General features: G+C 41.2%; 6 protein-coding genes across 6 annotated transcripts; 1 reads left to right on the forward strand and 5 right to left on the reverse strand.

The window, feature by feature from the left end:
- Nucleotides 1-4,648: 4,648 nt before the first annotated feature.
- MCOLN2 (mucolipin TRP cation channel 2) lies at nucleotides 4,649-23,138 on the reverse strand. The gene is made up of 13 exons (XM_054384107.1): nucleotides 22,977-23,138; nucleotides 19,816-19,989; nucleotides 16,197-16,341; nucleotides 14,990-15,077; nucleotides 14,751-14,847; nucleotides 14,220-14,319; nucleotides 13,511-13,626; nucleotides 11,999-12,148; nucleotides 10,532-10,633; nucleotides 10,296-10,418; nucleotides 7,462-7,668; nucleotides 5,981-6,096; nucleotides 4,649-4,685 (listed from the first exon to the last, which is right to left on the reverse strand). The coding sequence occupies exons 1-13, from the start codon at nucleotides 23,127-23,129 to the stop codon at nucleotides 4,649-4,651; spliced, it is 1,608 nt and encodes a 535-aa protein (XP_054240082.1). The 5' UTR covers nucleotides 23,130-23,138.
- A 3,167-nt stretch (nucleotides 23,139-26,305) lies between these two features.
- LOC128969402 (mucolipin-3-like) lies at nucleotides 26,306-42,222 on the reverse strand. Its single transcript, XM_054384239.1, has 15 exons — nucleotides 41,980-42,222; nucleotides 40,040-40,207; nucleotides 39,366-39,519; nucleotides 38,790-38,874; nucleotides 38,611-38,707; nucleotides 37,934-38,033; nucleotides 35,916-36,028; nucleotides 35,686-35,835; nucleotides 33,802-33,903; nucleotides 33,568-33,690; nucleotides 32,824-33,030; nucleotides 32,334-32,463; nucleotides 30,523-30,645; nucleotides 29,209-29,326; nucleotides 26,306-26,606 (listed from the first exon to the last, which is right to left on the reverse strand). Exons 1-15 carry the CDS (start codon nucleotides 42,205-42,207, stop codon nucleotides 26,306-26,308), a joined length of 2,199 nt encoding a protein of 732 aa, XP_054240214.1. The 5' UTR covers nucleotides 42,208-42,222.
- Nucleotides 42,223-53,987: 11,765 nt separating this feature from the next.
- On the forward strand, nucleotides 53,988-74,877 carry DNAI3 (dynein axonemal intermediate chain 3). The gene is made up of 23 exons (XM_054384240.1): nucleotides 53,988-54,090; nucleotides 55,427-55,465; nucleotides 58,153-58,334; nucleotides 58,886-58,990; nucleotides 59,845-59,994; nucleotides 61,469-61,668; nucleotides 61,931-62,044; nucleotides 62,653-62,834; nucleotides 63,678-63,802; nucleotides 63,905-63,994; nucleotides 64,465-64,554; nucleotides 65,244-65,372; nucleotides 66,977-67,050; nucleotides 67,620-67,767; nucleotides 68,525-68,612; nucleotides 70,039-70,118; nucleotides 70,867-70,930; nucleotides 71,317-71,447; nucleotides 72,108-72,312; nucleotides 72,805-72,896; nucleotides 74,058-74,191; nucleotides 74,463-74,581; nucleotides 74,732-74,877. Exons 1-23 carry the CDS (start codon nucleotides 53,988-53,990, stop codon nucleotides 74,875-74,877), a joined length of 2,790 nt encoding a protein of 929 aa, XP_054240215.1.
- Nucleotides 74,878-83,481: 8,604 nt separating this feature from the next.
- SYDE2 (synapse defective Rho GTPase homolog 2) lies at nucleotides 83,482-108,814 on the reverse strand. The gene is made up of 7 exons (XM_054384490.1): nucleotides 108,706-108,814; nucleotides 104,366-105,094; nucleotides 94,030-95,129; nucleotides 91,169-91,295; nucleotides 87,465-87,646; nucleotides 86,329-86,560; nucleotides 83,482-83,984 (listed from the first exon to the last, which is right to left on the reverse strand). Exons 1-7 carry the CDS (start codon nucleotides 108,812-108,814, stop codon nucleotides 83,482-83,484), a joined length of 2,982 nt encoding a protein of 993 aa, XP_054240465.1.
- Nucleotides 108,815-123,695: 14,881 nt separating this feature from the next.
- On the reverse strand, nucleotides 123,696-128,288 carry C10H1orf52 (chromosome 10 C1orf52 homolog). Its single transcript, XM_054384416.1, has 4 exons — nucleotides 128,028-128,288; nucleotides 127,695-127,902; nucleotides 126,425-126,498; nucleotides 123,696-123,720 (listed from the first exon to the last, which is right to left on the reverse strand). The coding sequence occupies exons 1-4, from the start codon at nucleotides 128,286-128,288 to the stop codon at nucleotides 123,712-123,714; spliced, it is 552 nt and encodes a 183-aa protein (XP_054240391.1). The 3' UTR covers nucleotides 123,696-123,711.
- A 3,166-nt stretch (nucleotides 128,289-131,454) lies between these two features.
- On the reverse strand, nucleotides 131,455-136,601 carry BCL10 (BCL10 immune signaling adaptor). The gene is made up of 3 exons (XM_054384455.1): nucleotides 136,524-136,601; nucleotides 132,823-133,111; nucleotides 131,455-131,822 (listed from the first exon to the last, which is right to left on the reverse strand). Exons 1-3 carry the CDS (start codon nucleotides 136,599-136,601, stop codon nucleotides 131,455-131,457), a joined length of 735 nt encoding a protein of 244 aa, XP_054240430.1.
- Between the last annotated feature and the right edge of the window lie 2,900 nt (nucleotides 136,602-139,501).

Raw genomic sequence — 139,501 nt, forward strand, 5'->3', positions numbered from 1 at the left:
TGGCTCAGGAAGCTTTCTTCTCCTCCTTTCTGCCTGCTACTTTCTAATGCAACCTTCTCACTGTCTTTCCATCCACTTCTCTCCTCCTTTTGCTAAGTCCTATAAGCAATTAGCAAAAGCTTCTTATTCCCAGGGAACGAGACAACCAAAAGTAACAGCCTACTTCCAGAACATTTCGCAAAAGCTTATGCTCCAGTTCTGCTTCCATTACTGTGCATCACCTCCTTAGCAGTTGGAGTCAGCAACTACACTAAAATCTATATTAATACACACAGCTAAGAGTCAACATATGCCAGATCTCCTGTTAAATTTAATCTCTGTAGAATAGAGAGCTAATGAGAAGCTCCAGCACCTGGCTCTTTTTTTTTTCCTAGAGAAAAAACACCAAACAGATGGTGAAGACACAAATTAGTTTCTACAATACATTAGTGACCTGCTCTAATATGGTAGGGCTGAAGCAGTAGTCTAGCTAGCACACAGCTCATATGATTTAAGAAAATCAATACTGGACAAGAAAGCTTTATGATTCCATTATAGAAATTAAGTTTCAAAATCAGTTAGAATTATAAGGATTTTCTATGTTCCTTTGGTTGATAATTACCTTTGTTCCCTAAGGATTCTCTCACAAACAAGTACTTATCTGATCCGTGGCTTCAGCAGATCACACTCAGTGTCCTGCTAGACTGGAAAAAAAGTAGTGAGTCAAAGCTTAGGGGCTCCTGAACCATGACTCTCAGTGCCAAGGGTACAGGATGTACCTCACCTGCCTTAGGGAAGAGAAGCACCAGACCTCAAGGTGATGAACCTGTCACACCATTCATGAAACCGGAAGTACTTCCATGAAGTGCTATCCCATCTCTCACTACCAAACACCCCCCCAAAAAAAAAAACAACAAAAAACAAACCTAAACCCACCACCAAAAATCAAGGCCAAGGCTTTGCCCTGCTTCAGTCAGGTGTTGGCAGTTCATAGCCATCAGCAATAACATCTCACAGCCACAGGAAATGCAGAACTCACACAGTTGCCCATCACAGCAACACACACTGGAACACATTATATGACTAATGAGCCACTAATGTAGCATTAATTGTCTGCTTTTTCTAGCTTCAAGTCTCTAATTTAAGCCTGCTCTAAGTATTGGCAGAAAAAAATATAAGGGAAGTGAAGTCACTAAGGAAGATACAATTCATTTTCATGCATGCTGAATTTTTGTCTTCTTGACTGTGCTGGTTTGGGGCCAGACAGATCGTCTCTTGCCCCGAAAGGGACAAAAGAATGAGACTCACACAAACGGATTGGAGAGTGATGGAAAGTTTAAATGGAAAAGCAATTGGTGAAGCTACAGAGAACTACAAGCTACAAAGCATAGTGACAAAGAGTATCCCAAAGCGTACAGAACCCCTCACAGAATTCCCAAAGGCTTCCCAATCCTTCCCTTCTTCCCACCTGAGGGTAAACCCAAACCCCCCAGGGCTCTTTCTTCCCCCTCCCGCTGCTAGGCAAGTCTCAGGCTGGCCAGGTCTGAGACTGCCCCCCCCTCCATTCTCCTCCTGGCATTAGGCCTAGACAGGCCTAAGAGGCCTTGAGGATACTCCCCCGGCATTACCCGATAAGAGAGGACATCTCCCGTGGGAGCAGAGAGGGAAGAAAGAGGAAGAGAATGACTTTGCAGATGGCCTTATAGGGTGCAGGATTTATGGGTAGAAATACGTCGTTTCCTGTGTCCACCCCTGTGGGTGGGCACCCAGGACACCAGAGGTGTATCTCATGCGGCAGTGGCAGGGGGCACCCAGCCTAAACTGCCACATTGACTAAGGAACTGTTTAATTGAGAAAGCCATTGGAAAAAGCTACCAGTAAAATAGTAGAAAATATGGAAAACACCAGCATCTAGCACAAAGAGAAGACTGCACATGGCAACAAAGCTCTCTGCTAGCTATCAGTTAATGCTGGTCACTTCTGCAGTTTACAGAAGAGCACTTGTATTATCCAAAGCCCCAAAGCAGATGTTAAAGACTAACACTGACCCCAGCAAGTTCTACCCAAGTCTTCTCCTAGTCTCGATCATGCAGTTGGCATCTGTTTGGTGAAAAGACAGTAACAGAAGATCTTTGCTAACAGCAAGAGGTTTTGGTTATTGGCAGCAATTTAATATCCACAAGCTGTAGTGACAGTTGAGGCCATTGCTCAGACTGTGATGGGAAGAAGATTCTCTGTCCCAGACATTTCAGCAAGAGGGGTACTAAAATTTGCAGAGGCTGGTTGCATGGAAAGACTAATGCAAAACCCATCTCTTCTAGACATCTACCCACAGCCTAAGCAAGACAAAACAGCATTCACTTCCAACCAAAAAAACCAAAACCACCAAAACTAACCACCAAATAAAACAGAACAGCTATTCAGTGTCAGGAAGGCAAATACTAGGGGAGAAAAAAAAATTGAATGACAGCACATCTTTTCCAGACTGCAGTCACTTCTACTCTTACCTGATGGTGAGAAATGTTGGTAGAGAAGCTACAGTTATTAACCACTCTTTAAACATCCCAGAGGAGAGGCAAAAGTGAAGACAGACCTATTAACAAGAGGGGTTTCGACCTACCAAAAAAGAAAAAGATGTGAATTCAGCACTGCTTTTACCCATATATTCACTCTCCAGTTTGCAGGGGCAGCGTGGAGGGAGAAAATCATCTAATTTAAGAATCATTTTCTCTCTTGCCCTCCGTATCATGTCCAGTCCACAATACAACCAGCCATTTGGTTTTCACAGCTTGGAGGTGATTACTGCTGAAAATGCTACAGATGTATTGGATTCTTCCGACGCAGGTTTCATGGGAACACTACTGAAGGTCTCAGCAAGTACTGTGAACTTGTACTCTCCCTGCTCAAGGACAGCAAATCAAGCTTTTGTATCTAGGGCTGCAGGTGAACGTGTAGTTCTATTAACAAGAATACACACTTTCGACAATCCTGCTAGCAAGCCCTTCCTTTGAGTTTTTGTTCTCCTGACTGCCAGGAAGCATCAGAGCATGAATTTTTCCAGGTTCTACTTAACCTCTGATAGTTAGAAATGGTCAGAAATTATCTACCCTCTGATACTGTTCTTCATGCCAGATTTCAAAGGGATATATTGCAGTATTTTGAGTAGTCATCTCAAAGAACAGCTTATTGTAAGTCTGAATCTTGTTCAAGTTCTACCAGCACAATTTTCATCTTACCCCAAACTAAGCTGCCACCCACCTTATTCAAATTGCAAAGGCAATTTGAAATGCTAGCACAGAACTTGCACAGTCCATCATTAATAGTTAAGGATACATATTAAGACCAAGTCCTAGCCAACACATCACCTGCTACAAAAAATTTACTTTTAAGGAGCACATAGCCCCATTCAGACAAAGTATAACATCTAATATAATAGCCTACCCACTCCCAGGATCAGTTAGTACCACCAAAAGTCTTCAGAATCACCTGGTGACCTGAGAGTGCTTTGAAAGTTACTGTGTGCTGTTTCACTGGAGAAAAAAAATAAAGAAATAAATAAACCACAAAGGTACTGTAGGGGTTTCCTTTTGACTTTAGGATGGTCACATGTAAAGACTCCTAGTCAATCAACTGAAAACCACAATTGCCAGGATCAGTTAAATATTTTCTCCCACATAATATGTGCTTGAAACAGAAGTAAATACACAAGTCCACTTCCTTGTGTAGTTTTTGCCTGAATTTGTCCTCCAGATTATGGCAACAACACTGCCATACTAAAAAAAAAAAAAAAAAAAAAAAAAGGGGGCAAACAGCTAATGAACAAAACCCAACCCCAACAGGCTACCAAAAACTCAAACAAAACACACACACGAACACACACCTTCCCCCCCACCCCCAACTATGCAAAAGTAGTATTTACGTATAGCTAAAGCAGTAAGTTTAATTTAGACACAGTACACATCTAATATTGTGGACAGAGCAGAAAAGACCCAAAGCCCAAAAGCAACAAACTGCATTTGATTTTAGTAAATCTGATAAAGAAAACATTGTTAGAAGTGGTTTGTGTTAAAATTATATTCAAGAAAGAGAATAGCAATTAATTTGCACTTCGATGCAGCTCTGTAGTTTTACATAAATTTATTTCATGGAAATGAATTGCGCCAAATAGAAATTAGTGTTAATGCCAAATGCATCATTTCAAATGAAGAACTCCTCTCTTCTCCTTGCCTACATTATTTTACCATGGAATTGTTTTTTAAAAAAATTTCATGTGTTGTTTTTGTTGGTTTGTTTGTTTTGTTTTCCACCCCCCCCCCCCACCCCCCTTAAGAACAACACTTGGTTCCAGGTCAGTTTCCTTCCTCCTAAAGATGAGTAGCAACCAGAGCTCCCATGGACACTGCTCAAGGACTGCCTTTAATGTGACAAAACTTGGGGCAAGAAAACAGAGTTCTTCACAGCTCTTCTCCAGATGCAGCTTCTGGGCTCTCCTCCTGGTCAGCCAGCTCATGTCACATCAGCTGGTTTTCTTCTCCCAACACCTAAAATTAGTCTGCTCACAGTGAGGCAGATCCTGATGGTAGGCTTCACTGCAGTTTGGAGAAGTATTATTCTCCATGCAGCCAGGCTTTCTTTGCAGGCATTAGTGGTGAATTTTGATGTGTAATCATCAGTTAATAAGTATCAAGTTGTCATCACTCTGTTGTCTGCAAAAGTAAAAAAAATGCAGAGTTAATAAGTATCAAGTTGTCATCACTCTGTTGAATGCAAAAGAAAAAAATGCAGAGTTTTTCATTCAGCAGGCAATTAAATGGGAAGCATTTACTCATATAATACTGAGTTGAGTTTTGACCCTTCTGCTCTGTGCTACCCCATTTCAGCAAACAGCTTCAACACCTGCACTAGGACAAAAGCAGCAACTGCTAGAGGAACAGGAGCTCTAGATTTGCATTCCAGTTACCAGGCTTGTGCCATCAATAGTCTGCAGTATATTACAGTAAAGCATATTTATTCTGCCCAAGTAGACAAAGAAAAATCTCCCATCTTGCACAATGACTTGGAGGTGAAACCTGAAGCTCTACCTGGCTGGAGTTCTTACTAGTTGGCTTTCAAGTGTCTACAGCAGCTCTGGGATACCTGCCCATCATCATCTCACGTGCTCTTTTATGGCTATGAGGTTTCCTTCTGCCAGACTATATCGAAAACAAAGTGGCATTTCACAAAAGACTCAGTATGTAAGTAAGCAAGTATCCTACTGCTAAAATAGGATTTGTTACACCAGTTGGGATTGAACAAGCATTCAGATTCCACTCTATTCCTTCTCCCATAGCTCCTTGCACAGTGCCCCTGACTGTTCTGTGCACAAGAAGGAACTCTCTCGGACTGCCTAGAAACGGTGACAAGATCCCTCCGTTCTCAGAGGTGTGTTAGTTTCCTAGAAAGAATGTATTTCCAGACCAGCAAGCACCAAGTAAGATGTTAATCTCTCACCAACACCAGCTTAAAAATGACCATTGCTAAGACTGCCAAATGCTTGGGTTTGGTGGCAACCAGATATTTACAATTGTTTCCAACATTCTGACAGATGGTATTGAACTAGTTTGCCTCAAAGCATAGCTATGGGATTAAGTATGGGTCTCTGGCTGAATTGCATTCTCTTGCTTTCTGCTACCATTCACAGCTTAGCTTTTTAGAAACAGAAGACTTGTAAAACCTTAAGAAGCAGAGACTTAGTTTGGTCTCGACTTCTTGGCAGACTCCTCTGCAGTCCTCCCACTGACTTCCACCAGTTTCTGCATGGTAGTTTTCATACAAGCAAAACATTTAAAACATCCATTTAACCTCAGATCTAACACCAAGTAAAGCACAAGAAGAACAAAAGAGACCAAATATTCCATGGGCTGAATTCTGGATGCTTCAGCATTTGTGAAATAGCACTCTGCAGTGAGAAGCTAACTGGTGTACTACGAAGAAAAGCACTCATTAGAAGCAGCCTACTGACCTCCTGCAGCAGCAGATGAATGACATGGAAGTCCGTTCTTTTTTGTAATCAACACTGCCATGGTCTTTTAGAAACTCATGTAGATCTGTTACTGGAAATCCACTTTGCTGGTATTTCTGGAAGAGAATGCATTTTATTTAAAACACATGAGAAGCGACTGGACATGAAGTGTTCTAAAATCTTCTCTAGAGTCTGATAGTCAAAACCAGACTATTTGCTTTAGGAAATAAAAACAACAAAAGCAACCAAAACCAAATAATAATAATAAAAAAAAAAAACAGTCCTATCTCAGAAACACCACACCTCTAGTTATGGAACTAAGTAATCCACACAACACAGAATTCATATTGTTCATAAATTCTCTTACATTTTGTTTGCTGTCCGTAAGACCAAGCAAGTGATCTAAAGTTATACTGGCACTGATTCTCCCTTGCTCACATCAGTTGCTATCCTCACTGTGAGTGCTCTGGGCTCTTTTTTCATAAGAACCCCACTGCTGGATTTGAAGGGCCCTAAAAAGGGTATTCAACATTGCCATAGCACAGAAACAGTCTGCAAAACACCTGTTCAGCACACTGGATCCACATGAATTGCTCAGAGGAAAGAATAACAGTAAAATGCTGTTCTGCAGACCAAAAACTCAGTTGCAGAAGACAGTTAAGTTGCATTTTGAGATGCTTAGGAACTGGAGCTCTTGCTTGGTCTGAAGTTGTAGCTCACATCACAGGAGCCTTATTCTGCTGGCCTCTATCTGACACTAAGACAAGAAAAAGATGAAAGCTAAAGAGCATGATCCTCATTGTCTTCCTACTAGTTACTGCAGCTACTGGGAGCATGAAGAGACAGCACTGAAAGACAAGGACAAGAGTTAATTACTGAAAACTTTGTTACACTTTCAGCCAGTTTCTACTGGGAATGAATGGCACAATTTTAACTTGAAGGATAAGTAGTGGATCTTTTGGAAGACATTTTCTTTTAGCCACACGTTTCCAAGCAGCAGATTGTCAGCTGGGACACCTTAAATCAGCTTTGAGTTACAAACTTGGCTGTTGTCACATTCCTGCCAAAGGAATATTCTGAGATGCCAGCAAACTCTTCCTGACATCACCTTCTGGTGCTACAAGAAGCAACATTCACTCCAAACTAGACTTGTCCAGCTCTGTAACTATACTCAAAAACTAACTCTTTCCACTCATCCTTCCACTGGTTTTCATCAGCTGCTACCTTTTAAAAGCCAAGTGAAGCAGCAGAAAACACAAAACAGGGACAGACATTAAGGATAATTTTCCAAACCAATTATTGCTTAGTCATTTGGATGACTACCCAGCCATCCTCCCAGTCTTGCCACAGACTAAGCTAGAAGATTTTAATAGACTTACTCGTCATGATAACTAATGCTAGATTGTATGGTGTTGAATGATTAACAAGAGTTAATATAAAACTAATTAGAAGTGCAAAGGGGGGGGGGGGGGAAGTTTTACCTTTATGGTGTCATAGGCATCGGTAATGAGTGCAATAAAGAGGCTGAGGATCATGTATATAAACAGACTAATGAAGGAGTACAGGTAGAGCCGACTGAACAGCCACACCAGCGTGCTCTTCTGCTGGATCTGAGCAAACGTTGCAAACATATCATCACCATTGACCAAAGAAAACAAACACTCAGCCACTGTGTTCAGATCTTCAAACTAGAAAACAACAAGGACAAATTGTTAATAAAATATGAAGATGATTCATCCGCAGGGAAGGTGAACAGTGTTATAAAAACAAAAAGTAATTCCTAAAGAGTTTTCCTCATAGCAAAAGAAAAAAAAGCCAACCCAGTCAACCAAATGCTACCACACTTCCCTGTACAGTCAGAACAAAACATGTGTCAGTAATAAAACAATCAGAAATATAATCTTGGCTAAGCATTATGCATTTACATTAGAAATAAGAAGATTTATCATCAAGAAATCAATTTGTGATGCTCGACAGGTAGAACAGTCAGCAACTAGTGGCCAGCCACCATAGAAATTACTAAGCTTCAAATTTAGACCTGCAGGAAAATAAAATTAAAAAAAAAAAAAAAAATCAAAGCCCATAGATAAACCAATTTCACAAAAAAATTCTATGAAAATACATACAGTAAATCAGTGGCAGTATGCTGAGAACAGAAGCCATATCCTCTGAATATCTAGCTCTCTGGTATTATGGGAGTAGGAGTACTTAATCAATATTATATTAGAGATATGAGATAAGCCTTCAGAGCTTGAATGGTCCAAACAAGATCTGTCTTATGATGACATCATCTATCTGTCATTCATAAAATCCTGAGCTTTAAGTAAAAGCTGTAGCTGTACTATGAAGCCACTAAACACACCCTGGGCAAAATCATGGTTGCACTTCAAGGACCACCTCTTAAATTCCTAACTCCATTTTCCCAAGCTGGAAGATGCTCTGAGGCTAAATTCTATTCAGCCACCAGGTAAGCACACTTCTCACTATCAAGTGACTATCCAAATAACTGGATTTGTTAATTATACTTTTTTGGACAGTACAAATTAATGCACAGTGTTTTTATGTAGGTATTATCAGTGAAGTACCATGACTACACTCACTTGATTTGCAGTTCTGTATTGAAAATGAGATGTGAAGAGGCACATGCTTGTAAGGAGAGCATACGGTTTCATAGGAACAGCAGGTCTGCTCTTACCTATGGCTTGTGGGGGGGTTCTTTAAATAATTTAAAGCCATTATAAGATCCAGCAGCACATTTTCCAAGATCAAGGGGTGCATGGCATAGGTAATTCTTGAGTAACCTGCAAATTTTGATGCATGAATACAGAGAGAAACCTCTTAAGGATTCCTCACCTTCATGGACATGATACAAAATTCTCACTTGGCATCTCTGGCTGTAGTAGGAGAACACTTGCATGTATTTCTATGGTTTTGAACTAAGGCCTTCAGTAATTTTGAGCACAGGGACCTTTCTCCTGTACAGCAGGGACGGTTCTTCCCATTTCTTAACCAGGGTGAGCTTGTGCAGCCAGACAGCCCTGAGAAGCCAGCCCGGGGCTTGCTGCTCTGCATAGTGCCACACTGCCGTCCAGTGGAGAACTATCACAGACGGGAACCCCCACACAGCCACGACTATTTTCCTTGACACTGAGCTCTGATGGTTAGCAAAAGTAACATTTTCACAGAGAAGCATAGTATTGAGCGCACTTCCTTTTGCCCAGATAATTCATGTTCTTACTGCATGGAAGCTACAACAGTATTTATACTATGCGTGTTATGAACAACTGAGCTTTCAATATGACTGAGGTTCCCACAGCATCCAACGTCCCACAGAGCAATGTTTTGTCATCAACGTAGAACACAGGCAGAAAGAATGCCTACATTTCTCAAAGGACAGAATTACATTATGTTACAGGAACCTGAGCTCTGCCAAGTGCAAGAAGCAGCATCCTTTATTATAAAGTATACTGTGTCTAAGTACTGTGACTTCAAGAATGAGAAGTCATACATTTGTTACTGATCAATGGACAGCTAGAATTTATCACAACAAGAATCTGCCTTTTTTAAGTATCCTTTTTTAAGTATCACATAAAGCCAAGAGACAAACCCAAACAAATAAACAAGCTGCCTTTTGTTTGTTGGTTGGTTGTTTTGTTGTTGTCGTCATTTTGGAATACACTGCTGCACCCAGGTTTCAGACAAGACAGCATGCACTAATATCAACCTTAAAAAAAAAAAAAACAACCCAACCACACAAACAAACAAAGCCGACAAAAAAATCCTAAAAGAAATGAACAAAACCCCCCAACCACACACCATACCCACACACACAAAGCACATAAACAAGACAAGCATTCATTCATCCATCCCTCTGAGTCAAGACTTAAGAGTTGAAGTTGTAAAGGAAAGATTTGGGAAAAAAAAAAAAAAAAAAAGTCAAGAAGACTCCCCGGAATGGTAACAGTGAGCCAGTGCCTCTTCCACACTGGGATTGCCAGAGGAGGGCGAAAGAGACAAACCAATTAACCTCCAGCCCCCAGCCAGACCCTGCATGGACAAACCATCCACTCACCACAAACACAGCCTTGTGTTTGAGATTACATTGAGTTCAAGTGCACAGCGAAAAGAAGGATATGGTTCTTTTGTTAATCAGAGCAGGCAGCAGGAGGTAACGCATACATGAAAGGAGAAATATTCCTGTGTTCTTCATCATACAGCTTTTAAACAAAACCACAAATTAAGACCTATTTCTATTATAACTAGGAGCTATACACACACAGATATTCACAGATCATTAGAGCAGGAAAGTACATACCTTTTCATGATAAGGTCCCAGGACAATCCAACCACAGAAAGTATAGCCAAGATAAATCATCCCAGCACAACAACAAAACCTTAGCACTTTGGGCAATGACGCTTGCATAGTTAAAATTAGCACCTACAAGTCAGGGTGGAAAAAAAGAGAAAGGGAAAAAAGTCACAAGTCAGAGAGACCTGAGTAAAAGTGACAAATATATGCTTTGGTTGTTGAATATTTGATTCCTGTCTTACATTGTAGGTTTGAAAATATCCCAGGTATCTGATGACTCCAACCCAGACAAACAAGGTTGATGTTCCAAGTAAGATGCTGCAGACATCATAACTTGTAAGGTTCTGAGGGATCCAAACAGAGCAGGTGGTCAAGTTACAAAGCAGCAGGTATGTTAGCTTGATGGCTATTCAAGTTCCAGCATTTCAAACAAAGAAAGAAGGGCAGTCCAATACCGAAGGAATGTTGCTACATCACAAATTAGACCGAAAGGGAACCACCATTAAATTTAGTGAGATCACCCAAATGCTGCAAATGAAAGTACATCTGCACTGATATTCTTGTAGTTTTGCATGAAGAATTAAAGTCTTTACACCTTGGTCATAACACAGTTATAATATTTAATAACTACACTTTTTATTTTTAAGGAAGTTAATATATGCTATTGTTAGGCAAACAAGCTCTCATTTGCTATTCAGTAAAAAAAGTGCGCTGTCATTTAAGTGACAAGTGAGCCTCAAGACTACAGCCCTTTTCACACTACACACATTTACATCTCTGAAGAGGCTGTCAACTGTTTGGAGCCTGAATGTCATTTTTACTAACAGTGAAGTTTATAACCAGTTCTACTTGCTTTTAATTTAGAAGGCTAGAAATGGTTGCATGAGATACCCATCTAGTTCAAGATTTTCTTCCCTCAACCCTCCACCTTGCCATACAGCTGGAGGTTCCCAAGTGTCTCCTCTGAAGGCCATTCTGGGCATTTACCCTTTGAGCCTTAGTAGACATGAGGCAGGAGCTGCACACTACCCACCCTGTTTTTCCCAGAATACAAAATTTTGTGAACCCACAAACTGTTGACATAGAGATCTATTGAAGAAAAAAACCCAACCCAAACAAACAAACAAAACCCCCACAACCAACCAATGATAAAAATCCACCCTGAGTTGCTGCCCATTGGACAAAACACACTGATTGCAGCAAGCCCATACTGGGAGATCAAGGACTAGCAGGTGATGTTGTCTGTGCCTGTAGTTAGCAAGGCAGCTGTAACAGCCACGCTTCCAGTTCTACAAGCCATCAAGACCCCATTTTATCCAAGGGGATGACTCTTGGTTTCCCTGTACAATATATATCACTGCTTCTTACAAAGCCAACACAACTCGAGTTGTTTGGGTTTTGGTGGGTTTTTTTGCCCCCTTTCCCCCCACCCCGCCCCAAGAACTGTGTGCCCACAGGTCCTATATAAGGGATCAGCACTGTGAAAATAAGATGTTTAAATAGTTTACATGGTCTTACTGAGAAACTGGTTTCAGTCTCTCTTCCCCAGATATCAGCCAGTCTAGCACTAGGAAATTAAAAAATAAGAACTAGCAAAAGTAAACAAGGTAAGTGACTACGACAGCTCATTTTCGTTTGTCCCCAAGTCCAAACACATTACATGTCATTGTAACAAGATTAATATTTTCTCTGAAGCATTAAACTCTTACCTTGGCTTTTATTTCCATTTTTAGGACCGAACCAATGATTGTCATCACATCACTGATAATCACCAGGATATACCATCCATTTATGAACTCCAGGCGATCAGCGTCACAGACTTGACGCTTGTATTTCTCCCTGAAGAAGTCCACAAATCTCTATGGATAAGCATTCAGATGTTTAATTACAGGTCACCTTGGATGAAAAAAAATAGGCACAGACACCCCAGTAGGACAGCAATGCTCAAGTTTCACATACTCCCTTTTCCTATAGCATTTGCTGGAACACTAGTTTAAAACTCATTCTCAATAGCAACATAAATAAATAGAAGAAAAAAAAAATATTGGTTTAGGCCAGCGAAAACCACCTTTCCACAGAACAGTTGACTTTGTAACAAATCCCCACTAGCATAACCATATCTTGTTATCCCCTTGTTAGTCCCCTTCACAGGTTTCTGCCAACCTTCAACAGACCAAGGCTACCTACTAAATAAGTGGAAAAAAATTTAAAAAAATAAAAGGAATCAATAACTGTAAGGCAAGAGCTCTTATTTCCAGTGGAGCAAACAATACTTCTCACACCCAGTACTCCCTGTGTTCTTTTGCTTGCTCTTTTTGCTCATAAATAAACGCTTATGTCCCTATTTCTCACAGCAGTTTGACATTGCCTTGGCTGAACAGCATCCTCTTCACAAGCTACAAAAAGGATATACTGAATAAAATAAACAAGCATCTGCACTTCCATATCGTACTTGTCCTGACCTCTTTTTCCAATTCCCATAAGACACATGCCTGCAAAGTTTGTATCAATTTATGGTTATAAACTGGCACTGGCACATCTCAGGGCCCAGCCTGTGTTTCTGCATCAGTATTTGGACTAGAAGAGCTGAATCTGCTCACACGAAGCTGTGAAACCAGTTTGAGATTAAGTCAGACAGGGCTAGCCCCAGTCTGTAAAGGAGGGTGATCAGAAAAGAACAGCAGATGGTCCTCAGAGATTGTAGAGGGCGAAGGAAAGAAATAAAAAACAGTGGTTCCAGCCCCACAAAGCCCCAAAACCCCAGCATAGTATGTAGTCTAACTGGAGAAACTGGAACTTTCTCCAGTTAGAGCTGGCCTTGAAGGATGCTCACTAAAGCATTCATTTATGAGAACACCTCTATGAAAATTCTAGCCTGCAGCCAAGGAAGGATGAATTAATGTTATGAAGGTGCAGGATGTAGTAGCAGCTGTTAGCAGCACAAAAACTCAGAAGCTTTTGTGCAAAATCCTAGACTAAATAAAAAATCACCTTCTGTGCCCTCAAGAGATACATGACACTTTGTATTGCAGCACTACATAAACAGAAGTAAAAATTCATTCAGCTAGCAACTGCTCATCAGACATCTATATATCTGCTCTAGAGAGAGTAAGAGAGCAACATCCTGCAACAGAAATATTACACAATATTTCAAACCATACCATCTGACAAGCAGAAAAACAAAGACAGGTAAGAATTGAGATTATGAGCATTGCTCTTACTTTTTGCAGTCTCAGGGCAAGAACAATGGATCTTGTGCAGAGGATGAGAGAAGCAAAGCAACTTAGAATGACAAATCCATCAAAGACTAGAATATACTGAGTGTTTTTCTGGAGAACTGCAGAATCAAAGGAAGTGGAATTAGTATTTTCACATATGAGCACAAATTGTTACAAAATGTCACATATTTTGCAATTGAACAGTCTCACCCCATAAATAGATAGAATGTTTCTTGTAACCTTTCTGCAACTCCAGAGTTTGGGTTACAAGAGTAAAAACACACTGAAGTTCTCCAAAATAAAACAAAAAATGAGTATTATAAAATAAGTGTTCCCTTCTTGCACTAAGTTCATCTGTCCATCTGTACTCCAATGGTGGCGTAACTACACAGGCTAAAAGAAAAGCAGACTTTGGCCCATAGCAACATTATTAAACTAAAACCAAACAAGAAATTCCACCTTTTTTTTTCCTCATTCCATGACCAATTAGAATGTAAATCAGAAACTTTGACTTTCTGTACTGTGTTTTTTTCATCCACAGGTTTATAAGCCATCATGTGACTCCAAATCAGGCATTTTCTTCAGCATACTCATATCAATTGATGAACAGGATGGGGAATGTCTTCCTAGCCAGACTGTTCTAGAGCAAGGAAAACAATGGGAGGAGACGCCTATCACTACTATCATGCAAACACACATGTACTGTACTTACCAGAGCCAAATACATGCCAATCTTTACATTCTTGAATATCAGTGTCACTATCAAAATAGATTTTGATTTTTCCACTGTGGGCTCTATTATTGAAAGTTATCTGCAAACACAAGAGCGTATCAGAAACAAAACAAACAAACAAACTTACTATGTGCTTTGACATAATATGCAATGATATTTGTTGGGCAGGTAAGTCTTAATGAAGCTGTCACCATAAGTGCTGGTATAGATCTAACTTGAGAACATCATGTACAGTGTAAAAAGTAGCATTCCAATCAGCCAACTTTAAGTTTAACCTTTGGAAGAAGAAATGACTTATCTCCTTATAAGGTTATGAAGTTACCAGCTGGCATAACACACAAGATATTGTCCCATGGCAATACCACTTCAGCAACTTTGGGAAGGAGGGGTAAGGGCCAGGACGTGCTCAACTGCCTTTAACTTGCAGTCTGCATGCAAGGATGATGACAATCCCTTATCTTAAGCTTTTGCTATGTATACAGTGTTGGAAGTCCCATACTCCATACTCACAGTATTTTGAAACGCATAGCAGTCAGGCAGTTCACGGGCATGAATCGTCTGCAGAGCAATGCCTTTCAGCTTGAAGGAGATTTCAACCTGCATAAGCCTGGAAGTTTTAGAAAGCGTATAAATACATGTATAAAGACACACAAAAATACACATATGAACAAAGCAAGGAAACTGCACAATTCAGAATCTACCACATTCATAAGGAAGTTAAAAATAAAAGAATCTTATCACTGCTTTACCTGTAAAATTCGAGACTGAAAAAAGAGGAGTTCAGCTTCAGTTCAGCCTTCTTACCAGCTAACTCCTGTGGCTTAAAAAAGATACATTCTGGGAAGAGAAAAGGAAAAGCTGTAATCTTAACTTCACATGGAAAGCAGAGTAAAACTGACATAATCTGGTTAAATGGCAACTCCTAATCAGGCAAAATGTCAATTTTAAGCAGAACTATCCACAAAGAGCTCCAGCTAGTAGGATCAGAAACAGGTTCACAGTGGTTTTGGTCAAGGTGAGAGTTAATTTTCTTCATAGTAGTTGATATGGGGCTACAGTGTGGATTTGTGCTGGAAGCACTGCTGATAATTCGGGGTGTTTTCCGTACTGCTGAGCGGCACCTACACAGAGTCAAAGCCTTTTTCGCTTCTCATCCCACTCCACCAGAGAATAGGCTGGAGATGCACAGGAACTTAGGAGAGGACAGAGCAGGAATAGCTGACCCCAACTGACCAAAGAGATATTCTACACCACATAACATGAAGCTCAGCATGCAAAGTTGAGGGAAAAAGGAGGAAAGGGGGAACATTCAGAGTGAAAATGCTTGTCTTCCCAGGTAACCACTTCATGTGATGGAGCTCTGCAGATGGCTGAACACCTGCCTGCCAATGGGAAGTGCTGAATGAATCCCTTGTTTTGCTTTGCTTGTGTACACAGCTTTTGTTTCAACAGTCAAACCATCTTTATCTCAAACTGTGAGCCTTCTCACTTTTACCCTTTTGATCTCTCCCTCATCCCACTGCGATAGAGTGAGTGAGCAGCTGTGTGGGGCTTAGTTGCCAGCTTGGATTAAACCATGACATTCAAATAGTGAATCTGGAGGGGGCAACAGCAAGGACTCAGCTCAGAGGCAGTAAAAGACAACCTCCAACTGAAAGTAGACTCATCAGCATCCAGAATATTGCATTTGAACTTTCTACAGGGGGAGAAAGCAAACAAAAAAACCCAACCCACCAACATACCTACAACCCACTTACGACAGCAGTTATCAAGAGCTTTCTATTGCCTACAGAGTTACCGTTTCCAGAGAGGTACTAAAAACCAAGACGGAAAGAGGCAAAGAGCATGTTAAATGTTCCTGTGATTGCCATGCAAAAAAGCTGTTGGTTTTAAACTTTAATGATGCTAAGTGATTTAGCATTAGCCCATCATCACTCCCCATTTTCAGTACAACACCTGTTTCAGTAGAAACATCTATGTTCAGGGTGTCGTTGGAAGGCCGCATTGTGCGTTTCTTGTACTGTTGTTTGCAGATTTTTAAACCTGCTCCTTCGTGTTCATAACCAAGGGTCCCCAGGGATATGCTTTTTAATTGTCTGTACTAGTTCAAAAACAGAACAGGAAAAAAAAAAGTTAGAGACAGATTTTTTTTTTTTTTTAAATTGCATTAGATAGTAACTTTCAATCTCAAAGTTGTCTACCAATATACCTTTTTACACACATGCCAAAAAAAAAAAACCCAAACACACAAACAACCCTGTTGTTAGTTCTGTACTTACTGGGCTGACTGCAAACGATTACCCACGTGCCAGACAGCAAGACAGCAAAAACCTTTTAGTTACATGCCTGGCAGTGATTTCAATGCAGTATTGCTACTACCTACATGCACGTCAGGGATATCTTATGTATTTATCTCATGAAGGTGATAGCCTTCTCACCACTTGAAACTTGTTTGCTTTACATACAATCCAAGTCACAGTTCTTATCAAATCCACCCCCACAAGTAAAACTAAAGCTGCACTCTGTGTGATATAGAAAAGGGAAGCCATGCATTCACTGTATAGCCAGCAACCAAGGAACATACACAGAGCCTGGCCAGCCTCCAAAAGTAATTTAACGGCCTGCTTTACTCAAGCACAGAAGCAACAGAAAGCATTTTCTCTTTCACTTCAAACACAGCACAAGTCACCATCTTCATGTGTTAAAATACACTTGAAAACAAAGACTAGAAGTAGAAACAAATAAAGCCATGCCAAGGCAAGCATTGTCCATGCATGAACCAGCCCTGAGTACTACCAAAGAACTCCAATCAAGGCCAGTTCTTTCCTGACTTGTTTTCCACATCATTGATGTCTGCAGGAAGCAAGACCCTCTGACCCTTGGAGTAACACCTACCAGGTCTGCACAAGCAAGAAAAACCCCTGAGACACAGCTTAGATCAATGACTAACCATGAAAGCACCTGCTTGCCTGCCAGCTAGAATTGTCCAAGAGAAGCCATACAGATCCACGGCCCTTTGTGGAAGAAGGTATAAACATCTAGTAATTCATTAGTTTTCATTATTACCTCACCTAGCAAAAGAGCTCAGGGCATCATTCAGTACTAGTCTTTGAAGGAAGTATTTAGTTTCCCAGGGTGCCCAAAGTAAATGTAAAAAGTAAACCTTATCAGGCTTCCCATACTTTAAAAATCCCTGCTCAGGTGGCTTTGGTACAGATTAGACTTTTCTCCTTAAACACAGATTTTGTTACGAATCTTGCTTCCTGTGGGCATTATGGCCACTAGCCCACTTTGTGGGGTATGAAATCCCAGCAAGCATTAACAACCACATGCTCCATGTCTAAAGAAAACTGCAAGAGAACCACCACATTCCTGTCTAAAGCTCTGCCTGTGAGTCCTGCTGCAAGCCCTCATGGCTGAGCTGGCAACAAGTTTAGGCAGCCTGAGAGAAAAGCACAGCCTTTGTACCCTGTCAGAATGTTATCTTAACTCAAGAGTTAACTAAGGAAGCCCAGTCTGAACCAAGGCAGGTCAAGCCAGTGGAAACAGTAGTTAGATACAACTCCACTGACATCCCTCTGGGGACATCTCCGGATCACTGCACCTAACAGCCGCTGCAGTCCACATGTGCTTTCAGGCTCTGCCCTCCCAAAAGTGTTAACACGTGGCTCTGGATTACTCACATGCCACTTTCAATCAACACTATGAAACAGTAAAAGCAAAATTCCCATTTATGCATTTCAGACAGAACAGCCAGCAGATCATCCTGATGCTACAGACACTGTTGAAGAGCAAGATGTAAGCTTAACTCCACATAGCTGCTTTGTAATAGAAACTTCCAAAGTAGACTGAGAAGAGCAAGGAAAACCTGCACACTCTTTGAAATGGAAAAGGATCACAGGATGTCAGGGGTTGGAAGGGATCCAAATAGATCGAGTCCAACCCCCCTGCAAGAGCAGGGCCATACAATCTAGGATGCTTGGGGAACTTTTGGTGGTAGCGGTCTGGGAGGTTTTCAATTTTCCTTTTTTTTTTTTGTTTAAGTATAAAATCATCCTAATGGAACATTACATAAATTCCAGCCTTGGTGATAGTGCACAGCATCTTCTACAATATCATATCCTTCTGCTTGCCCCACTCATGCAACCCTCCCAGCAAACATGCATTTCAAATTAAAACTCAGAACACCAAAACCTAGCTGCCCATCCCAAAATCTGTTCTTCAGCTTAGAGTAAGTTGGCTTGGCTGTTCCTAAAAAGCCTCTTTTAAAAAAACAAATCCCCCCAAAAAGCAACAGCAGTCAATGTTCACCTGGAAGCATACTTTGAAATCTTGCATACCATAAAAAAAACATCCTCAGGAACTCCATACAACACTAGAGAACCCAGCTTACACAAATTTAATCTCCTTAAAGGATATGTCTACATTTATACAACCTAGACATTTAGGAAGAGACCTTTTTCTGATGTCTGTATCACATATTGACTTGTTCTTGAGGATTTAAAGCTATTATTTCTCTAATGTCTTCTATTTGGACTTCACCTCGGCCTTAGTGCCTACGAAAGAAGCAAAGTGAGACAAAGCAAGCAAGGAAGGAAAAAAAACCAACCATGCAGTTTATAGCAGAAATAGTGACAGTATTGAGAGTTGAAAGGAAATCTGAGAAAAATACTCCAGCACTCATTTCACCTACCAGGAGTGAGAGTCCTGGCCTTGTCCAGCACAGCAGAAAGAGCACATCTGTTGATGGCTCTGCTGCATTATAAAGGGGATGGAAGAGAAGCAGCAAGACCCCTCATGAGCACATGTTTAAGAAGGAGGTAAGGTACAGCCTCTGCATCACAGCAACTCTCAGATGCCAGCTGGGCATAACTGATGTGACTCAAACTGCTTTAAACCAGGCATCAGAGCTGATGTCCCAGAGTTGGAGAAAATGAAAGATGGTTTAAAACCACTTTCTGTTCATTCAGTACAAGTAGTTTCTGGGCTTAATGTCATCCCCAAACACAAGAAATGTTTCATTTTCCACACACACACACACTCTTCTATCTCATGACTCTTGAATGTATTAAGTACGAATACATGTAGTGAACATTCATCCTAGATTTATTCAATTTCCTCCCATGGTTTTAAAGGGGCTTTTCTTTAAAACACCATTCCTAACCAGGGCAAGTGCCCCTCCATTCCTGAAGTGCTGTATTCCACTTTTTGAGGCTCCTGGCACTCACTACAAAGCTGCAATTCAGTATAGCTGTGAGAATTTTTTTTTTTAATACTATGCATAGGTATGTGCAGATCCATAGCTCTTCAAAGTAAGATCGAAGCAAGGGTTCCAATTTAAGCAAGCTGATTTTCAAACTTTCTGGATCTCTGTACTATTCACTACCCAAGTAAAATTGTCTTAGATTCATCTCCAAAGCACAAAAATGTAGACATGTACACACAAACTTCAGGACACCCCACCTATGCTGAAATACCAAAACTGAAATCCAAGAATGGACACAGAAAACCAGAACCTTAGCAGAAGTTTACAGTAAGAACTTCAACACTGTTCATTATAAACACACATGCTTACCTGATTAATAACATAAAAAATGCTATCATAAGCATCCTGTTGTGTATATATACTGCAGCTGTAGTCATCTTCATCAACTCCAGAATAGCCTTTCAGGAATAGGTGTTTAAAAGCAACAGTGTTTTCTTCTTTGAATGAGACCACCAGCTGGTTACTCAAACCAAAAAAAATAAGCTGACAAGAAAAGAAAAAACAAGTTTTAATTTTGAACACTGGCAAAGCAGTGATCTTTTGGAAAACACTTTGAATTATAAAAAACACAAAATAGAAAGGTACCTGCTGCTGTGACTCTGCTACAACAGAAGCAAGTAATTTGTTAACTAATGCCCTAAGTCAAGGGTAAGAGAAAGAGAAATCTAAGTCTCTTTCTGACTCCAAAACTTAAGAGTGCAGCAACTAAACAGATAGCTAGATGGCTGCCACTTTTCACACATCCTGGACAAACAACTGTAACTGGAGTTTGCCAAAACTTTTGTTGAGGATGCAAACAACAGGAGACCTAACCTAACAGCACAGCCTGCTCTCCCAGAAATGCCCTGTTTTGCTATGGGACAAATTTCTGAACCTTCTTCCTACCTCTAACATGGCACAGGATTAGAATAATCCTATGTGGTACCCCACAGCAACAAGAAGCATCACCTGTCTAACCCAGATGACAGTTTAAAGAGGCTCCAATAAGAAGCAGCAACAGACAGCAGAGTTATTAGTCAGGATCTGCCTTGTCATATGATTATGGATATTCCCATTCCCACCACCACCAAGGAAAACATGTAAATGGAGCCTAGAAGCTGAAAAAAATAAATAAAAATCAAGCAACAAGAGTTTCTTCATGGGCATAGTAACAGCAGGATATCCCAAGCCCTAAATACCTAACCCTTCATCTTGGGTTTGAACTGCTTACTAATGGCAAATATGAAACTGTCATTACAGCATGGAGTTTCCAACCCCCACAAATAACTGGCAGAAGTAGGGAAGAAGCCAGAGTGAGAAACTTTAACAAAAGAACTGGGAACTTAGAAATCCCCCAAAGCAAACAGGTAGGCTTCACTAACACCAAAATTCCTTCATTCAAAACAATGGAAACTGGAAAGCACACCTATTTCCACACCCCTCTTCCCCCCCACTGGAATATTTCATCTTTCATCCTAGAAAGTAATTGCTTAGATCTGGGCCAGGCTAAAAGAATATATGCAGTAGGACTATTTAGTGCAGGGCTGTTTAGTTGTAAATCAAAGTCATAACCAAGACAAAGAACAGGGGATGTCAGCTCTACTAGGTATGTGAAGTCTTCCAATTAAGAATAAAACCTCCATTCTTTCAACCAAGCTTTAAGTCCACTATTTATATCTTCAGCTGACTGCAAAGAAAAAAAAAAAGCTAACCAAACGGTACAAATAAACCTGTAGCACTCCAGTTAGTTATCTATTTAAAAAAACAAAACAAACCCCAAAAAAACCCAGGGATCTTCCAGATACAATACAGAGAAATAAAACTTATTCAGCTGGGTTTCCTTGGGGAACTCCCTTGGGGATTTCAGCACAGTATTGGAGTAAAACTTACTCCCCATGCTTGGACAGAAGTCTCTTCAGCTTTTCAGTCAGGCACTGACACCCCAGCTGCTGCACCACCCCAAAGAAGACACAAGTGTCATGACTAACAGGCTAATATCAGGCAGAAGCAGCTAGAAGGCAGGTTAAATTATCCTGATTTTGTCCTTCAAGGGTTTTGCACTCATTCTAAAATACAGAGATGCTTGTTGAACCATTTACTTTTAGCTCACATTTAAAGTCTCTTTGATGAGCACTAACACATCTTCCTTCAGAGACTCTGTTTTCTTTTCTTGCCAACCACCTGCCTGGCATCTGACCAAGACCCAGGACTGACAATAAAAATCTTAAGCATCAACACAGAAAATCTTGTAGGCTTTGAAAGTCAAGCAGCAGAGCACTCCTGCTTACAAAACACAGCAGGAGACTGGGACAGCAGACAGAAAGTTACATGTTCAATAGTTCCCCCAAGAATGCAAGTCAGTAGATTAGGACAGATTAAGTATTAAACCCTTTCAGAGACATGTGAAGGTGCACTGTCAGCAAAGAAAGATGGGGCACCCATTCCTAGGAGCTCACACCCCTCCACATACACACCTTGATACATTTCCTCTTTTCAAGCAGCTCTTGCCTCTACAAGTCACAATTGTGCCAGCATTAGTGTAAACAGCTTATTTTAGCTACTCTTGCCTCCTGCAGCCAGAGCTTCCTTAGGATTCTGGCACAGCATGGCAGCACCAGAGGCTGGACCTCCTCAGACCTTAGCAAGGCCAAAGAGCCTGCTGGCTTCTTCCCAGCAGGGACATGAGCTAGAGCTGTCCACAGAACACAGGAACACATAAGCCAGGCCTACATTTCTCTCCAACAGGCAAGTCAAACACAAACCTGGAATCCTGCAACTCAGCATGTTTTTAGGAGTTGTATATTTATTGTTCTTACAAAGTGTCTGGTGTCAGAGTCCTGCACGTCAAAGGTCCAGAAAACTAATTTCTACTTACATGCGCCCCATTTTGCTTCTCTCAACCTCCAGTCATCACTTCTTAGTGGGCTGTAAAATAACCAACTACACCTATGTCAGTGCAGTTTAAAGATACCCTTTCTTTGCCTGCATCTAGGCAAAGAAAGATGAAAGCAAGGACACACCCCATAGCCCACTCATCCCTATGGTCATCATATGCCACAGCATTTTCACACTCAATGTGTACATTTCAAGTTACTGTCTAGATTTCAATAAATATCACTTTGAAAAACAGCCCAGTGAAACTATAATCCATGAACATAACAGGAAGCAGAACACAGAGCAGTACCATGACAGCAAGTGTGAAGACAGCATTGAATTTAGTGTGATGAGTAATTTGCTTTAAAGTACTGTCTCAAACCAGTAGAATACCTGGTCAAGTACTGCCCCAGAATCTCCATGAGGCTTCTACAGTTCAGTTTATGTTATTATTCCCCCTCCACACACCTTTCACAGCATTTTCTCTTTCTGGATTGAAATGGGAAATTTGAATCAGCAATAAATATCCAGGAAGGTCAAAGGCCCAGAACTGCAGACCTGCTTCTCCTGCACATCATTGCTATGCTTTCTAAGAGTCAAAACAGAGGAAGGATTACCTGTGTAGTAACCATAAGTATCTTCAAAATCTGCAAAGCCAGTTTCCATGGTATTTGGCGTCTTGCTCTGTATTTTTCACATGGGTTCATGAAGTAAAACTTCAAATCCTCTTTCAGAGTCGTCTCTTCTAGATCCAAATCTGACTGAGCCATTATGTTTCTGCCATAAAAGGTATGTTAATTAGAAACTAACAGAATGCTTTGGCAAACAAGTTCCTCATATTGCAGTTTCATCTCAGATCACCACATGCTATAAAAGGCCTGTAATAGTTTTGTTTTAGGACAAAATGCATGAAATATATCTCTATGCTCACATCATTATAAATTGTTCAATCACATTAGATCATCAAAAATGCCATATTTGCACATTTTTCAGGATAGAGGCATTAAATAAGAGGATCAATAACTGCAATGGCAAGTCTACATTTACCTCTTCCTTAAAGCTAAATATTTGAAATAAAGAGAAGCCACTGCTAACACATTTCTCTGAATAACCTACATTCTACCACCAGAAAAAGGTGTCTTAAAAGACTAAACAACCAGAGCAGGCTTCACAGCATGCTTCTGTTATGAACACACAGCTTTAAAGGCTAAACTCACAGGTCTTTATTTATTTAAATATCTGGGCATGTAAAAATCAGAGAAACAAGCACAGTGGACTGTAATCACTCTAAATTTTTTATTCCCAGTACTGTATGAGACATAGAAAACCGCACTCTTCTAATATTTTTAAACCTGTTTTCAGAACTTGGATACTTCACACAAGGATCAGAACCAAACTTACAAATTTTTCCTCCCTCCATGTGTTAAGGTAGAGCAATCAAACCTGAAGTCAATTATCAGTCCCATTTACCATCCAGAAAATGATTCTGCATGTTCTGAATTTTACAAAGGATAACATTGTCTCTCAACGTTGAAACTAAAAACATCAATTCCAAGTTCTGAGATGCATTCTTACTTCTTTTAAACCCAAACTGCAGCCCCCCAAGCACATTTGATTTGCTAGAATCAGCTATTGCACAAAAAGAGAGATGAGAGTTAAAAAACAGTGAAGTTAACACTGTGGTGTTTCCTCATAGCAGGAAGTGAAAAAAAAAAATCTATTTTAACATTAGAAGCTCAAAGGTTATATTTAATACACAGCCTTAAATCAATCATTCATGAAGCTGATGGGAGTTGGGCTGATTTTGGTGTGAAGACACAAAAAACACAGGAAAGTTTTAATGAAAAGAAACTGTCGAGTGCATCCCTATTTAAATTCATACTGGGGTTGTTTTAATAATGTTTAAGATATTAAAAAATTGAAAAATTTAAACACAACTGACCAAAAAGTATATGCTAATTATAGCTATGACTATTGTCTAAAGAAACAGGTACAAACGTACCTTAACCCTGCATTGACACTTAAAGACATCACTGCTCCTGTCCAGCTTCTCTTGAATGGGCAGAAGCATTTGTGTGGGGACACAATGAACAAAACCTAACTCAGAGAATAAGTCACAGGAGCAGGTGGGAAAGGAAGAGGAAATGAAACAGGTTTCATCTGGACCTAGTCAAGATTTAAAGCATGACATAAGAACCACTCTAAGACCAACAAAATCTTCCCCTAAAAGCATATCAAAAGTGACAAATCTTAAAAAACAAATTAATCAAATATTAAATTAATAACACTAGTTCTTTTGATATTCACATACATATACGATGGAAAATAAGATGCTTTTTCCAAAGGTGTCTTTCAAGCCCTTACAGCTACTCTAAAAATATGATGCTGACTACTAACAATACTTTCACTCTTACACAACCCTCATTTAACTCCACTGGGTAGGGATTCTTTTCACTGATGCCTTTAGCTTCATTATCAATTAGTTGTAGAAACTGTGAGCAGGAAATTCAGCCAAGGAAAGTAACATTTTGTCTTAACAGCAAGAGATTAAATTCAAGCCTATAAATATCACTGTTGAGCTTTGTCTTTCAATTAAAAAAATTAAAACAGTGTTCTCTGGTGCAGCATTTAATTCACTTGGCAACAAGTGAAGTACAGCAATTGCTTTCTAATCCGCTTGTTTCTAGGATAGATTCGAAATAACAACACAGAGATAAACTGCATTAAATATGCACAACTAGCACCTTCAACCAAAGCATTAAAAACTTCCAAGTGAGTAATAGTGACTTACTCCATTTAAAACAAGCCATCTAGTTCTACCAGGTGTTTATTTGCCTAGCAAGCTAGAAGTAATCCAAACAAACTACCTAGATCTAGACGGAATAGTGGAACCATTCCATTCAGCCACACCAGTGTAATTAAGGTGCTCAGGAGATTTCCATAGTATGTTTTGTAAAGCACTGATACCAGCAAGTTTTGTAGCTGAAGGCTAACTAACTGTTGTGGAGTCTCCTTCTCTGGAGACTTTCAAAACCCACCTGGATGCATTCCTGTGCAGACTACCCTGAGCGATCCTGCTCTGGTAGGGGAGTTGGACCTGATGATCTCTTGAGGTACCTTCCAGTCTCTGATATACTGTGATACTATACATGTTTACATTCATATCTAAGCATCGCTAAGCGTTATGCATTGCAAATAATGATTGTTATTAATTCGATTCAGTAGTAATCGACTAATTCGATTACTGCTGCCACCATCATAATGCTGTATCTGATAAGACAGTGTGTTACTCAATGAGGCACTTCAAAGCTCACTATTTCTATCCAAGAAACGGTTTCAACAGTAATGACTACCATTTACAGTTACCTAGCAGAAAAAGAAGAGTGGCTAAAAAAATCTACCATGCATATATTGACTACCCACACCGCCCAGCACTTCTCAAGAAGTCAGCTCTAAGAAACGGAGAAATCCCCTTTTACCGAGCTACTGCTCGACGAAGAAAACTCAAAGGTCAAAGCGGACAGAACCTGCCTTGTGCAGCAAACGCCAAGCAGGAGCTTGGAAACACACCTTCACCCGCTCGCCACCCAAGCGCTGCTGAGCGCGATAGCGGGAGCGCTCGGCTCCCCTCTGCCCTCCCATACCGCTGCCACGGCGGGGCACGTCCGTTATCGCCGTCCCATATGGGTACCATGACTCCAGCGGTGGCCTGGGGCCCGGCTCACTCCCCGGGTCGCGTCGCCCCTTTCTGTAGCCGTTGGTGAAGACACATTCTGATCTCCCTGTCCCGCCGCGCTGGGCGGCGTGACCCGAGCGGACAGCGCCGCGCCCAGCCCAGCCCAGCCCAGCCCAGCCCAGCCCCATCCCGCTCCGCTCCGCTCACCCGCTAGCTGCGGCCCGTCCGCCGGGCAGGTACTTGAGGGAGATCTCCATGGGGCGGTGGGGCTCAGGTGCTGCCCGGGCAAGGCGGCGCCGGGCTCCCGCAGCCCCCGGCAGCTGACGGGGGAAACCGGCGCCGCGACCCTAGTGGCCTGGGCCGGGCTGGCCAGCCCCGTCCCGCCAGAGAGCCCCGCGTCGCGGCCCGTTCTGGCCCGTCCTGCCCCCCCGCGCCGCCTTTATGTGTCCCGGGTGGAGGCGGGCGGCCCGCCGCCCACGTGTCCCGCGGCCGCCCGGTCGGGCCGGCAGCACATGAAGTTGCGTCTGCCTCTTTCTTTACAGCAAAAGAAAGGCCGCCGGGCCTCAGGTTCCTGTGAAGTAGAGATGGTACTTGCTGCTGTAGGCAAGAAGACAACACGCAGGGAAGACTGTCACATTAGATTAGCTACTACGCAGCTGCTCGTTTTGCAGCTGAAAAGGTACTTGGTTCCTGTGAGGATGTGGTTTAATGCGGTTACTCCAAACCAGGGTGTTTGCAACAGAATGTTGAATTATACGGGTCTTCATTGCAGCAACTATGGGCTCTCTACCTGCCCACAGAGTGGGGATGGGCAGTTTAGGCGCCTTGCATAATGCTCTCAGATGATGCTGTGTTTGGTTACAATCACACTGTTTAAGGAAGAAGGAACAAAAGACCAAACAACTATGTAGTTACTCAAAATCAGCTGAAAGAGTATTGTGGCAGCTCAGGCATGGAAGTTTTCTTACGGCTTCCTCTAAAGCATCTGGTATTAGCTACTGCCTAAAGGAGGAAGATGCCCTCCCCACCTGACCACCCGATGCAATCATAGGTTTGATTTTTTAAAGCAGCTTTTTTCCCCCCCCCCCCCCCCCCATCTGCCAGAGATTTCTTCCTCTTTTTGCATGCACTCTTAACACTTCTATGCAATGCAGAAACTGCTATTTTGAAGCAAGCATGGCCCCCACCCCTTTCAACTTCATTCTGTTAAGAGATTGGAGCTCTGCTGAAAAAGTTCTCCCTACTCAGGTGTATGCAAAACATCAGCATTTAAATGAACTTTGATAGAAGAGCAGTTGTTGCACAAATTTAGCACCCTTCAACTTATGTTCATGAGGAAATACTGACTAGCAGTATTTTTCAGGCCACTCTTTCCACAGCCAAGTGAGAATCCCTTGCCCCTCCACAACTTTCTTGGACAGCACTGAAAGGATGGCATTTTAAAGTATAACTAGTTTATCTGTTGATTTATCTGCTTCTTTGCTCTCCCCAGCTGCATTTTACAGTTCTGTACTTGATTGTATCAGGATAAAGATAGCGATGTCTCCAGGATGCAGCTTTATGTGTTAGCTTACTGGTGTTGCTAATGCTGAGATCACCGATGCTGTCGAAGTCACAAGGTTGTTTTTTAGAATAGGATCATTGTCACACTTCTTGGCTCATCAAGGCCATAACCAGTATATCACATATTGAAAAAGATAGGATTAGAAAGCCCCACCACACATGCAACAGCAGCAGCCACAGATCTCCTGACAGAGCTGCACTTCATCTTAGCCAATAAGCTAGAAAAGACAGCATTTACTGGCTTCTTTCTCAGGTGAGCAAAATACTTGGGCAGATAAAGATCCTGAACACCAGGGACCAAGCAGGTCAGAAGACAGCAAGCACTTAAGATTGCCAGCAACACTACCAAGGTGAAAAATACATGTTTGAGCACCTGTTTTTCTTTAAAAGCAAAATATAGATAAATACCAGATATGCAATTCAAGAAGAATTTATTCTTCTAGTCAGAACTGGACATTTGGAGCAGCTGTAAGCCAGTAACTTTTCAGGGTACTGTTCTTTCCCCCTGTACTCATGGCCACAAATATCCAACTCCTGCTCTGCTAACTTCATAAGCAGTTGTCCTTCTTTTCTTCCCACCCCATCCTATCCTTTGCTATACACATTCTTCTCCTACTTTTTGATAGCCCTGCCCTCTGGCTCACACTGCCCGTTACTGTTAAGAGGCAAGCTGCCTTTAATCAACTCTTTTCTCCTCCAACCCATGAGCTGCCAGCAATGCTGAATGTAAATCTGTGTAGTCCAGCAGAAGTAGCAGAGCATGGTTTTCCACCGAGTTTCTGTGTCTCAGTTGATTGAATTTTTAGCTGTAACACAAGCAGAGGTCATTACTTAAAGACTGTAACAGACATTTCACTGCAAAACAACCTTCACAGTGAAGATCATCCTTCAGGCAACAGAAATCAAGTCTTCAATGGAAGATTTCTATGACAAAGTGAAAGAAACTGTACAGGGTATTTTTTCCTGCTTTGGGGTCACCCACTGTAGCTTTCCATACCTTATGTTCATATTGCATACTTCTATTAACATGCTTTCTCCCTGTTTCTATTAAAATCTATAGGAGTTTGATGTTTGTTGCCAGTTTCTTAATAGTGATGACACACGTGCTCTGCCCCACTTCTAAATTATACTACTTGCCTTACAACTCTTTTGGCAAAGTATTCCATAGCTGTTTACAAAATGCACCTGCATTTTGAGCAAATTATTAATCTTAAGTTTTTCTTAATTCTGTACAAAAAAAAATTAAAAAGGCCTTACTAAGAAGTCAACTTTCTGCATTTCAGTAATCTTAAAGTGCTTGCCATACTCCTCAGCAGTCCTTGCACAAACTATTTTGTAGTGATGTGCATGTTACATTTGGGTGTTGTTGAAGGTCGATGTTTAATGTGTCAACAGAAAACACGGTCACTTAATATTTGCTTTTTGAAGCAACATTGCCATGAATCTACCTGAAAAGGTCCAAAAGTCATCACCCTGCAATGACTATTGTAAGACAAGAAACTTTCAGGTACTGTGAGTCATCTGCTCTGCCTACACCATGCATTTGGTTTGACTTTGCTGAATTTGAACTAACAGCAGCATTTTTAATGCAAGGTTTAAATCTTGCTTACTTGTTTCTACAGCAAACTCTGAAATACTGGTAAACAGGATGAGCTGGGAATGGGTCCTCACTAAGGTCCACAGGAACTATCTTCACTAGACGAAACGCAAGCTCACGCACTCTGCATACTGTTTCATGGCAGAAATTGCGTAGTGCTGTATTTTTTAAAAAGCTCCTATATTAACCTGGAAACATTTACTCTTCAGATAGACACCAACACACCCAATACTTACTGCAGCCGTGTTTATTGTAGCACATTTTCAGTGTGTAAATATTCAGACAGAACATGTTTAATGTCCTTTACCTTTATGGACAGCATTATAAATTGTTACATACAGCTACAGCAATGTTGATCACAAATGCAAGTTATCTAAATCCTTTTGGTTTTCTATTTTGTTTCTACAGTGAACAGACTATTGAAAATAAGGCATCCATTAAATGGTATCGCAATCAACAAAGTACATAAACTAAGTTGTGAAAGGTAAACTTTTATAAGATCTAGTGTTGCAGACAGCCACTGGCAGTACCAGGTTATTAGGTTGGTAGAAAACATCCAGGTTCAAAAGTGTGGAGAAATATTACTCTCAGAGGCATATCTTCTGTGTATTTACCTTAGCTTACACTTCAGGTTTACAGACTTGTGTACCAGAGGAAGATTTCAAATTTTAAAAAATCAGGTATTTTGAAAGTGCTTTTGTATCACTTTTGAAAACAAAAGATCAGAATGCTGTGAAGCTGAAGGCTGTAACGGATCCTACCCAGCACTGGATTTGGAAGAATATCTCCTTTTCATCACTCAGCTCACCCCTCAAACCAGCATGTCACTGGCCTCTCTGAGAAGAGACTGCCAGTTACATCAAGGGGTATTTATGTTTACAGAAATACTTACTTTATGCTCTCAGCTATATTTGAATAGCAATGTCTCCAGAAATAAATTACACCGAATTTCATAGTTTTAGTTTATTTTTAATATGAGTGCAGAAAACCAAAAAAGGCTGAGGTCTCTAGGATGAGCTTTCATTCATTCAGTGATGGGTCAGTCACACCTAGATATATGCCTGTAGTATTGAGGGTTAGGCTGGTCTTCAAGTTGCAGCTGCCCAGCATTATCTCCAATTCCCGTTACTGCTTTTCTAGACTACTCATATAATCTAGTGAACACAGACTGGTTTTTAATGCCCTTTGTATTCTAGCACAATTTAACTGAGGAAAAAAAGTGTAACGAAGCTAATAAAAAAACCAAAACCCTCCAAACCCTGAACTACCAGTGACAGTACCTAGTCAGAAAGACTAAGTGTATCGTAAGCATGTGCCACAGGCTTACACTGGTTTTCAAGAAAAGCAAATTCAGGTTTTAGGTATAAAGGTTTTACACCAGCTCCACTGTCCAGTTCTTGCTGCTTCAAAGCCTCCACGATACATTCCCACACTCCATTAAGCATGTTCACTACAACCTGTAAAACACGGGGGAAAGTCAGATGCATGCATCAAAATAATAGTTTTATTGTGCAAGGAGCCTTAAGAAATGTATCTGAACTATTTAATTACTAATTTGATATACACCTACAAAAAACTACTATGAACTACCATAAAATATTTTAAATATGTTAAAGAGTAAGAGAAGCCTCGTGTGTCCTGTGGGACCCTATGACTACTTTAGGAGCAGAAGCCATAGAACTGATAATGCAACATCCCATTTGAGAGACTTTTTTTTATTCCTACAGATAATTTGCTTCAAAGTAAAACCACAAGGCCACAGTACAGAGCTAATGAATCTATGTCCAGCTGCAAAGTCAGCCCCTGGTCTAGCTTCCAGAGAAAGAAATGCACTATTTCCAGATTTATAAAAACAGTTTGCAACAAGATGCACGGTATGAGGCATACATGTGAATCAAGACATTGGCATCAGGTTAAAGTCATTGAAGAGTAGGTAATCTGTCTAGGAAGCAAGTCTCTGAAACAAGGCACTTCAATGCCTACAGCTGTTCAAAGTCCAGGGTGCTGTTCACTATCCAATACTCCTGCAGAACAAGTTTCTTGAGAGTAATGAAGTTTTCCTTTTTGAATGCTCTAGTTCTAGAGTCCTGATCACCACCTACCAGTCAGTGGGAAAAGTACTACATCCCCATCCTGTCGCACCCCATGTTGTTTCTTGCCTGGCTAAACTGAGAGGTGTGCGCAGAAAAGGAAATAGTAACATGTCCATGCCCTTTACTCAGGAGCAAAATGCCCAGCTCTGCTTCATCCCACACTTTCACCTCCAGTAAGGTACTCAGCCAGAACAGCAGCTCTCCACTCTGGACTGGCTCACTGGAGGCTCCATTGTCTCCTTGCTTCAAAATACAACCCCACCTCCTCATAAATATATTCTGTCTGGCACATAACAACATATCACATCAGAAAAGCCCAAAACCAAGAAGCTGCAAATACCTTTGATATTTTTAATTAAACTGCAAATATTTTAAGGGTCCCTTCCCAAGGGACTCTTCAGCAAGCAAGACTCAGAGTTGCTGCCAGCCAGGTTAAATATAAACCATGTATCCTTCAATCAGTATTCCTGAAGAAATAAAACTTTAAATAACTGAAGCATTAAGCTCTCCATAGTGGAAGTCAGGCAATGCTTTTCCAAGTGCTGTGATAGTATCTTAAACTGCATGCTGTCTTAAAACCTTGGAAGTTCATTTTCTCCCTGAGTTTCATGTCTGTTACCATTTAAGTTAGAACACTTTACTGCAAAAGGTATCATTAAAAGCTGGATAAGAGGACACTGAATGAGTTCTGTAAATCCAGTGAGTAGAGCAAATGCTAATGCTTGCACATTACACATATAGGGTTCCCAAGTTACTGTGTGTATTATCTAACTTTTTCTACTATTTTTCATATATTAAGCAGTTCTTAATTTGAAAAGTTCCCTCACTTCTCCTAAAGAGTTTGTTGGTTTCAGACATTTTGCTGAAGTGCTCCATTCTAGAGCATCAGAAACAGTTTGGGAATTTTGTGAGCTCTTTTTATTCCAGCCTCCACCCCCCAGAATTTAAGCTCTCTTCATAAACATTATACCAGGGGCATTTTGTGGTGTATTGCTTTTGTATATACCTTAATGCAAAATTTTAATATAGGTACATACCTACATACCATTACAACAACAGAAGATAGATGCAGAACTCTCCTCCTCTAACCTGTACCTGCCAGAGTTTGGTAGATCTTTGCACTGTGATATAAATCTCTGAAGCTCTGTCTCTGGAAAGCCATCTTGCTGGTAGTGCTGAAAATGGACATTTAGTTAAAGCTTTAAGGCTAAGATATTCAATAATCCAAATCCTCCCTACATCACTTATCAGATGTTGTTCAAGTCTGCAATTAGAAGATTCACAGAACCAAATATGAAATTACTGCTTTTTAATAAATATTTATCTTCCATTGGAGTAGGAAATCATATAGGCATGTAAGAAAACTGAACTAGAGAGGGATTAAAAACTTATTATTGCTTGAAACCCTCAAAAATTGCCATTATATTTATTCTTTAAATTGGCATGACATGCAAGTCAAAATAGTCAGAAAGGTAAGTCTTAATGGCACTAATCCTGCATTTTATTCCTAACAAAGAGTAAGAGCTCAGGCTTACCTTGACAGTTTCATACGTATCTGTAATGAGTGCGATGAAGAGACTCAGCACCATATAGATGAACAGGCTGATGAAGGAGTAGAGATAGATCCTGCTGAATAACCAAACCAAGTAACTTTTCTGCTGCATTTCTGCAAATGTGGCAAACATGTCATCTCCATTGATCAATGAAAAAAGGCATTCAGAAACCATGTTCAGGGAGCGAAACTAGAGAGGCGGGAAGAAGACATGGACAACTGCTGATGCTTTATTTGGATCCAAAGACTCTACATAACACAAAGAAGATACACAGCTGATGACCGGCTGCCTCAGATCATCTTGTACACCCAGGATGTCATAAGGTGAAACAGCAAAATGCTTGAGGAATGAGCAAAGTTTGTCATCCCCTGTACACATATACATTCAACTCAGATAAGCAAGTTTCACCTTTAAAAGAGATAAAGTCTCCAAAGCTTTAGTCTGACACTGATGTTCTGCAAGATGAAAATTGTTTCTCAAAATACCAGCATGTGATTGGAGTCAGAGTAGCTTCCACTCCTGACTCAGAGCTTTCATAACTTGAAGCAAGTCTGACTGAGTCATGGAAGTCAGACTCCTCAGAGCAGTATCATGCTGAAAATGCACTATTTTTATATTAAGGGAAGCCCTGACCTGGAAACTTAGAAAGACAGCAGTGGTAATCTCTCTTTGTTTGGACTCGATTCTGTTATTCAAATTGTCTTTTTTTCATGTTAAGTATATTACCTTCACATGATATGGTCCCAGAACAATCCATCCACAGAAACAATAGCCCAGGTAGATCATAGCAGCACAACAGCAGAACCTCATTACATTAGGTAACGCTGCTCGCAATGTTAGGATGAGAAGCTGCACAAAGAAATGCAAACAGTTAGAATTCAACCAGACGTTTTTTCCAGTCCTCTTATGGCAACAAACAGAATAAATACCAACAGCACGAAGATCCCAGGAGATCCTTACATTGTACTTCTGAAAGAAACCTAAGTAGCGAATGACTCCAAGCCACACAAACATAGTGGATGTCCCCAGGAGTATGCTACAGACATCGTAACTTGTCAGACTCTAAAAAGAAAAAGAAGAAAAAAAAAGATCAAGTATTGTAACAACTGTCAGGTTCTAAATTATGACTCTCATTACTACAAGGATCTTGCTGCATTTGCAAGGCTAAGAGCATGGCTGCACCGGAGGTGCAAAAACACCCTCTGTGTACCTGGCTCACCAAGACCTGCAGAGTGGCTCTGCAAACATTTTTATGCTGTCTCCAGACCTGTGGCAACTGCTTCTGAAATCTGCATCTACAGATTCCCCAGAACAGCTTGGGAATCTCCCCCCTACTGCATCCCAACAGGCTAGAACTGCAGAGCAAAGAATATTCTTCCAGTATGTAGGCAAAGCAGTTTTTAAAAAACAGCGTTTCTTGTCAGCAGAGCTCAGATAAATACTAAGGAGGCTGAGGTTAGGTAGCTGAGAACTGTGAAGTGTAGAAAGCTATCAAGGAGAAGACTAATTAGGTATTAATTAATTTTAACTGGAACTTCATTTATATTTTATTGGTACTTCACTGTTTTTTTCCACCTATACATATTGGTCTGTCTTCACTCAAGTTAGCATACACCCTGTTTCCTAAACTGCAGCTCTACTTTGTAATGAATCATGATAGCTCTCTCGAATAAGAAATGTTCACTATTTTCTGTTTGTGTTCCTATAAGAGTTGGATAGTATTTTCATAGCAGCATAATTCACTTACAGCTTGACAAGACCCACATTTCAGTTACTTTAATGTGAAATTGTTATCGAGCTATTAACTTTCACACAGTAACATGGGAAAAGATCTTTTTATTATAGTCCACAAGGCTTGCAAAATGAAGTGAAATGTACCTGTAAAGAAGAGGTTTAGTACAATGATCTATTAGAAAATAAACATATATAAATAGATGTATTTTTATATATAAGATACTGGAATCCCAAATTCAAGATTTTATTCCAGTCTTGTTCTAAACTTCACTTCTCCCAGAGCAGGATGGAGTTATCTCTTGTCTTAGCCAACTTCATCCTAGCTTCTTCTGCTCCTAAGAACTGAGTTTATAGTTCCTAATGTATGGTAGAGCTATCTGTACAAGGCATTTATGATAGTCAAGCTGTCACTAGATGGATTTCAGACTAATCCTTTCATCACTACTGTCCAAAGTCTATTATGTTGTAATGTCAACACTTCAAAGTCTGCTACAGACTGGGTGAAGAACAACATTATCTGAATATTAGAGTGCTTCAGGATAGCATATAGTATGAATTTTTCTTCCCTAATTCTGGATACATATGTTTTTAATTTTTTTTTCTAGATCAGGTTTATTTTAGAAATTAAAGGCCTAGAACCTGACTGTGGCTGACTGTTATGTACATGCTGGAAATCAGAAACTGGGAAAGCAACAAAGTGATAAGGACTGTCTCAGTGCTAGTTAAACACTTGTTAAACAGGGAACAGAAAGTTAAATGCTAAATTAAAAAAAAAATAAATCTATCTATAAGGAAATATAAGTGATCCTAAATAGGGAAAAGAGGAAGTCAACAGTATTAAACTTTCAGAGATAAAGTTTATTTGATTTCTCAGAGTCACAAAGGAGCAAAGATAATTAGAACTCTAACAACTAGTGATACTTGGAGTTTTTAAATCTCATGACTGGAAACAATAAATCTCAGTTGTAATTCCAGGAGAAGATAGGAGTGTTAAAATTTCATGCCACTCAGAATCAAGTACAGCCAACCTAAAGTCCTCTGAGAGACTTAAACTAAGCTGAGACAGAAAAGAATCAGTTTTGCTTCAACCTGACAGAGTAAAAAGCTTACCTTGGCTTGTATTTCCATCTTTAGAGTTGATCCAACAATAGTTAAGACATCACTAACCATAATCAGGATGTACCAACCATTGACAAATTCCATTTGATCACTGAAAGATACTTCTTTCTTATAATAATACAGGAAAAACCTTACAAATTCCTAGAGGAAAGGAGGAAAGAAAAAAGTTAATCAGACTTACACAAAACATGAAGACTTTCCATGGAAAGAGTTATACCCACCCTTTGGAGCTGAATTCCTTTAACCACTGATCGTGTACAAAGGATCAATGAGGCCAGACAAGTCAATATAACAAAAGCATCGAAGATCATCATGTAATGAGTGTTCTTCTGTACTGCAAAAACAGAAGTGTGCATTTTCACAATCAGATGCATTTAATCTTGTGGACCATCTGCTATGAATGTTCATAACATCAAAACTTGATTCTTATTTCAATACTCAACTGAATGAAGAAAAACCTCAGCATTTTTCCCACAAAAGCTTCTCTCATGAGAGGTACAAGTGCATCTGCACTATATTGTACCACAGCATAAGTGTTTCCTACAGACTTGCAGAATTAAAGGTGGGAGTTGTACATCTAACAACACCGGAATGGCTTTTGGAGTGACAGAACTTGTCAAAAAAATTAAATGCCTGGAATTTTACAGTATGTATCTTCTCTTCTAGACCAGTATTTGAATATCAGATAGGTTTTCTGTCCTAGAGCAGTGCAGATAATTTGCATTGCTGCTTAGATAGCCAAACCCAGTATCGAGCTAGACATTAGTTCTCCATCTCTAATGCTACTAAAATCCAGATTCTTCATCAATTAAGGTTAAATTTTGCACCAAATCCACCACTAAACCTCTTCTTAGTTTTTATACCTATTGCACATCTGAAACTAGATGGGGCATCATAAGGTTTAGGTTTTTAATGCACAGAGTGATTGAGGAAAAAAACGAAGCAAATTAATGTTAAATTTGCAAGAAGATGCAGCAATTCTCAAAAATGTGATACTAAATTTCTAGTTGACTTCACCAACTGCACTATTCAGGAAAAGTCCACCTACTTGCTTACACCAAGCCACTAACACATCTGCTCTTGCCATTTAAATTGGTTCTGGAGTGTAGTCTAGAACAGCAACAACTTGTTACTGTCCAGTTGCAAGCATTACCTTTGTATATTCCAGGAGATTATTTGGAAAGAGATGATCAGCACAGATATCAAATGTGGATTATTACAGAACCCTGGTATCATAACTTTCTTGTACTGCTCCAGTAGCAATCTGTTAGCTTGCCACCTGGTGTTCATTTATAATACAGCAGCTTGTCAATAAAGTGTGTTTAGTGGAATATGTGTTTGCAAAAGTGGTGTGTTTTGTATTCTGTGATGATTTCATTAATTTCCTCAAAATTAATTCCAATCTGGATCTTTAAAAAAAAAAAGACTTCTCTTTCTCTTTTTTTTCACTGCCAGATCTTCATTTCCCAACAAAGGCATAGCAAAGGGGAAAGTGGCAAAGCAGAAAAATGGACTTGATTCATCCTATTGCTCAATTCAGAAAACTAAAACCACAAACAAGTGGAATATAAAGTCCTGGAAAGCTTCTGACTTTCAAAGAGATTGTTTTCTCTAATCAAAAAATATCTTGGACAATGCCATGACCAGACTCAATAGCTGCCAACAAAGGGTGCTCTTGGGAGTAACTATTTAGAACAGATTATTTAGTTATGCCATGGATCTCAGGTTACACCCAAATATGCACCAAACAGTATTTAAGCAGCAGTAAGAAGTGTTTCTGCCTATTCCGTTCTGGCAGGCCTTAGCAACGGCACTTCCTTATCTTCCTGCTGCTAGGTCTTGAAAGGAGAGTGAATGAGTTTCAACTTTCCACAACTATCATGTATCCTTTGGTCACCTCATGCTAGAAAGGTCCACAGCACTACTTTAAGCAATGAGTAGCATAAGTTTGGTAGTCAAACCTAGACGGATGCACAGTGAACGGTGGAAAAATTTTAGTTTGACAATATCAATGGTGCAAGGTTTGAAAACTGCTACGGAAACAAATGATGTGGCTGGTTCCCAGGATTTCAAATCAGAGGTTGAAGAACAACAGTCCTTAGAATATCAGGATTTAGAGCATACTCACTAGAGAAAGTATGTCAATAGTGCCTCATCTTTTAGTAAAAAAAGTTAACAAACATTGTGCTAATGTAGCAAAAGTTTGTCATGAACATTTGAACACATTAATGTCACTTACTTGATCCAGAAACATGCCATTCTTTACATTCCTTGATTGATATGTCGTTGTCTAGACTTATTTTAATTCTTCCACTATGTGCTTTATTATCAAACACTATCTGTATGAAGAAAAAAAAAAAAAGAGTGCATGTCTTTTGAAAGTGAAACCATTACATGTGCAACACACTGTATTGCTAAGCTTGCATAATGATTCAGAATAATTCTCCTAAGAGAGGAGTTATGCAACTTGTTTAAGCATAAGGTAATTCCAGTTTATTCAAATAACTGTTGTCAGAGTAGAATACAAATCTGGTGAAGCATGTATTTGCCAAATTACTTAATCAACTAGATATTAAGTGAAATTCTTTCAAACTACTGCCTCATTCCATTATTATCTGAAAACAATGTTTCCTAGAAGCATCTCCCTAAAGACAACGGGTTTATGTTTTCATTATACTTCAGATAGATTAGACTAAGCCAAGAAAGTATTTCAGGACCACATCACAAGCACCCAGAGTCACAACTGGCAGTTATTTACAGGGTACGCTACACCACACCATAATAGAGTAATCCAGACACCCCTGGGGACCAGTGCCCAACACTGTTCAGAAAACAGCTGCACTAACTGTGCATGGTAGACCTGCAATAACAATTTTTCATTTTGAACAGAAAGACACATGGCAGGCTTCCACATACTGTCAGAGTGAAATCGTAGCAGTCGGGGAGCTCGTGGTGACGAACAGTCTGGAGGTTGATTGCCTTCAGATTGAACATGAGCTGCACTGCCACCAGTCTGCAATAGAGCTTTGTATGAGTTTTTACAGGCAAAATGCATGAACATCCTGGTACAAGAGGTGTTGATTATTCCCCCTCACCTGTGGAAATCCAGAGTGAAATTCAAATTGTGCTTTCCCACTGTTGCGTTGTCCAGCGGCATCATTGGCTCAATGTACAAGCAGTCTGCAATGGATAAGTTCTCACAGCAACATCACATGGGGTATAGCTTGCTCTTTAATTGCAACCTGCCCTTCTCATTCCCAAGGCTGGAAAGAGCTGTTGACTACACCAAGCAAGACAGCATGCTTAAGTGAGCAGTCATTTGGGAAGCTAGCTAACCAATATATTTGCTTTCCTCGACCAGCCAAGTTACTCATCATGAATACCTAACCCTTCAGGGAAGGGTCCTGAAATTAGCCTGCAATACTTGTATTAGATGGTTATCAGTGCTAACAGCTCATCACTTGTTTTGTAGCAGTAGACACAAAGGACTGTTACACTGTGGGTGAGGGCTAGAGATTAGCTACACAGTAGCTTTCTTGCTAGTTTTCACTGGTAGTAAATTCAGTATAGATTATTTGACAGAAGTATACAATACTGGATAGTTAAAAGAATTTCTCATAAATGTAGGGCCCTCCTCCCAAAGAACTGATAAAATAGATTAGGTTCATTACCAGTCACAATCTCTGGGTCTATATCAAAGGTGTCATTTCCAGGACAGATGGTTCCTCGCTTGTAGAACTGCTGACACAGAGCCAAAGCAGTCTCTTCTGCTCCCTTTTTCTCATAAGCATGGTTTCCAACAGAAACGTTGGGCAGCTTTAAGTACTAAAGTTTGGAAAAGACAAACCAAGTTATATGGAAACAAAACTGTTGGTCTCTGAAAAAAACAATCCCAGAAGTGTTTGGATCTGTGTCACTATCTTTTATTTAAAGGTCACCTAAAGAACTCAGAAACCTACACCACACTACAGCTCAGTCCTCAAATATTTTAAGGTATTTGACAAAAACAGTAAGTCCAGGATTTGCATCTAAACACCTTTTTGCTTTGCTGGGGATTTTTTATCTCCTTACAACCCTCACTAGAAAGCCTAATTTGTTATTTGCAAAGCTCTCTGGCTCTAATCCAAGGCCTACATTTAGGACAGAGTTAATATACTGACGCTTTAAGGATGCCACCACAAGTACAACATTCTGGCAATGACAGAAAACCTGAATGAGTCAACAATGTAGTCTTAAGCAACTGGCACAGAAGTTTGATTTCAGACATCATCAGGGAAGGTGGAAGGTGAAAAAGTACCTAGGTAAGGAATATATGTATTGTATACACTGCAGTAACAATCCTTACCTGGTTTATTGCAAAGAATATCTGGTCATAGACATCTGTTTGTGTGTATACAGCATAGGTATCATCCATTCTGTCCATATATCCTTTCAAGAAGAGATGTTTGAATGCAACAGTGTTCTCTTCTTTGAAGGCAACCACCATTTGATTGCTCAATCCAAAAACCACCAGCTGAAAAAGACATTTGTATTTTCTGTTCAAAGAGAAAGCTAGTTTCTGGAGTAACATGTGAATCCTAACCTGCAAACAGCTACTCTTTCACCATGCTGGTAGACACAGCAATTCCATTTCACAGTTGGCCAAAATAAAGTTTGGCTTTAGGAAACAATAGGTTTCAAGAAAATTCCTTTACCATGCTTACCAGCATCTTGGCCAAGGACTTGCATTTTTACAAAGAAAAGGATACCACCTCAAACTCGTGCTACCGATATACTGTTACAGGTGCTTTGTTAGTTCAGCATGACATTAATATGACTTGCCTTGGGGAATACAAATGTACCTCAGCCAAAAAGGCAGGACAGGACTTAACCACATCCTACTTTGAAGTCCTTACTCCAGTGAGGAAAAGGAAAGTTAAAGACAAGTCAAAAAACCAAACATCTTTTCCTCAGTTTTGGGGGAAAAGTGCTTAGAGAATAACTGAGCAGACTGTGCTTATAACAGGATAACTACTGAAACTGATAAAAAATAAATTACAAATGTTCTTGTTAGCATAAAACCCGACCAGCTACTAGCCAGGATGGAAAAGGCTTGTAGAAGAATGTGATGCATTGTTTGTGGGAGACTCCAAGTCTTTCTATCAACTATTGTTTCAAATCTAGCATCAGGAGTGATCTGAAAAAACTCATCAGAGATAAGTCTGAATCACTAGTCTACAGATTAGTTTTACGGCCACAATGCAAACCGGTTATGTAGGTTTTGATAAGGATAACTCAATTACAGAGATACTAAAATGCTCTGTGAGCGGGCTCAGCATGCTAAGCATACAGAAATACACCAGCAAATCAACAGTGCTAAAACTGAATTACCTGCTGGATGATTTTCTCTGAAAAGGCTAAAACAGAATCAGTTTCTTTTTTATTTAGCTTCTTCCATAATTTAATTGTAAAATGGGACAGATGACAATCAGAGGAATATGATACACTTCAAACTAAAGAGCTAAGTAAGAGACACAAGCATAGTCCCAGATTTATAGTAAAAGAATTATTATTCCTTCAGTTTGTCCTATCATTCATGCAACTGCAGAAAACATTCTTCTCCGTACTTGTATTGTCATAACACTGACACCACCATAAATAGAAATCATATGCAGCCAACTCTGGGGGGATCATCATCTGAGGCATTTAAAAGATTTTATGAAAAATCTTCTCCCTCCTTAACCACAGAAGTTTGAGACAGACAGTTGGGTTTTAGGCAGCAGATAAATGTATTGTGCAGAATCTATGGTGCAAAGCTAGATGTGAGGAAGAGCGGGGCAACATTTCTGGATTTCTTTCAATACAAGGGTTTATACACCAAATGCAAGTCATAAGCAAACATGATGCAAAAGCTACCAATTTCAGTTCTTGTCACTGCCATATTGAAACGCAAGCAACTGTTCCTTCCCTTGCACAGAAATACAGTCAGAGTGAAGAAAGCATTGAGGGGAACAGATGTGTATGGATGCCATCCTTTGGGAGGAAAAAACAGGGAAGAAAAGTACAGCAAAAACTAAACTAGAACCCTTTGAACGTGTTTCCTTTCCTCCTCACTCTTAGGAAAGTTGTCTTCCAGTCAATGGCTTTAGGAGAAAACTATGCCATCTGAGAACTAAGACACATATATGCTACTATGATAGTTTTGCACCCTGTCTCTGCACCACACTAAGACTACTGTTTGTCACCTGCACTCCTTATTCGAATTCTCATGGACTAAGAAGAGTCCCTGCTTCTCTAGTCACTCACCTGAATAGTAACCATTGCTATTTTGAGTAGCTGAATCCCAAGTTTCCAAGGTTTCCTGCCTCGGGCCCAGAATTTCTCACATGGGTTCATGAAGAAGAATTTTAACTTCCTTCTAAGCTGATCTTCCAAAAGTCCCTCCTGTGATTCTGAAAGCTGGCGTTTGTAGCTGCAAAGATCTTCATCATCACGAGTACTGCAGCTGCTCACAGACACTTCAGGATTTTCCATTTCTGAATGAAAGAAGTCTGTGTCAGTTGGAACACATGCAAGCATGAATACAATAGCATCAGATCCGTCTGCACTGATGACCTGGCCTCCAAAGTTGTTTAGCCTCTATGAAAGGCACTTATACATTACACTGAATTTAAGACCTTACTCATAATATTGGACGTGTTCTGCAGAAGCCAAATAAAAATTTGGGCAAGCTCTTAAATGTGCAGATAGGCTGTCAGGACATGTGGAATTTCTGCCCCTTTGGAATTATAGTTACTTGATGAAAATTCCTTCCTCTCTCACTTCACAACAGTATCATATATGCAAGACATCCTGACTCATTTCCTTCTGCGTCCAGAAGAGTACCAAAAGCCTCTCATGAACATTCACCCTTCTGAAACCTTACCTACTTCTTTATTTTCCCTGGCTGTTCAGTCCTGGAAGTAAATGGAATTTTCAAGACAAACAGCATTTTTCTTAGACATCACTATTAGCATAATTTGCTCTTGGAAATGGAGATCCAGCATGCCAAACTATAATTCAGATAAATTACCTGAGTGAATCAATTTGTCATTTAGTAAGATTATACCTATCTCTTCAGCCATAAAAGACTGAATGCAAACCAACAGTGACTATGAAGCAGACATACAACCCAATAGGTATTCAAGCGCTGTCATTAGCTGAAGAGGCTCACAGGTTAGATGGACATGAGAGGAAACATTACAAGAGAACCTCATAAACATTTGAGACATTACTCTTTGAATATGTTTCAATATTAATCTGTTACTAACTTCACTGACTCCCAAGGATTTTATAAATACTTTATGAAGTACTTAAGAAGTAGCCAGGAATACTTATTTCAGATAAAATACTGTTGACATTAAGAACCAAGAAGACAGCTTAGGTTGCAAATCACTTTAAAGATGTACTATATTAGACAAATTACTTTTAATTTGCACAGGAGAAGTTTCTTACGGAACTCAAAATATCATCACCAACATTAATTTTTAAAATGCATACATCAGCTCCACTCTCCTTAAGCAGCCCTTGCACACAAGTCTGTCTTCTGGTATGATTCAAGACCTTCAATTTCCCCATCTGTCACAAAGGGCAAGAAAAGTTTTGAATCAGCAGTTTAAAATTGAAAACAAGCCTATAAATAGGTTTCTAAAAAATTCAGCTCCTGTGATATCAGCTCTCCGTTGTCCTGAGGGATACAGTATGCCACAGTTTCCACTCACCTTTCTTACAGCTGATCAATCATCTCTAAGTTAAGCTTGCTTTAATACTGCAATATTCCTGTCACTTTGACCTCATGGTATCGCCTTGAGAAGATGTTGCAGGCAAACACAATGCAACACAGGAAGCGTTTTCTCTTTAACCTGCGTAGTGCCAGCGTGGGCTCCACAGTTGAGGAAGGGCGTCCCAGCCTGCAGAGCCTGAACTGGGCAGTCGCCGTCCCACAGCGCAGCCACTGCCCGCCTCAGTCTCGCTTCCGAGCCGCTGCAGCCGACTAACAAACAGACCCACGGCCACTGCGAGCTGGCACAGCCTTTCAGGGCGCACAGGGGACCTTCTCTCCACGGAGCACCGGCGATTCCCGGAAAGCCGCCGCCTCCGGCCTCGCTCGCATCCCCCGGCCCCAAGCGGCAAGCGGCAGCTCCCTGTACCCGCCGCGCTCGGCGTGGCCGTGCCGGACGCTGTTTACTGCGGTTTTCCAAAATGAAAAGCCGGAGGCCGGCGGCGCACCCACAGACCCCCGGCAGAGCTTCGCTTAAAGCTTCCCCGTACCTGCCCGCTGGGCCATGTCACCGCCGCTAAGATCACGCAGCTCCCCGGCCTGCCCAGGCAGGCAGCGGGACCGGGGGCTGTCGGCACGGAGAGGAGACCGTGGGAACGCAGCGCCCAGAGTCCACTGCCGGCGACCGGCCTGTCGCTCCCGCCCCCGCGCCGTCCCCCGTGTTCTCTCGGCTGGCGCAGTCCCGCAGGGGCAGGACTGGGGGGCGCCGGGGGCTCCGCCGGCCCGCCCCAGCCTCGGGAGCTGGGCTGTACTGTGCACTGGGGCGCACAGGGTGTCCTTCCGTTTCTGCTTCACATCATCCGCAGCGCCTGACTGACGCCTTTCTACGCTATGCGCACTTTCTATAGGAGGGTTTATTAACTCAGGCTTCTCTATCAGGAGAAAACAAGGTAATGCAGATGTGGTAATTAGCTGTGTCCCATCTGTACTAAAAATCCCCTTTTAAGTCACAGAAATGTAGTTACAAAGGGTAGCCAGCAGTGCAGTGAACACGCTTAGGTCATTCTACTTACACGCAATTGCTATTAAAGTTATTAACTGAACTTCAAAGAAATGCTCTCCTGTTCTCTGTTCTGGGTCGCAGCCAGTTTCACCGCACTGCAGGAATGATCCCTTTAGTGCTGCTGTCTAGCAGGAGGCAGTGGCCGGGATGCTGGGTGCCCCTAACATCTGTGATACCTGTACCCACTCACCAGCTGCCTACTTTATGCTGCAAGTATATGTGAGCACAAAATCACAGAATATTAGGGGTTGGAAAGGACCTTGACAGAGCAGGGCCACCTAGAGCAGGTCACACAGGAATGCATCCAGGTAGGTTTTGAGTATCTCCAGTGAAGGAAATTCCACCTCCTCTCTGGGCAGCCCGTTCCAGTGTCCTGTCACCCTCACAGTGGAAAAGTTTTTCCTTATGTTTCTGTGGAACCTCCTATGCTCCATCTTGCACCTGTTGCTGCTTGTTCTGTCACTGGACACTGAGAAGAGCCTGGCTCCATCCTCCTGACACTCACCCTTCACATATCTATAAACATTAATGAGGTCACCCCTCAGTCTCCTCCAGGCTAAAAAGACCCAGCTCCCTCATAAAGGAGATGTTCCACTCCCTTCATCATCTTTGTGGCTCTGCACTGGACTCTTTCAAGCAGTTCCCTGTCCTTCTTGAACTGAGGGGTCCAGGACTGGACACAATATTCCAGATGTGGCCCCACCAGGACAGAGTAGAGGGTAAGAAGAACCTCTCTTCACCTACTAGCCATGTTCTTTTTAATACACCCCAGGATGCCATTGGCTTTCTTGGCCAGAAGGGCACATTGCTGGCTTGTGGTCATCCCATTGTCCACCAGGACTCCCAGATCCTTTTCCCCTGAGCTGCTCTCCAACAGATCAGAACCTATGCTCTCCATGGGATTGATCTTTCCCATGCAAGATACTACACTTGTCCTTGTTATATTTCATTAAATTTCTCCCTGCCTAACTTTCCAGCCTCTCCAGGCCTTGCTGAATGGCAACACAGCTGTCAGGTGTGTCAGCCACTCCTCCCAGTGCTGTCATCAGCAAACTTGCTGACAGTGCACTCTGTTCCCTCCTCCAGACTGTTGATGAATACACTGAATAGTACTGCTCCCAGTACCAATCCTTGAGGGATTCCACTAGATACAGGCCTCTATCTAGATTCTGTCCTACTGACCACAACTCTCTGACCTCTTTCCTTCAACTGGTTCAAAATGCACCTTGCTACCCAATCATTCAGACCACACTTTCTCAGTTTAGCTGCAAGGATGCTGTGGGAGACAATGTCAAATGTTTTCCTGAGATCAAGATGAACCACATCCACTGCACTACCATCATCTATCCACCTGGCCGTGTCCTTATAAAAGGCTATCATGTTGGTTAAGCATGACTTCCCCCTGGTAAACCATGTTGACTGCTCCAAATGACATTCTTATCCTTGATATGCCTAGAGACAGCACCAAGGATAAGTTGGTCCATCACCTTTCCAGGGATGGAGGTGAGGCTGACCCGTCTATAGTAACCCGGGTCCTCCTTCTTGCCCTTTTTGAAGATTGGAGCGACATTTGCTTTCCTCCAACCCTCACGTACCTCTCTGGTTCTCCATGACTTACCAAAGATAATGGAGAGTGCCCTAGCAATGACTTCTGCCAGTTCCCTCAGCACCTAGGGGTGCATCCCATCAGGACTCATGGATTTATGGATGTCCAGATTGCATAATTGATCCCTGACCCAGTCCTCAACAACCAAAGCAAATTCCTCCTTTATCCTGACTTGCTCTGGGGCCTCAAAGGTCTGGGGATCCTGAGGACAGTCTCCGGCAGAATAGACAGAGAAAAAGAAGACATTCAGTAGGTCTGCCTTCTCTTTATCCTCTGCCATCAGGGCACCCACCTCATTCAGCAGTGGGCCTACATTGCTTCTAGTGTTAGTTTTGTCTGCAATGTATTTAAAGAAGCCCTTTTTGCTGTCTTTGACCTCTCTTGCAAGGTTTAATTCCAAGGAGGCCTTAGCTTTCCTAGTTGCCTCCCTACATCTGACAACAGTCTTATATTCCTCCTATGTGGCCAGCCCCTCCTTTCACAATCTGTACTCTCTTCTTCCACTTGAGTTTGCCCAACAGTTCCCTGTTAAACCATACGGGTCTCCTGGCTCCCTTTCTTGATTTTTTACCCTTGGGATGCTCTGATCTTGAGCTTGGAAGAAGTGGTCCTTGAATGTTAATCAACTATACTGAGATCCTTTACCTTCTAGTTCCCTATCCCATGGGACTTCCTGTAACAACTGCTTGAAAAGCTGAAGTCCAGGGTTGTGATCCTACTTGGTATTCTGTTCCTGACGCACAAGATCCTGAACTCCACCATCTCATGCTTGTTGCAGCCACGGCTTCTCTCAACCTTCACCGTTTCAGCCAGACCCTCCTTGTTAGCGAGTATAAGATCCAGCAGTACTCCTCTCCTTGTTGGCTCATCCACCATTTGCATCAAGAAGTTATCATCAATGCACTGGAGGAACCTCCTGGACACTGAATGGCTGGCAAATATCTGGGTAGTTAAAATGCCCTATGAGAACCAGGGCCTGTAATTGCGAGACTGGTATCAGCTGCCTGTAGAAGGCCTCACCAACTTCCTCATCCTGACCAGGTGGCCTGTACTAGACACCCAAAATATAACCCATGCTGGCCTGCCCTTTGATTCACACCAAGAAACTTTCAACTCGCTTCTCATCCGTCCCTGGACAGAACTCAATGCATTCTAATTGCTCTCTCACGTAAAGAGCAACTCCATCACCTTGCCTAGTCGACTGTCTTTCCAGAAAAGGACATAACCATACATGACCTCATTCCAGTCAAGTGAGCTGTCCCACCACGTCTCTGTAATTGTCACAAGATCATAGTCCCTTGACTGCACATGGATTTCTAACTCCGCTTGCTTATTCCCCGTGCTGCGTGCATTGGCATATAGGCATTGCAGGGAGCGAGCTGAGCACACTGATTCCACCCTAGGCAGGTGTGAGGCCTTCTAGTCTTCAGTAATACCAGAACACTGCCCCACTGCTGCCAGCCCAGCCACGTTCCACCCCCTTTGGATTTAGTTTAAAGCTCTCTGAATGAGCCCTGCTAATTTTTGTCCTAGGGCCCTTTTCCCCCTGTGAGATAAGCCCACAGGCACCATCAGGCCTGGTGTCTTATAAAATCAGCCATAATCAAAGACCCCAAGGCCCTACCTGTGGTACCAATCTTGGAGCCACGTGCAGAAAGAGAAGGTTAAAAAAAAGGACAAAGCAAAACCAAGAATAGCAGGCATTTTGTGAGAGGAAACTGCCTGGCTGTAGAGACAGAAGTGGAAGACAGCAAGGATCCTTCTATGCCCACTAAGAAGAGGGTTTTTAGAGTGCTACCAAGGACAAGCACTGAGTGCTCCACAAACACAGGAGAAGAGGTACTCTGCGGCTCCTGCATTTTATGTTGCAGCAAACCAACCTGAATTATTTTTATGTGACAAAAGTCTGAAAGATATGCAATACGAATCTTCATATTACCAAATCACATTGAATCACCCAAATCTCCTTACCAGCTGGAAAGGCCCCCAGCACTGTCTGGCAGCTACGAGATGCGGCGGCAAGGGAAAGGCGGGCGGCTTGTCTGCAGGGGTAATTGCCACTCGCCGCCGACTACAGACGCCATCGTTCTCGACTCACCACTCAGGCCGGGCAGCGGCAGGCCTCCCGCACACAGCCTACTGGGACTCGTAGTTTTCACCGAGACAGACTTCTTCCTGCCCGGAACCCCCAAATAGCAACACCCCGTCGGGTGGGCGGGTTTGAAAAGTAAAGCAGTGATTGACTGTCGGAGGCGTCAATCCCGCCCCGCCCCGTTGTCCTGACAACCGCACGCCGCCAGGGACGCGCCGAGGCTGGGGCTAGGGAGCTCCGAAGGTAGGGGCGGCCAGGCGGGAAACAGCGGAGTTCGACCGCGGGCGAAAGGGACCCATCAATGCAAGCAAGTGCCCCCTCTGCACCAGTGGAAACGAGTGAGCGGTGACTGTCTTGAGAGCACGGGCAGCAGCCAATAGCTTATAACCGGCCGCGGCTGCTGCCATAGCCGGCTCCGTGGGACCGAGAACAGCTCTTTTCACTGCGCAACCTGCCACCGGGCTCGGGCTCTTGCTCTGCCCCCCGGCCCGTGGCAGGGGAAGGGCTCGGTGGGCCTCGTAGGTGGCTGTGCCAAAAGCTGGAGGGGTGCTGCTGAGCGGACCTGGGCGGTTGCAAACGGTCCCCTCAGCACCGAGCGAAGCCTCCTCAGCCTCTGCGGCCGGAGTGCTATGCTGCTACAAGGAACCCCCACGTTCCTCCACCGGTCCCAGTATAGCATTTTGTTCCAACAATCCACCTTCGCTTTAAAAACAAAACAAAACAAAACAGGATAAAGTCTTCCCTAGTGCAAATCTTTACAATATAACATTTCTGTTTCAAAAGTCGTAAGGAGGAAACATATGCTACTGCTTACTTCCTGACAGCATCGTTATGACAATTTAAATATCATGCTTCTTGACAGTTGAGGTTTGCATCAAATTGTTAAAAAAATTTAATAACATAGACCAACTGTACTGGTGCACAGCAGAAGTTCTGTCTGGGCCAGTACGACCCTGGGCAAGATACTCATAAAGCCATACTTCTATTCCTCACACTTTATTTGGGTTTTGTTGGGGGGGGGTTTGGTTGGTTGGTTGGTTGGTTGGTTTTTGTTTGTTTGGGTCGGTTTGGTTGGCTGGGGTTCCCCCAACCCCTTGGATTTGTAGCTTCTTTTCTATAGCCAAAGGTAATTTTGTTATTTTTAGTAACTCTTAATTTTTTGTTGGTCAGTTTGTCATGTTAACTTTTTTTAATTGTGTACTGTCTTGTCCACAGGCAGCACACTCTGTAATTCAACTACCTATTGTGCAAAGAAATACTGCTGTACTCTGTTTTCCGTCTGTCCCATGGTAAGCTCATGTGATGCCAGCGAGATCTTGTATTGCGAAAGACTGAAAAATCATCCTACAGTCACTTTCTCCATGCCTCTTGTGATTTTATCAACTTCCGTCACAGGCTAAAAAGAATCCTATTTTATTGCTAATACAAAAACGTGGTCCATATCTCATCAACCATCCATGTTACACCTTTTCCAATTCAATTTCTCTATGAATAGGAAGAGAGAAACAGAACACACTATTATGCAGTGTTTGAATGAAGTTTTCCTTTTTGTTTTCAATGCTGTTCTTTATTAATTCTTAACTTAATTTTACCTGTATTGTACTTTTCATCCCAGGGCCTTTAACTGCCTCTCTGTTGTTTTCTATAGGTAGGCCTACTTTCATGAGAAGTTGCATGCATTAAGTCAGGGGCATTCAAATAGAACTATCCATATGCTGATATGGATTTTGAACTGATTTGTCAGTTGCCAAAAATTCAGCTTACTCCCTACAACTTGTACAATGAAGGACTGTAAAAATATGTACAAGTATTGATAATACAAACTTTAGGTGTTCGTATTATTTCGTCTTAAATAGAGCAAAGTAGTCTAAGTTTAATTAAAGTGAACATTGTATATGAATTTCTGGAGAGATTAAGTCATTCTTAAGATGGTATTTTTAATAAGTTCCTAAATGTTTACAGACAAATATAATTTTTTGCTTGACAGTAACACGACAACAATCAAAAAAGTGAGTAGCATGTGGTTTTGGTAATCTCTTTGTAGGGCTTTTATTAAATGGAAGTGCACTTAATTCTTCTGTCATTCCAAATTGTAGTAAATTACAGTCCCACATTAGTGATGCACATAAGCCTGGCCTTAAAACATTCAATTAAGCAACAAATTAATCATTCCATGTCCTCAATCCATACAATATCTTTTGTAGTACTGATAGCTAATTATCTTTTTCCCTTTTGCAGTACCTAGCAACTTCACGGATTTTTTTTAAACTGCAAGTGTTGCAGTACATTAAATGATTAGAAGAATACACTGATCTTATTTTTTCTTTTGAGCCTAATGTTCAAAAAATTACAGCCATCTAAAAATACACTAGGCTACAAAATGTCAAAGTTGTCAAATATTTACTTGGGCTTTACCAATTAAATAATGTAGCACTGCATTACACTGAAAAATTGGGGGAAAATTAGACTGAACATATTTAGCAACATTTTAATATAATGCATTACCTACTTTTAAAAAATAAAATCTATGGAAACGTTTATGACTATTTATTTTGAAGAGCAATTATTTTTTGTAGGTTTTGTGCTCTTACATTTTCCAAACTATGTTAATTTAAATGTTTGCAACCTCTCTTCTCAGTCATAGGATTATGAATTTATGTAATCATAAATAGAAAGCATAATCCATTCATGTTTCTGGACAAATGCACATATCTGAGTATTTTCTAAATAAGAGGTATAAAAATATATTTAAGAGGATAGGAACTAACCACAGATCAAAGAAATTATCTTTTTTGTCATTTTTTTCAAACAGTCGTTTAACAGAGACACCTTTTCTTTCCCCCCCCCCCTCTAGTTTTTGTGATAGGATTTGGTGCTTAAAAGCTGTAAAAACTTAGGGAGTGAAAAAAAATCAAACTCCTGAAGTAAGGGGCAACTTCTGAAAACATAGCTTTGATCTTAGACATTAAGAACCATTAGGATTTTTGGCACTTTATTTCTTTTTTGGAAGATGAGAGGTGCAAAAGATTGCTCTTCAGTACCTATTTTAGAGTTCTCAATGTGTGTTGGTTTCCTGCAAGGAACACCTAGGGGTTAGTAGTGTCATCCCATGTGAAAAAAACAGCTTTGCATACATACTTTCTAAGTGACTATGGGCTTGATTATGCTTCTAGAGGCGTTTTTAGAAGTTCTGCCTTTGCTTTCTTTGGAGGCCTTGCATATATGCTAACCACTGACAATCATATGCCCACAGGGAGGCAAATGGGCAAAAGTGATACTGGAATTGGGGATATTGTTAAAGGAGGGAATTATGTTGTTCTTTTCTGTCTGCTTTACAGCTTGTGAGGTTCTGTGCCTCACAGATGGAACTATAAACAGTCATACTGGTTGCATTCATTTGCAACTCTTCAACAAGGATAGTTTTTGTGTTAACATATGCAAAGATATATGCACTTGGTCACTGGCACAGCCTTCACCAGCACTGCCCTTGCCTGTACAGTGCTATGTGTACCTCTACACCTGGTTCTTCCAGTAAAGGGGGAGGAACTTCATTATTTGAGGACAATTATCAAAAGTTCTAACTTTTTCTAGTTGTAATAGTCGAAAGAAAAGGAATGTTTTTACTTGCAAGTTATTGAGCTAAACATAGGCCTGTGACTTATCTCAGCCCTCTGTTTCCTCTATTCCTCTGACTTAGGCTTTAGGTTACTTAGAAGAACAAATTCAAAATTTCCAAATTGGCTTTGTCTGAGTGTATAATTAGGAAATGGTGAAGTAAGACAATATGACTGTAACAGAAATGAGATGTTTCATATTGTCGTTCAACTAATTTCTCAAAGAAATCCTGTCCTGGATGGCTGTCTCTTTTGTCCAAATGCATCAAGATTGGCTTCAAATTAGAGTAGTCACACAATCCATTTATAAAACGTGTCACAATTTTTTTTACATAAAATATACAAAGGATGGATAACATATATGCTTGTTCTTTTCAATTTTCAGCCCTAAATTTAAATAAGGGAAAACTAGCCTCTTTTAGTCATTCAAATTTACATGAATTCTAAGTTAGGTAGCCTTCAGTGTTTCAGAACTATAAATTAAGCATATTGTTCAACATAGAGGCTCCTTTGAAAAATTGTAACTGGGAAAATACATTGAATGTTAGGCATAAGTATATTGTCAATGTTTCTACTCCTGTATTTGACAAAAAGAGTGAGAGTGAAGGCAGGAAAGCCTCCTAACTTTCTCCTTTCATTCATTATACATCACCCTTCACTTTTTTAATTCTTTCAAAACCATCATCCCTTGTCAAGGCAAATGTTTTAGAATTCTGAAACATTGATCTGTTTTGTATTGGCATTATCATTTCCATTTTGGAAAAAAACCTGGTAAGTTTTCTCAGATGGAGTAACAAAGGGGGCTTTATTCATTGTACCATAAATCCCATACCTATGCTGCATCAACAGGCTGTAATCCATGACCTATATCTTACCACCAGGAACTATTTGAAAACTAAAATTCAGAGTAGAAGCTAAAATTATATTGCTGTTTCTGGAGTATTTGAGAACTGTGTAACAAAGCAGAAAAAAACTTTCTTAGTCTGGGAATGAAAGACCATCCCAAAGCCAGGATAATCACTGAAATTGCAGATCCACATGTCACGGTGTGGTTGGTTTAATGCTCACACTGTTTGAGACTTTTCAGTGGGAAAGTCTCAAAGTACAACATCTATTTTATAAACTCACCTTTTCACCTTCAGCATCTTGACAGTAAATGAACTGTTCACACATGCAGGCAGACAGGCTGTAGCTCCTGTAAGTTCATCAGAAATAGTTATGTCATGACACAGTTCTTGAAGATGCTGTCACTTGCTGTCCTACAAGTGCAGCTGCTTTCCACTTGTTAGTTAATATTAAAACAGCATCCAAGTACTGTAGGTGCTTTGTAGACAGTTAAAAAATGGTTCTTCTCCCCTTCAGTTTACAGTCTTACAGTGAGAACATAGAAGAGGGAGGACACAACCCGAGAGTGCTGTTGTCCTTATCGCAGCTGAATGCCTCTAGTTGTTCAATAACAATATCAAACAATTTCCAGTACTTTTCCTGGGAGAATTTGGAACGTCCCGATTTAGTTGTTCTATGGGCTGCTATGTGTGTGCCTTCCAGACGATGGTGCTGGCAGTGTACTTCGTGGCAGTGTGCTGTCGGGCAGGCTGCATGGTGTTTCCTTCTCTGCAATGGAACTGAGCCTTTTCTCATCCTTATTCTAGATATTGGGAAGAAGGAGAGTAAATGAAACAAAAGGAGCCTTCTACACAGTATTGTCTCCAGCAGTGTAGTGCCTACATGCAATTATGCATACAACTTCTAAGTTTCTCCTCCACAGAGCTACACTCAAAAATCAACTTGAAATAGAAAGGCATACAAGTGCTTTGTGCTGCCGAGTAATGATTTACACATAAGGAATTTGAAACAAATATTTACAACTGGAGAATATTCACCTGCACTCTTCTCTCTGTAGCTCAGGTCCTTGGCTTCTGTAAGGGAAACCTCCATCCTAATTTAACCTTTCACTGTTCTGGATAGTGTTTCCATGCTTCATCGCCCTGGACAGAAGCAGCATTTCCATCTATTAGATATCATATGAAAATACAGTTTATTATTTAAAATTATGGAACATACCTTTGGCTGTGTGTGGAAACATTACTATAATGATAAACTACATAAAGTCACAGACCAAATTGTCTGTTTAAGGTTTGTTGATTATATGTATCTTTCTCTATAGAAATCTGAAAAAAATGTCGGGCAAGTCCTCCTTGAAAAGTCCAAAAACCTCAGCAAAGAAACAGAAAGGTGGAAAGAAAGCAAAGGAATCTTCAAAAGGAAAACAAACACAGCTTGGTATGTAAGGTACAGCAGCAATGAACCATGTAGTAATCTGATCTCAAGTGACAGCTACCTTAATTATTTTTGGCCTGTGTATTGAAGTAAACATGAGATAAATTAGAATATGCTATTTCATCTAAATGACTTAGAGATCTACAAATATTGATGATGGCTTTGTAACCAGTCTATGGAACATAACAAAGTCACATTGCAATATTTATGTTTTACGTTGGTAATTTAGATTTAATAGTTTGTGGTGTCATAATAACAGAATTAAATGAGAAAATTGGGCAGTTTAATATATATTAAGTGGAGAGATTTACAAAAGCTGGCAGCCCAGGGAGAGAGGGTCAGGCAGAAAGAGATGCTCCCAGAAACAGGAGTTCAAGTGTCCAGGATCACAGTGTAAAGTTACAATGATAGAGCTTGGAGATATACCAAAGTCTCATCATTTTGTTTGGCAGCACATTTTATTGTGTTTTGTTCCTGAGATGTGCTGAGATACTATCTCGCCTGTCTCATTTAGAAAGTATATAGTTAATGGAGTGTAAGGCTAATGTGCCTTTGCAACACAAAAATAATTTTTCCAGTGATGCATGCATGTTCTCAGTAAAGGTGAGAATGTACTCTTGCTTAAGGTTTGTTTGTTTCATGGATTTCTGCCATGATGATCACGCTCCCGAAATTGCTTTCACCTTTTAATCAGCCCTCTCCCAGATGATTAATAGCTGATGTGCTGTAGAGAACATTCCACACATCGGTGTTAACCTTGTACCATCCTACCTCATTGTGAGGTTTGTAGACCCTCCTCTCAGGAGCTGAAGAAAACCTGACTCCTGAAGTACTCTGTCACCCAGAGCAAGCTTGCCCATCCCAGCAGTGTCAGAGAGGACTAATGTCTGCTTCTCCCTACATACCTGCCAGTTTTGCTACTGTCTGGTGTTAGAGAGCCCTATCCCTTTGGCTCCTCTTCATATGGCATAATTTGCATGGTAGCTGCCCCAGGGAGGTGCTATGACATAGCAGTCAATGCTATTTCCAACCATGGAAATGGGAACGTGGCAGATTTCTTATGGCTTCTATCTTATGCAGACCACCTGCCCAAAATAAAAACAAGTTTTAAATCTCCATAGTGTCAAAACAGGCTAACATTTCCTTAAGATACAGATCTATTTTTAATAGGCTTTGCTCATTTCATATGTTAAATTTGAACTGAGTAGAAATTATTTTTTGTTGCCTCTTCACAGTTTAAGTTTTAAATGTACAGGGAGGTTTCAAGTATTGCCCTAATATAGTAAAGACTTCATTAAAGAAGTAAAATTGCTGATAGCATCCCGTTGTTACATTTCAGGTGAAAAAGATGAAGTTGATCTTTCTATGGCCAGTATAGGTAAGTGCAATGATGAGTGGGATTTAAAGTAATATTTTGGTATACTTTAAACATTTTGAAACTTCAGTGTTACTAATGCCAGGAAAGAAAAAATTAGAAACAATTAGTAGGAAAAATTATCAACAATGAAGAAATGCAGCTATTACAATAGTAATACCAGCACCACTGGTAGTGCAGCAAGGAATGCTGAAACAGGTATGGATTTGTAGACGATGGTTTTGTCTTCTGTTGAGAGGAGCTTGGATCAGGGAAAGTTAAGATCATTACAACAAAATTATAAGGTGTAAAGAGTTTGCATTTAGTAATAGTTGAGCAATTGAGAGAAAATATTTTTTTTAATCTTTGATCTGTGTCAAATCTGGTGAGAAGATTTTAGCAAATTGCTTGGGTTTTTAATTACAGATGTGAATGAATATTAATTGGTGTATTTTGTTTTGTAGGAAGAAAACCCTGCCATTTAAGTGTCATAAGCTATCAAGCACCTCTCTTGGCCTATGAGCAAGAATGAGGCAGTTTTATGCAGTTTCAAGTGTGTCCATAGTTATAAGCTAAAATGCAGTTATTTGATTTGAAATACATTCTTTTATCTTAAACATCAAATAACTTTTTTTTCCAACCTCTCTAGTTAGATATTTCTTCTGAACTGTTTGTGCAGGTTATATATTTGGGTATAACTTAAATTAGTATCAATGTAAAATTTATCTACAGTTTACAAAAACAGCCCAAAAAGTTATCTTCTTAATTAGCTTTTAACAGTACAGCTATTATTGCTGTGGCAAATATACAAACCAGGTAATTTTAAAAGAATTCATAAATCGCTTTTCTTCCTAAATAATCCTGTGAGTTTGTGGGTGAAAGTGAAAATCACACTCTGCTTACCTTCACTGAAATGGCAGTTAGGTGGCCAAGAAGACCAACAGCATCCTGCCCTGGATCAGGAACAGTGTGACCAGCAGGAGTAGAGAAGTGATCTTGGCTTTGTACTTGGCACTGGCCTCATCTTGAATACTGGGTTCAGTTTTGGGCCCCTCACTGCAAGAAGCATCCACACAAAAATCTCCAAGATATCAAAAAGGAAAGTCATATGATATTGACTACAACTTGTGAAGAAAGTGAACTAATGGACTCTCTAGCTGCAGGACAACTAGTGAACACCAAGTAAATCATACTTGTTTAGTGCAGCATATGCCAGAAGCATCATAAATGTCACTAGTTTTAGTGGTGACTATAGCAAAGCAGGTGCAGTGGAGGAACATCACTGCAAGATTTTAAAGGATAAATGTCAGATTCATCGAACATTGTCTAGTATGTGATAGGCTTATGCAGAGATTTAGCTTCCCAGATGATAGAGATTAAGAAGGATTTATTGTTTTGTCAGTCCTTGTTGGCTTAGGTTAGAGATGGCTTCTGAAAACATGCTGAGCCAGCTGGTCAATATAATCATTTTAGATACATCAACCTCAATTTAAGGCATGGACAAAGAGAAAAATATCACAGCCTCTGACAATTGAGATAAAATATTTAAAAAATCAAGCTAAGAAAATAGAATTAAACAAAGAAGACAGAAAGTATCAGCTCTTATCACAAAACCCAACTCATTTCAGTACCTTGAAAATCCCTTGTATACATCTCCCTAATGCTTTTCCACTTTCCAGTTTATCAAAAAAGAAAAAAAAGAACATTCAAAATGACCACCTACTAGCCTTCTGAGGCAAAAGTGTAGTGGCTGTCATGAAGAATGTTCTTACTATGGCATTTGAGACACAGAGCATGCCTGCTAACATGGCAGTATTGGAAAGTTAAAAAAGAGTCTCTTAGGCAGCAGGATTGAACTAGCTGGGCCTAGTGATCTTAATCATTTATATCTGTTACATAAGCCAGAAGGCAGAACATGTGATCTGGGAAGGACCAGTGTTCCATACATACAGCTGACATATACACTTACCAGGAAGCACTGGATATTATCTTCAGATCAAGTGTTTGCAAAGCACAGTTACTGGGTGTCACCTAACTGCACCCAGCCTCACAAAAACCAAGAAAGGTAGCAGTGTCAGACCTAGGGTAACTGTTTTATTCTGAATTAATATGAATGAACTTGACAGATGTCATGCATGTGGAAAACGACAGCTATATATTCTAAAGCAAAGCTGCAAATAAGTTTTGTTTCTGGCTTGAATCTTAGCGGCCTTTATTTAATCTTACTTATGGGTTGAGAAGTAGCCTCAGCTACACTTGAAACTGGGTAAAACGAGAACGAAAATCCAAAATCAGAAAAACATCCTTATTTTGGATGGTACTGAAGCCTTGTTTAGACTAAACATTGGCTTAGCATAGTACTGCTTTCCAGGGAAGGACTAGAGTCAAGGGCTCTCTTAAATCAGAGCCATGCAGTTGTGTCCTTACTGTATTAAAAGCAGTCCATTAGTGACTCCTCAGTATGGCCCTTAAGCACCTGGTGACTGAGAGGGGAAAAAAAAACTCATACTAGGAAATGTTAGGTAGAGACTTCCAAGATTAACAAAGTATTATATAAATTGTATGCTTTCCAAAATACCAAAAACTAAGGTGAGGGATTCAAAGGCATTCTGTTAGAAAACAGTAAAGACTCACAGTTATTCAAGTATGTGATTCTGTTTAAAAGCAGCACTCTGAATTAGATTATCATGCAATTTTGCTTTCTTCCATAGGCCACCCAGAAATCTTTCCTTTAGTTTTCACTACAAAGACCCAAGAAATTTTTAGTTGTCGAGCTGGTGAAGATGTGACAGAAGAAAATTGTTTCAAACTCATTAAAAAAGAGGACATCATTCAAGACCTGAATGCAAGAGCTGCAGTTTCTGATTTCCACCCCATCAAAAAAGTAGTCCTGGTATGTCACTTATTTCATTCTCACTTTAAGACTTGGTGCTCTCAGAGTGTATATTATTTACAAGGTCTGTCCTTGTCTGATTTTGTGTAAATACACAATGCTGTAACATTCAAAGGCTATAGGTCATGGACCACTGTCAACTCAAAGTTTCTCATGGCTCACTGTGCAATTTTTAATTTGTTTTACTAACTTTAGATCGAAAGCATGCTAACAGTAATATCAATATTACTGGTTTTGATTCTGTGAACTGCCAGAGCCTCACATATTTTGGCTTCCCCTAATTCATAGCCTACTTACAGAGCATAATTTGAAATGTCTTTCTGTTTAGTTCTCTGTATGAAAAATTAGTTTTATCCTAGAATTATTTATTTTTATTACAAAATAAAATCTGTCAGTTCCTTTCAAATAGCACAGGATCTTCTCTGTTAGGACCATGAGATTAATCAAAGACACAGAATTTACACTAGTGGTAGCTTTGCCAGTCACAGGCGTATGTCTGTTTTGGATGTTATTTGCTTTCAATTTTCCACTAATAGTTTTGATTAAAATAGGAATATCCAGGGGAAGAACTTCTGGTAGTTTTTGATGCAAACTTCCAGTACGGACAGAACTTTTACCTTGTTGCTTCTGAGGAAGCCAAGGAAAACCTTCTGAAGGTAAGAAAATCCAAGTATACTACAGGATTCTGTCTATGAATATTTCAGAATCTTGGCTCAAACACAAGCTGTAGGAATGATATTGTATTCCTAAGCATCTGGTGTGCTTGGCATGTCACACTTTTCTCTGAAGGCTAATCTGGTAATGGAAAAAGATGTTTCACTGTACAAGTATCTTTTATACTGAGAAAGGTTGAATTAAATTTTTGTATTTTAGTTCTGAGGGCCAGTATAACTCCCATTGCTGCATTTTTATTATAAGCATTAATTTCCTGTGCCAGGTTTCTAAGACTGACATAAAAACAAAAGCTTAAAAGATACTGGGCATCTTAAAGAAGTATTATACTTATTTTTCACAATAAGTACATATATATTCTTGAAATTATATTTTTATATCCTCTTGACTTCTAAATAACTCTAGATACATAGAACATTTCCCCTTGTACACTGCATTGGAGAAAGTTTATGGCAGATTGTATAATTTGTCAACAAATGTTTGTCACTCAGCATCGGGAAAAGTAACAATTAATAGAAAAGCAAATTGCAGTTTTCCAGGCAGGAGGGCATAGTGTAGAAAAATCACTATAAATTCTTTTTAGATAACAGTTATTTGCTATCAAGACCACAGTTTCTCTTTAGTAGTTAATATGTAACATTTATTGGAAAATTCTAATACAGGAATGAATGGGACCTAACCTAATTGTACCCGGGGGCACTGTATAGCCAGACTCACTACATTGAGATAAAAATAAAGGATATGTGAATAAAGTCTGAAGAATGGGTTTCTAGCTCATACTTACATTTTAGCAACAATTTTTTGAGAAAGCACTATTTCACACTGTTTGAAGTCACAGCCTCCAGAAAATGAAGAAGAAAAAGAAGAAGAAAATGGAGAGGGAACTCTGGAAGTCCATCCTTATAAACCTCCTGTCCATAAACCTTGGGTTTCTCTTGGCAGCGAAAAGGAAGTTGAAGAGGAATCCGTTAAAGAGACTGTTCCAAAGGTGAGAATCAACAGATGTTACTCAGTCAAATAAATACCACAAAACCAAATTTGTTTTAAGTTCCTTTTTAAAAAATCCTCAGAAAATGCAAAGCTGCAAATTTAGTTTTTCTTGGTTTTTTTCAAGAAAACAAAAAAAAAAAAAAAAGAGAGAAAGAGCTAGCTCAACTTTTAACCAAAATCCAAAACACCTTTATTTTTTTCCCAACTCTTTTCTCATTAAATTCTGCAGACAAGGCATGTGAGATTGTATTTGACATAGCTACTTCTTAAGCTGTAAGTCAAAAGTCCTGAGCATCTGGCCATTAGCGTCTTTACCACTTTTTGCTCAATACACTATCAGGTCAGATTACAAGTTGAGTCATTGTGATTATATTCTAAAGACATTTTTCTTTTTCCACAAAGCCCACTGAACTCTATTTCATTATATGAATGTTATTTAAATAGCATGCAAGACTTGGAATGACTTTTTACCTTGGAATAAATGTTACCACTACAGGTTATTACAAGCTGACTTTACAGAAGGATCTATTTGATTAACTGTACCTACAGATTATACCAAGAAAATTGTACATCCAAAAAGTAGATCCCCTAACAGCTGTCACCAAACTTGTGGCATGTGGGTCATCTCCAAGTGTTTAATAGTCCACCAGTGATTTTTAGTCAATAACTAAATCCCTGTTCAGGGAAGACTGGTTAAATTTGGTAGCTCTCAGCAACTAGACATCTTGCTTATACTTAAAAGTGATGTCCATTTTATTCTAAAGCAAATTCACAGTCACTGAATTTAACTCAAATTCACAGTTTAAGTATTCTGTATTCTATCTTGCTCACAAGTACCACTCAGAAGTATTCTCAGCCTGCACTCCTTTCATGTACTTTGGGAAATGATGGGAAAAATTACCTGGCTAGGAATCCAAGACAAAGCAATACCTCTCTACTGCCTGAGATAAAGTTCCTACCTCCCTTTGTGAGTAGAAACCAAGCCAGGGCCATTCTTCCTTCCTAGTGCTCACTGTAAAGAAACTTTTCACTCAAATTTTATGGATCTTCTTCAGGTTACTTACAAAAGCTGAAAACCCTCAACTAAAGTTGAGAATTGCACTAAGCGGGAAGGGATGAAAAGTTAGGCCTTGGAAGTCCAGTGCAGTATTACACACGACCTCCTGCAAATCAATCCTTTAATTAAAAGGTGAAGTTTTGATATTTCATGAATTACACTATTTAATTCTCTTATCTTACTAGTGGTAATTTTTGCATACCTAAAGGCATCTTCTTGTTTTGGAAATACAAACCTGTCTTCTGCTACTTAAGTAGGTTATATGAGCATTCCAAAAAAGCAGAAATGTAAATAAACTTAGCATGACAATCATCAAAAGAATTAGTCCTACAATTACATGCGTGCTCATTCATTTTACAGAATGAAGTTTCCAAAACTTTCTCCTCTGCTAACTACAGAAATCTCTCTTTTCCAGATTAAGTACATGATTTCTCAAGCACGCAGGAGGTTTGGTGCACCAACTGAATTTACCGATAGGAATGCCTCGTGCACAGTCGGCAGTTATGTTGAATGCGCATCCTATCAAGACAAAACTTTTAGTATCGAAATGCTTGAAAAAGATATGGGTGTACAAATGGTTCCAAAAATAACAGAAGCTAGTACTCAGACAAGATGGTAAGTGTGAGAAAATGTTTATCAGCTTATTTATTAACCTGTGCACTGTTTCTGAGCTCAGCTTTTCTGGAGTTACTCATAACAAACTGATTAAGAGAACAGAATCGGTTGCTCTGTTTGCATCTTTCGTCTTGCACTCTTTTCCAAAGAGTTTCTAGAAAGACTGAATATACCTAACTTTTAATTTAACATGTTACATGGGTTCCTGTCTTTGAAATTGTTTCTATACTTACTTACATTCACATTTACTCCAATTGATTAGGACCTATCCAAAAAATGCATCCACACAGTATTTTCCTAGGCAGTTGTCAAATGAAGAGAAAGAAAGTCTGCCATCTAAGAAGCTGAAGGAATTTCTTACATCAGTGCATTTAAGGTAAAATTATTTCAGCAATACACATTAAAGGCTATCTGAAATAGAATACAAGCAAGAGTTCTTGTCTGGGTAGACCGTATGTATTTTTTAGTTTGTTTTCTTGCCTATTATGTTAATATTAAGAAATACTAATTTAATTTTTGTTTCTGTGAAAATTAGCAGGAGGTCTGTGCCATATAAAGATGAATGTTGGTTTAAATCAATACTAGAACATCTTTTCAAATAAGCTGCAAATCTGATTTTTCAAACTGCTTACTCAAGCAGAGGCTTGTGCAGAAGTTCTTACAGCCCTTAGTCATGGGACAAGTCACACTGACTGATACTTTTTGTGCAAGAATTGGACAGCTGCATGTATTTGATCCACACTAAATTCTTAGTACAATTCCTAAGAATTGTACTAAATCCACTGAATTCTTAGTACAATTAGTAATTTAAATGGAAAAATGTTGCTTACAGTGATGCATCCATGAGGAATATTTTTTTACGCTACCATAGTCCTAATTTTGTGTAAAACAAAAGCTATATCTTTACAGAAATATTTACTATTGTACTGCTGAATGATCACATCTGAATTACTGAAAGTGTTGAATATTCTTTTCACAAAACAGAATGGAAATGGCATTGCAGCAAAACGAAATTATGAATGCTTTTTTTGATGACTGGAAGGCCCTAGCTGAAGATGAAAGCAATTCTGGTGGCAAGCCAAATATTTATCTTAAAGCATACCAATCATTTACAGATCCTAAGAACAGAACTATTAGCTGTGTTTGCTGGCATCCAACCATTTATGGTAATGCAGTTGAAATACTGATTTGAAACGTGAATGACATGTACTATATGATGGTTATGAACCATGCACATTTCATAAAATGATCAGCATTTCAATTTAAAACCAAATGGAAACTAGTGTGGTGTGTCTGCCTGGATTTGAGATGCAGTGAAAAATAAACCAGACAAATTCTTGGTGGAGTTCAGCTGAGCTATACAAAGTCACTTGTGCCAACAGATAAGTGGAGATCACAGCAAAGGGAAATTTCTCCCTTATGAGGCAAATTTAAGTGGGCCTGCAACTGTTCAATGTCATTCTGGTGGCTCTGCATACCATTGCTGTTCTCTCCATTGCTGGTTTTTGTAGCATGCCTAATGCTACTGAGGAATGTTACAGCCACAATAGGACACGGCTCTGCTGAGTGCCAAGGAGCATCACGAGGCATGCTAAGTGTCTCTTCCTGCTCCTGTCATGAGTTATTTCTTTACCCAGGCAGGCTTAAAGGCACAATAAAGTTTTATGTAAATACTCTAGCTGCACAGCATATTAATAACCAAGACTGCAGCCTGTATAGGAAATTAATTCAATTTATGATGGGTGGCTAGGTCTGTCACATAATTTCAGGTCTATTACTACATCATTAAGGAGCAGTAACAAAGAAGTTGACTTTTATCCTGATGCTTAGGTTCTATGACTCACAGTTAAATAACTTCATTTTAGTAGCAAAAATATTTTCCTCAAAATTGATCTTTAAAAAACAAATATATGGGTGGGTGGGGTGGGTGGGTTTTAGCTGTGTTGTTTTTTTCAGCAGCATGCTGAAACTTGACTTGTCTGAGATAAATTGTTTTCTCTTTCAATCAGGGATTATAGCAGTGTCACCAAGAGAGCAGCTTTCTTATGAAGAACAAGTTAGCGTGTCTGATAAACCACTGCTGCCACAGTCAGTAATAGTTCTTTGGAGTTTTTCTGACCCTATGCACCCTCAGGTATTTAATCAGGACTTTAAAATATGCAAAGTGTTTAAATAACAATAGAACAAACAATCAGTGTGACTGTATTTCTCAACTATTTGTTTTTCTTCTTTCTAGTTAATGTTGGAATGTCCTGAAGATATTTACTGCTTTCAGTTCAGTCTAAGTGATCCAAATATTATTGCTGGTGGATGCATCAATGGGCAGGTGTTGTTTGTTTAAGCATAAAATTGGATATTTCTGTATTCTCTTATAGTATGAAATCAAAGCTGAAGAGATGTACTTAACATCCATAGTAACACTGTCTCGAGACAGGTGTTGCAGTCTCAGCAGTTCTCTGATCCTGTATTGAATTTATTCCTGGTTATTCCATAGATGAGCCATACTGCTATGATGCTTACTTGTAGTACTAAAGATTGGTTAAGCTGTAAAGACTGGGGTTTTTCTGTTTTGTTTTGTTTGATTTGGGTTTGGTTTTATTTTATTTTTTAGATGAATGTAGCCTTTCAACTGATTGCACCAGACTGAAAAGATAATACTTTAAAGACTTCATAAATTCTAGTGCAGAGACTGACTGACTTATTTTTTCCCAAACTTCCAAGAATTGTATTGGAAAAAAAAATGCATATTAATATGAAGGATGAAATAATTCATAATATACTCACTTCTCTTTGTAGGTTGTGCTGTGGGATATTTCTGAACATGAAGAAAAGCTGCAAAATGCAAAAACTGTTGCTGATGACATCGAGGTAACAGCTGTTAATAGGGCAAATGCTTCTGTTCTAAATATATTGCAGTGCACCTGTGGGGGAAAATGGGTGAAAGTATTCTGAATTACAACACAGGAGCAGATAACATTTGCAGTGAGAGACAAGAAAGGATAAGAAACCTGATGACTTTGTGAAATAAGTCCATTATCACAATATAATTTCTACTTAATTAGTCCATTGTAATAGCTTCACTGCATTTTATGCTTAGACTTCAGAAAGACCATTCTTTAATGGGCACCAACAAACACTCAACCCTTGCCTTATGAAGCCTATCAAATACAAATAGCATTTGTTGCCAAATGTAATGTTGAAAATTACTCTGGAAATTTATGGAGAGAGCAAATGTAGCTTAGAAGATGAGAAGCAGGTTTCATGGAAGGAGACTATAAAGGCAATAAGCAGAAGAGAGCCTTAAGAGCAGGGGAGAAACTAATACTGTAATTGGATGTGTGGGTGTCTGTGGAGACATTGGAATTCTTTCTGGAGCTTCATATCATATCCAAAGGCTTGTTTTGATTGGTTCCTTTCTTTTTCCAAAGGGAATTTATTAGACCCCTAGAAAGTTCTATAAATCTGAAGTATGTGAAGAAGCACTGAGAATATTAAAGTAATGGTTTCTTTCTTTCACAGGTCCTCTATTTTATTTTCAAAACACACTAAAATATCTTTTCTTAAAACACTTCTAGCCGTCCCTTGCGCAAGTCGAGCAGAGTAGCACAGAGCTGCCTCTAGTGAGATACTGTGCACTTTCTTCCAGACAGCACAGTCATACAAAAACAGTAACTGATATGCATTGTCTGCCAGATTATTTTCAGGTGCGTTTAAAAAAATCACTTTTCTTCTTTATATTGTTTCATTACAACATATTTACAAAACTTGAACAAAGCAATTGGACAGCAGAATGCTGTTGTGGTATTTGCGGTTTGGGTGGGAGTTCTTTTGCCAAGGTTTAGGCTCAGAAATCTGTTTCCATGTTCATCTGAGATAACAGATACAGGAAACACACACTTGATAAATAACACTGGCAAAGGAATCACTTTGTCAGTATTTAACAACATGTCCTGAGACATAACTTTTTTTGTTGGAATGTGTGTCAGCCTTTGCACAGCACTGCAGTTTTTATGTCATGATGTTGTGAGGGTAATTAATAATTTCCCCCTCGACCACAGGTTTCTAAAATCAGCAGCTTATTAATACATATTGATGAAAAAGTATTCAAAGTTATATCCAGAACCTAACTCATCTTTACATGGTTGTCAGACTACCATTTTGGCTCCAAGTGGGCAACTCATGAATGAAAATAAAGAGTAGGATTTAGCCTAAAAAATTCTAGTGTGGCTGAAACTTGCTGCATGGTTGATAAGTACAGTTTTGCCAAAATATGTATGTTTTGCATATACTGGAAATCATATTTGATTAGAGCATAGCCTATATTCACTTGTTCCCCCCATGTTTTTTTCTGAATAAATTAAAATATATTTGGTATAAAATGTTTAGTTGGTAAATGTTAAGTATTGTAAAACCTGCAGAACACCATCCCACCCACCCCCAACTAAATAATAGTTAATGTTTGAAGGCACTACTGCCATCCCATGGTGTGACAGCTGAGTGATAAGTTGAGATGACCCATGGTGTAAAGAGACAGCACTCTCACTACTTTTAACTGCTTGTGATAAATTTCTCAATAATTTGCTCTTTGCAATTGCTATGAGGATAGACTGAGGAAGCTGGGATTGTTCATCCTAGAGAGGAAAAGATTCTAGGGGAATCCTAGAGCTGCCTTCCAATACCTGAAGGGATCCTATAGAATGGCTTGAGAGGGAATTTTCATAAGGGTGTCTAGTGACAGGATAAGAGGCAATGGTTTTAAGCTGAGGGAAAGTAGGTTTAGACTGGATCTTAGGAAGAATTCTTCAGTGCAAGAGTGGTGGGACTCTGGAATAGGTTGCCCAGGGAGGCTGGGACTGCCTCCTCCATGGGGTTGTTTAAAGCCAGCTTGGATGAGGCCTTGAGCAGCTGAGCCTAGTTGAAAGCATCCCTGCCTGTGGTGGGGAGATTGGAGCAGATGATCCCCAAGGTCTCTTTCAACTTAAGGCTGGACAAAAAAGTTACAAATGTGGCAACCTAGGGAGGGTCTGACTTGCAGTGGTGCCAGTAAGTATTTAACCTGCTGACTTCATTTAGAATTTTAGATGTTTGGCAGGCAAAGCTGCTATCAGTTCCCTTAAAGTACATTTGTAAAATAGCTTGACTTTATACCTACAAGTTAATAAGTTCTGATTTTCAAACCTTACCCAAGCAGAAACAGTGATTGAATTTCTAAAAGAGCATTTTATGTGTTGAAGTACTTATTTAGCAGAGTATAATTTTTGCCTCTCATAATTTCTGCCCCTGTAATTATTCTTACTGTTATTTTCAGGGCATCCGAACGAGTGGTGCTCTTGAAAACAAAGCTCAGACTTGTGTGCAGCTTGTAACCTGCTCCTCTGATTGGTGTGTACAATGTATAAAATACAAGATGTCTTTCAGTTTCCTTTGGAAAGCTTTATGGAGCACACTCCATGATTTAACTAGCACACTCCTGAATTCCTATCAGCCTATCTTGAATAGCTGAAATTCTCTGTGCAGAAGACAAGCACATCAAGTTCTTGGCCAGTTAAGCTCTTTACAGTAACGGCAGTAAGGGTTCACTAACCGAAAATCTTCAAGTGTATACCTTTATATTCTGCATATACCTTAAGAAGAGTGTTGATCACACATGCACTACCCTGAAGAGCCCCATACCCACATTTAGCTTTACCTAATCACTTTCCATAAACAAACTGCATGAATGTTATCTTCCTGCTTCGGTATAGTTAACAACTGATGAATAAAGGAATATATGCCATCATTTGCAAAAGAATCAATTTAAGTATCTACCATTTTTCTGCTTTTCAGAGTCTCTATTGCTATGGAAAGTTTGAGGATAAAAGGCTAAAAAAAAATAACCTTTAAAATGTATGGAAAACTGCACTTGATTCTGAAAGAAAACTAGTTAATAATATTATACAACTATTTTGCAGCTCAGTATTATTTTGGGAAATTCCAGCCATAGAACTTCATCGACAACCTTCATCTGAGAAAATAAGAGTGCAGGAAAATTTTTATATGCCCTCTGGTATTCCAGATACTTCTAAGCATCTAGATCTCTGCTGGAAACCTCTCATGAAGGTACTGTACATAAATATAGAGCAGAAAGATGAAGTCAGTATGGCCAGAACTCCACAGGAATGTGTTGTTTTGTTTCCTAACTCTTTAATTTTTCCAGCAAACTGTGACATCCTTATGAATTTCCTTCTGGTACGAAGTTAAAGACTTCAGCATTCCCCTGAAACTTCCAGGAAACACACTTTGAAAAGCTGACTCACAAGAAACAGAAAGACTGCAATTTAAAATCTGCAGTAGGTGCAGAAGTAGTTGTACTAATAGCTCCTGCCAACCTTTTCAGCCACTGTGCTATCTCAGTGGGTTCCAAACTGCAAAACATGGTCACAGTCAGCAGATCCATAATTACTGTCAACAAAACAGTCAGCCTGATGAAAATGGTCATGGGCAGGAGAAAAAAAAAAAAAAAAAGTGAGGTTGAAAATAATTTGTTAAGTAAAAAAAGATTAAAAATAGTATCTTTTTTTTTTTTTGGACCTGCTGATCTGTGCTGCTCAGAATAGCTGCAGCTGGTAGAGTCATCGAACAAGCATGACCACTGGGTTTCTTTTTTTCTAGAAACATAGCAAAATCCTGTCAGGGAAGGGATAACAGAATAGAAACCACAGGTTTGCATTTTCTCTGTGCTTGCACGTGAGGCAGCAAATACTCTTTGTGGAATATCACAAACGCTGCAAAGTAAAAAGCCCAGCAGAAAGTAATTTAGTCTTGTATCTCAAAGATCTGACAAAATGAGTTAGTAAATGCATTTTTTTCTGACCAGATAAACTTGTGTGACAGTGGTATTGACACAGTGTACGGGACCACCAGAATTAGTTTAAGGGAACTGCATTGCCATTACAAAACCTCAGGTAATATTTTTATTACACCTTATTGGGGGAAATGTTTTTTTAATAAGCTTACATTATAATATATACATAATGAAAGCTGAGCATGTTGTATAGTTCATCTGGGGGGAAAAGGGTTTTTAAATGTACTGTTATTCAAAGCACAATGTGCACGTACTGACTACACAGGTAGGTACAACAAATCTGGTGAGGGCTCTGGAGCACATAGGCCTATGAGGAGTGGCTGAGGGGGCTGGGGTTGTTTAGCCTGGAGAAGAGGAGGCTCAAGGGAGACCTCATTGCTGTCTACAAATACCTGAAAGGAGGTTGTAGCCAGGTGGGGGTTGGTCTCTTCTCCCAGGCAACCAGTGACAGAATGAGAGGACACAGTCTTAAGCTGCACCAGGGGAGGTTTAGGCTGGATGTTAAGAAGAGATTCTTCATGGAAAGAGAGATTGGCCATTGGAATGGGCTGCCCAGGCAAGTGATGCAGTCACCATCCTGGAGGTGTTTAAACTAAGACTGGATGAGGCACTTAGTGCCATGGCTTAGTTGATTAGATGATGTTGGGTGATAGGTTGGACTTGATGATCTTGAAGGTCTTTTCCAACCTGGTTAATTCTGTGATTCTGTGATCTATCGCATATAGAAAGAGCAGTTCCAGATGCATAGTAACTCTGCCAGGTTTCACTTAATAGGCTGTGCAAATCCTCCACCCAGTCTCTTTGTCCCTGAACCAGTATGTCTTTTTCAGCCCTTAGAGAATATTAGTTTTAGGAAAATAATCCTGGAGTAACTATATATATTTGTAGATATTTCAGTAGTGCTTTGGGTAGAAGTTTGTACTTCACATTCCATAGCAAATCGGTTCTTATTATGGTATTTCATGGTAGGGGCACACTGCTAATTCCTCTGTAAAGCTGGCAAGCTGGCACACAGGTAGCCAAAGAGTTGGACTGCCTAAGAGGGTGACTACAAAGCATGCCAGAAAATGCCTTTCTGGTTGTTGAGCTGCTGTGGTGTATCTGCTCCAGCATATGCATCATCCCACAGACTGCCAGGGGAGGCTGGGCCATTACCAGGAGCAGAAACGTTGGCTCCTAGTTGCAGCAGCTAAGGCAGGGACTGTAAGGGCAGTTCCCACAGAGTCACTGCTGCTGTGTAAATGGTGCTACCTGAAGTAGTTGAGTACAGCAAGCACTGACTTCAGAGCAGCTGTACTAATGGGGAGATACCTCCAGGAAACAGTTACAGAACTGCCGCTTCATCTGCACTTACAGAACAGTCTGTCTTCATCTCTCCTCTTGAAACTCGCTTTATCCATGAACTGCTTTTATAAGACAAAAGATATGCTTGGTTTGATAAACTCCAGTGTATAATAAATAGATGTATCCATACTGTTTCCCAGAGAAGCCACAGTCTCTGGACATACTGGAACTGCTCAACAAAGACAGACCAGAGAAGAACACTTCAAGCAGTAACCTGGAAGTGCTAGAAAGTATCTCAACCATTTTTTTGGTGGGAACTGAAGTAAGTGAAAATAATAGATTACTAATGAAAGTCTTAATTCATGGTATCTGAAAGATTGAACAATTAATGAGTTTTCACAAATGTATGGACTTCAGGTGTAACTAAAAAAATGCATTTAGCTACATGTTTAAAATAATAATAAAATGTCAGTACTCAATAGACTATGCGCTTCTACTTCAAGGGCAGGTTTAGAAGACACTTGTAAAATATGTTGAACTTAACCACCTGCTATCAGGAACCAAGCAGTACTTCCTTATTACATAACCTATAAGATTAGCAATATTTTTTTAGTGGTTCCCCAAAATGTCAGGTTTCTCTCACAACTTATTTCTACTTTTTGAGGTCACGCTACCCACATACCTAAAATTCCAAAATTTTTCCTAGTTTTGAGTTCATATGGAAATAAAAATTTGTCTTCTGGTTACCTTTTTGCTTCTGGTCACTTCTTCCTCAAACACTGGAGCAAAGTGTGAGCTGTAAGAAGCAAACATCAAATTCTGCAGGAAGGACTGCCCACATACATCATGTTAAGTAAAGCTGTTTTAGTGATACATAACTGAAAAAACACGATCCAAAATGTTAGCATTTCTTTTTTAGTCATTGTCTGCAAATTCAGGTTTGAATTTACTTAGGGCATATTTAATGATGGTGATAATGAAGTAAAGTCACAGCTTAAAACCAAGGCATTTTGAATATAAGCCACCAAGCTCTACCATTAGTATTTACTTTGGTTTTTTTGGCATCACAGGATGGAGACATTTTTTATTCTGACTGGAAAGGGGAAATCAATAGTGACTCAGCAAAACCAGTTAGTAAGTTCAAGTTTTTTGATACCAGTTTAAACCTTATTGTTAGCTAACTTTAAAATATAGTTGCACCTATGCTCTTTTTTAAGGTTCTTGTTCGTGACACCAGCATTTAGCAGTATACCCTCAAGCATGCAAGCAGTTTAGCTGTCATGACAGAAAATAGCAAAACCCCTCTCTAGTATCACAGGTGCATTGCTATGTACCCATTGGCACAAATCATGGCAGTAACTATGGCTGTGCAGCAATTCTAACTCCTATACCTTATGAGCAAGAAAATGAAACCAGTACCTTTGATGCCTGTGCTGGATCCTGCACTCATTTCCTACCTTGTAACTCCCATCATGAAGCCAATCACCAGTTAGAAGTAACTGCCTTTCTCATTCCATCAGGTCAGAAGCACAATCAGACATACACCATCCACACTGAACCAATCAACACTCTCCAGGAATCTCCGTTTTTCAAAAACATCTTTCTAAGCATTGGAGGACGGAATTTTGCCATTTGGAAAGAAGGGGTTACAGTAAGTGACTTTAACGCAGCTGTAACGTAACTGATACATATACAAGACAGAACTATAATAGCTTCAATATCTGTATTTTTTAGCCACAAAGCTTCATAATTTAGACATAAATTTGGTTTATGAACTTTTCCTTTCTCTTCACAACAGAAAAGTATTTTAGAAATAGCTTTGTAAACTTAACTTTTACAGAAAAAAAATAAAATGAAGTGACCTTCTTCAATTCCAACCTTGTAAAAACTGTAGCTTCTCAACAAATTATTTCTGCTGCTAGGAAAGAATAAGGACAATGTGTGCTAAACAGGTCTGAAGAACTCCTATTTTGCCTGCAGTCTTTTCATCATCTGAAGACAAAGCAATGTGGAGGTTTCTTACAGTTCCTCTCATGCAGGAGTGCAGCTGCACCTGACAACCTCAGGACCACCGATTTGAACAGCAGATAGATGTATTACCTTAATAGATTGGAAGTTAGATATCAGGTTTTTTATGTCCTCTTGAGTCTCCTCTTTACCTGCAGAGGGTGATACTAATTTTGCTATTGATGTAATTTCTGTAATAATTCAAATTGTGAATTTTCTGAAATGATTGGTGATTTGAAGCAGTGAATAGATAGTGCCATTTGATTGTTGGATCTGTCTTTTATTTATTTTCAAACAAATTAAGGCTGGACCAATCCTTCAGTCACGTTGCTCTGCAGGAAGAAACACTTCAGGACACTGGTCCTTAACAAGACCAGGAGTTTTCTTCATTGGCAGAGATGATGGAAATATACAGACTTGGGACTTAATGAATAAAATATATGAGCCATCTCATGTCCAGAACGTCTCCAACTCAGTGATCACTTTCATCAGACCCTGGATTGCCTCACGTATGTTGATGCTGATTGCTTTTACTGTGCCACCCTGTTTGCAAAACTGCCTGTATCTCCAAGGCACACTAATCCTCTTCCAGATGATCTTAGATTTAAGCCCATACTTCAACACTACACTGGATATACAAAAATGCATACATCATTTCTACCACCATGGCATAGAGAACTAAAATCAATTTTAAAAAAACCAAACCCAAACAAACAAACAAAACGCCCCAACCCACCAACAAACCCACCAAAAAACCCACTACCACCACCAATAAAACCAACCCCAAACCAAAAAACCCAAAAGTTTGAAAAAGTACAAACTTTAAAGGGAATTTAATTTATTAAGAAAATAGGAGAGCAATAAGGCTGCCACAAAGACCACAACAAAAGTGAACCCTCTGTAGCTTCTGTTTGGGTGGAGGTACGTGTTACTGTTGGAATTTAGATTGTTTGTATGTTGTGGGTTGTTTTTTTATTGTTCGTTTGTCAAATATCTTTCAGGAATGCAGCATTTTTTAGCTGTTTCTGATGATCTTGGAGTATTGCATGTTTTGGAACTCAGTCACACACTAAGCTACCCTTTGAGGAATGAGGTTGGTAAGACTTTTTATTAGTCTCTGTGACACGTTATCCTGAAAACCAACACAGAAAGGGAACAGCCTGGAAAAACCAGGACGGCAATTCATTTGAGATCAGTATGGCCATGTTCTCCTAAGATCACTTGCAGCAAAGCTGGCTTTGCACAGAGGTCAGACAGGAGGCCTTTAAAGGAAACCTGGGTTGGCATAATTCCACTGCTCCAACCTGGCTACATGAAAACACCATAAAGAGTTCAGCCTTTTTTCCATATGCATAAATTTACACCTGGTTTCATGCATTAAAACAATGCTGTGTGCTGCACAGTAATGTAAATACATTAAGTTTATCATTCTTTACACCTTCTTGTTCACATTTGAATATTTATTTTTATCCTGTAAATTTGGTGCCTTGATTTACAGATCCTAGTCTCTGGTTTAGCTTAGATAAAGCACATTCTGTAAAGTGTTACTAACATTACCACTCATTCATTCTCTTCTGCAACGAGGACTATCTGTACCAAAGAGCCATTGAACAATGGAAACAGTTTTAATTTATCTTTACTTAGCAATTTAACAACAGGTCTGCAGCCTCATTTTAGTAAAAGTAACTTCTTCAAAGCTAGGTAGGAGGTAACTAGGTGCATGAGGAAACACATTGCTTCAGTCCAAATTATGCATGTTTTGGAACTATGCTATTCAGAATGATTAACATGGGAGCAATTACTAATATTTAGATTGCAGTCATTCTAACTGAATTATTCAATGAAAAATACAAGGTAGTTGAAGAGACTAATGAAAACTAAAACTAAAATCCCAGATAAATAAATAGTGTAATACTAAAGTATGGCATTTTATGGTTTCTTTGTTCCTGAATTTGGGTCAGTGAGGATTTGGACTGATTTAGTGAAATCACTAGCCTGAAACTGTTTTAGTTATTTCAAGTTCCTGAAGGATGATCTGTTCAGAGTCAGTGCAATAAAAGTTATTTTACCTCATGAGTATTTGTATCCAAAATTCAACTGACTTCAATCCACATTTTTATATCATTCTGCTGCAAATTATTTGGATAGAGATAACTATATTCCCAGTATAGATAAACTAATGATACTATTCAGATCAGCAGCAATAATTCTGTTTCTTTGGGTGTGTAATTGTTGTTTGTCATTGTGTTTACAGCGTGCCAATGTACTTGATTATTTTGAAAGAGAAGTCAAGTATCTGAAGTCCTGCGAACAAGAATTTCAAGATTATTATGAGTTTCAACCCAAAGTAGAACTGAAATGCAGCTGGAGGCAGAGAGGGAGAAAACAGTATGTTGTACTTGGAATTTAAAAGACTTTGTTTGTTTCCATGGGTTATTAAAAGGCACCTGTTCTGCTGGGCAGGATTTCCCACAGTTCCCATAATTCAAAAATCAGGATGGACATAATCAGAGTAGCTTACCAGCTCTTCATTTCATAGTTATAATTCTTAGGAGTGGGTCCTAGTTCATGTCAGTTCAGCTCTTGGTCAGGTGAAACTCCTGCAAGAGCATTGGAGCCTATGGGCTTCTAACAGCTATGCATTTCCTTTTTACATTAGCTGCTCACTCAGAAAGTTACTTGTTCGCAAGTTCCCTACAAAAATGGCTCCTTCAGGAAAGGAGAGACTCCAGCCTTCCTTTCCTTATTCACAGAAAGATTTTTACTGTCCATTCTTTGGTAAATGGTTTAATAATACCAACCAATCACCCCTGGGTCATGACTGTTTTCATTAATTTGTGATAGCACAAATAGTGGAAAACAGTGGGGTTGCATATAGGTTTCAAAGCTTAACACTGCATTATTGCCTGGTTTGTGTTTTTCCTCCAGAGTATGACTACTCTACAGAAAATAAAGAAGAGATGGAAGGACAAGAAAATGCAGATTATACTGTGTTTCTGGACGTGGAGAAGCAGATACTAACAGATTTAGGACCAGTAAAGGGACATGAAATACTCTCTTCATCAGATGCTTAGATCCCAGTATCAACTTTAGACCCAGTGAGCTTTTTATTTCAGGATCTCTTTATTTCAGCAGAACATGTTTAGCTTCAGAAATAAAGTATCCTGCAGTTAAAGATAATAGTTTCTTTAGTTTTATCCATTTGTTTCCCCACAATGTGGTTAGAGAACAACTCTTTTGGGCATAGTTCCCCTACTATCTTTCATTAATACAGTTGTAACTAATAACCTATATAAGTAACAGTTTTCCAAGTTTTGTGTCTGTCAGGACTTTATAAGCTCTAAAAATCTTATACATAACTCTGCTGGCCAAGCCAATGTATCCACCCCTCCAATCTAGATCCACCTGTTTCCATCAGAGGGCAAACCATCCTACTCCAGAAGTTACATACACACAGGCCACCCAAATTCTGATACTCAGTTCTCCCCTCATCCCCAAAGTATTCACTCCTCTTGAAAACTTAGGGACAAGCAGGACCTTTCCTACTGTGGAGAAATGGTGACAGAAAGCACTGCAGAATGAAGAACACTCATCTGAGACTTGTGCAGCCCTGAGTCCTTGAGCTGCCACTGAAGGAGAGCTTTAGATAACATTCACAGTAATGCAGGAGATGGAAGGAGTAACTCCTCATGCAGTGGCTCCACTCTCACCTAAGGGATTTAAAGATCAAACCCAGACCCTAAATTGCTCTTATAAATCAATGAGCTCACAGGAACAAAGAAAATTTTTTTACACTAAGGATGATTTCACCATTAGCTAGCCTACTCTACCACTACAACTTCCACAAGCAATTATTACCCCAAATAGCACGTGCACTCACTTGGATTACAGCAGGAAAGAGAGCTGGCCATCACTGCCACAACAGGATCTACCCCAAGAAGACTGCTGCAACGTTCAAAAGTCATCATATAATGCTTCTGCTTACGCAGTCAATACCAAGGCTCCCTTAACAACAGCAGCCTGGTTCTGTTCCCTTAAATGCAGTCACAACAAATATTTAATATGCTATGGGCTATCAGCTTGATCCTGCCACATGCATTTCTTTGAATCATAGAATGGTCCAGGCTGGAAGGGACCTCTGAAGGTCATCTAGTCTGACCTCCCTGCAGTCAGCAGGGACATCCCCAACCAGACCAGGCTGCCCAGGGCCTCGTCAAGCCTTACCTTGAGTATCTCCACAGGGAAGGAACCTCAACCACCTCCCTGGGCAACCTGTTCCAGTGATCCACCACCCTCATAGTGAAGAATTTCTTCCTGACATCCAATCTAAATCTGCCCTTTTCTAGTTTGAAGCCATTGCCCCTCATTCTGTCACTGCAGGCCTATATAAACAGTCTCTGTCCATCCTTCCTGTAGCCCCCTTCAGGTACTGGAAGGCTGCTATTAGGTCTCCCCAGAGCCTCCTCTTGCCCAGGCTGAACAACCCCAGCTCCCTCAGCCTGTCCTCATAGCAGAGGTGCTCCAACCCCCTGATCATTTTTGTGGCCCTACTCTGGACCCTCTCCATCAGGTCCGTGTCCTTCCTGTGTTGAGGGCTCCAGACCTGAATGCAGTACTCCAGGTGAGGTCTCACTAGAACAGAGTAAAGTGGCAGAATCACCTCCTTCAATCTGTTGGCCATGCATCTTTTGATGCAGCCCAGGATATGATTTGCCTTCTGTGCTGCAAGCTCACACTGTCTGCTGATGTCCAGCTTCTTGTCCACCAGCACCCCCAAGTCGTTTTCCACAGGGCTGCTTTCTATCACCTCATCCCCGGTCTGCATTGATAGTGAGGATTGTTCCAGCACAGGTGCAGAATCTTGCACTTGCTCTTGTTGAACTTCATGAGGTTCACCTGGGTGACCTCTCCAGTTTGTCCAGGTCCCTCTGGATGACATCCCATCCCTCTGGTGTATTGACAGCACCACTCAGCTTGGTGTCATTTGCAAACTTGCTGATGGTACACTCAATCCCACTATGTCATTGATAAAAATATTAAACAGTACAGGTCCCGGTACAGACCCCTGAGGGGCTCTCCAACTGGACTTCAAGCTGTTGAGCACCACCCTCTGGATGCAACCATCCAGCCAATTCCTTATCTGCTGAACAGTCCGCTCATCAAATCCATATCTCTCCAGCTCGGCGAACAGAATGTTGTGGGGGACCGTGTCAAAGGCCTTGAGACAACAGAGGACTGGGATGTCACAAGCCCCTTGCACTTCTGCTGAATCTATACATTGATACACTATGGGAGGGACTAAACAAGGTGCACCAAAAGCATAGATCAGACCACAGTACTCCTAAACCCTCCAAACTTTGCAGGCTGAGCCACTTTTACTTGCCATCATCAGATTAGAAAATGATTGTTACATCAGCCTGGCAAATGCTTACAAACAGAAAATTCAAGCCATTAATACACATTGCTCCCTCAAAGAAGTCAGTGTCAGAACAAGCAGCTTGTGCCGAGCACAGCGTGGCTCTCGAGTGCGTGCACTTCTGTCAAAAGACAATCCTTCTTGGGAGAGATCAAATGCTGCCACACAGAAGTGTTAATATTGACCAGTGTAAACGAGGAACAGCTCATGAATATTCATGTGCAGCCTCCATCCACAGAGACGACTCTTTTGTAAGCAGTGTTCTGCTGGTTGCTGGGTTTCAATGGCCGGGTCAGACACTGTGTAAGCGAGCAGAGCCTATCAAGCAGAAATTAAATCTATCAGAGGAGGACAGATTAAACTCTATATGGGTGACTTCACTCTTTCCATGACTCACCAAACGCTTCGAGGGTCACAGACTCCTGTCAAACAAATGTCCGTATGGTCACTCTAGAGAGCAAAGCACAAAGGACAACTGACACATGGGGATTTGCAGAGAGGATCTTCAGCTGACAAATGACAGTCAGAGCCAGTAATTCAGTTGAGAGTAAAGTGCAGCCAAACACAAACAGGAGCAGCATGAAGCTCCTGTGTCCTGACATAAACATTGTCATTTGGGTGTAGGCAATGTTAAAAACACATCCCTTCAATATCTCCCCATCACATACTTTTACCCCTTGGATTGAACTTTGGGTTTAAGAGTGCTTTGGTGTGGCTAAACAGGACTTGGTTTGAAAAAGCAGTCCTTTGTTTGTTAAAGTTTAAATGCTACAATGATATTCCTTGCCCCTTGTATTTGCTACCTTTGAATTAAACCCAAGCATGGTCCTACCACCTGGAGCACAGTGCTTGCAATCAAAGCTCAAACAGGAAGAGAACACAGGTTCTCTGCTAAATCAATATTTAACAGCCTGCTCCATACAGATGCGTAAATATCCCACAACCAACTAATTAAAAAACTCAGCTCCTTCTTATCAGGCCTGGACTTTGTTAGAACATCACCTCAGATGACCCTCCCCAAGATCTTTGATTAACAGGGCTGCAAACTATGTATACTTTTTTCAAGTCAAACATATGGTCATGGCTTACCTGGAAAGTCCAACCATTTCTCTTCCTCTGTAGCTCTGACACCACAACCCAGAAGAGGCAGCAGCCTCAATATGAGCCTTGCTCCCCACCACAGAGGCACTTTCAAGAGTGTTGAGTAAGAAAGGATTGCAGAAGACAGTCGGATTTCAGCTGGATTTTCCTAACAGTGAAGACACCTAGGCAGTGGATGAGGGCTCTGCTGATCAGACCCTTCCTCCACAGACCAAAGTAGACTGGGGAGCTGCAGGAGTCCAACAATGGAAAAGGAGTAGTCTATTCCCAAGTAACACCAGAGACATGAGATTAAACAACCCATTGTGATCTTTTACCCTCTCTAATGCAAGCCCAGATGTTCAAATATGTGTAGTTGGCTTTGTATCATCACACAGCAGACTGCTTCACAGGTTAACCACAAAATTTGGTAGGTGAAATTAAGATAAATGACAGGGCATCCTGCAAGGCTTTAAAAAAAAAAAAAAAATCAGACAGAATGAAAACAGATTCATTAATTGTGTAGGATGACATTTGAAAACAACTGCATCATAGTTACACTCCTCCCTCCACCCCAAATAACCATCTTGCTGTGTTTATCTCCAGAATTTGAGACAAAGACTTCTTCTATCAAAGTACATTTTTGCTGTTAAGAAGACCCTGTACTTTGGGATGGGCAGGAAGGTGAAGGGGTTAAGAACTGGCAGCAGGAATACCAGATGTGCCAGCTTATCAGATTTATAAATTTATTCTGTAAAAACCCTGAATGTCTACTTCTGTTGGGGACATTTCTCTCTATTTTTAGAACAAGTCTGAATAGCTGCAGCTATATTTCTTGCCTGGTGCATTAATAAACACCCACAGAGGTTAGGCATTTTGGAAAGACAGATCTGAAGACCTGAAGTTTCTGTGGATGTAGGTCTCCAACAGCTTAAGCCAGTCTGAGATCATGCTGCCACCCCTCTATTCCACATCCCACACCATCTTGCACACTCACAGAATCAACCAAGTTGGAAAAGATTTCAGAGATCATCAAGTCCAACCTATTACCTAACACCTCCTGACAACTAAACCATAGCTCCAAGTGCCACATCCAATCTTTTTTTGAGCACCTCCAGGGATGGTGCCTCCACCACCTCCCTGGGCAGCACATTCCACTGGCCAATTACTCTTTCTGTGAAGAACGTTCTCCTTACCTTGAGCCTAAACTTCCCCTGGTGCAGCTTGTAAGAAGCCACTTTGGGAAACTGAAAAAGGGGCAGAAGCAATTCATGTCAGCTGGATCAGCCACACAGCCCAAGCAGCATTTGGACAATCCTGTTTAAACAAACAGCAATTAAAAATCTACAAATGGGCCTAGTCCACTCTTGAACACACCTAAGTGTGTCATATCCTGAACACTTGGCAGCACAGAGCTGCACAGACCTACAGATGCATTTCTGCTTTTCCCTGGGGACTACAAGCTGTGATTCTTGGTTGCTGCTCAGCCCAGAACCCAGCCATCACTGCCCCATACTTAACAATTCCTACATTGCGTGGGTATGGTGAGAGTCTTGGAACTGTTTCTGTAAGAGCAATTGCATCCATTTTCTGTACCACACCTGAAGGAAGTCCACAAGCTCCAGAGACATCTGCTCTCTGAACAAGACCATGCTCCACCCTCTGCATTTAACCTCTTCCAGCAGCACTAAGCAGAACAGGAGCAGCTCCTGATGCCAAACTGAGTTATGCCAAGCAGAGAACAGAGGTTAGTTCAGTAAGATAAGTTCCTGTGACCAAGAGGTTCAACAGGAATTCTACCCTGCAAATCACAACCTGCAAACTGATGCTTCTCTTTTGTATTAAAAAAACCCAGATTTCTACTTTGGTATCAGCAGGTTGTCTTAATCTACTAGAGCATTGTTTCAGGATTAGGGCAATTCTCACACTAATCCTGATCCAGAACCTGTAACAGACATAAGAAGGATGCAGCTTGACCAGATTATACAAATAACTATACAAAATATAAGAACATATATAAGGGACAGCCTGTAACAAAAAGTCCACTTGGGCAATGTCTCATCAAAAGAGGATTTCTATGAAACAAAAACATGTTCTACAAGTGCTTATAACTGCAACAGCAGCAAATGTTTCATTTGAATATTATCAACACTGTATTTTAATTAATTAGATGAACAGTTTAGATACAGTTAGATACAGCTTATCAAGTCATTAGTTTCCCATGTTGCAAGGTTAAAATGTTGAAGTTGACAGAGCAGCACACTGCTGCACTGTTACAGAACCCTCCTGAAGGAAAAGCTTACACTTATTCAAAAGGTACTCACTTAACACCATCTAGATTATCATAAATAATATGACCTATCAAATTTGCATTGCTTATCAAATAACTTTAAATGCAAACATCTTTTGACTAGTTCCAATACACCTGCACACCCAGTGCAAAAGCCAGGCTGTTTGGCAACTTTTTAAGAATATTCCTCCTTTGGGATTTAAATCAAGTAGTGGTCTGGTGTTTTGGGTTTTGTCATTTTGATGTGTGTTTTTTTAAATTATGCAACAAATGTTGAGTCAGTCTAGAAATACCAGAACAACACATCTTTAAGGAATTAATTCACACGTGCAGCCAATGCAAATGGATGGCATCAGGAGCAGGTGGAGGGAGGTGATTCTCCCCCTCTATTCTACTCTGGTGAGACCCCACCCTGGAGTACTGCATCCAGTTCGGGGGCCCCTATTACAAGAAGGATCTGGATGTGCTGGAATGTGTCTAGAGAAGGGCCACGAGGATGATTGGAGGGCTGGAGCTCTTCTGCTATGAGGACAGACTGAAAGAGTTGGGGCTGTTCAGTCTGGAGAAGAGAATGCTCCCAGGAGACCTTCTTGTGGCCTTCCAGTATCTGAAGGGGGCCTACAAGAAAGCTGGGGAGGGACTTTTTAGGATGTCAGGTAGCGATAGGACTAGGGGGAATGGAGCAAAACTAAAATAGGTAGATTCAGATTGGATGTCAGGAAGAAATTCTTCACCATGAGGGTGGTGAGACACTGGAACAGGTTGCCCAGGGAAGTGGTAGAAGCCTCATCCCTAGAGGCTGGATGTGACTCTGAGCAACCTGATCTAGTGTGAGGTGTCCCTGCCCATGGCAGAGGGGTTGCAACCAAATGATCCTTGAGGTCCCTTCCAGCCCTGACAATTCTATGATTTTATGATCTTCAACAGATTTAAATAATCACTAACTACACTTAGTGAAATTTTGCTCTTAATTCAAATTTTATTTAGGATTTCAATTTATAGCTTAAAAAGTATGCACATTCTGTAGGTATAAAAGTTTAAAAAAATACATCAATTTATTGATAAATGCTTCAGGTTAAATTTACATTTTCATACATTATCATTATATTGCAGTAATTGTTTTGCATCTTTTAACACTTACAAAAAAAATAAATTAATGAGACTGAATAAACCGTTTTGGAGCCATGCTAAAATAATTTCTTAGAAAAGAGGGTTGAAGTTTGCCATAGCAATCCTTATTTCTTTGCTCCTGTAAATAAATAACTCTTGAATTAAGCAATATCAGGAAGTATGGGTTAGCAGAATGGCACTTACCCACAGGGTCATTGGGAAGCCATGGTGGGATGCCAACGTCTTTTTGTACCGAAAAGATGAAGAGAATTAAGTTCTACCCTGCCAGCTTGGCATTTGACCTCTAAAAACACATAACCCTCTCACCTCCAACTGCCCAAATGCCCCCTTCCTTACTGGGGATGACCTGTGAAGGACAAGGAATGACTGCATCTCCTTTTGGTTAGGGGGAATATTTATATGCAGTTTAGTAACTATTTTTAATGAAACTACGAAATGTGTTTCTTCGACATGGCATTTATAATTACTTGCCATAAATTAATAACAATAAAAGATGAAATGAGAGGATGGTGATGGCTGAATCTAACTGTGAAGTGCAATCCCACCCAAACTCCCCAGAGGATCACTCAACCCCATGTAACAACTTGGATTTCCATTTTTGGGAGACAAGGTAACTAAAAGACTCAAAAAGTAACTGCTTTTGGGCAGAACTGGAGTCTTGCATCTCCAGGGCCATAGCCCTTCAGAGAGGGCTCAAACATGTCTAACCACCAGCAGTCAGACTAAGGTACCTCAGCATGAAACTCTGGAGAAAAAAAAAGTACTGAAACATCAAGAATAAAGTAACAGGTCACAAGGACAAATCAGAAGTATTTTTTTAAAAGTAAATACCTTCCAGATCTCCTTTACATACAAAAAAATAACATGAAGAGGGAAGGAAAAAAAAAAAAGAATAAAAAAAAAAGATACTGGGGGAGGGTGGGTGGAGTGGGGTGGTGAGAGCTAATAGTCAACACCTGGGAACTGATGCCCCTGCAACACACAAGGTCATTTATATTAATCATTCACCCTGCCTTCTCTCTGGCCATGTTTCTGTGTTACCCAAGAGGTAAACTCACTTGGCATCACTGCATGTGTCTTCCTAGAAAAGGATCCATTCTGCAATTCTGAGAGACCTCTCTCCTTCTCCAATGTGACTACAGACACATGCACATTTATACATAGATATATACAAACAAGGTTAGAAAAATATTTAATTTTTGCTTGTTTAAATAATTACTGAAAAGTGTTAATACAGGAATACATTAGTATTTGTACAATTAAAACTTTATATATAAATATTATATATATATATAAAGCATTTTTTGTAGCAGCCATTGCATATATAGAAAAACAAGTCTATCTGAAGTCCATGCTGCAAAACTCAGGCCAAGCAGCGTTCATCCTCTTCTGAGAGGAACATCTGTACCGGAGCCAGGGGTTTAGGAACAAGGAGTTCTTCTGCCACTGACAGTGGAAATATTGCTTCATCTTCTGCCAGGTATTTCCTAGATCACCTAAGTGCATAGTCTTCTTTAGGGAGAAATGCCACTATGTGGAATCACCTCATGGTCTCTCAGCTTGTCTCCAATACACAAATCATGCCAACATCTTCTTCTAACAAAAAGGCAGAAACATAACAAAATAGCTTAAAATTTACTAATGCAAAGGTGAGCTGTGACCTTACCACAAGGCATTCAGAGGCACTGTCAGTCCTCACACAGCTATGGGAAGCCTGGTGAAGGGCATGGAGGCACAAGGAGATGTCACAAAGGATAGGATTTAATAGCTCATATTTAGTTTGTTTTTGTTGAGTTCCTTTTCCAGGTTTCCTATGAGAGTATCAATACTTTCCTGCAGGTCTTTGAGGTTTGCTCTGTGATCCACTGCAGAGTCTATTGCTTGCATTGTCAAATAGCTGTGAAATGTGTGCTCTCTGGGGCTGGGCTGGGGGTGCCTCACCAGAGCATCCGACTCATCGGCTTTGCTGCTGTCATCTCCGCTCTCTGTGTCTTCCGAAGGGACGTCATCGTAGTCTGCTTCACTCAGGCAGTCTTTGGTGTTTAAGAAGTAGCTCTCCCCACAACTACTCCAGTCCCCAGCATAGCGGTTGCTTGATGGGCTGTCCAGACCTGCTGGCCTTGGTCTGAGTACTCCAGACATCTCAGTACCACTCAGATTCAGCATTTGAGGTCTCTGCCTCTTGGGTCTCAGGTAATTCAGTGAGGATGGGTGCTCAGGAGGTGCATTCAGATGTGCTGGTTCTCTGATAGGTGAGTGACGCACTAGAAGAGAGGAGAAGTTAAATCAATCAGGACTGAATCCATGCTGCAACAAAAGTCCATGACAGATGCCCACTGTCCTCCCTCGATGTCACACACTAACAGCATGCATGAATACATGCAAGCTTACAGCCAACACATTCCACTGCTACTTTTTCTGCCACTATTTGATGTAAAATAATTAGGAAAACTACTGTAAAAGCTCAGTTTTGAAGACTCATGCCAGATTCAAATGGCAATGGAGAAGCCTATCCAAATGTTGAAACTCCTCGAGCACTGATCAAATTCACTGTGTGAGTTAATCACCATTTGGCTCTGGATCAAAGAAAAGCAAACAACTCAGCTCACATACTTCACCCAAGCAAAAGGAATAACAGAAAGCAGGCAGAGCAAAAGAGGTTAAAACAACAAAAATACCACTGCTGAGAAGCACCTAGAGAAGCTGAAGACACCCCTAGAGTTGAACTCCTCTTTTGCCCTAATGTTCTGTGCTATTAAAGAAGCTCATTTGCACTAACTTCTCTAAGCAGCCAGAATGCTGTGTCAGATGCACACTCAGACAGGTCTGACGGCAGTGTTACCTGAGCCCACGATTACACAGCACAGCTTATTAAGTCTCCTCCACTCTTACCGGCTTCCTACGGTAAACAGCACAAATACATTTACTGACCTGTGCCAGTCAAGCATCTGAGCTGCAGAACTTCTCTTGGTTTTATACAGACCATTACCTCTTGTAATTAGCAGCACAGAGCTTCTATTCCCATTCACTATTGAAAACACAAACTTGTGCTTTCACACCCTCAACCACTCCTTGTCAGAACCCTTGCACACAGACACAAAGGCTCAAGCCCTGAGATGTGCCCAGTGCTTCTCTTTCTGGGTTCTCTCCAGAGAATTTTAGTTTTACTTTATGTCTCTCACAGTAACATGAAATAACAATCACTGCTTCCTCCCCACCCCCTACTACGTAACAAAAGCCCTTCTGTTTAGGCTATGCTCCATTAAGACAAAGGACCATGAGTTAAGGATGATAATGCCAGTATTACATGGTCTAACCTAACAAGGACTATTTGTTTTCAGCTGGAGAGATACGGAAGTTGAAGCATTGCACAACATGTTCATGACTGAGCTGTCTCAATCTACGGAAGATTAACTATAAGGAATGAGACCATGATCCTTCTGTTGGGTCCAATTACTATGTTTACACTGCCTGGTGTTCACCTGCTCATCTCTGCCTTCGTATTTCACATCCGTTTTAGCACAGCCTTGCACAGTTCTTGCAAGCTAAGGGATAGGCTTCAGCTTTCTCTTAGGAAAACTCTACTACTTAACCTACTCCTGCCCCCTTTACAGTAATGCTCACTCCTATAGGCAGAGCTACATTTCCCTGCTCATTTCCCACAGCAGCCATGCCATATGCTATCTACAGTTTCATGATTAGTTCCTGCTGCATAAAGAGCTCTTGGTTTCCGTCCTCCTCCACTCACATTCCCCACCTCTCCTGCACATGCTGACTGACCTGACTGAAAGCTTTTTGTTCTGGTGGTCAGCAGCTTTGGGGCTACCCAGCTGCAGCTGTCAAGGAAGCAGAAGTGTCTTCAATTGCTTCAGGCCCATCATGAAGATGCACTATGTGGCAAACTAACTCCCCCTTCACTATTATTTTCACGCAGAGGTTTCCAAGAGGCTGCAGTGAGCAGAGCGAACAGCCATCAGCTTCCCAGCAGTGCTGACCCAGTGTGGTCAACATGTACTCTTTACAGCCTTAAGGTCAGGTGTCACAGGGGTGACTCCAGGGCACATGGCCAACATCAGATCAGCAGAGTATGGAAAAACAAAAAAAAGGGGAAAAACACTGCCATTTACATTTGTCCACAAGCAGCATTTCAAGCTGCTCATCCAGTGACAGCCTTTCAGCACTGCACCGGAGCTGCTGGAAAGCAACCCACTGGCCCAGATGAAAATCAGGGCAGAGTGGCTAGCAATGTCTCGTACCAGCAGCCTATTACCTATCAGACTGACAGGGGTGGGAACTGGAAAGCAAAACCGAGACTGTACTTGTTTGTTTTTTTTCCTCCAGTACACTAGTTGTCTACGTTGACTTTCTTCCCCCAAACTCATCTTTCCCACTGCTAAGGGAAAGACACAGGCAGAGGAGCTTGCTGACCACTACAGACCAGTCAGCAGCAACGTGCCTTGATTAATAGGTGATGCTATAGAACCCCATCTTTTAGGGATTCCCAATGCTGCTCAGTTGTCCTGTGAATTGACATGAATTGTCACACAGTAAACACAGACAGCAATGGTTTGACATTTTCTTTCCATGATCAGATTAATGAAACAGTACCTGGCCACAGCTGGAGTAAATAGTGAAGAACTTCAATGTGTTTTTTGAAGTCCAGAGCACTAGCAAGCTCTTCTGAGTCTGTGAAGACTCTGTTGTTATGGTTGGTAGTCTCCTGCCTCTGGCTCAGTAATACTGGCCCAAAACACACAGCTAAATTCTGGCATGTCATCTTATTTACTTCATGGTAAGAAGCCACCAGTTTCAGATGATCCAGTAGCATCTTCAAGGTAGCCTAGAAGAACAAAATACTGCTCAGGAAACAAAACACCAGTTGAAGGTGCAGTTCACATCCTAATGTGATGGATAACAGCAAGACTGATAGCTATGTTTTATAAATAGACCATCTAAGTGTTGAATTAGGAAAGTTCTATTAGACTATGACAGCACCAACTAGTTAAGGCAGACTTTCTGGTAAAATTCAGCTTGTTTCTTACCTGATCTGAAATTTTACAGGGATGAGTTTTTGACAGGGATGAGTGGAAAAGGGACACCAGAGAGTAGAAAGAAGCTGCAGAAGCAGCATAGATAATCTAGGTACATTATAAAATAAAAAAAAAAAAAACCCAAACAAAACAACCAAACTCTCAAGATGACCTCAGCAGTAGAACGAGCTTCTAGGTAACTTCCAGGTACTGTGCAGGCCACTTTATCCTTCTCTCCCTGCCAAGAAATGGGCTAACTGGTTTTCTACAGAGGTGAATTTGGCAGGTAATGACAGACAGCACTATTGCACTGCACAGTACAGGAAGCAAAGGCTTCATTGCACATACTGAGGAAGAAGGAATGCATTTGCCCATGTAATTATGATATACAGATCTGAGAGCTCCACAAAAACAGAGGAGGACACCACACAGGAAAAATCTTCTATCTACCAATGTAAAATCAGTGATTGCAGTTTTTCATTCAGTTTTATAGAGGCAATATAAAATGCAAGATAGAATAAACCCAGCAGTTCAGACTCTCCAATTAATCACAGTATGAAAGCATTTTCAAAGTTGTGGGGCATCAAAAATCCAAGTGGAACGTTAAGTCAGGAAACAGGTGTACATGTTTTGACACATTTTATATCTCAGTGTGAAAATGCTGCTTTATTTTTGGATGCATGCAATTTACTTGAACCTGCTAAGACTGCTCACCTTCTCAACATCTGGCAAGCAATCCAAAAGGGCTGCAGTGTGCTCAGAGTCACTTGGGTCATTTTCACAACCGTTTGCTGTCATTTTCAAGGGATTTTTCACCATGGCATCCAACACTGCTTCATAGAGCTGCTTGGTTATCAGGGGAGAGGGTAGCTCTCGTAGATAATCCTTTAGGACACCTTTCACAAGAGACACAAGAACAGTTGCTTTTAACATGCTGCAGATTCACTTTCCAGTGATTTTGGGGAGCAGCATGGCCCATTAATTTCACCTGTCCTGTAAGAAAATCTTCCACGTCAGTGGCAAGCCTTGCACTTGGGAGTGAGAGATGGGAGGATAACAGCAAAAGGGCACAATAAACCATGGGCACTGAGGACTCCCTATAATGTCAGCTAAGAGGCAAGAGGTATTTCTACGATGTCCCAAGACTGGGGGCACCAGCACTCCTGACCCAGCAGCTTCTCCAAGCTCATGTAAGGCAGCTCAGCTCATCACAAACAAAGGACTGTAATGAGGGTAGGAAGGGGCACCATCTCCAGAGAAGAGGTGTGCATGCAGCGGCTGCTGTGTGTGCAAGAGCAGGTGCACCAGCTACAAGGTGAGCAGAGTCCTGACTATGGTGAGGGGGAGGCAAGGAAAGGGCTCTTAGAGATCTACTGATTTCAGCTAAATCACAATTGAATTTAAATACTCCAAGAAGAAATGGTGAACTAAAAAACCCCAACTTTTTGAAAGCAGTTAATGCAATTAAGAAAGCAGCCTGTCCTCTAAAAAGACAAAGCTGGAAAGGGGGAAGATATGTACTCATAGCCTTGCAAAATCCCAAGTCACTGCAAACACCACCACACTGTGCTATTTAACAAACTGACAGCTCACCAGAACTCAGTCTTTATAACCTAGCTGTTAACTGAACTGTATAGCAGTGGACTTTGTTATGAGGTTGCTTCTGAGACAAAAAAACAAACATACAGAACGGAAGTTAACATTTTCCCCTCTATAGCCATGTTCACATGCTGAATGCAAGTAAGAGCTGGCCTCTGTCTGCACACATTTTTATTTTAAAAAGAATACTGCACCAAGCACTAATGAAGCTATTGAGGCCATAGCAAATGAGCAGCACTAACTGACCAGCATCATCCCCTGGAGCTGACAGGCATAAGGCATGGGGCAGCCTAGCAAACCTTCTGCCTCTGCAGATCATCACACAGCACCTAACAGCTCACCCTGTGCTTAAAATGGGAATGTCTCATCAGGAATATAAAATATGTAAAGAACCATCAACATATTTTCCTGAAAACATATTCCCTCTGGTGGTTTGGTGTTTGCTTTTGCTATTTTTGGGGGGTTAAAAAAGAAGAGACAAAAAGAAGAAGAAATAAAAAAGAATATGCCACTTTTATTACTGATTCATTTAAGTGGCTTGGTTTTGTTTGATAACTTACTCATATTCCTCCCTTCCCACCAAATTTTATTTCTTCCCCAGATTTTAGAGGCTTGTGTTCCACTACGAGACAAACATAGTAGAGGCTGGTGCAGCAGAACATGATTTGGGATATTCTTTTTCCATGAGCAAAACACTAGCAGGAGATTCTGCCTTTTATTGGGATCTTTCAGTTTCAGTTGTGCTTTTTTTGGAGGTAGAGGTTGAAACTGGTATCAGCTTACAGTAGGAAGTGGTATCTCATCATCAAATCAGCTTACACTGTTGAAACACTCACAACCATCTATTAATAATCATTTAGTAGGAATTTCTGTAATAGCATACACAGTCACAGGACTACCACCTGCCAAACAACTTTCTCCTGTTTAGCCCTCAATAACAAGATAGTTTGGGAGCCATGAATGCTCCTTGACCTTTCTAAATTTTTTTGCTATTCACTCAGGTAAATTAGCTAAATTAGTAAGAGGCTGCTGCTATTTTTTTTTCCCCACAAATCTATGCTTCCTGCTTTTGCCAGCCCACTAGCACATTCCCCTTGACACAGTCACAAACACCAAATTTAGATAGCGAGCAGAAATTGCCATCCACTTCATTAATTCCTGATTTTTCTGACCCACTGGACTGGTAACAGTACTGCATGCTTTATGCAGAGATATGGATTCAGGTGAATGCAAAGAGAGACGATGCAACAAGATGACTACTGGTCAGTTCTGAAAACATGCTGCACGCTTCAGTTTGAGCCACGAGCACACTTAATTATGTGTAAGCCTGAGCCAATCCTAAGAGCATTTCTCAGTCAAGATTTAATGATTAAATGTTCACTCTTTGGTCTTTGGTGAGATGTCAGGGAAAAAAAAAAAAGGTATTTTTCATCTTTTTGAGAAGGAGCACTGCTACTCAAATTTCAAAAGGGACACAAGGCAGCACTTCAAATCATCCAAGATTTATGCTGAAGATTCATAATTTACTGAACATGTTTTGGCTGATAAAAGCACAAATCACATGCATCAGTCTTAGAACTGCAAATACAGGGCAACATTCTACCTCAACTCAACTCCTCTTCACAGAGTGTATATCCAATTGGAGTGAAACATAAACACAAGTTTTCACTGCTGAGAAAGTCAGTATTTGTGAGCAACACTGAACTGAATGAAACCAGCCAAGGTAAGGAAGATTAAGTGACTGCACATTTTGAACCAAAAAGTTTATTTAACCCCCTAAGTGTCACTTCGTAAACCGTCATGAACAAGATTCATTCCTAATATACTAAAAGTACTACCAAACAGGGTAGAACTGTCCCATACAGCTGGATGTTGGATGTTACAGAAAGGGCTTTGGCTCAGAAAATTTATACACTGACTAATTTTATTACATTTTCCATCCTTGCATAGGTAGGAAATGAAAGCTTTTAGCTAATTTTCTAGAGCAATTGCTTTACTCAGTGATGCCTGAAATTAGATCAACTTTGACTTACATAACTAGTACCAACAGCTATAAAACTGTTTCTCTTTTAAGCAAACAACAACAAAAAATATCCTCAACAACTTACCTCAGCTGTACAGTGCAACTCCTGTCAAGACATTCATGTAAAGAACTGATATAGATGCAGGCAGGCTTACAAAGACCTCCTCACTCCCAGTTCTCCTCACCTCTTCCAGGAGCTTGCTGCATGACAGCAAGTAGAGGACCACTCCAGAGAGCAAGAGAATGCTGCTCTTTAATTATGTTTTAAAAGAAGCAGTGATTCAAATGATGGCACTTTCCTGTAGCTCTAACTAGCCTGCACAAGCTGACAGAAAATCTGTTTCCAAAAATCCTGCAATCTCCAACGTAGAGGGAGGACAACAGGTTGATCCAGCACGGCCTGTGGATCATGTGCTGTAGAGCAAGCAGCACGGCAGATGTGCCTGACTATAACCGTATTTTTCAAGATCTGCTGCAATACAAATCAACAACAAGGCTTTAACCAGCTCTGGGGACCAAGGATCCTTCTAGACTCTTCCACTTCTCTCTGTAGCAGAGCAGTTATGAAAGCAGCTCCTTCATACCCTCCTCCCTCCAAATCACTGTTGCTTCATAGCTACACAATCTGAAGGTTTCTGCACTCCTCACCTACATACAAAACAGCAGTTAACAGTTTGTTAAATGACAACTGAAACCTAGTTCAGAGCACAATTTCACCTCTTAAAAGGCACATTAGGAACATGATACAATTCCACATTAAAAAAAAAACAAACCAAAAAGCAAGCAAATGTATTACCTGTTATGACATTAATATCTGGGTACCGGCTTTCAGAGAGCGTGACAGCCTTGCTGTCCTTCTCAAATGCCTCCCGAAGCTCTTTTTTAACTGCTGCTGAGCCACAGAGCCGATACAGTCCCACCACCTAGAAGCAAAACCAGCAGCCCCACATCAGTCATTCTCCTGCAGACAGGACTAATAGTTCACTAGTCATAAAATCATAGAACAGTCTGGGTTGGAAAGGAACTCAAGGGTCATCTAGTCCAAGCCCCTCTGCAGTAAGCAGGGGCATCCTCAACTAGATCTCATCCGGGAAACACAACAAAAACAACTGTTAGGAAATGTATGTTAAGGAAACTGAAACAGCACAAATCATGATCATCAAATGGTTGTGTGCAGCATCAAACATTTTACAGGGGACAGAGTTGGGACTGTTAAGCAGCAAGTGAATAATGCTAATGTCTTCTGTAACAGTGAACATGCTGAGCAGTACTTTATTGACAGAAGCTAAGTTTTAAGTTGGAATCATTTAGTGCTTCGCTTTTATGCGAACTTGGGAAACAAAGAAATACAGATTAAACATCTCTTCTTATTCTACTCATCCAGGTCACCATTTTTTTCCTGGTATAACTGTTTAATCATACAAGAGAGAACTGGAACTTGAGGCATAGACGTGCTGCTAAGGGACATGGTTTAACACCAGACTTGGTAGGCAAATAATGGTTGGACTCAATGATCTTAGAGGTCTTTTCCACCCAAAACGATTCTATGATTCAGCAGAAAGAAATGAGGAAAAGCATTTTGATCTTTATGTATACAAAATTACAGCATAAAGTCAGTCAATTAGCAGAAAAAAAAAGCAGTCATACAAAATACTAAAATAATAAATGCTACAAACCAGTTTAAAAAAAAGGAAAACAAAAAAGATTCCTACAAGTTATACAGTAAACAAAATTAAAATTTTATACCAGTAACCAGAGTTTCAAGAAAATGATGAATTAGACCTACAAATATGCTGTCTTAAAGATGATAAGATGCTGACTTCTACATGTTTCAAATTATATGAAAAGTTTTATATGAAAGAGGGATTACTCAAGATGATAGGAATGCAACTCATAATATTGGATCAAATTTACTAGTTAAATCATGTGCTCTCATGCACTCATTTTGCATTTTATCATTATTTACTTTTCATTTTCATCAACACCATTCATACAAAGCATTCCTATGATCTTAAGGAACTAAGTCTGAAATATACTGATTTTATTAGTATAGTGAACTTTGTAGGCAGCTGCACTGAGGAGGGAATTTTTAGTCCAAAACTATCACAACAACAAAAGTAATATTTTAATACTCTGACTTTGTACTGACTTAAGATCACATCAATCTAGGTTTCCAAACAAGAGTATTTGTCTGTCCATATATTAATTAAATTTAATTAAATAAATTGAAACTTGCCCGATGGAATCTGTACTCCCTTCTTCTCAAGGCTGACTACAATCTAGTATTTGCCTAAGACTTAAACTTCTAAACTTTTAGTTTTCTAATGCCACACCTCAAATTCACATGGAGATCTTACACCGTCCATAGAGGTGTAAAAAATGTCCATAGAGAAGTAAAAAATGTCAGACAAACATATGGTTAAAACAAGAAGTTAACAGTATATTTTGCATTTTTGGTTCTCCCTGTGCAAATACATAAATTAGATTTCATGCTCAAAAGCACCAGGTAAATTCAGACAATTCAGACTCCAATCGCTTCATTACCAGTGTTGCCTTGATTACCCAATATCATTTGCATGACTAGGTGCTAACAAGCCCAAAATAAAATGCTGAAACCATGGGATATATACATTGGAAAAAATAAAACTTCTCTTCCACATATTTATATAACATTAGGAGAAGCATTCGCAGTAAGAAGCATACAGTTATTATCAGTAGTGACTTCCAGCAAAGCAATTACACGGAAGTACCATCTCTATATATATTTTATGACCTATGTTATAAATCACAGAGTTAATCTCTTAACACCTGGAACTACATCCAACCTGTCAGCAATTTCAAACAGTAACAGTGATAGGTATGATTACTTCTGAAAAACAACAGGTGTAAAGGAAACCAAGGGCTCACACATGCTGCAGAAGACCATGCAAGAGCCTCTCAAGCAGTTTAAAATTAATTGCCAACAGGAATATATGACCTTAGGATTGTGCATAGTCCTTCCCAACAGACTTCTCATCTAGCATCCATAACTGGTGATTTGTTTCCATACCTTGTTTCTCATAGGTATTTTTGTCCATTAGGTTACATAAACCAATAAACTGCATTAGGATGAAGAGAAGACCCTGGGCACTGCTGCTTCACAGCATTCATCTCCTGTCCTAAATCTAAAAACAACTCAGGGAAAGGCAAGGAGCAGTATCACAGGGACTTACTCAGCTGCTCAGTGCCTCCTGCTGCGCACAAAGTGACACACAGACAAGTCTGGCATGCTGCCCAAAGACTGCACACAGGAAAGTAAACTTTTGTCAGAAGGCCTGTCCTCGTCACTTCGTGTCACCGCACAAAGCATCTCACTTTTGGCTAAGAGAGAACATTTTTACATGTAGATACATGTCCACATGGAGTGACCGGTGCCTCAGTGATCGAGCATTTTCAAGTCCTCATCTCAGCTCTGCTTTTTGGAGGGAGACTCTGCATTGCTGGGGGCTGCAAGATCATCTTGCTATTCCCAGTCCTACTGTGAGAATCTCCAGTAAGCAAGTGTACGTCTAGACATGTAAAGGTGTTTTTAATTTCCCCCTCCCCTGCTTGCACTCTGCAACAACAGCTACCCCAACACAGAAATATTAACGACACTGATTAAAACATGCACAGTACCTGACAGCCTCTCTTCTCAATCTCCAGAATGCATTTCTGCATCAGAAGTGGCACCATCAAGCCCACATTTTCCTTCTCTACAACTTTTCGAGCATCCACCCCAAACATCACGGGCTCCTGATCTGCATCAAGGTCATCAAGAGAGTTTTCCCACTGCTCCATGAGCGACAGCTTGACATAAATAAGCCCCCTTGGTTCCAGCTTGACAGCCAACTGATGTGTCTTCGTCACTCGGAAAAGAGTGGGAAGAGCCACAGTTCCATGACAACACACCCGATTTTTCCGTGGGGTGGGTTCCCAGCTGAACACCACCAGCTTTAAGTGCTGAGCATTTTCAATTTCAATGTTAAACGTGTGGTCCATATCTAGAAATGTTGTCCTGCATGTAAGCAGGGCTGTTCTTGCTTTGTTTACTGAGTCAACCTGTATTGCACAAAAGACATCTTTTGAATCTATTCTTGGTGGCTTCAAGTCTTCAGCACCATAAAAGTGGATGCTCATGAGTCCAGAGATGTACTGAGAGCACTTTGGTTGATCCGAAAAGTTGTAGTGTCTGAAGGCATCAATATCTATTTCAGTTTTACCACTGTTACTTGGAAGGCTCTCCTTTCCTTTCCCACACTTGGCTTCATGCCCATGTTTACCTGATTTTGATATAAGTTCAGGAGAGTCTCCATCACTGAGGTAACCACCTTTGCTGAAGGATTTGGAGCTCCTTGAGCTTTTCTTTTTGTAGGTGTGTTGTGATGACACACTGCTGTCGAGATGGTAACGGCTTATTACATTCCTGCTGGCAGCTGTGCTTGAGTTTCCAGAAGATGGCAAAGACACTGTATGGCTTGTATCTCGACAGCTACCTTTCTGCTGGGAAGGAGGATTATCTGAACTAGTATGGCTCGAAGTTCCCTTCACACTCAGCTTCCTGCTCAGCTCTGGCAGTTTTTTCATTTTCATGGAAAGCTTCCTCACAGTCCTGGGAGACTTAATTCTATCAGGGAAAGGCCAGTTGATTGACCCACTTTTTTTCAGAGGACTGGGACTTGGAGGAGAAACCTCTGTTGAGGGTATATCAGCCTTGTGTGCAAGTACAACTCCAGACCCTTTAGAAGAAAAGAGAATTAATAACGTTTTTAAAACAGCAATGAAAAACATAAATCTTTAGCTAGGGGAAAACACAGTGATTTGTCATTGCTTGACAAACAATTCAGACAACCATCACTCATTCATCAGTCAGAAGTTCTCGAGCAATCATAAAGCTGTGTTCTGCTGACTCCTCCAGCTGAATTTGGCAGTTCACAGTCAAAAGCCAGGTGTGTTCTGCATTATGGAGACAAAAGGGCCAGAACCTACAAATAAACAAATGAGCTATCTCACCTGCGGCACTCAGTTTGATCCACTTGTGCTGTATCACCCATACAAGCACTCTTGGCTGCATTCTTGGGGCACAGGTGCAATGAAATCAATTTCATGGCAGGACAGAGGAAGATGAATACAAGGAAGATTTATTCCTCCCAAAAGCTGCATCCTGCACTGCCTCATTCCTGCCAGCAACTTTCCGTCTTTCCTGGCACAATGATCCTATGACAAGGCTTAAAGTGATTCAATTACAAAGCAATCTCCTCATGGAAAGTCACCCATCTTTCAAGGTACCCAAAAAAACCCACAAACAAACAAAAAAGGACCATCCCAGCAGACACTGGTGCTAAAGAGGGAAAAAGACTCCTTCAAGTTTTCAGTAAAAGACACTTAGTTAAAGAACACTATCAGACATAAAGCCAGTACTGCACAGTCAGGAATCTGTGGTTCACCTCATGGTCCAATACTCAAGCAAATCCAAATCAAACTATAGCTTAGGCTTTTTTCACTTTCACCAGTATGAGGCAGTAGTGACTGTAGAAAAGGCAATGAATTCACAGAAGTTAATGAAGCATGCAAGAAGGAAACTGAAGCCACAATGACAGCAGTAAAATTACATGAATATTTTCACTTAGAGCCACTTTTCTATCCCTTGAGAAATCAAGAAATCTTGCCAGCAATAACCACCCTATTCACTCATCACTTCTCAAATTTTAGCCAAGGCACTTGTGTAGCCTTGCCCTTGCAGGCTAGGGTACTATGGAGCCCCTAAGCATGCTAACTTTGTGTGGTGCAATTAGCCCAAGCAGCTTACAGAGACCCAAACACTTACATCCACCTTGCCAGACAGGGAAAGGGAAAACTTACTTATGGAATACAGAAAGACAGACAAAAGTCTGTCTGAATACAGAAAGAAAGACAAAAGTGTTGTTTTCAAGAGGTTCTGAGCAAATCACACTTCACAGAGGTTTCTCTTACAGGTTTCTCAAAGGCTTAGTACTTCAATTCTAAACTAATCCCTTCAAGTCCAAAACACCACACAGCTAGTGATTTTTTTACAAATCCCCCACTCATCAAAATTGATTTTTGCCATTTAACTATAACTTACCTTTTAAACTTCTCTCAGCCTAAACAGTTAAATCGGGCTATCTGGTCTGACTGAAGTGATTTGTTGTGATTCTGATTTTTCTCCCCAGAAACACCCTAAAAAGACTAGCTCTACTTCCAACAGAAGTTTGGCTTTAGTAACTTTTGCAGGTAGTTGCTTAAAAGAGTATCTTTATAAAAGAAAGTTTCAGTTATGAAGAATAACACACAGAATCTGTTTTCCAGAGCAACAGAGGAAAATTCATTTAGCCCTGGATCTGATGGAAGTAGTTCCCCCTTGCAAGGGAAGGGCTATTTCTAGCATGCCTGCTGTGCTTTTCTGGCAAGCAGCTAGTTAGAAATGTGGTGTTTGATAAAAGCAGACAAAGCCTTCCCTTGTACTGCAAATCACAGCACGGTCCCACTGGTGGGCTGGCCTGGAGCGCTCCACAGCAATCAGGGCCATACTGCCGCCCGCTAACATTAATCTTCCCCTTCCGCCAAAAGCCTCTGGCACAGGCTTGGAAAAGCAGGCCAGCAAATTAAACTCCCCTCGGCTCATTAAAACTGAAGAGTCAATCTAACACCCCGACTTTCATGTGTCCAACTTCTGCTGTGTTCAGCACCAGACAGTTACAAGGAAATATGTGGCTGGAAGAAACTTAACAGTCGAGTATGATGCAGGATGGTATTGCCATCAGCACTGAGCCACATGTTGTTCCACTAAAGCCAGCAATGTGCTGAGGTATGCATGCAATTTTAAAGACTGTACATGACACAGCTCTGCACAAGCTGCAAAAGGAGCTGCAGCACAGGCCAGTAACACTTCACTTCCCAGCCTAGCAATCTGCTGCAGCTTCCTCACAATGGTGACAGAGGAACTGAGCTGTACCTTGTCCCTTTTTACCAGGTTGCAAAGCTACACTGCAAACAGGCTCTTCACTCTCCCTGTACCCACTCATTCTGGCACTACATGTCCTATCTCGATAGTTAAACTTTTAAAACAGCCTTATGGAAGGATGGTAGAAGGAGACAAAATATAAGAGATGTCTTATGTAAATGACTACCAGGACTGCAAGAGAATCATCAGTTTTATGTATACAGCTGACTATACACATATTTGTGTGTGCGTAATTAGTAATTTTTAACAGTGAGAACACTCAATCACTCAAACAACATCCCCAAGGCCACAGTACAGTCCCCATCACTGGAGGTTTTCCAGATGTGACAGGAAAGGGTGCTAGCTAGTCTTATCTAGGCTCCCTTTCCCATCAAATGGAGGACAGGATGACCTTTTCAGCTGTGGTTGTTCTGCCGTATGCTGTCTTTACTACATCTACCTTGTGCTTTCCAGAAGCTTTAGCAGTATGAGTAATGCAGATAAAAAACCCCAGCTTTAGAAGGACAACACAATCCAAGTCAAAGTGACTTCATATCACAAATGACTGCTTCCATCAGCTATTTGTTTAGCTTGACTAGTAAAGGGTTAGCATGCTTAGGGGCTCCATAGTACCCTAGAGCCTGCATGGGGAAGGTACACAAGCACCTTTCCTAAAATTTGGGAAGTGATGAGTGAATGGGGTGGTTACTGCTAGCAAGAACCACTGTTGATTTCTCAAGGGATAGAAAAGCGGCTCTAAGTGAAAATACTCATGAAATTTTACTGCTAGTAAGTCACCTTTTTCTTTGCTCAGTAAGAGGGCTGCATGAAAGGATAAAGCCTTTTCTTGACCAAAGAGACAAAACTGGAGAGACATGAACAGCTCATAGTGCTTTGTGAACCCAGACCCTCCCTCACACCCTATCCAGCCAGGTGTCCATCCTCTTGGCCAAGCAGGCTAGTGATTACAGACCATACCCCCAAGGGAAGAGAGGGTTCAAACTATCTTTGGCACTTCCAACACAGCTCTTGTCAGACCACAAGCAGTGATCCAACATGGTAAAAATGGTGGTCTGACCCTGCTCAACACTTTACATCTGCTTGGGCACACATGGCACCACCATACCCCCCCTGCCAGCAACATGTGGTATTTTACAGGAACATTTGATTATTATACATATAACATTGCTCATGGCTTAGGATAGGCTGAGATACTGTAAAGTTTCTGAGAAAACCTGTAATTTACTTTTGGGACAATTTCAGGTGAATTAATAAGTCACAAAACTATCAGTTTCTTAGTACAGCAAACTATGGAAGTATCACATAGCTGCTCGTATGAGGTAATGGAAGTACTGAGTTCCCACCAAACTCAACCTGAGGGGTAATTTTCCCTACCATTCTCCAGGCACACTTGATAAGTAAACTACATCTAACAGTGAAGGCATCTCTCTAGAATAATAGCATGAGTACTCAAGATCCATCCAATTTCATCTCCTTTTTTTTTTCTTTCCACTTGAGAGTCAAGGAATGGTAAAAACCACCAAACTCTAAGAAGTATGTAAGGTAGTTTGCTTTCTTCAAATACTAAGCGCACTGACATGAATTAGACTGTGGTAAACCCATCAACCCAGGGAACACTTTTACATGATCAAAAGATAAAAACTAAATTGCTTTAGATTAAAATAGGAAGGGATCACAGTATAACCCCCTCGAGGCTCATGCAAGCCAAGAGGTAAAGGGCTTGACTATTGCCTGCTCTCCATCATGTCAGTGATGCTCAGAGCATTCATGACAGCAGCATCTCATTCGAGAGAGGAACAAGGACACACAACAGCACTTTAGCTCTCTGACCAGACTTAGAGTCCAGCATCTACAAACATGACTTTGTTGCAGATATTTTAAACATCAGTGATTCTGCAATGCAAGTAAACCAGTCAGCTCTGTTCAGATGCTGGCACTACACCAAAAGCAAGTGGCGGTACCACGGCTGACGCCAAGCACTGCCTTGTTTGGGCTGCACTCCCCTTGCTGTGCTTTTCATGTCATGAAAAGTGGCTTTGCCCCTATTTCCCCAGTCAGAGGATAAACAGTAACTAGTACAAATCAGAAACTGCAAAAGGCAATAGCTATTTTAAACTAACTGCTTCCACTCCACAGCTGCTACATGCTTTTGCCTCTTCTCAACAGTAGGTCTTTATGGTGTTGTCACCCCATGGATCAAAGACACATGCATGAATAAGCCCTCAAACTTTAAAAGCACAAGCACAAACCCCCCAAAAGCCCACTGACAAACTAGCTTCAGCTCTGCAGGAGAAAGAGGGAGCAGAGGGACTTTTCTGCCACACACACCAAACCATTCTGGTATCTCGAACATCACACAAATATTACGCGTGAATGCTTTTCTGCCCCATGAAACCAAAGCTCCTTGCACTTGGAAAACTTAAATCAACAAGTGTCTTCCGTCTGGAAAAAAAAATATAACAATTAAGCTAATAGTACTTGGAATGTATGGAAGGAAAGCAGTAGATAGGATTTTCTGCTTAGTGTATGCATATTGCTGGAAACTTATTTGCAACATCTAAGCATGCAAAGCATTTGCCTGCATTGGCCCTCAAAGGTATAATTGAAAACCAGGACAGTGGTCAGTGTCTAAGTGAAGAAAGAGCTCCAGTTGTCATGTATTTAGGCTAAGTGAGAATACAGTATCAATCTTCACTTCCCACAACACTGAAATCTGTTTACAGTGATTCCTACTAGGATTTTCCATACAGGCAGCTAACACATGTACATCCTGGCAACCTGCACAAGACCTGTTGGGATGTCTCTGAGATAGACACGTGTGAGATGATTCCACTGATAAGGCAGACACTAATCCCTACAGTAATCCTCCCCAAAAGCAAAAATATTACAAATTCTTCAGAAAGCACAGTTCAGAGCTCCATGCTGTAAATGCTGCAGGAGCTGACATTATAAAGGGGTGTTCTTCCTCAGCAATTTGCTGTAAATGCTGCAGGAGCTGACATTATAAAGGGGTGTTCTTCCTCAGCAATTTGCTGGTGATGCACACATCTATCAAAACATACAGTTAGAATTCAATCTTAAACAGTTGCAAAGAAAATTTGCTTTAACATTTTATACGTGCAAAAGACTATATATCATTTTTCATACTGAATTCATAAAAAATACTGCTATTTTCCAACTGTAACCATTTTGCCTGTGAAAGGAGATATATTAAAAACAGTCTTCAGGGTCCCTCACCACTTAAAACTCTTCTCCCAAAGACCTAAGAGCACAAGCTGGTTACATTACTAACTCAAAACCAAGCTACTGTCTTACTCTTACCTTCTATGTACTTGCTATAATCAAAATATATTCATTATTTTCTCAAGCTCTGCTACAGGGATGCCTCATTTTTAATCAGTTACTTTTCAAAAGCCAGCATAGCCAGAATTACTGGCTAAGGAGTTGCCTGACAAATCCTATTAACATAAATGGAATTTACTGTAGAAAGTAACTAGATTAACACTAGGAACTAATAGTGTAAATTAATACTATGGGGTAAATTAGAATCTCTAAAACTGCAATCCAGTCTATCAATAACATTTACAGAAAGTATTTATTTGCTACTGTGTTTGGGAAGACTCTCAAGTCTGTAACTTTTTTTTCCTTAATCTTCTGTCTAATAGACTCATTCTAAAAAAAAAAAAAAATCCACAACCATTTTCTGTCTCTATGAAGCTGGAAACTCAAGTAAGGCAGCAACATCTAAAGTTTTAAAGGTAAAAATTTTTCCATTATCCAAAGAAGAAAACAGCAAATGACAAAATGAACAACTAATGCATTTTATTGACTTTTACAGTGTCCCAAATTATTCGATCCATGCTTCTCAAAATCTAATACTTTAGACTCTCAGGCAAACCGATATTGACATACATAAACTCATATCAAGAAGAAAAGTAAGCAGACTTTTCCCCAAAGCAGTAACTTCTTATTTCTCAGGAGTTACTATTAAATGTATCCAGCTCTCTAACAACATAGACATGGATTTCATAGCAGTTGTGTAATTCAAACAAGGTCCTAACACAAACACATTTAATTGGCCATCACAGAAACATTCAGGTTGGCAGAGACCCTCAGGATCACCAAGTCCAACCGATAACCCTACTCTACAAGGTTCACCTCTAAACTGTATCCCCAAGCACCACATCCAAACAACCCTTAAACACATCCAGGCTCGGCAAGTCAAGCACCTCCCTGGGCAGCACATTCCAATATCTGACTACTCACTCTGTGAAAAAAATTTTCCTAATGCCCAGTCTAAACCTACCCAGTTGCAGCTTGAGGCCATTCCTCTTGTTCTATCACTTACTACCTGTGAGAAGAGACCAGCACCAGCCTCTCCACAATGTCCTTTCAGGTACTTGTAGAGAGCAATGAGGTCTCCCCTCAGCCTCCTCTTTTTCAAACTAAACAGCCCCAGCTCCTTCAGTCGCTTTTCATAAGATTTATTCTCCAGGCCCTTCCCCAGCTTCACTGCCCTCCTTCTGCACTTGTTCCAGCACCTCCACATCTCTCTTGTACTGAGGTGCCCAACGATGGACACAATACTCCAGGAGTGGCCTCACCAGAGCTGAGTACAAGGGGACAATCACCTCCCTACTCCTGCTGGAGACAGCATTTCTAATACAGGCCAGGATGCCATTGGCTTTCTTGGCCACCTGGGCACACTGCTTGCTTATATTCAGCTGCCTGTCGATTAGAACCCCCAGGTCCCTTTCTGCCAGATGACTTTCCATCCACACTTCCCCAAGCCTGTAACATTGCTTGGGGTTGTTGTGACCCAAGTGCAGGACCTGGCATTTGGCCTTGTTGAAGCTCATCCCATTAATGTCAGCCCATTGATCCAATCTATCCAAGTCCCTCTGCAGAGCCCCTCTACCCTTGTGCAGATCAACATTCCCACCTCACTTGGTGTCATCTGCAAACTTACTGATGACACACTCTGTCTTCAAGATCATCAATAAAGATGTTAAATAGAAGTGGTCCTGACACTGAGCCCTGAGGAACACCTCTTGTGACTGGCTGCCAGCTGGATTTAACTCTTTGACTACCATTCTTTGGGCCCACTTGCCCAGCCAGTGCTTTATCCAGCAGAGTGTGTGCTCATCCAAGTCATGAACAGCCAGTTTGTCCATGAGAATCCTGTGGGAAACAGTGTCAAATGCCACGTTGCCCTTCATGTCATTTTAAATTTGACTGAAAATAACTGTAGATGCCTTAAATGGATTAAAAAGAACTAAGCCACTTCTCCATAATAAAGCCACTTACTGAGCAGCAGGGATCCACTTTATCATCAATTAATCTATTCAACGTGAGAGCTAGTCAAGACATGCAAAAAGAGAGCTGCATTTAAAGCACCTTCATTAACTCAATATATAACAAACCAATCAGGAGAAATTCATAACACTTTTTTCCTGGTTTCATGAGACAGTGTAAAAGGGCAATTTTGCCATCAGAAATAAATGTTTATTCAGTATTAAAGCAATATGGACTTTTTTATTCTTACATAAAGGGATTTTTTTTTTTAGGAAAGAAAAAGTCACCTATCTATTGAGAGATTAACCACTGAAATTGGAGTCAAACAGCTTTCAGGAAGACACACATGGCTTTCCTAACCCTGTTTACTGACCTCTCCAAAGCACCTAGAGTTCCAACAATAACAAAAAATCTTAAGAACATGCCATTTTATCTGTCTTGCAGTATTTAACACAGCTCTAAAACTGAGCCACTGCTCAATAAATGCATGATAACTTTAACACACTTTGCAACTGAAAACATGCTCATATCTGCAGCATTTTGACAAAAAGAACAAAATACGAGCTCCCAGAAGAGAAGACTAAGTGTCGTGTCTTCTGCTGTTTACAACAGTTGCCTTGGTGCCTTTTAAAACAAGTCCCATTCCTAGAAGCAATCTCTGTGCTGGGAATCCAGGCACAGCAGCTCCTGGCATGCAGGAACACAGGGCCTGAAGCCTTCTGGGATGGCAAGGTTGGATGTGAGCAGCCCAAATGGGGGCTCCTCTAGAGGACAATGCACACCTGCGCTCCAACGCTGGTGCTTCAGGTCCTCTCTGCTGAGCTGGGCAGAGTTAATGGCTCTTAAAAGTCAGTGCAAAGAAAGTGCAAACTTTCTGCACAGAGAGGAATTGGAATTCTCTGTCTTCTGAACTTCATACTGTTTCTAACTCCCAATAGGACACTGGAGTTAAGGTCAAGATAATAGAAGACACATCAGTACTTAATACCTTTTTGGAAAAGGCTGGGGGGGGGTTTCATGGTTACTTTTGTTTGGTGTGGTTCTATTTTTGTTTGGGTTTTTCTGGGGAAAATCTTTAATATGATGCTGAATTCACACACTAATGGAATTGTGGAAATGAGACTATCACTCAGCCAAAGATAACAACGAACAAAGAGGCTGGTTTCTGAAAGTGAAAACCACTCTTTTGCAGTCTATTAGATTAACCCAAGACAGCCAACAAGACAGCGATTACAGAAAGCAAGGTGATTAATGGCATTTATATGGTCTTCCAAAAAGTCATTATTAAAAAGTGCCAGACAGCAAGTTAAAGAAACTTCTGCAGACATAGTATCTTCAAGGCTGGAATCCAAGGACAGGGTTAGACACTAGCTAACAAAGGAAACCGAGTGTCCTCACATTACCAGGCTCTAGTAAGCCCACTTTAAAACCTTTGTCTTCAGCAAGGCGGGAGCCAAAAACCACAGCGGACAACCACACCTGGACATGCAATGAACAAAATGACTGAGAAACAACCGTGAAGTTCAACATTTAGTAGGTATCAGTCTCATAATTTGATTTTTTTAATGACCTTGACCTGGATTTCTACCAGAAATTTGCTCACAAAGGTGAGAAACAGAAAAGAGACACATAAGGGTTTATTATTCCTTTAAAAGAAAAGAGAGGACGTAACACTTTCACGTTCCTGAACCCCCTTACCTGCTGAAGGGCACTTAGAGGCAGGATTGTCCTCGACTGCTGGCACACTCGGAGCTTTACAGCCAAACCTCTGCCGCTGCTGTTGAAAGTGCTCCCCGGGATGCAAGGTATCGGCCTGACTCACTTCACTTGGATGAGCCATCCAACTGCTCCCCACACTCTCCGTGGAGCATGGGGCACCCTCGTGGGGACCCATGGCCATCCCAGAGTCACCCCCAGGGTGGGGGTTGTACCATACCGCTGGGGACCCCACAGCAACAGGGCTATTCACAGCAGAAGAGCAGACTCTCAGCAAGTCTGGCTCATCATCTTCAGGGATTGGGTTGTACCATATTTCACCTTCATCATCTGCATCGTTTTCCTCACTGAAGTCCAAAACAGTACTCCTCAGTGCAGCAGGGCTTGTCGTGCTTGGCAGGGCACCAACAGGAGCACAGCTTCGTGCAGGGCGCTCCCACCCCACTGGTGGTATAGAAGGACCCCGTGGCACTGTGGGTTCAGGCAGTGGGATGGGAGACTTGGGTACCAGGATAACAGCCCCATGCGTTTCCTTACAGGCATTTTCTTCTGGAGGAGGAGGAGGTTGGTGTGTGCTCTGCTGCAGCCAGCTGCGTTTCTTGGAAACAGTAATGCTGTTCACCTGCGGCCTGTGCTCAGGAACCTCGCTGGCCTGTGGGTACCTGGGATCCTTCCTGCTCCTTGAAGCTATGTAAACATTTTCTATTAAATCTGTTCCCAGAAAGAAAGGAAAAAAAAAAAAAGAGAGGAAAACACAAATGTTTAGAATATATATGCCTTTGTGTGACATTTGCATTAGACCTCATCATAAAAGATGAAAGATAATCTGACATGACTGCAAAATTAGATTTCAGCCTGTCAAAGCAGAATGTGCACATAATAAAGAGTCAGGTTTGCTTGTCTGTATTTTTAACACCATGCAATTTAGGGAAACTGCAGTAAGATAGCCCTGCTGAAAGGTCACAGATACTTACATAAAAATGGCTGTTTTCTGCCAAGTTCAAACCCAATTGGTTTGAAAAGTTGCTACCTAGTATTTCTCTAATTTACTTAATGCCAATGAAGAAATAGCCCCTGCTTTTGGTATAACATACTGCTTAAAAAGCCACAAAAGAACTCCAGAGATTCACTTCTAGATTTATGTATAAATAAAAATTATGTCTTGCACAAAAACCTTCAGATAGTACTGTCCTTACAAGCTTTATCTTATAATTAAGATAGAAGCATCCCCTGAAGTGTGGGAAATACAATGAAACATATCATCATGAAACAGATTTCACACAACACCCAATCAAATTCCACTGACTGCTCCCAAAACTTGAAACAATTTCCTTAAAGCAATGACCAAATATTTAATTATGCAACAAAAAAAATACACATGCATTTGAGCCCCTAGTCAGAGCAGGTCCAAGCAGCACACTGAGAAGCAGTGCCATGTTCCTGGCAGGCTTCAGGGCACGGCAGCTGCATGCCTGTCCAGAGAGATGGGATCTCGTAAGGAATGAGCACCTCACCCCTGAGCAAGCAGTGGCCCCTTTACTGAGATGAAGGAAAGCTGCAAGCACAACCAAATTAAAAACAAGAAACGGAGGTCAGATACTCCTCACACTCTTGTGCAGAAGAGGGCAAACCACACAGAGTTTGCACAGCCACTAAGACTGAATGAGGGTAATAGGTTCTCATAAAATGGACAACTTGTTTTCATTCAAAGCCTCCTGCAATTGGAAAGTCTAGATGGAAGCAGCTATTTGACACTGCTTGAACATTATTCTCAGAAAAAAAAAATTACACACCAATAACGGATGTTAAAATACAGACACCTCTGAGGGACTCAGGGAGCAGCTCTTTAAATCCAGCTAAGTTCAGTGGAGACAGGAAAAAGAATGTCACTTGAACACCTTCCTTTCAACCCTCTTTTTAGGTCTGCAGATCAACAACAGGAGAGGTTCTTGACAAAATTTAACACACCACCGTTTGATTTGATGAAAGATTCATCATTCACGATTGTTTTGAAGCAAGGTTTTCTTGTTTAGCTAAACTACAACACAAACGCTGTGATTTAAAGAATTAACATGGTTCAAAGAACTAACAAAATCAACAGTGCTCATTGTGGAAATTGTGCACACCTCCACTTAACTGCTTTGTTACATTTGGGCTAAATCAGTCTGTTGAGAGCATCTGAGAGAAATGGGAAAGCAGGGCTGAAGACACGGACCTCTGGCAAAGTTGCAGTGACTTGACTGCAAAAGTACTCCTTCCCCCACCTATAGCCTGGAAATTTAAGTAAGTCATTGTAAAAGTTCCCCTTTACATCACTATTCATATAAGAACTAACCAACCAGACACGGAACTCATCTATAGTGGGCATAGGGCTAAGCCTACATTTCCAAGAAGTCATATTGGATCAGGGACTTCTTGGGTAAGCATCCTGCTGCCAGTGACAACTACCTCACCCTCCACTTCTGCATGGACAGCCCAAGGAGTGGTTCGTGTTCCAGAGACATAAATAAACAGATGGAGCATCCAAAAGCTGTATTTCCACGAACAAAAATATCTATTACTTCCTGCTTCGCTGCAGAAATGCAGGCCCTTCCGCACTGGTTACGACAGCCTACAATTCCCAAAACAGCCTGGCTCCTAAAAAGTGCTGCGTGCCTAAATATACATCCAGTGACACATCTGGCACCAGCCTCAGGCTGCCCTTCAGTCCCAGCAGCAGCAAACACGAAGAGCAAACTCTGCTGCTTTGTTTTCGACATCCATCTGGGCACCTCAATAACAAACCATCCGCACAAGTTTACCGCAGAAACACGAACTACCGAGCGGCTCCGGCATACGCCGGTCCTGCTTGCACAGACACGCCACCTATCACACCTATTCAAAACTACCCCTTTCTCCACCTCCCAACCGGCCGACCTGCAGCCAGAGGTCAGCGACTGTGAATGTTCACTGAATCTCATCCAAACGGCACTTAAACGTCCATCTTCCAACTGCAGTTTTTGCAACTGATAGCAGTATTTGCAAGCACTGCTTCCCCTTTATTCGAACTTGGCCCTGATCCTGAAAAGCCCTTATGCCTATGTTTATTTTAGTAACAAACTGTTTCACATGCAAGTATCTGCACAACCAGTGGCACAACATCACAGAGCAACTTTTCAACGTCATTAGCTGTTATAGTTAACAAGCCAATTTTAAATAAATACAACGCTTTCATAGATAAACAGGTCAGGCACGTACTTTTTGTTGTAGAGCAAAGTTCCATTCAGAAGAATGCTGCTTACACTCTCTTAGTACTTTTGCCTGCACTCTACTAGTACTTGATTTAAAAGATGCTCAAAATCAGAGCAGTCCTCCACACAAATACAGCCCATCACAATTTCTTTCTCAAAAGGCTTCGGTGTTAAAAAAAAAAAAAAAACAAAAAAACAAAAAGGAGAAAAAGAACAAAAAAAAGAAGAAGATGAAGAGAAAAAGAAAAAAAAAGCAGAAAAAGAGAAAAAGAAGAAAAAGGAAAACGCACTTGCTCCCTTCACTTTCCATTCTATAAAAAAATTAAAACACTATTTAAAGGTAAACCATTATGGTAGCAATGCTTATATGCTCAAAACCTTCAATATTTCAGCTCAACTTTCAGTCAAAATTGATATTCTGCCTACTATGCAGGCACATAAAATATTTCAACGTAATACTGTGCACCGCTTCTCAGATGGTAACGCAGACGGGAGAAGCTTTTTCCAGCCTCTCCGTATAAGGACCAAACAGTCCATAGTTCTTCTGGTTGTTATTTAAACACATTTATTTCACCAGATTTCCTAGCAAAACTATAAAATGTAATAATTAGGTATTTAAATGGAAGAACAGCAAGATTAGACACTTATTTGTGAGCTTTCAAGCGCACCCAAACAATCTGCGAACCAAACCCAAAGAATGACAAACAGTCAAACACTAAGAAAATGTGCAGGGATTCACACAAAGTCGTCGTGGAAATTCAAGAGCCTCTTATTTTAACATGGAATTTTTATTCCCGCGAAGAAGAGCGATTACTGATGAGAAGATGCTACCGCTGAGGACCAATTCAAGTTCTAAACTCAAGATCGGCGCCCACCTGCGGCCCCTTCCCGTGACTCTCCAGAGCGCGGGCACCGCGCATCCCCGGAGCCCACAGGACTCCTTGTCCCCCTCGCCCCGCAGGGAAACGGCCGCCCGCCGCCGTTCCGGTGCTGCCCACCACCCGCGCCCGGCAGGTGAGGAGCGGCTACGGGCAGGAGAGCAGCCGGAGCCCCGCGACCAAGCCCCGGCCAGCCCCGCCCGCAAGCACTTACCCTGCGGGGCGCAAACCCCGCCGTGGCGGTGCCCGGTGCCCGCAGCCGCCCCTCGCTGGGACCTCCTGCCCCGCAGCTTGGAGAGCGTCCTGCGGAGCGGGTCAGCCATGCCTGAGTGCTGCCTGCCCGCCGTCTTCAGCGGGCACTGCCCGCTGGCCCACGGAGGCCAGCAGCCCCCCTGCGCAGCGGCGGCGGCAGCCCTGGGCCGCACACCCCCATGGCGGCGTGGCTCCGCGCGCCCGTCCCCGGCTCCGCCGCGCACATACTTGGCATAGCTGAGCGGGGTGAGAGGGCGCCCGCACTGCGCATGCCTGGGCCGCCCTCCCTGCCTCGCTCGGGGGGCCGCGCCCGCCGCTCCCCGCGGGGCGAAGCGGATCGCTGCCCGTGGGACGCTGCCGAGTGCGGCGAGGTGCCGCGACTGCGGACACGCCGCCCGGCCCCGGAGGAGGGGACGGGGTATCACCCCTCGGCCGCCTGAGGGACGGTACCTGCGGTGTAGGAGGAGGTGGGCTGCCTTAGCCCGCCAGAGGAGGTCCGGGATCCTGGGCCCATTGCAGGTGGTTGGCAGGCCCGGCCCCTCGATCCCGGGATCCGTCCTGCTCAGGCACTGGCTCCCATCAGTACAGTTGTACTCGGAAGCGTTACTCGCTACAGGTCGGAGTATCGCCTCCGTCAGCCACGTGCATAGCATTTCTTGCCAAAGACCAAACGATTCACAGCATATCTCAAGTACTTCTTTTCCCATTATAACGTTTGGGGGTTTCCCCCCAAAGAAACAAACCTCTAGGCTGCAAACTTGTTTTTCCCTGCGGGACTCAGGCCATGTGTGTGGCAGTTCTTGCTGCCCGGCAGCTTCTCTGGGCCCTGGCTGTGCTATAAAGCCTCTGCATGCTCATCAGCAGAGCAACGCCAGCAACATGGGGATAAAGTTGGCCTTGGTGTTAGTAGTGTTCAGTATTTAGCCAAAAGGCCAAACACTTGGAAAACAAATGGCATTAGAACAGAGCAAATGGTGTACTGAGGCTGGTGAAGTGGGGAAGAGTTTTGGTGTATGTGTTGCTCAGTGACATTGTGCATCAATTTCTATTAGCACATGTACAGCCCTTTGAAACCAGTCTCAGGAAATCGTACAGTATTGATTTTTTTACCAAGATAAAAGTACTGAAACAGCTTTTATCGTTAACATCTACGTGGACCTACATCTGCATTTCATTTTGTCATGAGCAGCTTTAGGAATATAATTTGCTTGGTTTTATACCACATATCTTGGAAACAATCTGTGATACACCAGTCTTGTGGTCGGTGAGAGCAGAGGAGCCATCACTGTCGGCCACCCGTTGGCAGTGGGGTGGATGTTATCTCCAGCAGAAGGCAGCCCTTAGCAGGCAGGTATACTATGCATTCTGCATGTGGATCACAGCATTGCTTCCATACAAAACAAACTGCCAAGTATGGGGGCCAAAGGAAGTGCTCATTCTGTTCTGGGGAAAACAACTGCATCTCACGAACGTCACACATGTTCACAGATTTCCTCTCTTACCACATTTTGAGAGGAGTTTAATAATTTAATCATTGAAAACTATATCTTCCTGAAGAGCAAAATTAGATTAAAATTTTGAATTTCTATATGTGAGACATCAACAGTAGTAACTCAGTAATATCTATTTCTACCATTAAACAAAAATTGCAGAATAGTTGTGATTGCATCTAACATCTCAAGATAGTTGTATGTCACATTGCAACAACTTGAAATGATATTTTGCCATCCTGTCTTTTGAAACCATTTGCATTCCTTTACATACACATATTGGGAAATATCTATGTCTGAGTTTCAGAGCCAGACGTAAAACCAATTCCAGAATATTCGGCTTTGCGTGGGAAAAATGACAGATGAGATGTCAGAGGCTGGGATGGTCTCAATGCTTGTTGCTGTGCAGGTGGGAGCTGTGAGTCCTGAGTGGCCTGCCTGGCCTCTGTCCCTACAAGGGTCAGATCCTTCCCTGTCTGCCAGCCATGCTACAGCACCCATGGGCTGGGTCAGGAACAGCACCTTGGGCAAAGTAGCATGCAAGAAATGCATAAAAGCAAAAATATTAGTGCTTTTCTGACCATGTGATCACTGTGCACAATTAAGGTGTCTATCTCCATCAGATTAATTCATAATTATTCTTTCTTACTCATGGGCCCAAATAAAGCAAAAGCCCAATACGACCTCCTCTAACCTTATCTTACCCATTTGAGTGGTTAAACTTCCATTCACAACAAAAAACTTGGATTTCCAGGCTAAGTCTTTTCTGTGCCTTCCAGAACTGTGGTCCTGATCTATAACAATACAATCAAAAAATAAAGGTATAAACATATTTGAAGGGTTTTTTAATTGGTTTTTTTGTTGTTGTTGTTCATCTCATAGCCAAGTGCCGAAACCAGGCTGTCCAGAAAAGCTGTGGGAACTCTGTTCTGGAGACACTGAAAAGCTGGCTGGCCCTGGCCAAGCTTACCTACATGGCTCCTGCTCTGCACTGGGGCTGACCAGAGAACCTCCAGAGGTGTTGTCCAACCTAAATTACTCTCCCTGCAGTTAAACCTTTCCTCTTAACAGAGCCTCCTTCCCTCCTAGCTGAGGCATAGCTTGGATAGAAGGAATGAAGTTCAGCTGAGCAGAACACCAGCACCAGAATCCCCAGTAAAATTCTGCATGGGCACTACAGCTCCACGGTACTTCAACTGATGTTATCAGGAGGTTAGCTGTGCCACCAGCAAATGTATGCCTGAAGCAAAGGGCATGCAGTGAAGTCTGGAAGAGATGATCTGCACCATTAAAAAACAAGCACTTAGATAAGATTCAAAACAGCTAGCAGATGAACACAGCTTTTCCTGCAAGATCAAGTTGTTGTAGCCTTTTCCAACTAAGCAAACAAAAGAAGCCTACACCTACCTTGACTGTCATCTTCACACCTGCAGCTTTCCCTCCTGTTCTAATGGGAGAACAGATTCCTCCTCTTACCTGTGCCTTAAATTGTCTGAATTATTTCCTTAATGAATAACAATTTATTTACTCAAAGTGTGTAACTTTTAGCAAGTTCATCTTACTTAGGTGGCATTTTTGGAAATTTTTGTTCCTTGGGTATTTCCTGTAGCAGTTCAAACACTACAAGTAGAGAACAGGTACTAGCCAGAGTGAGGATCAAATCCAGCAAAGAACTGGAGTACTGACATCTGGTATGCAGTGTGGCCTTCTCCCATGAGTATAGCTTTGGTAACAAAAGAAAATTCAACATCATTGTGTTTTCTGTATTGCTTCACACAGTATTTTCTTCATGTTCTGTATGGTTTCAAATGTTAGCTTAAGCATTTAGATTATTCCTGTATCCAATGGGCCCACAGGAAATAGCTCAGTGAAAAGCTGCCAATAGTCAAGTCTATAAACATAGTTTGATCTGTATCTTAGAAAATTGTTTCCATTCCAAACTGTGGTTACAAAGCACTTTTTCTTGTTGGCAGCTGCATTTTTTTTTTTAATCCCTATGCATCCTGTGTTTGCCCAACAGAGTTGCCATTAATCACACAGAAAAAAAACCCTGCAGATAAAATAACATTAGGGATCTGGCTGGAACTAACTTGAGCCAGTGGAGTAAAAGTCAAAGCTGAGCTTTTGTTTTCAGATGAGCCTGTTTTCTTCAGGAGCTGCAAAGCACATGGTGCTGAATATAAGTCCTTATACTCAGACTTCTAGAAAAAGTAATAGCTACTTCAAGAGGATAAGACTAGAGCTTGCATCAACTTGAAAAGGCTTTTTAGGAGACTGTCAAATATTTAGGATCAGTTAAACAGCATGACTTCAAGCAAATAGAAGGCAGTATTCTTCTGAAGGTATGAAGAGAAATGGTTTTAGATTTTTTTTTTCATTAACAGGCTGAGAATTTGCCAATTGCTTCATCTTTTCTGAGTTGATGACATGAGAACTGTAAATGACTGCACAAGTAAAAGGTCAAACTTAAGTTGTAAAAAAGATGCGCTGATGAGAAGGATATCCCTGGTGAAGAAGTTGATGCTTAGGGTGGCAATGTTTGGGCACTGAATGATGAAATGACATAGATAAATGATTTCTAATAAAAGACTGACAGATAAACTTTACAGCCTTGCTGACAGTTTCAGAGGTCAACTTTGCCTCAGCAAATGCCATGAAGAAGCTATGCTTTCCTAAGTACATGGGCATTCATTTCTGTACAAACTCAGAGACTGGTTTTGAACTGTTCCGGCCTGATTTTGGAAAATTCCATCCCTCATAGCATCTAAGACCTGCTCCTGCACCTGAAATAAAAGTTACATATTAATTTAGGATGTAACTGTGTAAAGATATACTTTATTTTACTTTAGTGGGATTCATTCATACGAGTAAAACTAAAAGTCTGGAAATCTGAGTGAGCCTCCTTTTCATTAAAGCTTAGCAAATCACTGTCTTTCTTCTCTCAAGACCTGTCACAGACAGGGAGATAAAGTGACAGCTATAGGACTAAAGCAGATGACAACTGGGAACAGGAAGCATTTGAATGCCCCAATAAAATCTATGAGCACTCTTTTTATCGAAAGCATCTGCCTTCCTGACACTGGAATGGCCTGAGTAAGAGTCCCACGAAATTCTATCAGGCAGCTAATAGCTGGGTGCATTATCTCCAGCCTGCCAAAAGAAAGATCTCCCTCAGATGCAGACATCACTACAGTCATCCATACCTTTTTTACCCCAGACCCTATTTTGAACTGGCCAGCTGAAGCTTCCCAGAGGATCCAGAATCCAGCTGTCTATCTTCTCAGGGAGACAAACCAATGGGAGAATAAATAATTTAGATTTTGAACTTGAGGAGGTTGCTAGACAACAGGCTGGACAAAGCTGAAGGTGTTCATTACCAAATGGCTTCACCATCTGCTCCCTGGGCTCTGGAACCATTTGCAGTTAGGATTGCATATTTTAAAAGCAAATTTTAGAGACTCCAAGAGCAGTCAAGTGTTTGGCTCAGAAAACTGACTCCCTTCTAGAATGCATCCTTGCCAGAAACCTTCTTAATCCAAAATTGCTTTAGTAGGCACTGCTGTTAAGATCTTATACCTGACGCACCACACCTGCATTCCTGTTGCCTGGCCATGGCCAACCGAACCTGGGGCCCTCTCACAAAGGGGTAACAGACCTCTGAGAAGCCACTGACACCACCAGTTCCTCTTTGACTCTTGTGGCATGGGCCTCCTGGGCTCTGGCAATATGACTCATAGCATCAGGATGGTTGCTACCCTGGCTGTCTGTGAAGTGCTGAGTGTTGCTCCCAGTGTCATTGTCAACTTGTCCTGTTAAGCTGTAATCAAAATTAGACAGGAGAGGATTTTAAGAACTGTGTACAGTTAACCTAGATTCAAAGGAGCAGTGTGATGGAAATACTTCTGTTCATAGCTATCAGGTAAGTTTAGCAGCTGGAGCATTCACAGCTCTGACATCTGTTTAAACAAAGCACAGAAGGAAGACAGTAGTTAATGCTTTTTAGTATTGCATTCTTTTTTTATGTTGGTGTTTTTCTTTTTAGAGAGTGAAAGCTAACATCTCTATGAGCTTTTCTGAACATGTCATTGACCTTCAGGGCTGTCATTACCACCTCTGACTGCAATCTTACAGCATGCCACTGCTATGGTAGGATGCCAGCCTTACTGAAGATATGCTAAAAATACCAAAGTATTTTGGATATGAAGAATCCAAAGTATTACCCATACAGTAAAAATAGTTGGTATCGTGACCATCATCACCATTAACTTTTGGTAAGATGGAGGCAAAACCAAAAGATTCTTAACATTCCACCTTTGTTGAAGAGAAAGTAAACACCAACAAAGAGGGAAACAGGTTCGAGTTTATGCTCAAAACCTTAGGAAATTCTCTGTGAAAGAACTGAAATCAGTAAATAAGCATTTGTCTATTTTGCCCTATCTCTTTAGGCTAGAACCACATTTGTGGCCCTGCTGTTTCTGCTCCAGGAGGGCAGGGAAGAAATAAGAGTTCTCACCAACCTCTGCCTGTGGTGCATCTTTCTCCTTGGCTTCACGCCTTCACAAAGTCTCTGCCATCATTCAGTCTCCCATGGCATTTTGATATTAATCCAAATGTAACATATGTGAATCTCACCCCCTAATTAGCTGGAGCTGTCAGCTTTTTGAGCTGTTTTCTGCAACAGTCACTGCTAATATCATACAGGAGAGCTGTACCAACTGACACAGCAGAGCCAAGGGTCTGCCAGTCCCCACAGCAGTGTTCAGGAGATCTTGCAAAGTACATCCATGATAAATCAGATTATGCACAGGGTTCTAAAACCTGGTGCATATGCAAGATTTATTTATGTAAAATTCTGCAAAGCTTAAACACTGTAAGAAGAATATACTGAATGGCTTCTGTTTGCCTATTCTGTTTGCCATGTGGTTAGGAAGCATTTCCAGCTATTAACCCACATGTTAGTCAGCAGTTCTACCTAGTTATGTCTCATGTGATGTATTTGTGTCATGTCCCACCACTCTTCTGTGGCTGCTCAGAATATGGCACATGGTCCTAGGTGGCATCCCTTCCTATGCAGCCTAACAGACCCCACAGCTGCCCACTAGGCAGAGGTGACACCACATGCTGGCACAGGGACTGTCAGCTACTCCTACATGGATTCCTTTGAGTTTCTAGGAATATATTACTGTATATTTTGTATTATAATTTTATATATATATATATATGCAATTTAATCTTTCACATAATTGAAAATCCATTTACTTTTAATTTCTGAATATTTTCAGAGGGGGAGTGGAAAGTCCATCTATCTCAGCTGGTTTCAAGTTGACCAGAAAGGCTACAAAGGCTTTTGTCCTTTCTCTAGTGGGCCCTTAGAGTAAGGACACTCTTCAGGTGAGATTTGTTATTGAGAAGTGTGAGCTATTGAAAATATTAAAAATATTTGCATTCTTACTGGACAGAAGCACCACTTCATTCTAATCACTTCTCTACTTTTGTTTCCAGCCTTGCCAGAGCATAATCTCTGTAACATCCACAAGAAAGACACACAGCACTTTAATACAACAAATTTCAGGCTGATATCACAGTGGTGGGGATCCTGAAAGGCCAGGTGTATTTACTTGATTATCTCCTTGTTTTCAAACTAGATTCTTCCTTGTTTAACTCTCCCTCTCCAACGTTACTACGTGTGACTAAAATTTGTTTCCTACATGCCATATTATTCTCCAGAAAAACAAGACACAACAGTATGTAAAACCCAAGTATTTAAAGTTAAACTTCTCAGGGTTTTACCCTGAGCTGTAAAATCTAAAATGATTGATGTTTTTTTTAAATCTACTTTGGGATGGATATGATTTTTTTTTTAATCTACTTTTGGATGGATTTAAGTTTGTGTGTTTTCAAGCACCGGTTTCTGCTTTGAAACGTCAGTGTTTTTCCACTTTTGTCTGGCAAATTCCCTTGTCTATATAGAAAAGAAACACAGCTAAACAGGACATACTGCGTGCAAAACCAGAATTTGCATGGGAGGGACAAGGGCAGAGGGAAGTCTGAAACTAAAATTACTCCAGCTGGCTTTTTCAAACTGTTTCCAAGGTGACAGAAACCCCTTTATTGCAAGGTTGCTCATTTACCTTGAACAGTTGCCAGAATTTTTATGTAATTTTTAGTTTTACAGAACTAAAATTATCCCTCTCCTTCTCAAAATAAAACTCAGTCAACCAAACACAACAAAACAGAACTTAACCGCATAGTGGCTTCTGTCTTTACGATTAGCAACAAACTGAAATCAGGTCAAATTATCAAGCTGACAATTCTAGCATCCCTTTGGAATACACATCCCCAAATAGCACACTCTCATCACACATACAGTTAATCCAGTTTCACAGGCTAAATTCAGTGCTAAGAGCCTGTTACAAGTTTGCAGCCTTCCTGAGCTGGTGCACTATGCCCTTATGTGATAGACAGGACCCTGTCTAGGCATCTATTGGCAGGTTGTGAATGGAAAAACTTGGGGGGACACACACAAAATATGCTCACTACTAAGTATATAGGGGAAAAAAGAACCCTAAGCAAACACCAAAGATTGCTTGCTGCATTGCTCTATAAACAGCCTCAAAACTGATGCTTCATTTCAGCAACACTACTGGTGCAAAAGAAAGCTGATGGTTTGTTAGCTGCAGTATTAGGTCTCAGAGCTTTAACACCTAGATATCACTAACACTTTGTCAAAACCCTCTTTTGTATGCCATATTTTCATTCTTTTTGGACAAAACCCTGTAATTTTTCCCCCAGTCCTGCCCTTTCCTCCTTATTAACATCCTGCACTCAAAGAAAACACTCAAGAAAACTTGACTCAGAGTCATCGTCCACCGCTACTTTGCCTGCCTCTGAAACATAAGAAATTAATTAATGCTCCAAGCCAGCATTTCTTTTCCTTTCTAAACAGCCAATGGGTTTAATGAAGATCCTTAAGTATTTACCTGAGCAACACCAGAGAATGATGCCCTTCGTCTCCTGTCTTCCCCTCAGTGTTTCACTACTGTTACTCTGTCACAGCTGAGCTTACTGCAGGAGTTTGACATGTGCCATGACACAGCTCCATGGAAGATTCATTTACTGAAGAGGAACTTAACTATCTCTAAACTTCACATCCACTGCAGTCCTCACACATCTCTTTCCTTGTCCTTGGAAGGGCTTTGCCTGTAATGCTCCCATGGCCCTGAGCTTTGCCAAGCTCATGAGCGGAGCCCTCTCTAGATTGCTAAAATGTGTTTATCAGTCTTTTTAACAGTTAGCTAAACCAGTTTTAACTGTCAGCCCTCTCTGAATGGAGACAAGTTTACTGATCATTTTGACAGAAACCTGTGTCTCCACGATTCAATGTGCACAAGCAGGCAGCAGGCACAGTTGGTCCCACTGTCTGCCCCCACCTCCCCTGCCCAGCCAGCAAGATCCACCTTGTGACTCATTAAAGCATCAGGGTCTCCAGTGAAGTTTCTGGTTCCACACATCATTTCAGAAACAGAGCAGCTGTTATGGATGGACATTAGGAAGGACCCCTTCCCAAGGACACATTTTCTTTGCTGCTGATAGGCATGAACCCCATTACTGCCTGTGCTCAGTGCCATGGCTGCTGCTGCCTTAGAAATCAGCATCATCTGAAAAAGCAGCTGCTCTTCCCAGGTATCAGTGTCTCCTACAGATGTGGCTGACGCTTGGCTTTCACCATTTAGAAGCCCTCATGTAGTCATTAGAGACTAGAGCCAGGCAAGAGAGCCAACACCAAAGTAAGCATTGATTTCTTGTGCAGAGGCAAATGCAGTAATGACCACAGGGCTGGGACTGGAGTGATGCAGGTGCTCAGCAGAGGAGCAGAGTGCACAGCAAGCAGGATGCAAGTGCACAATCACTCTCACACTGGCTGTCCTCTCAGATAACATGTGACACATCAGCTCTTCCTGCTTCTCTAATTCAGGGTACTCCCCAAAAGCCCAAAATCAAACTAGTTGTTGTTCACTGTACCAAGTCTTGCCAGCACTTAGTGTGCAGTATTTAAGAATCACATTAGCAAATGTACCCAAAGCATCACAGAAAGGGGAATGGTGCCTTTTTCACAGCTCATTCAGCAAGCACTGCTGAGTCAGTTGTCCACTGCAAAATGCACAGAACATGGGCTCCGTGTTTCTGTCTGGAAAGTACATCCATCTCTGCTTGTCCATAGGAGATAGAAAGAGGGAAGCTCCAAAGGCTCTTAGCCCCAGCAGCAGAGGCAAGCTCCATCTTACTAATGCAGCTATGGCAACACAAATCTATGCATCTCAGGTGCTTTTAATATACCTGCTCTTCTGGCTTGCACTGTCAGATCCACATACTACATATATATATATATATATATATATGCACACACACACACATACATATATATGTATATACTTCTGGTTTTGTTTTTAATACATTTACAAATGTTAACCTGAAGGAGAATTTGCCTTTGCCTCTCAGCAAAGAGCATCTGGAAATGTTCAGTCTCCCTCTCCACCTTGCCCAAATGTCCTCAGGAAGAAATTAATATTTAAGACAACTGTATTGAAATTAAAAAATGTTTCTGTAAGGTGCTGGTGAAGAACTTTTTCCTAACATCCAATCTGAATCTACCCGCCTCCGGTTTTGCTCCATTCCCCCTAGTCCTATCACTACCCAACATTCTCAAAACTCCCTCCCCAGCTTTCTTGTAGGCCCCCTTAAGATACTGGAAGGCCACAATAAGGTCTCCTTGAAGTATTTTCTTCTCCACACTGAATAATTCCAACTCTCTCAGTCGGTCTCCATAGGAGAGGTGCTCCAGCCCTCTGATCATTCTTGTGGCAAGCTGAGAGGTCTGCCAGCAACAGTGTGGGTCCAGCTGGCTAGACTGGGGCAGCCAGTGGACTGGGTCACCTTGGAGAAGATGCATTCTAGCCTTATTTTAGTAACTTTCTATGAGAGAAGCTTATGAGTCCATGAGAAATTAGATAAATTAAACTTTTCAAACCAAATTAAACTTTTCAAACCAATTTCTTCCTCCCTTTCTTGTTTTTCAGAAATGAGGTTTCTTGAGTGCTCTGAAACTAACCATTACACTTTCAATCACAAGATGATAAAACTTTGAAACTCAATGATTATTTTGGACAAACTAGAAGTTTAGCATGACACTTAACCATGCCTTTTCATACTGATTTTCACTGCTTTGTTGCAGACAAACACACTTGACTCAATTTGCATTTGCCAAGTAATGTTTTCGCTGCAACCCATCTATGTAAGATTTTTTCAAAAATTAAGGTAACCTACCCAGAGAGCATTCAAAAATAATGTGAAACTTACAGTGCAAAATCTGTTTTAAAAGCTTTCATAATACTAAGAAAATATAGAGCAAGATATCAAGAAAGCAATCAAAACAGAAGCGTACTGTTTAAAGAGACACTTAATCAAGCATTATAAAGACAATCAGAAGAAAACCAGGGTTTACATTTTAAAGTAGAACTGCAAACAGAAACAAGCATTATGAGAGTAGTTAACAAAAGCACCCTCTACTGGAGTGGCACAGCTGAAAAGCCAGCAAATGTAGAATACAAGAGCTAGATTACTGCATGGCTTCATCTGTCCAATGCTCTGTTCGGCAACTTTGTCAATGGAGCAGCGCGTTTTTCTGCCAGCTACTTTACTGAGTCAATAGCTGTGCCATGAAGGCTGAGAAAAGGCAGGGAAATAAGAGATCATCAGCAGAAGGGTGAGGAAGATGCCTGGGATCCTCTCAAGGTCAGCAAAGAATTTATTTGCCCCTGGTTCTTGAGCCCTGAATTTACATATATACAGTCTGCATCAGGTAAGCCTCCCTGTTTCATCAGCATTGGAATCACTTAATGACATGAATTCTACTTATTTTCATATTGCCTGCTTGAGGTATCCACAAAATCACAAAGTCAACCAGGTTGGAAAGACCTCAGAGATCATCAAGTCCAACCTATTACCTAACACCTCCTGACCACTAACCCATGGCTCCAAGTGCCACATCCAACCTTTTTTTGAACACCTCCAGAGACGGTGACTCCAACACCTCCATGGGCAGCACGTTCTAATGGCCAATTACTCTTTCTGTGAAGAACTTTCTCCTCACCTCTAAACCTCCCCTGGTGCAGCTTGAGACTGTGTCCTCTTGTTCTGTCACTGGTTGCCTGGGAGAGGAGACCAATACCCACCTGGCTACAACCTCCTTTCAGGTAGTTGTAGAGAGCAATAAGGTCTCCCCTGAGCCTCCTCTTCTCCAGGCTAAACAACCCCAGCTCCATTATGCTTCTGTGAGGAAATAATGCAATTACTCTATTCATGCTATAATGATGTACTAATTCTATAGCACAGAACTCTCTGTGTTGTTTTAGGTAAGTCTGTGTGTTGCTCTATTTAGATACCTTGAAAAAATTAAGTTGGTAAGATGTAAACAATATTTCATTACTATGTCAAAGACCATGATGATGTGGCTTATTTAAGCTGTCAGAGAGATACAGCTTATTTACAGCTACCCAGGAGGTGTGCACAAGGGTTCCTGTGAGAACAAGTCACTGATGGTAAGCAAAACCTTAGATCTTGTGTAAAAATTAGTATTCCTAACTATTAAACCAGTATCTTTTCAAACAAGCCCTTGCCACTGCCAAACTTATAATTACATTAAATAATACAACTCTTCAAAACATTTCAGACAATATATAAGCTCTTAGTCTCACAAAATACATTTTTATCAGTTCTAAGGAAGGGATTTGTGCATTCCTTTGAATTACAATAGAAAGTAACATTTTTTCCTAGACCAGAAGAAAACCAGAAAAATGGTTTTTTTTGTAACCCCCTTTTTCGGATCTTCATTAAATAGTTGTGATCTTTATTATGAAAGGTGTTAAACCTGTCTCTCACATTACCTGGTCTGGTTCCCCAAGGCATCCCTTACCTCCCTGTGTCAGAGAAGTTAATTGTTTAACAAAACAGGACCCAAATGACTTTTGCTGGGAGCCTGCTGCTGGGGTAGGGGCAATGCTGTTGGGTTTGTTTGAGGAAAGAATGCTTATCCCTTCCCAGTAAGTCCTGTGGGTTAGGTTTAACTCCCCATTACACTTTCCTGGAGTTACCCTAAATTAATCCTATATTTGTTTATCTATCCATCTACAGCAAGAAAGAGGCAGTAGGAGAAGCTAAGCAAAGTGATGGGAAATCAATGTTGGCTCCAAAGGTCACCTTGTTAGAAGGTAGAGATAAACACAGAGTCCTCATGTTGCTGCTCAAAGCTACAGCAAAGATGCGATTTATCTTTTGAAGACGAAAGTATTCTAAAGATGAAGAACATTTCATCTTCTAAATGAAGACCACTGATAAAATTATTTGGCAAGGACAAAAAATATGCTTATCTCCATTCGTTGAATTCATTGCATTCTTCTGTCAATCCAGCTCCACAGGTTCTGGCTTCCCTGCTTTTTTTTTCACAAGTGCCCTGAAGAAAATCGTTCATAGGAACCAGCAGCACAAACCTGTTTCAGTCTCTGGCGTAACTCTGTCTCCCAGGTCTAACTGATCTTTGCACATTTCTATCAGTGACACAAGTTCTGTGGACTCTGATGACAACATTGGTTTCTTCTGTCTCTGATACTCTGCACATGAAGAACTACCTCACTGGAATCTCTGTCCCTCTGTTAATCCCACAGTTTCTTGGTTCCTAATTGTATGACTCAAGCTTTTAGAAAGCAACCCACTGTCACCACTGCTTGTCTTTGGAACAGAACCATTCCCTGAGATTCCCATGTCCCATGAAAAGCTTCCTGAGCAATGCAAACATGATTTTTCTTTCAGCAATTTTCTGGTATTTTACCAGCACTTTACTGAAATACTGCTTTTTCAGTCTTGACATTTTGAGACAGCTACAGGCTGCCTAGCTAATGCCACCTCTTGTCACATTGTTCTTCAAACTTCACCTTGGTCGATGCACACAGAAAATGCCTTTGGTAATACGAGAATCAGATTTCTTAGCAGAGCGCCTCCATTTTCTGAAGGGTTTTCTCAACACATCCCATGCTGGTCTTCTTCTTGCTAATTTTTTTCCTTTACAACTTTTGCACTCCTATGAATTATAGAGACAAGAGTCAGCATCTCCTCCTGAGCACACCTGGACAGCCATTTCCACTCTGCTGCTGCTAGAGCAATTAGCTTGGCAACAAGCTCAGCTCCATGGGCATTGGTACAATTCATGCTTGTGACTGGTACAGCCATTTGTCCTTGAAGGATGCATGCTTCAGCTTTAAACAGCTTCCATACTTCTGAGACAGTCATGCGTTCATCAAACCAACATCCAGAGCAAAAGCACAAATGTCTGTAAGCAGTAGCTAGAAGAGTTTGGGGAAAAAAAAAACCAGCAAGCTAAGACAAACAGGCCTGAGCCTTTTGAGCCTGGAAATGAATCCCAAATTGTATCCCACTGGTAACTGGAAGCATTACATCTGTTCATCTAAATTCTGCTATGCTTTTGCAAGATCAGCAAACTGGCAAATAAGCTTTGTCACCAGGGAAAGAGTTAGCCAGCACGGCACAGCTTCTGTTTCCCTCCACTGATAAAATATGCATCTCCTGTGCTAACTCCACGTTCACAATAAATTACTCTTTGTAGAACACACTGCAATTGCCTGGATTCAGATTGGCAGCCTTAACCTTTCTACAAACCATTTGTAAATGAATCAGTTCTTCAATTGCATTAGTATGCATCAAGCTGTCAACATATTGTTGCCTTGAAACAACCTCTCTGTTAGCACTTCTGGGAGGAGCTGCAGCCTGCCACGCAAGCCATTATCCTCAGCAGCTGTGTTTCCCTGCTGATGTGCATTCCTCTTTTCCAGATCATCCTTCAAAATCCATGTAATCAGCTGCTCTTGTGCCAGCATCTGGAAGCAGCACAATGTGTTTATTGCAAACTGTCTTCCAGTCATCTTGACAAATATCTTAAAGAAAATTTTCTCAAATCAAACTTGTACACATTGTTACTGCCTTTTTTACCCCTTACACATAACAAGCATCATCACATGTGATTCATCATAAAACAGAGGGCTAATTTTCAGAGCAAATTTTCCCTGTCAGTGGGGTTGTTCACTGTCACTATCTCTTCTTGAAAGACAATGCAGGATAAAGTGTTCTCTAGTTAGAGATTTCTTGAACATCTGAGCTATCAGTTTAAGTTTCATGCTTGCTCATGCATTTCACAGATCCTGATGCACAGGATCTCATTAGTAGCTGCCCAAATCTAAAGAAAACCTACAAGTCTGTGTTTCTAGTTCCATCAGGCTTTGGTCCTCAGCTTCTTCTCAGTCTTTCTCTCTTGTACTTTCAAAACAAATTAGAAAATCATCTTATGGCTTGTTTCTTCACACTTACCTTGAAGAACTCCATCATTATCAGTTTTTCTTTGTACACTTCTGTCACTTCTCCTAATCATGCAAAAAAGAAGACAAAGACTTGAACCCACTTTTGGAGACTGTTTGATGCACCCCTATAATTGCAAGGCCTATTATGGCTGCATCTTTCCTCCTAATGCTCTGTGTAGTGACTTACTGAAGAACTGGAATGATGATAATTTTTCTGCTTCATAGCTCTGAATGCCATGGATGCACTGTCAGCAGTCCTGATCTAGACACCCAGCTCCAGATAAGCATTCATCATTTAGACTATTGCCCATTTTTCTTGGAAGCTTTTTACGCTATCTTAATAAGAGCTTACAGATCCTTGGGAAAATCAGTAGGCTTTCCCTCCTTTTCCCTCTCTCCTGGCTAGGAGTTAAGACATTCTGTCTAGCTCAGTCCAGCTGCTTCCAAACAGCCTCTTTGTACCAGCTATACCTCTGGGTTTTTTTCCCATTAGAAGCAAGTACTGCTTAGGAAGTACCATACTATCAAAGTTGATCACCAGAAACGTTTTGTGCCTTTCCAGCCATTTTCTCAACACGGTTAGGACTCAAGCATTTTTTTCCACTATGAGGAGTTCTGTAGTTGTTTGCATTAAAAGTGTAACATGTCTTTTATGTGATCTCATTTACTTACAATAAAATGCAAATGTTGTCTCTGAACTCAGGAAAGTCAGTCCCCTCCCTGTTCTTGGCTTATTTATATGCCTTGTATGTCAAGAAACCTTCTGAGTTGCTTCAGAACCAGCAGCATTAATACTTCTCTTATCTCTTGAAGATGAGGCACTGAAGCATCTCTACCAAAAAACCTTCCAGCAGGAGAACCAGTTCACCTAGATAACTCAGCTTCAGACAAGCTCTCACAGCTTTGTTCAGATGTCTTTCTTAGAAAAAAAAGAAGCACAATTACTTTTGCCATTTCTCCTGAATAGGGAAGCTGTCATGGTCACTACTTACAATGAAGATTTCAACCTGTAAATACTACAATTAATCATTCTTCTCCCAGATTAGACACACTGGTTTTCTCCTTGGAAACTGAGTATCAGATGGTGTTAACTTCAAGACAACTGGATACCACATATATCATATGATCTGGAAACAAAAGGAGTGATTAGCATGGTAACTTCCTGAGCTGCCCTGCAGAATAGCAGAGCAAACAATACAAGGACAAAAGCCTCCTTGGTCACAGCAGTCGTGGGAATGCATCCTATTTCCAGAGCTGGTGACATTAACCTTCAGCTCTAACACTCTAGGAGCACTTCAGTGACTGAGAATTAGGCAGTCCACTGAACTGTATGCTTCATGTCAAATCCTTTGAATTTCAATAAATGGTACCCTTCATCCCTACATGACTCTGGAATACATTCTGTACATAGAGGATAGCAGAGGCAGAATTCTCACAGTGTCTTGCTAAACATACTGTACTCTGTCACTTGCTGCCTGGACACAAACCAAACCTTTGGGAAACTGACTGAACACTAATTTTCATATCTGCATGGGTGCTTGCTGTTATTCCCTATTCTCAGCTCTCTATGACAGTTATCTTCTCCGAAGATTAGCACCTTCAACCTAGCTACTTTAGGACAGCAGACACAGGAAAAAAAAAAAACAAACAGGTTAGAGTGAGTCTTTTCATTCAGAGACTTCATGTTCAGCATTTAAAGAAAAGCATTCTTAAGCTCTTCGCAAGAAAAGCTCACAGAAAACATTCCATCTCAGATGACAAGGACTTAGACACCAGCTACCTCAGAAGTTTGTGACAATCCACATCCTGAAGTGGATGATGTAAGGCTGCACTACCTGCATGGAGATAGCTACTCCTGTAAGAGAACTGGTCAGCATTAGATGATAATTTTAGTGGAAGTTTCACACACTATGAGGGAGAATTAACATCCTAGACAAGCAGAATGTTTTTGAAGCTAGCATGAAGCAGCATGGTATGAATAGCAGCAGATTTAAACACAACCCATGACACTTTCCCCCCTGTCTATGTGGGGTGAGAGGGGTGCTTGTGAGAGCAGGCTTTGTTAATTCAGGACACTGAGGTAGATCACATAGCATCAAAACTAACAAATATTAAACTCTGTTATTAGCTCCATTTTTTTTCACTTTCCAGTAGGATGTTTATTACAAACAAAACCTTGAGGAATCTGTTGTGTCATAAGAAACACATCACTGAAATGCATACAGTAGAGAATTTGTCCCTCCTAGGCACCAAGCACGCAATGCAGTATTTATATCAAAGATGTTTTCAAATTAGTTTTATTCCAGTGACCCGTCTGCAGTCTTTACATACATTTCAAAACGACATTATACAAACATATCACAGGACAGTACTTAAAGAATCTTTAGTACATACTCCTTTATAAAAGGTTTTGACACAATGGAAAAGTCAGTCCAGGAAAGCTCACGTTACCAGGTTTCTTGGTAAGCAAAATACCACCAAGCCCTGTAACTTGCATGAGCACAAGTATCCATTGCAATGGATCCCTCTTCTAAAATCCCTCTTTTAAATAAACAGGTTTAAATTTTGTTCTGTAGATGAGTTTCTATCACAATACTGTCCATTTAATTTGGTGCTTTCCAAAAGGCAAGCATACTACAGAAAAAAAATTCCCTAACCAAAAGGAAAGAGAAATTCAGTAAACATATATCTGTTTCCCATTCCAGTAGAGGAATCCAAGTTCATTGAAATTCTCATTATGGCTAAATCCAGCACACCACACTTATACCTTCTTCTTTGTCTGCTCCCCAGAGTCTAGTTTACGTTTCTTAGCAGAAGCTGGTTCATCATCTTTTTCACCATCTTTAAATAAAAGACAGAATTAATCCATGTCAGTGGAGCCAGTATCTTTGTCTTGCATACCATTCTAACCTCAGAAAAGTGACTTAACCACATCTGATATGCCTGGAAAAAAGACAGTAGTATTAACTGACAACGTGCTCATTTTTGGACTGTGGATAATAAGTGGATGGAATGAGAATGATCACTTGTTATTATTACCATAGATCATTGAGGATAACTGAGAAGAGGCCTTGTTACGCTACTGCACAGTAGCTGTTCTAAAACAAATTAATTATTTCAATAGGTAAGACAGCTAGAAAATTACATACTAGAAGAAGGAAGTAACATGAAAGTCAGTTAGTTTATCTTCTTAGTCTCTGGATGAAGGTTCACCATGAGAAATGTGGCGGTAGAGAAAGCACATAGAATAAATGGAGCAAGACAGAGACAGAAAAATTGACACTGGGGAAGGAACACCAAGAACAAAAAACAATAACCACCGAAACCCCAAACAACCAACAGCTCCCTGCACTCCAAACAAACAAACAAAGTATTAAGACAGTAAGCCCCCTTTACAAAAGGTTTGATGACAGCTTTTGTTCTCTTGGTTTTTACTGGCTATGCTCTTTATCCAACAATTAAAAAAAAATTAAAATTCCTCCCTCCTAACAAGTATTACTTTTCTAGATTACTACTGCAGCTTGTACCATGATTAAGTGATGAGGATAATAAATATTTTCTTCAGTAATCGGTCATGCAGACATTTAATTCCCTTCTTGGCCCCCAAGTTTTGCAAACGTTGTAAAAATAATGTTATGTATATCTACACCCACGATCAGGACAGGAGCTTGAGGAGGCTCTCATACCCCTTTCTAACAGTACCATGATTGGATCTGTTAAGTTTCATGCAACTACAGCTCTACAGACTCTTTAATCATTCCCTGCTTCTGCTAATGACAACGGAAGGGGAGCTGAGAGATTGCTGGAGTGTCTCCGTTAACTCTAGGAAAATCAGCACACACACAGACAAACCATTCCCGCCGCCAACGACTGCTCTATCTTTGAGCAGCATCGGGTGCAGACGAGGAGATTCTGGGCAGGGAGAGCTCCAGTCACAGGCCACTCACCGAACGCACCCACTCAGTTCACCTCCCTGGCACACGAATTTGAAGCACACCCCCCGTGCAAAGCACTGCTGCCTTACGCCTGGATCTCACCTGATTCTAGGTGCTCCTGCTCCTCATCCGGCAGAAACCGGGCTTTGCTGGCCTGCCGGGGCGCGTCGTCACCATTGTCCTCGTAGATGTTAGACCACTTTATGGCCATGTCACAGGCAGGCGGCGGCGGGGGCTTCTTCTCGGGCGGGCTGTAAGACTCCGGTGGGGGCACGGCGTTGCTCTTCCACACCTTGAACTCCTTGGGGGGCTGCAGGAGGAAGAGCAGGACACCCATCACACCGGCCCTGGGCAGCCGGAGCAGCTGCAAGGCTGCTCGGCCTAGCCCCGGCGGCCGCTTAGAGGCACCTCCCGCACTCCCCTGGGCCCCCGCACCTCCTCGGGCGCCCGCACAACGCGGCTCTCCCAGTCGATCTGCTTGTTTAGCGGGTTGTAGAGGAAGGCGGGCGGCTGCGACACCCTACGGAAGAGCTCGTCGGGCGGCGGGAGCCGCGGCCGCTGTCCCGGGCTGCCCCCAGCCGCCGCACCATCTCCTGCCTCGCATTCGTCGGGCTGGGGCTCATCAGCCTCCGAGTCGGAGCTGGAGCTGCCATAGGCCGCGAAATAGCCCAGCGGATCCTCTCCCTCCGCCGCCATGGCGGGGCCTGCAGCCGCGACACCGCCCGCGCGGAAACCGGGCCCGTGCCGAGGGTTCCGGCCTACCGCCGCTCCGACGGGAGCCCTGCTGCCGCCCGCCCGGGGCCGGGCTTCGCGAGGCGCCCCAGAGGGCGAAACCCACGGCTGTTTCCCTGCAGCTGGGGTCTCGGTTTGTACCTGGCGACCTTTCTGCGTCCCCGGGGTACGCAGGGCCCACCCCCGTAACTCGGATGTTTTTTTCCCTGACTGACCATAGACAGATACAGAAAATCAGACACGAAAGTGAGACGACCTCCATTTCTCTTTTTTTTCACACCTGCAGGGTTACGTAGAGAGAAAACACGTTTTCCCTAATGTTTGAGAATTCGCTAACCCCAGGCAGATAAAGCTTTCAGCGTCACCTATCCACAGTAAAAGCATATGCAGTCATATAGGCTGTCCTTGCCAAACAGGTTTTCCAAATCTGCTGGAAAAATGTTAGACTTCTCTTGCTAATAAAGCCCATATGCCTGTTCTCACTACTAGTGCTTTCCAGGAAGCAGTATAATGTCTAAGGATGGCGCCTTGGTTATTTGCTCTGTTGCAAAGACACTGCACTGGGTCCAGCTGATCTGTCATAATCAATACTGTAATCATTAATTTGAAAGAAACCCTACACACCAAGTATGATGAAAACAACTACTGAAGTGAGCATCCATGGTCCCTGCAACATTTGCAAGCTTTTTTTGAGTCACACTTCACAGCATTTGCAAGGTTTTGTTTCTCCCCCATTATTAAAAAAAAGTTTAAAAAATTAAGATTGAAGTCAATATGCATGGCTGGAAGCAACACTTCTCACATCTTTAAGTTTACTGGTCGAGTAATTTGTAAGAAAAAGCAAGAATCAGGTCAGCAATACTAGTCGTGAACAACAAAATGCGTAGTCAAGCAGCTGAGGTCTCAATTTCACATGCTTTTAACATAGTCCTACAGCACTGGTGTTTCACACCAACTCAGTCTTTCCACCAAAGAAAAACTCTCTAATGAGGCAACGAGAACAAAAACTGCCCCCCCCCTGCCCCCCCCCAAAACTATAACCACACATCCAGATACTGGCATAAACTCGTCCCACAACCTATACATGTTAATAATGAGAGAGGCAGACAGGAAACCAGGCAATTATAGCAAAGAATTTATTCCAAAACTTGTGACAAAAATATTTCAGATTTTTTCAAAATGCACGTTATAAACATTTGGTGAGCTAACACATTCAAGTAAAGTCTCAGGTGCATATGCTCCCCTGCAGGAATGATCGCAGCACAGGCAAGCTTCCTACCTCTCCTGTTCAGAGGTTCAAGGCAGTCTTCACCCTGAGCTGTGGCTCCTTGTCAGTTAAGGCCAAGCTTGCTCAGTCTCCTCCATCTACAAGAATCCAAGAAGGGACCTGAACTGAATCACAACTCTTTTAAGTGGTTACAGTAGGTATTTAGAGAAATCAACTTTTATTCATCTTGAGTATGTGCAGTTCAAGTAAATGGAAGATAAGGATTTAAGGCCACCCTTAATTTCATGTTAAAGAGCAAAATTTTGCTTGCATATTTAGGCACTTATCTTCCAGACTGCGTTCTGAACCAAGCAGTTTTACTGCAAAGCATTTTCACCATCCTGACAGTGTATGACTTTAGAAGGATACAAGAAAAAACAAGGCCTTGTATAAGCACTAAACAGAAGTCCAAATCTTTATCAAATGTAAGCTGTTCATAAACGAAGTATGGAGCATAGTTGGACATTGCAGTTTATCTTAACCTAGTTTGAAAACCACAGTAAACATGAAAAATATTTATTGAGGTCTTGAAGATGGTGTGTCTCCACAACAGGAGAACAGAGTTTATGAATAGTACCTGGGTTTGAATTTAAATGGAATTACGTGGCAACAGCACTGTAAGAAAGCCAAAATAATTTAAAGCCTTAAATATGAACCTACTCTTTGACATACTGAAAACACCCTATCACTTTACAGTATAGTACTGCAGAACACAACTGTACACATTTCCAAGAGTTTGTATTTGTCTAGGAATTTTATAGTGATCATAGGCCAACTTCATAAAAAGTAGATGACAACTCAAGAGCAGAGTATGAGAAAACTACAGCGTATTACACTGTGTCAAGACATGAGAACTTTCCCCATGGTGAAATAGTTTAAAATGCATTTGATTCTAAACAATTTGAAATGTAAACCTGTCTATTTGCTTGGAAGAGTAGGTATCTGAAGTGCAACATTTCTACAAGTCTTTCAGATATGGATACTTTCTTGCTACAGGACTCCTCCTCTACTTGCTGACCCTGACAAAACATGCAAGCTTTGCTCCTTAACAGCATTATACAATAACATTTTCTTACAGCCCACATGATGCTGTTACAGCAGTTTACATTCCTTTTCCAGTACAAATGAGAATTTAAAGTGCATCTCAAATCATAAATCTCTTAACTAATATACAAGAATAGTATCCTAAGGGTTATGGAAGTGTATTTGCTAACTCAAATCACAGTGATACCAAACCCCTTTTGATTTGCTAGTAGGACAAAGTTCAGACAATTAAGAGATTTCTTACAAATATGCACAGCTACAAATTTGGCAGGATTTGGAATTTTTTTTGCAAATGGAGCTGCACATGCATACACAGAGGGTGTAATCTGTCCTAAAGAGAAACATTTAATTTTGTAAATGACTAAGATTTTTAGTAAGTATGCTTAAGCTTTTAGTTCAGAAAGTTATTTTTTCAGTACTTTTTCTAACCATTTTTCCCAATTCACTCATCACAGAAACATTAAGAAAAGCAGACTGGTTACTTTCTGTAGGAAGAAACAAAACCACAAAAATGACACATTTTTTCTGTATCTGCAGCTTAAATATCTGCAACTAAATGTGAAATCTTAAATACACTGGTTTAAAAAATAAACCTTTGGTGGTATAATACCATGATCCCTTGAAAATACTTCCCTCAAACATAAAATCAAACAGCTCCAGAGTCACCCAGTTACCAAAGAAGTTACTCCTTAAAAACAGTAAATAGCATAGATTGTTTCCTCTGATTTTGCTGGTTAGCAGTTTGAAAACTTTTGTAACCTTTGTTACATCACACAAAGTTTCAGTACCATTTTGATGAACAGACAAAAGTCACCATGTTCACTGTGGTTGAAGAGAACGTGATCTTAAAGGCAAAAAGCAATTGTCACTCGAGCTTGTACATGGTTCTTGCTGCTCTGACTGGAGCTCTGGGGGCAGAGGGGGAGCACCAGGCTCTCCAGGCCCTGGAAGGGTGGCTGAGAAAACAACACTCTCTGCATTTCCCATCTCTGCAACTGGCAAATTCATTGAATGAAGAGAGACAGCAGACACAAAGGCAGCGGTGCTATAATCTTCTTCTGGATGATGTATCTGGGTAGATTCTTTGTCTTTTTTTTTATCAAAAAAATTAGATTCATCAGAATATGACCTAGAAAGATTATTTGTTCCTCCATAGAGCGAGGTCATACAGGTGCTGCAGCTTAGACCTAAGACAAAAAACAGACTGGATTTAATTACAATATGGTGCACTCTTAAAACTGTGCTCTGATGTAATATCAGTAAGATTGTCAAAGGCCAGTTGTCTGTATTTTTAACATGCAGGTTATCTGGGCTGATGTGGATGATTTATCAATATCTCTGGAGCAGCTACTATTTGACAAAATAGCACCATGATTTAAGCTCCATTTTAGGAGGTAACTTTAGACCTTTAACCCATCTTTTAATGATTTTTTCTGTGTTTTTTAAACTTTTAGAAGCTTTGACAACATGGTTCTATTCCACAGTGGGCTGCATTAACTAAAGCCAGAGAAACTTCAGGCCTTTGCACTCTAATGTTAAAATGTACTTCCTTCTTTATTTCTCTTTTTATGGCTGTGGAAGGGAAGTAAGGGTTTTGGTTGGAAAGCTTATTCTTCCTTTATTTGCCTTAAAACATAACTAGATGTAGTCACTCCAAGATTTCTATGTCAACAAAACCTCTCTGCCTGCATGGAATGACACATGCATACATTTACAGCGTCCAACTTTAAGTTTTGGCATTGAAGGCAAAGGGAATGTCCCTTCAGATAACATCTGCTGGCTTATCTTCTGCTCAGGTGCAAAAGTTTAATAACTCCAGAGCATCCTGCAACTGCAGTACATAGCTTCAAAAGAAATGTAAAATAGACTTTGAATTCTGAATTAGAACCTCATAGAAAGCAAACAAAAATGTGAAGACAGACTTATCCATCATAACAACACATGACAGGATCTTTTGCAGTTTGTTATTTCTGATGTGTTCAGATAGTAAAAAGACAAAGCCAGGATACAAACACTAGGATCTTAAACCCAAACTGGTGACATCTCCAAGAATGCTGTCTGAAACACTAGAGAAAGAGGAAAAAAAAATCTGTACTAAGAAACACGATTTAAAGAATAGTTGAAGTTTGACTTTACAGACTCAAAATAAAATTAATGTCTTACAATACATTATTATAAATGCTTTACCTTTGAGAGCTTCAAGTTTTTCATTTTTGACTTTCAACACAACATCAGTTATCTTTTCTAAGAGGAAGTTCTGTGTTCTTTCTCGTCTGATAGATTCAATCAAAGCATCTAGTCCCTTTGGGTTTTCTGCTAAGTAGTCCAATAACTTCCCAGTTTTTTTCCTACTGGAAGATCGAGATGAAATTTCTTCTGTGTCCTCTCTAGTGAGTATTTTCTTTGAACGTAGGTAATCGAAGTGTCTCTCAGCTATGATTTTATCACACAGGTAAGGACGCATCCTTTCTAAAGCCTGAAAAACCAAAACAAATTAGTATTAGTCAACTTTTCCATTTATTTAGAAGCCTGTCTTTCACACTTATTTCATTAGCCTGTATCATAATCATATGATTTTTAAAACTACCACCATGTTAAAAATATTTTTAAAAGAACCCACATAATCTAATTTACTTACCTCTTTCATTACTTTTGAGTGAACTCCAGACTTTTAATGCATGCTAAGTAATAAGGTGAATACTTACTGAAAATGTTAATTACATCAATTCTATGGTTATCACATTTCAGAAGTTACAAAGTAAAAATGAAAATATACTAACAAAACAAAACAGCACCTACTCGCTTTGTCTACAGACAACACTTTATCTCACTGACTACTTAATTGCTACATTCTCATACTATTTGTATCCACAATGCACAACTCCAAAGCACTGCAATTACTGATGGTTTTCTGTACAGTGAGTAAAAGCAGTCCCAGAGCAATAGCATCAATATACTCACAGTTTAAAAAGTTTGTTAAATAAAGACCACTGTTTACAAAGTCTTACAGATTACTAGCATCCAAAATACATGCACTTTTATCCCCAGATGTATCTACTTTCAACTTTACTGAACGTTTTTTTCTCTGCGCCATGGCAGTTGTGTGTTCTTAGCCTTTCCTTTGCACTGGTGACCTAATCAAGAAACTGATTTAGTGGTTTTTTTCCCCCCCTCCTAGAGACAGATTACCCAATTCAGTTTAATGTGCAATCACACTGGCACTAGAGGTAGCACAACTATAGTAACAGCAAGAAAGTGCAATAGCAAAGATTATATCAATGGAATGTATCTCAGGTGTCCAGCTGAAACAAGCCTGAATACAAGCAATACAAATAACTTCAGGTCTCATGGAAATCTCATCCTGCCACCAAAGGGATCAACCAAACTCTGGAACGTAAGTCAGTCAACATTTAAACATTGGGAACCAAATTAAATTCAAAAAGAATAAGTGTAGAGATCTGCACCTGAGGAGAAATAACACCATGTACCAGTACAAGTTATGGGCTGACCTGCTGGAAAACAGCTCCATGGAGAAGGACCTTGGTTGGAGTCCTGGTGGACAGTAAGTTATCCATGGGACAGCAATGTGCCCTTTTGGCCAAGAGGGTCAATGGTATCTTGCTGTGCGCTGACGAGTGTGTCCAGCAGGTTGAGGAAGGTTCTCCTGCCCCTCTGCTCTGCCCTAGTGAGACCACATCTGACTATTGTGTCCAGTTCCGGGCTCCCCAGTTCAAGAGGAACAGGAAAAGATGGACAGAGAGTCCAATGGAGGGCTACAAGGGTGGTTAAGGGTCTGGAATGTGTCTTATAAGAAAGCCTGAGTGAACTGGGGCTGTTTAGTCTAGAAAAGACTGAGAGGGCCTTATTAATGCTTACAAACATCTGAGGGATGGGTATCAAGAAGACGGTGCCAGTCTCTTCTCAGTGGTGCCCTGTAATAGGATGAGGAGCAATGGACACAAATTGGAACACAGGAAGTCCCACCTCCACGTGAGGAAAAATTTATTGTGAGGGTGATGGAGCACTGGAATAGGCTGCCCAGAGAGGTTATGGAGTCTCCTTCTCCAGAGACTTTCAAAACCTGCCTGGCTGCATTCCTCTGTGGTCTGCCCTAGGTGATCCTGCTTTAGCAGGGGGGTTGGACTTCATGATCACCAGAGGTCCCTTCCAACCCCTACCGTTCTATGACCAAAAGAACAGGATGAGTTGTTATGGAATATAAAGACTATTGTGTTTTGACTAACCTCCTCCTGTAAGGAGCCTTTCACTGTATGAAGCGTATCAGTTCTTAATTCTCCTCTGCACTGTCTTCATAGGTTAACTGTTTACAAGGGCCATTGCCTCCCTCTCAACTCTCAAACATATGACTCTAACCTTTATAATTCTTCCCCAAAATTTATTTACCCAGACCAAGTTATCCTTGCAATTTACTTTTCTGAGGTATGCTGTCACAAAATATATGATACACACAGAACTTCTGGTAATGCAGCACTTCTGTCTGAAGTGATTCTACCAAAGTTACCTAAACAGCTAATTGAAATTACCAGCACTTTGCATCATCAAGTTGCAACATTCAAAGCTTGACAGAAGAAGTCAGATTAATTGGATTATATTTTGATGATAAAACTAATGTTATTTCTTTCTACACAGAAAGTTTCCATCAAGTCACCCAATTACTATGGGAGAATCCTGTAAGACTAAAGGCTGAAAGTGCCATAGACACAATTTTGTGAGATGCAGCCACAAATTCAGTCAATGACACAGATTAACATACATATCATGTTACATATATAGTCTGATTTAAGTAGTGCTTATATTTTTTTTTTGGTGTGACTACCGGATGTTAAGTATTGCAGTAATACCCTCTGGTTACACAGAAGCAAGTAGTAACTCGAAAAACATACCTCACAAAATGATGACAAAGCATTTAAAGAAAATGAGGCATGCATAAAGCTAGCAAAAAACCCACAACCAAACAAACAAAAAAAAACCCCACCCTAAAAAAGTAACTCCAAACATTCTTTATTGTACTTTAAAGTAAGATAAATAAGTCAAACATTAAGACACTGTAAGTTCCAAACAGAAGCAAGAATAGTCATAAAAGTTATTATGCACTTATTTAAATTAACTAAGCACTTGTTAAAGTTAGGTGGCACATTTCTTGCTTTCCAGACTGGTAAAAAGGTAAGTAAATGCAGACTGAACCAGGATGAAGTCTTCCCTCAGATTCCAACCATCAGTGAACAAATACGTGGGGTGGGGGAAATCAGGAAACCATGAACAAAAAGCCTCAGAAAAAAACCCGTAATATTTAATCCGAATATTAACGATCTGCATGATAGAATCTTATTAACACCAAAAGAAGCATATACAGCTGCAGCTAACCTTTAGATTACATGTTCACTTCTCTAGGCTTCTACTTTGTTCCCTGTGTCTCATCGTGGTACGCACGGACACCATGAAACCCAAACCCTGGCCACTCTGAGACAGAGAAACAGACTCTCACGGGAAGACAAAAGACAAGGGAACTTTCAGGTGAACACCTGGCCCTAGGATTGCGTTTCCTCAAGTCATCACCAGCGCAGGCTTCTATTCGCGGCCGGGGGACCCAGGGCTGGACCCGCCACCTGCGCCCCCGCCCCACTGCACCGCACGTGACCTGCCCACCCCCGCGGACCCACCTGGGGAAGGCGGGGGAATTCCGGGCGGCGCGGCCGAGGGCCGGCCCGGCGGACCTCCTGCCTCTGCACGGCCACCCCCGCCCCGTCCCACCCCAGACGACAGCTCTGACCAGGCTTCCGCTTCCTCGGCCTGGGCCCGAGGCCTTGCCCCACCCCACCGCCCCGCATCCCGGGCACTCTGGCCTCTCGACCCAGCCCGCCACTTACATCCTTCTTCACTTCGGCCATCTCGTCCTCCGTTAGCAGCCGCCCTACAGCCCACGATCCCGAGCCCGGGCTCTGCATCGCGGAAACGGCTCCGCCAGTGCCGCCGCCGCCGCTGCGGGTACCGCTCAAGGCAGCACTTCCGACCCGGGCCCCGCCAGCGCGCCCGCCCGCTCGCCCGCCCACCGACACTCGAGGGAAAGCACCGCCCCGTGGCGCCTGCGCGCACGGCGCCACCGCCGCCTCGGTCAGGCGGCCTCTGCTGCCTCCGGCGACCGGAGCCGGGGTGCTCCGCACCGGCCTTCGCCCGAACGATGAGGCTCCCACCCACCCCGCTCCCCCGCAGAACCGTCGAGAGCGGCTCCCATGGTGGGGTGGACCCTGCCCTGCTCTGGAACTGGCACAAAGCTGCGACTGTTTGCAGTGCCCACAGCTTGCAACTGCCTTAGGGGGACGCTTTAACACCATTTCATTAAAACAGGTGTTGGAAAGGCTGAGTAGGCGCGGGTTATGAAATCATAGAATTGATTAGGTTGGAAAAGACAGTTAAGGGTAGCGAGTCTAGCTCTGGCAGGTTACTGTTGAACTAGGGCCTGCAGTACCACTTCTACACATCAATAGCTCAAGGGACAGTGACTCCACCACTTTCTTAGGGAGCCTGCTCCTGGCATTCAGTGATGCTGTAGGGAAAAGGTGAGGGATGTCTCGGTATTAAAAATGCTGTACTAAGCCTGCTAAGTTAAATGACAACAGGAGGACGTGGGAATTCACAACTGTGGGTGGGGGCTGGTGCTTTTCCAAACACCGATGCCATAAAAGGTTACCTTTAAAGCAGCTGCTGGTATGGAAACAGGTTAGGCTGCATGCAAGGAACAAATTGGTTGGTGCCAGTTAAGACATTTAATCCCTCTGAAGGCCAGACATCCCCCGACTCAGCCCAGCCCTAGAGAGTCCCACCACTGCCCTAGTGCTCTGGCCTAGCCCCATGCAGGAGAACATGCTTAAAGAAAGAACAGAGACAAAACTGAAGTGATTGTTATTTTTTCATCTGTCAAAGGTAAAAGTCAGGCTAGTGCTGCAGCCTTAAGAACATAATTTCCAACAGTTAAACAGGAAATCAATACCAGGGCAAAACTATCCCTTTCACATTTTACAAAGTCCTTTTTCTTGATAGGTTTTGTTAATTCCATTGTACTTCAAATAGCAACTGCAATGGTACCTATTTCACAGTGCATTCCCAGCTTTTCCATAAACAGACTGGACAGCAAAGGTGCTGCCCAGAACTTTTAAAACAAAAGACTAAACACCGCTCTTACCTGGTGACAGAGCTGATTTCTGTACAGCTAGGTATTAAAAATCACACTTGGTCACCAAACTGGTTGCCAGAAACCAACCTACCACCAGCTCTGTTCCCTGCTATTCCTCTGAGGAACACTTCTAGCCTGTGAAAACTCCTTCAGAATACGAGCCAGCCCTATAGACTTCATAAATGGTAATTTGGCAGCACATCTCTACTCACAGCCCAAAGCCTTCTGTAGTTTTATTCCCAAGAAGCCTTTGTTTGTTTGTTGTAGTACATTTGAATTTCTTAGAACTGTCTGTGTACCCCCAGATTAAACACTTGAAACACACAGTAACGGTGTTGGAATCAATTTTTCCAGTGAGCTGATTGTGGCACTGCTGGGAGAGAACCAGGCATCTTCCCAGCTTCTAACTCCAATCCTTGTTCATTAAACCAAATGCCTTCCAGCAACTCCTCTTCAAGATGAATTACACCATAGGTTTATCACCAGTATTATATGGAGCCAATGATGTCTATCTAGTGTGTATTCCAGATTTAGAGTATTTCTTAATAACCTTGCTCAGTGAGAGGTGCACTTCAAAGCCACGCAATGTCTGGCAGGTTAGGTTTCTGGATTCCTGACCATTCAGACAAACTGAAAAGAAGACAAATCTCAACTTGAAACTCCTTTCAGGAGGTTAACACAGCAGTTCGATATTAAGAAGTGAATCTCAATGAAGAGCAAGTAAAGAGGGCAATTTCTTCCAAAGGAGCTGGGAAGATTTTGGACATTACATTGTTTTGTTTGAGTATGTCCATCTAGAATAGATTTCTACAGTAAGTTTAAGTAAGTTTTTGAAACTGCTTACAACCCAGAGCTGTTAAAAGTCTTTCCCCAGTGTCAGTCCTAGAAAAATGCTGTAACATTGTCACTAGTCCGTGAGAAGAGAGCAGCTGGCTTTTCAGAGCTGACTGGCTCTATGCTTTCTTCCCCCTTTGCCCTCATTATCAGCCCCTCTCCAGACATCCTGTCCTTACTGCAGAGCTGAGCTTCATATGCTTCCATCCCATTCTACCTCCTAGTCCTTACTCAAGGGTCTGAGTCCTGCCTCAGGACAACCTTATTTTCAGAAGGACCCAAGAGCCCCCTGTGAGAAGAGCAGGACTCTACACTCCCGATTCCCTAGGGAGGAAGAGAAAAAGCTATGGGACAAAGAATCTGGTTCAGTTACAGATCCACATCAAGGGCCCAGATCCAGATTAAGAGCCTTGCCCAGAATGAATGGGTATCTGCAGCTACCAGTGGCAAGTTTTCAACTACAAATTTGCAACAATCAACTTAGTGCTCATGATTTTTTGGAGTGAGGTTGCTGAGAGTATCAGAATGTTTGGACTTCAATGTAGAAGACTGATGCTTTTTCAGCAGGATGAACTTACAGTGGAGAGTAAATTTGTACCCAAGTGCAGAAGTCTTTAACTTGCTGGAGTAATATTCTACAGCTGATTTTTGCAAGCGGCACTCCCTCTCCTTTTTCAATGATTATTATGGTTGGTTTTGTTGGTGGTGTTTGATGTTTTTAACTTTTGAAGGTTTTGATGGCCTATGAGGAAGGTGGTGATATTCTTAATGTGGCAAGGGGGAGTGTCCTGCACAGCTTTTTTTATTTATTATTGCCATTTAGAAGTAAGTTGGTACCAA

This window comes from Indicator indicator, chromosome 10 (assembly GCF_027791375.1).
Source record: "Indicator indicator isolate 239-I01 chromosome 10, UM_Iind_1.1, whole genome shotgun sequence".
NCBI lineage: Eukaryota > Metazoa > Chordata > Aves > Piciformes > Indicatoridae > Indicator > Indicator indicator.

Excerpts from the sequence above, each read along its gene's own strand:
- DNAI3 (XM_054384240.1), top strand. The coding sequence starts at position 53,988 with ATGTCGGGCAAGTCCTCCTTGAAAAGTCCAAAAACCTCAGCAAAGAAA. Across the intron at positions 68,613-70,038 it reads TTGCCATTACAAAACCTCAG|ACAGACCAGAGAAGAACACT; the intron begins GTAATATTTTTA and ends TGCTCAACAAAG. Across the intron at positions 70,931-71,316 it reads TGACTCAGCAAAACCAGTTA|GTCAGAAGCACAATCAGACA; the intron begins GTAAGTTCAAGT and ends TCATTCCATCAG.
- MCOLN2 (XM_054384107.1), bottom strand. The coding sequence starts at position 23,129 with ATGGCTCAGTCAGATTTGGATCTAGAAGAGACGACTCTGAAAGAGGAT. Across the intron at positions 19,990-22,976 it reads TACTTATGGTTACTACACAG|CTTATTTTTTTTGGTTTGAG; the intron begins GTAATCCTTCCT and ends TTTTCTTGTCAG. Across the intron at positions 14,320-14,750 it reads GCTATGCGTTTCAAAATACT|ATAACTTTCAATAATAGAGC; the intron begins GTGAGTATGGAG and ends TTGTGTTTGCAG.
- SYDE2 (XM_054384490.1), bottom strand. The coding sequence starts at position 108,814 with ATGGCTGACCCGCTCCGCAGGACGCTCTCCAAGCTGCGGGGCAGGAGG. Across the intron at positions 95,130-104,365 it reads CTCTAAGTGCCCTTCAGCAG|GGTCTGGAGTTGTACTTGCA; the intron begins GTAAGGGGGTTC and ends TTTCTTCTAAAG. Across the intron at positions 87,647-91,168 it reads AGATATTAATGTCATAACAG|GTGTCCTAAAGGATTATCTA; the intron begins GTAATACATTTG and ends CTCTTGTGAAAG.
- BCL10 (XM_054384455.1), bottom strand. The coding sequence starts at position 136,601 with ATGCAGAGCCCGGGCTCGGGATCGTGGGCTGTAGGGCGGCTGCTAACG. Across the intron at positions 133,112-136,523 it reads TGGCCGAAGTGAAGAAGGAT|GCTTTAGAAAGGATGCGTCC; the intron begins GTAAGTGGCGGG and ends TTGGTTTTTCAG. Across the intron at positions 131,823-132,822 it reads AAAACTTGAAGCTCTCAAAG|GTCTAAGCTGCAGCACCTGT; the intron begins GTAAAGCATTTA and ends TTTTTGTCTTAG.
- C10H1orf52 (XM_054384416.1), bottom strand. The coding sequence starts at position 128,288 with ATGGCGGCGGAGGGAGAGGATCCGCTGGGCTATTTCGCGGCCTATGGC. Across the intron at positions 127,903-128,027 it reads TTGTGCGGGCGCCCGAGGAG|CCCCCCAAGGAGTTCAAGGT; the intron begins GTGCGGGGGCCC and ends TTCCTCCTGCAG. Across the intron at positions 126,499-127,694 it reads GCAGGAGCACCTAGAATCAG|ATGGTGAAAAAGATGATGAA; the intron begins GTGAGATCCAGG and ends TTTTATTTAAAG.
- LOC128969402 (XM_054384239.1), bottom strand. The coding sequence starts at position 42,207 with ATGGAAAATCCTGAAGTGTCTGTGAGCAGCTGCAGTACTCGTGATGAT. Across the intron at positions 40,208-41,979 it reads TAGCAATGGTTACTATTCAG|CTGGTGGTTTTTGGATTGAG; the intron begins GTGAGTGACTAG and ends TGTCTTTTTCAG. Across the intron at positions 26,607-29,208 it reads AGAGTTTGCTGTAGAAACAA|GAACCTGAGGCCCGGCGGCC; the intron begins GTAAGCAAGATT and ends TCTACTTCACAG.